At 34.2% G+C, this 119,669-nt stretch overlaps 14 protein-coding genes, 2 long non-coding RNA genes and 2 pseudogenes across 30 annotated transcripts; 11 read left to right on the forward strand and 7 right to left on the reverse strand.

The window, feature by feature from the left end:
• Positions 1 to 4,793: 4,793 nt before the first annotated feature.
• Positions 4,794 to 14,958, forward strand: LOC104747305 (MADS-box transcription factor ANR1). The gene is made up of 8 exons (XM_019236787.2): positions 4,794 to 4,918; positions 5,089 to 5,306; positions 6,507 to 6,585; positions 14,120 to 14,181; positions 14,332 to 14,431; positions 14,505 to 14,546; positions 14,648 to 14,731; positions 14,830 to 14,958. The coding sequence occupies exons 2-8, from the start codon at positions 5,122 to 5,124 to the stop codon at positions 14,956 to 14,958; spliced, it is 681 nt and encodes a 226-aa protein (XP_019092332.1). The 5' UTR covers positions 4,794 to 4,918; positions 5,089 to 5,121.
• On the forward strand, positions 8,715 to 10,142 carry LOC147927069 (uncharacterized). Its single transcript, XM_087488107.1, has 2 exons — positions 8,715 to 8,765; positions 9,520 to 10,142. Exon 2 carries the CDS (start codon positions 9,688 to 9,690, stop codon positions 10,123 to 10,125), a length of 438 nt encoding a protein of 145 aa, XP_087344233.1. The 5' UTR covers positions 8,715 to 8,765; positions 9,520 to 9,687; the 3' UTR covers positions 10,126 to 10,142.
• LOC104747304 (uncharacterized) lies at positions 10,208 to 13,388 on the forward strand. Its single transcript, XM_087488101.1, has 9 exons — positions 10,208 to 10,784; positions 10,873 to 11,076; positions 11,146 to 11,235; positions 11,318 to 11,425; positions 11,506 to 11,757; positions 11,838 to 11,876; positions 11,965 to 12,264; positions 12,361 to 12,879; positions 12,957 to 13,388. Exons 1-9 carry the CDS (start codon positions 10,296 to 10,298, stop codon positions 13,230 to 13,232), a joined length of 2,277 nt encoding a protein of 758 aa, XP_087344227.1. The 5' UTR covers positions 10,208 to 10,295; the 3' UTR covers positions 13,233 to 13,388.
• A 1,197-nt stretch (positions 14,959 to 16,155) lies between the features above and the next one.
• LOC104748667 (peroxisomal acyl-coenzyme A oxidase 1-like) lies at positions 16,156 to 24,839 on the forward strand. Of its 5 annotated transcripts, XM_087488103.1 has the most exons (7): positions 16,156 to 16,286; positions 16,490 to 16,674; positions 16,851 to 17,032; positions 17,144 to 17,982; positions 18,118 to 18,226; positions 18,314 to 18,375; positions 18,465 to 18,810. In XM_087488103.1, the coding sequence occupies exons 4-7, from the start codon at positions 17,845 to 17,847 to the stop codon at positions 18,729 to 18,731; spliced, it is 576 nt and encodes a 191-aa protein (XP_087344229.1). In that variant the 5' UTR covers positions 16,156 to 16,286; positions 16,490 to 16,674; positions 16,851 to 17,032; positions 17,144 to 17,844; the 3' UTR covers positions 18,732 to 18,810. The 5 variants fall into 5 exon arrangements, with proteins under 5 accessions (XP_087344229.1, XP_087344228.1, XP_087344230.1 ...); XM_087488102.1 differs by lacking the exons at positions 16,156 to 16,286; positions 16,490 to 16,674; positions 16,851 to 17,032 and adding an exon at positions 23,103 to 24,839 and having other exon boundaries at positions 17,632 to 17,982; positions 18,465 to 18,674; XM_087488104.1 differs by lacking the exons at positions 16,156 to 16,286; positions 16,490 to 16,674; positions 16,851 to 17,032 and adding an exon at positions 19,345 to 19,782 and having other exon boundaries at positions 17,656 to 17,982; positions 18,465 to 18,674.
• On the forward strand, positions 19,532 to 20,863 carry LOC147927070 (uncharacterized). The gene is made up of 3 exons (XM_087489084.1): positions 19,532 to 19,837; positions 20,306 to 20,509; positions 20,828 to 20,863. Exons 1-3 carry the CDS (start codon positions 19,532 to 19,534, stop codon positions 20,861 to 20,863), a joined length of 546 nt encoding a protein of 181 aa, XP_087345210.1.
• LOC147927071 (uncharacterized) lies at positions 23,239 to 24,687 on the forward strand (annotated as a pseudogene).
• A 3,595-nt stretch (positions 24,840 to 28,434) lies between the features above and the next one.
• LOC109129198 (uncharacterized) lies at positions 28,435 to 28,991 on the forward strand. Its single transcript, XM_019236912.2, has one exon. The coding sequence runs from the start codon at positions 28,625 to 28,627 to the stop codon at positions 28,853 to 28,855; it is 231 nt and encodes a 76-aa protein (XP_019092457.1). The 5' UTR covers positions 28,435 to 28,624; the 3' UTR covers positions 28,856 to 28,991.
• A 6,368-nt stretch (positions 28,992 to 35,359) lies between these two features.
• LOC104747306 (putative protein S-acyltransferase 23) lies at positions 35,360 to 39,918 on the forward strand. 2 transcript variants are annotated; one of them, XM_010468923.2, is made up of 13 exons: positions 35,360 to 35,764; positions 35,880 to 36,020; positions 36,185 to 36,297; positions 36,710 to 36,789; positions 37,093 to 37,256; positions 37,927 to 38,065; positions 38,156 to 38,255; positions 38,434 to 38,491; positions 38,774 to 38,848; positions 38,935 to 39,033; positions 39,174 to 39,252; positions 39,331 to 39,479; positions 39,566 to 39,918. In XM_010468923.2, the coding sequence occupies exons 1-13, from the start codon at positions 35,528 to 35,530 to the stop codon at positions 39,740 to 39,742; spliced, it is 1,611 nt and encodes a 536-aa protein (XP_010467225.1). In that variant the 5' UTR covers positions 35,360 to 35,527; the 3' UTR covers positions 39,743 to 39,918. The 2 variants fall into 2 exon arrangements, with proteins under 2 accessions (XP_010467225.1, XP_087342775.1); XM_087486649.1 differs by having other exon boundaries at positions 35,502 to 35,764; positions 37,093 to 37,230.
• Positions 39,919 to 40,050: 132 nt separating this feature from the next.
• On the reverse strand, positions 40,051 to 43,136 carry LOC104747307 (proline iminopeptidase). The gene is made up of 11 exons (XM_087486650.1): positions 42,840 to 43,136; positions 42,311 to 42,507; positions 42,126 to 42,224; positions 41,942 to 42,052; positions 41,792 to 41,854; positions 41,492 to 41,585; positions 41,207 to 41,304; positions 40,973 to 41,074; positions 40,765 to 40,878; positions 40,421 to 40,495; positions 40,051 to 40,332 (listed from the first exon to the last, which is right to left on the reverse strand). The coding sequence occupies exons 1-11, from the start codon at positions 42,964 to 42,966 to the stop codon at positions 40,240 to 40,242; spliced, it is 1,173 nt and encodes a 390-aa protein (XP_087342776.1). The 5' UTR covers positions 42,967 to 43,136; the 3' UTR covers positions 40,051 to 40,239.
• A 5,791-nt stretch (positions 43,137 to 48,927) lies between these two features.
• On the forward strand, positions 48,928 to 49,463 carry LOC147927072 (uncharacterized). Its single transcript, XR_015582368.1, has 2 exons — positions 48,928 to 49,033; positions 49,177 to 49,463. It is a non-coding gene; the product is annotated as an uncharacterized LOC147927072 (long non-coding RNA).
• A 13,719-nt stretch (positions 49,464 to 63,182) lies between these two features.
• LOC104747309 (LL-diaminopimelate aminotransferase, chloroplastic) lies at positions 63,183 to 65,832 on the reverse strand. Its single transcript, XM_010468929.2, has 9 exons — positions 65,623 to 65,832; positions 65,440 to 65,516; positions 65,276 to 65,343; positions 65,063 to 65,179; positions 64,905 to 64,967; positions 64,464 to 64,568; positions 64,307 to 64,357; positions 63,902 to 64,222; positions 63,183 to 63,820 (listed from the first exon to the last, which is right to left on the reverse strand). The coding sequence occupies exons 1-9, from the start codon at positions 65,712 to 65,714 to the stop codon at positions 63,320 to 63,322; spliced, it is 1,395 nt and encodes a 464-aa protein (XP_010467231.2). The 5' UTR covers positions 65,715 to 65,832; the 3' UTR covers positions 63,183 to 63,319.
• A 1,494-nt stretch (positions 65,833 to 67,326) lies between these two features.
• On the reverse strand, positions 67,327 to 68,710 carry LOC104747310 (F-box protein At2g14290-like). Its single transcript, XM_010468931.2, has one exon. The coding sequence runs from the start codon at positions 68,678 to 68,680 to the stop codon at positions 67,619 to 67,621; it is 1,062 nt and encodes a 353-aa protein (XP_010467233.2). The 5' UTR covers positions 68,681 to 68,710; the 3' UTR covers positions 67,327 to 67,618.
• Positions 68,711 to 76,039: 7,329 nt separating this feature from the next.
• LOC147927073 (uncharacterized) lies at positions 76,040 to 77,460 on the reverse strand (annotated as a pseudogene).
• Positions 77,461 to 77,608: 148 nt separating this feature from the next.
• Positions 77,609 to 79,773, forward strand: LOC104747311 (uncharacterized). 4 transcript variants are annotated; one of them, XM_087489628.1, is made up of 4 exons: positions 77,609 to 78,001; positions 78,282 to 78,483; positions 78,995 to 79,262; positions 79,365 to 79,773. In XM_087489628.1, exons 2-4 carry the CDS (start codon positions 78,315 to 78,317, stop codon positions 79,372 to 79,374), a joined length of 447 nt encoding a protein of 148 aa, XP_087345754.1. In that variant the 5' UTR covers positions 77,609 to 78,001; positions 78,282 to 78,314; the 3' UTR covers positions 79,375 to 79,773. The 4 variants fall into 4 exon arrangements, with proteins under 4 accessions (XP_087345754.1, XP_010467234.1, XP_087345752.1 ...); XM_010468932.3 differs by having other exon boundaries at positions 77,647 to 78,001; positions 79,382 to 79,773; XM_087489626.1 differs by having other exon boundaries at positions 77,865 to 78,001; positions 78,282 to 78,766; positions 79,382 to 79,773.
• A 625-nt stretch (positions 79,774 to 80,398) lies between these two features.
• On the reverse strand, positions 80,399 to 83,535 carry LOC104747312 (DUF21 domain-containing protein At2g14520). 4 transcript variants are annotated; one of them, XM_019236530.2, is made up of 11 exons: positions 83,026 to 83,535; positions 82,629 to 82,705; positions 82,449 to 82,532; positions 82,246 to 82,359; positions 82,005 to 82,091; positions 81,732 to 81,871; positions 81,562 to 81,649; positions 81,359 to 81,432; positions 81,149 to 81,255; positions 80,783 to 81,048; positions 80,399 to 80,698 (listed from the first exon to the last, which is right to left on the reverse strand). In XM_019236530.2, exons 1-11 carry the CDS (start codon positions 83,201 to 83,203, stop codon positions 80,654 to 80,656), a joined length of 1,260 nt encoding a protein of 419 aa, XP_019092075.1. In that variant the 5' UTR covers positions 83,204 to 83,535; the 3' UTR covers positions 80,399 to 80,653. The 4 variants fall into 4 exon arrangements, with proteins under 4 accessions (XP_019092075.1, XP_010467236.1, XP_010467237.1 ...); XM_010468934.3 differs by having other exon boundaries at positions 81,131 to 81,255; XM_010468935.3 differs by having other exon boundaries at positions 81,726 to 81,871.
• Positions 83,536 to 91,292: 7,757 nt separating this feature from the next.
• LOC104747313 (uncharacterized) lies at positions 91,293 to 94,129 on the forward strand. Of its 3 annotated transcripts, none has more exons than XR_761126.3 (5): positions 91,293 to 91,514; positions 91,625 to 91,703; positions 92,259 to 92,363; positions 93,188 to 93,244; positions 93,714 to 94,129. It is a non-coding gene; the product is annotated as an uncharacterized LOC104747313 (long non-coding RNA). The 3 variants fall into 3 exon arrangements; XR_015581256.1 differs by having other exon boundaries at positions 91,318 to 91,514; positions 91,629 to 91,703; XR_015581255.1 differs by having other exon boundaries at positions 91,370 to 91,514; positions 91,604 to 91,703.
• Positions 94,130 to 100,599: 6,470 nt separating this feature from the next.
• Positions 100,600 to 108,352, reverse strand: LOC104748669 (disease resistance protein RPS6; the record flags this gene model as incomplete). The annotated part of the gene is given in 6 exon segments (XM_087487286.1): positions 100,600 to 100,678; positions 100,782 to 102,092; positions 107,016 to 107,414; positions 108,045 to 108,170; positions 108,172 to 108,304; positions 108,306 to 108,352. Coding segments are annotated over 6 exon segments (2,025 nt in total), but the record flags the coding sequence as incomplete, so codon positions are not given.
• Positions 108,054 to 109,697, reverse strand: LOC147927074 (disease resistance protein RPS6-like). Of its 2 annotated transcripts, XM_087486652.1 has the most exons (4): positions 109,045 to 109,697; positions 108,668 to 108,909; positions 108,431 to 108,584; positions 108,054 to 108,346 (listed from the first exon to the last, which is right to left on the reverse strand). In XM_087486652.1, exons 1-3 carry the CDS (start codon positions 109,521 to 109,523, stop codon positions 108,487 to 108,489), a joined length of 819 nt encoding a protein of 272 aa, XP_087342778.1. In that variant the 5' UTR covers positions 109,524 to 109,697; the 3' UTR covers positions 108,054 to 108,346; positions 108,431 to 108,486. The 2 variants fall into 2 exon arrangements, with proteins under 2 accessions (XP_087342778.1, XP_087342777.1); XM_087486651.1 differs by having other exon boundaries at positions 108,273 to 108,909; positions 109,045 to 109,657.
• Positions 109,698 to 119,669: the final 9,972 nt, after the last annotated feature.

Consider the following 119,669-nt stretch of genomic DNA (forward strand, 5'->3'; position numbering starts at 1 on the left):
GGTTCATCCGGAGGATCTGCAGCAGTTGTTGCAGCAATACAGTGTATGATAGTGATATTGGTGGAAGTGTGAGACAACAAGCTTTGTTTTGTGGTGTTGTTGGTCTTAAGCCTACTTATGGACATGTCTCTAGGTTTGGACTTATGGCTTATGCGTCTTCATTGGATGTGATTGGGTGTTTGGGTCGATGGTTGCTGATGTTGGGATGATTCTTCATGCTATTTTTGGGTATGATATAACAACCGAGTTTAGAAAAGATTTAATAATATTCAGGAATGACTTTTTGCGATTTAGGAATGACTCTTTGCGATTCAGGAAGGTCTTCATAAATTCATGATGACCTTCATAAAATATTTGAGTCTTTAAACACCAATTTTGTACCTATAACTAGGACTTGCACCAAAACAATTTTCATTACCCCCACATTGTTGGGAAAATCTGTAATACATTGAGACAACACATAAAAATAAAAAGATTTTAAACACATTTTTTTAGATTCAAGATATCCAAAAAAGATTACATATCATTCAGTATGACATCCATGTTTTGATCACATATGCTTAGGGATTATGTTAAATTATATTGTGTTACATTAATGCAAAACATAAGATAGGTAGTCTAAATATAATTTAGGAAGGACTTCTTGAAATTTAGGAAGTAGTCATTGACGTTTAGGAAGGTCTTCTTAAAACATCATGCTGGATATTCATATTTGCTACCTTTATGATAAACACCAATATGTGGAGTTGTGGATAATATCAAATCATTATACATACTAATGGAGTAATATGTGATACAATAACGCAAAACACATAGTATAGAGATATTTAAAAACACATTTTTCAAAAATTTAGGAATGATTCCATAGCTTTTAGGAAGACATTCTAGAAGTTTAGGAAGGCCTTTTATAATGACATGAACTCAAACTTCATCATCATCTTCATCATCAAGTCTTTGCTCTCTTTTCTTCCCCTCTATCTCAAGACATTAAGCAAATCAAAAATACAACAAAGCTCGAGTACAATCAATCACAAAAATATCAACAATTTTCTAATGTAAAGAAAATTCTCCTCCTAAATGTTCTAATTAAGTAGCATAAACATCACCTTATCGAGATATATCTCAAAGAATCTCTTTGTCTACATCTGTATCAAATCCTTATACTCCGTTGACTGAAGCAACACCTCCTAAAAACATGGTTTCAGCTCTGCATTACCCAACCCAAGAAATCAACAAAATCAATCTAAACACACATTAACATGAAAACAAATTCACAAATTGATTTGCCAAAGCTTTTTTACTTGTTCCCGTAAGAGGAATGAAATTATCCACAATGACTTCAACTACCATCTCAGCAAAAACATCAATGGCAACACGTCTAAAAAGCTTCTCACTGTTACAAAGGACACCATCCATATCAAACAGAATCGTTGATACTTTACCCCAATCATCTGCCGTACGTAATTGTAGCCGGAAGACTCTCCTCCGCCACACTCATTACCGTAAACGACGGAAGCACCGTTTAGCTTAATTAAACTTTGATCTTCGATCAGAATATGGTGAATGAAGATGCTTTGATGTGGATTTTTATTGTATTGGAATCAATCGATCGATCTGGCACTTAGCTGAAAAGATATGAGATCAGAAATTAAGATCTCAGTTTGGAATCTTCACCGCAAGCTTCGTCGTAGCTTTGAGATCTAAACTTTGTTAGTTTTATTTTAGAGAAAACAAATTTTGTTATTTAAATTAAATTATAATCCCAATATACAAATGTTAGTTTTGGAAAATTTGAAAATGTGTGTTAATGTTGGAAGAAAAACTTAAAAGAGTGCTATTATAGGGTATTTCTTTGGGTGATTTTTGTTTTCAATATTAGCCTTGTTTTTTTTTCATAATCGCTAAATACTAAACATCAACAACAGTAAATAAACGGTGGAGAAATAGTAAAGGTGTCGCTGCGACCACTTTATTCTAAAACATCTTATGAAATGGAAAATAGGGAGTTTATTCTAATTTTGTTAATTTTTTCTATTATATTTATGTTTAAACTGCTTCAGAACATTATAAATAATTTTAGCCGCTTTTTATATTTACTTGTATAAGTATAAGCATTATCGGTTCCAAATATGCTATGCTATCATCGGCTCAACTTCATAATCTAGTGTTAAATTATAATAACCATGCACACTTTTTCTAATCTTTGAATGTATATCATTTTTCTTTGGATAGACTCGTTCATAATATTAAGATAATCATCATTCCTAAGTTAATGAATGTTTTTTTCACAAGTGAGTACATTTAAATTATTAATATATAGCCTTAAATAAATTTTGTAGTGTCTAAATTTATTAGCTTATGATCTCCTTATAAATATTATTTGTCGATATCAAATTTGTAATATTGATTAAATGATGAAACATCGCTATTACATGATAGAAATTGTCTATATTTGTATCTTTCTAAAATTATATGTTGAAATCTTTTATAAAACTGGTTTTTAAAATTATCTCTTTCTATATAAATTAATACCTCTATAATTTAATAAGATAATAGAGTTATGAATTTTTAATAACATATAGAGGTTTTACTGTATTTCTATAAACTCTAATGGACACAAACAAAGTTTACGCGCAGAATTGAAAGCTTTAATAGGGTGATAACCTACACAATACTAGCGTAAGAGTTCAGAGCTAGTAAAGTTAGCTAGTGTTAGATTTCATAATATATTGTTTAAAATTAGTAAAGATGGAAAGTATATTTATATATGGGTTTCTCTATTATTTTGTTTTTTTTTTTTCACATTTCACACAATCTTAATGGTACGGCGGATTGTTTGGTACTTTGGTTTGTAGTGCTTCTTTTTGTATTAAACACTGTCATTCTGGTTTAGAAAAAAAAAAAAAAGATGGATCGGAAAAAGCTAATTTTAGAAACGATCGAATATGTGTTTAGAGTGTTGACTCTCAATCTTACATATGAATGATGAGTCTTGATGCAGCACCCATTAATATATACACTATATGAGTTGTTGGAAAACATATAAGGAGATCAAGAGCAAGTGGGTAGTAGAAAATTATTATTATCCATCATTGGTATTATTACTAAGCCATGCTTTTTAAGGTAACCTTAAAGTTGGATCTGGGACATAGAAAACGAGGTCTCTATAACAGCTTCTACATTTTCCTTTATTATCTTATGTTAGATTCTTCATCTATTTAAACTCCCACTTGCGTTGATCGTACCAGCGAACATTGGATCTAGATTCTTAATGTCTGTAATCAGCTTTGGTAAACAAATTTTCTCTTAATTTCATAATATATATATATATATATATATATATATGCTATTCGATTACTTATGCAGCTAGATAAAGTGGGAGTATTTTTAGAATGCTTTAATCGAACTGGAAATAAAATTTTACGATCATTCATGCCAAAAAACTTATATAAATTAAAAACCCTTCTGTTGTGATTAACTATATAACATAAGTTCGAGAGATCTTCTAAGAAGTTCTTGTTTTTATAAATGCATCAATAACCACCCTAATGCATTGAAAACCACTTCAAAAATAACAAACATATAAGCCAATACAGCAATACTTCAAGTTCACGAAGCTCTTGAACCTACTTTTCAATGTTGATGCTCATGTTACTGATATAACATTGAGCTAGTTACATGGTTAATATAAATAATGGACTGAATGCAAAGTATAAAAACATCATAAATGTTATTAAATGGTACGTCATTTTGTCACTACATCCATATATTGCTTCTTGAAGAATGTCATCTTCAAAGAAACACAAAGAAAGGTTAAGTCACGCTAGACTAGTCATGCTTCATCAACAAAGTGTTTAGCATTGCTACTCAAACAAATATCCTCCATCACTAACAACCAATCTCAATACAACAACTTTTGTAAAAATCGAAGAAAATATTAAAAGGTAAAAACAAAGAACAAAGTTAGATTATATTTTCGAATCGGATTAACTCTTGTTTTATATTCATATATACACACTCAAATTTAATGTACATGTTCTAAAATCTACTCAATGTAATATGAACTTTACAAACGGAGGCAATAAGAAACTTTTGATAGCTCAAATTTTGACTCTTCCGTTAGTCAGTCAATATATATATGCCACATTTTTCTATATCGTTTAAACTTAACTCAATGACCGAGGATTAAAGTTGAAGATAATATACATTAGTACATTACTTAATATAATAGTCCAAAACTGTCCTCTATCCGACTTTGTAAACCTCAGAAATATCAAAACCGGAAAAAAGAAGATGATGCCATAAAGTAAAAAAAAAATAATAAAAATAGTGGTGAAAGAGTTCCATCATCGGACGACAGTGCAAGTACAGCACCAGCTCTGCCAAAAGCCAAAAATATAAAAGAGCTTACATATATATTGTCAATTACAGAAAGATACTAGAACTGTTTAAAATAAACCCTCGGAGTATACAAAAGCATCTCATACACGTGTTGGTAATCTATTGATTGCTTCAATACCACCTTGTATTAACGCCCCACGATTCGTGGTTGTGTACACCTGAGAGTCCGAGGATATTTTGAGCTTACGCGCTCGTGTCTACGCTTGACCGATACTCGCTATTCTCGTCGCGATCTTAGCTTACTTACGAGGTCAAAGGTTTGACTAAATCAGACTTGCGCTTAAAACTGCGAGTATAAGGATTTACCATACTCTCGCAAATGTGGATTTATTGAAACTACTCTTTGTAATAAAACCAGCAGTGGTTTTGTCTGAATCCGCTCTCTTGCCATATATACCACAAACAGAAACCACAGAAGACATCTTTTTGAGAAGGGAAAAAAAAAAAAAAAAAAAAAAAAGAAGCTTCGCCTCTTCATCCTCTGCCTTCTTTCCATTTATTGCCAAACCCTGATCAAGTAAGTCAAATCTTCACGAATACATATGTGTACATTCAATCCAAGAAACTAGGAGGAGCCTAAGAAAAAGTAGATAAATCTATAAGTCAAGTTTTGAATCAGGGAGATCATATAGATTAGATCACCTTGACATTTAAGATGTGCATATTGTTTTATAAAATTTGATGCAGTTTGTTTGGAGTAAGTTTTTGAGGGAGGAGATCATGGGGAGAGGGAAGATAGTTATAAGAAGGATCGATAACTCGACAAGTAGACAAGTGACTTTCTCCAAGAGAAGGAGTGGTTTGCTTAAGAAGGCTAAAGAGTTATCGATCCTTTGTGATGCTGAAGTTGGTGTTATCATTTTCTCTAGCACCGGAAAGCTCTATGACTACGCAAGCAATTCAAGGTTAGCTAATAATGAAACCCATATATCTTCTTCTTCTATTCATAGTACAAGTCAATGAAATTATATATTTTGCATTTGCCTTGCTTGTTAGATTCTTCACGTCTCTTGTTCCGAAGACATGTGTGTATATACGATTCTCACTAATGAATTTCTCATCTTTACATATTAATTAGTTTTTGTTGTTGTTGTTGTTGTTGTTGTTGTTGTTGTTGTTGTTTTGGTCTAAATATTATTTTCTCATATAGGATTATATAGCATATGTTTAAACAGGAAGAGCTATTTTGGACGAATATTTGATGTTTGTTTCTTGGTTCTTTGGAATTAAACTTAACTTCTTATATTTCGTTAGGCTTTTATTGTTTGTACACCTTTGTATACTCTATTTTGTTATTTTTTTATTCGAGTACAAACTATAAACCAGTAAAACTTGCTTAGCTAAATCTGATTTAAACACTTTTAACTTAAATTTAGTTTATTTCACTCATAGCTTTCGACAAGTAAGATGCACATGATTCTATATTTGTTGCAACTGCATCAAAATAAATGGCTACCGGCGGTTTATGCCTTGCTATGTTTTCAATTATAGATAGAACATGAACCACTATAAATCTATACAGGTAAAATTAAAAAGAAAAAAAAAGGTTTTTACTTCTTTATTAAGTGGTGTATCTTTATATATCAAGTATTTTTTTAGTACCTAATTGATTTGAATGCAGAATATCACATATATGACCATGTGATGCTATTTGATAAATTTTGAAATGGAAATATTTTTTTTTTGGGTCAAACTTCATTTTTTTTTTTTCCGTATAATGTAGAACGAAAACATTTGATAATTAGTATATAAAATTACTTATCCCAATTTATGGATAGGCTAAGTATGTAAACTAATGTAAGTACATAAAGAAACTACATCATCCTTAACTTTTTTTTTATAGCAATATACTAAAATTACAAACATCTGTATGTACGAACTGTTGTTGTAGCATTTTGAATGCTGAAAACAGTATTGGAATTGTAATACTTATCTCGATTACTGTATCTATTGCATATAATATATGATGTCAAAATTCACAAAATACAGTTAGAATTAATATCGAAAAAAATTTGAGTTAATTATCTTATTGTTGAGTGATTTTTAATATGTTAATGTATTATTAATGACATTGTTTTTCTTTATTTCTTTTCAAACCCGAATAGTATGAAAACTATCATTGAGAGATACAACAAAGTAAAAGAGGAGCAGCATCAACTACTGAATCATGCCTCAGAGATAAAGGTATTTATATTATGATTTTCAACTTTTTTTTCTTTATATTATAATTTCGCATTCCTCTTAGGTTTTTCAAATATAATGATTTATTATTTTTTATAAATAAAAGTATTCTAAATTAGTGATTTTTGAAAAAATTAAATAGCGTTATGAAAAAAGTACTAACCAATTCATTTTTGATGTATTAGTTGATGATTTCAAATGAGTAATTGAAAAAAAAGATACTTTTAAATTCCTTTATTTTGTCTAAAATATTCTTAATATCAGTTTAACTGACAACTACATAACTCTGATATTTTTTTTAACGAAGAAATACAGAATAGTCTCTTCCAAATATAAATTCTAATATTAATAAAACTATTACTTAGTATTTTTAAAAATTACTTAGGGGCTGCTACCGTAATAAATAAATATTAATAGATACATTTATATAATAACATATGTGACACCCAAAAAAGCATACATATATTTATATGTTATTCGAAATTTTGCTTCTCATACAGTTTGCTTCTTGTAGAATTGTTATGCCCAAGATTTCACTTTTACGTGGACATTTCTCTTCTATCTCAGTCTCTTTTCCTTAGAATATATTTTTGTTAGTTCGTTGGCACCATATTTTCTTTTGGTATAATTGCGAGTGTGTGTTTACGTTTACACTCTCACGTACGGCATTCACTTACACGCATCTGTGTAATTTTTTTTTATGAGGATGTGCTTTCATAAAAGTTTCACACGTATTATATAAAATTCCAAAATTTTAAAGCATTACGAAATTACCTCAAATGTAAACAAAAATTTTCGTAAATATAAAATTGAATTAAGAGAATGTTAAATCTCTTACAAATGTTTTATATTTTATTGGATCAATGTTCGTATTCAGTTGCAGTTGCCGTAGAAATTAATGCTTAAAATTCATTTTGTAATAGTATTAGGTTTCATTTGGGCTATATATGGAGAGTTGTGGTCCACAAATTAGTTAGAAGAAACGACACTGAGCGATGAAGTTTGAGTATTTGGTTTGTTTGCCCAACATTGATGACAATAATTAATAGCACTGAGTGATGAACTGATATTTGTTTTTAACACAATTACACCAATGCATAAGAACTTTTTTTACTAAGCTAAAAGGTTTTTGTACGTAAAATTTTACATTTACTTTAGCAATGCAATAATGAAAAGAAACTTTTAAAAATAACAGTAAGGTTATATAAATAAACTTTGAACAATTATATAACCTTTAATTGAACAGTGTGGAATACATGATTTTACCTCACACTAAAACCATGTTTGTTAGTTATCAATGTGGAAATTTAATTTATCCATTAGAATTTTTTTAAAAAAAATCATCTAAGTGTTATCGATCTAATTATCTTGCATATATATTTTGCTTTCACTACAACAAATATGTACATTGATAGCAGACGGATATAGCTCATTTTCCGTCACTGCTATGAAAGATGAGATTTTTTTTCGCTTACTTTTTAATAGCATCTTATTAACGCTATGATAGGAAAATTATGTAGCGGGAAACAAAAGTGACTTTTGTCCGCCAATACTTAGTGAAATTATTCACTTAATCGCCAAATAAAAAAAAAACCCAAAAACTCGACACACTCTCTCTCTCTCTCTCGTTACAACCTAAGCTCAACCTAAGAAGATTTCTTCTTCTAAATTCTCTGTGTGTGCTCAAATTCTTCTAAATTTCTTATCAATTCTTCAGTTTTATCGCCGTTTGTGAAAAGCCCCAATTTCGCCGTTTGTGAAAAGCCCCAATTTCGCCCTAAATCTCCATATCCATCGCAATTGATAGCTCGAATCCATTTTTGAGGCATGTCTTTCTTCTTCCTCCTAATTTCGTTATTTGTTTCGATTATTTGTGATTTCAAACAGCTTTTGATTTCGATAAGGGTCAGATTTAGTTATCTGTTTTGTTAGGGTTCGATTTATCTAGATTTATTTCGTTATCTGTTTTTTAGGGTTCGATTATTTACAGATTTTGAGAATGTGGAGTTTCGAATCCATCTGTTTTGTTAGGGTTCGATTATTTACAGATTTGACTCAAAAATAGCTTTTGGATTTGAGTATTTGCGCCTTCATAAACTGAACGATTTTTTTTTTTTCCCAAGTGTTGGTGATTGAAATGTTGGGGAACTGAAGCTTCTCATTTCTCTGTACTCACACAACAGGTTAGTATCACTCAACCAATAGTTAAACATTATTATTACACACGAATATTGGTGATTGCTATGTTTTGTCCTTTGAGTCTGATTCGTATAAATAGTGATTAGATTAGTGAGATTTTACACAGTTAGATATTGGTTTAAGAGCATCTGTATGTGTCTGAAGTAGTGCAGTATTGTCTGAATTGTTGCTTAATGTGAGCTTTGTATAATATGTATCTCTATTTTATCTATAAAGGTTAAAATTTATATTATAACATATAATGTTGGACAAGGCATGGGTGCATCTATGCAGGTAAGGAATTATATTTCATAATTAGGTTTTATTTTGGGTTTGGATACTTTAAGATGTTCTTTTAGTTATGATTTTTTTCTTTAATTATCCATTGAAGAGCTGATCCTGGTTATAAAAGTGGAGCTTGGAAATTTGTAAGGGATGTGTCTGCGGCTTTAGGTGACATAGAAATGATAATATGTCCTTGTAAAGACTGTCGTAATGTAGTACGACAGTTAAACAGTGTTGTGGTTGAGCATCTTGTAATAAGAGGGATGGATGAGGCATACAAGGTGCATAGTGATTGGTATCATCATGGAGATGTGAAGTCAGTAGATGAATTTCAAAGTAAACCAACTCAGTGGAATGAGGAAGTTTTTGAGTTATATAAAGCTGCTGAATTTTTTGATCAAGAGTATGATGAGTCTGTTTATAAATCTATAGTAGACTCATTCATAATTTTGATTAGTCTGTTTAATTTTGTAGATATCTATTACTTCTGATGGACATGAAGACATAGTTAAATGGCTAGCATATGGTCCACGGTGTACTGCAAGGTCCTATACTGGTTATATAGTTAATGGACAACGTTTTCACACATACTCACTTGAAAGGCAGAGTCAGAACAGTGGTGTTTATTATGAGGCAACGGCTATGTGTAGATCTAGTGCTAAGGATACTTCACAAGTAGTTGATTTGGTGTCATATTATGGGAGAATTACTGACATCATATTGTTGGACTACCATGTGTTCTATGTACCGATATTTAGATGTAACTGGGCAGTAAAAGGTAATGGAGTTAAAGTGGAAGATGGGTTCACACTTGTTAACTTAAATCAGAGCCAAGTAAGCTTTCAGAAGGATCCGTATATTCTAGCATCTCAAGCAAAGCAAGTATTTTATTCAAGTGAAGATGGATCAAGTTGGTCTGTTGTTATGAGAGGTGCTTCAAGAAGATATAGTAAAGAAGATGTTCAGTCTGGAAATGCAGATATAATTGGTCCATTGCCAGTAGATGTTGACATGGATACTGAAATGGATGAAGCTGAATATGCTAGATCTGATTGTGAAGGCATATATGTGCAAGAGTAGATTCTTGATTCATTTATATATATATATATATATATATATATATATGTTTTTGTTTATGGTTGATGTTTGTTGAATGTTGTAGATTTTATGATGTATTCTATTATATAAGTTCTACGTGATTAAGTTTCTGTTCTAAGTGATTAATTTTCTGTTTACGCAGGTGAATTAAAATGGGTGGAACTAAAAAGAAGGTTGGAGGGAAGAAGGGTGGAGGAAAAAGAAAGAGAAAGTCTAAGGATGATGACGAACCTGAGTTTATTTGTACTGTGGAGGCCCAACCTGTAGCAACAGAACAGCATGTGGAGGCCCAACCTGTAGCAACAGAACAGCATGTGGAGGAAGAGGAGCATCATTCCGAAGAACCACAAACTCAACAGCAACCAGAAGAACCAGTAGGAGAGTTTGTGTTGTCTGAAGAACATGAGCAGCCTGCTACGCGTAAAAGAAAACGAGGACCAACAAAGATGAAAAACCTAGCCAAGGATCCATCTGTTAGAGTGAAAGTTGATTACAATGTACTTGGAGTAGCGGTTGGTCCAGGGTCAGTCAAGTTGGCATCATATGTAGGGACATTGATGCGAGAACACATCCCTATCAACATACCTAACTGGAAGAAAGTGAGTCCAGATCTTAAAACACTTCTCTGGAGATCTGTTCAGGTAACAAGAATTTTTTTTTGTTTTTAAAAAGTCTCTCAATTGAACATGTTTACTTTTATAGTTATGGTGTGAGTGTAAGTGAATGCAGGCAAGGTTTGAGCTTGATGAAGATTGGCAAAGGATATCTGTGATTCACCAGATGGGACATTTGTGGCGATCACACAAGTCTGTCACGGTGAAGGCTATAAATTTGGCTGCAAATAACCAAGAGAGGATGAATTTGAGACCACCAAATATTGGTCCTGTTGATTGGCAAAAATTTGTCAAACTCAAAACTAGTGCTGCATTTAAGGTAATTACTTGTGATTATAATTGTTTAGTAGTTGATTGGTGATTAGTAATTAACATGTTTCATTATTAGGCCGTGAGTGAGAAATATAAAGCAAAAAGAAAGAATCAGATACCTCACACCACTAGTCGTAAAGGGATCAGCAGACTAACAGAAGAAATGGCAAGCATATATACTACAACTATGTTGTTTATTATTATACATAGTGCTTGTACTGTTACTGAAATTTTGTTTTCTGGAACAGAAAGCTGAAAGTGAAGATCCTTCCAGCGTGACAAGACTAGATGTTTGGATCAAGTCTCGCACCAAAAAGGATGGTACACCAGTAGATACGAATGCAGCTGATTTGATTGTAAGTCTGAATAGAGTTGTACACCAGTAAATAGTGTGTTATCGACTAGTAAAACCTGAAACTGTCTTTATGTTTTTCAGCAAAAAGCAGCTGAAATTGGTGGAAGTGATGCTCCAGCATTTTTAACAAATCCAGATGAAGATCACCTCGCCAAGCTTTTAGGACCTGACAATTCTGGTAGGCTGAGGGCAATGGGTAGAGGCATGAGTAAGACCAAATTAGCTTGTTTACAAATGCAGAGCAAGTGTATGGCTGAAATGGAAGAGCGGCAAGTAAAATTAGTAAAACAGGTCAATGCCTTGGAAAGTGAACTTGGCAGAATCAAGAATCAGGTTAGATACTTAAGAGTTCTCTACTATTCATCAGCCAGTTAGAGTAATATAAATTGATGTTATTTTTGTTTATGTTACAGAGACCAGAAGCTGAAATGGATGAAAACTCAGCTGCAAGAGTAACATATTCTTACTTCTTTTCATATCAGCTAAGTGATTCTTCTTAGTGTCGTTTATGATTCTTAGTTGCTCATGAAATTGTTGCAGAGTGTAAACAAAAGAGCACATCCTAAGTGTGTGTTTGTTGATTGGTCTGACATTGATGAAAATGTTGGTGAGGGTCGGATTCTTTCTTCTGATCCGGATGACATAGTGAATGACTGTCGTCTTGGCCCTTATGATCTCAAAGTGTTAGTTGAAGCTGCATATAAACCAGATGCATTTCTATGGAGACCTGCACAAAAGATCTTTCATATGAAAGAAGCTGTTGGACATATAATCGCATGGCCAACTGATAAGTGTAGACTGGTAGACAACAACATCCAAATGGAAGACATTGCCCCTATGGTATTTATAATTTCTAGCAATGTGTTAGCAATGTATTACCCCTGTCTATAATGCTAATTAATTATATTGGATTTGTTTACTGATTGTGTTTAACAGGGTATACAAGGAAACAAATGTAAACTATTGGATTTGTCTAAGGGTGACGTCATTGTTGCTGAGGGGCGTTGGGAGACACAAGAACCAAGTGCGTTGGTTAACGGAATTCCTCTTGGACCAAAAGCAGTTAAAGTATTTGTGGATTCAGTAAAGCAGCCTGATACATCACTATGGAGACCTACAGCTGAAATGTCATTTCTTGAGGACTGTTTGATGGCTTACGTATCTTGGCCCCTGAGTAAGGTTGATTTTGAAAATCCCTCAACTCCAACTGGTCAGAATGCTACATCACATGCTTCTTTGTCTGCATCAAAGGCCAAGTCTGCAGCCACAGCTTCTAAGTCTGCTACAGAGTCCAAAACTTCAGCAACAGCTTCAAAGGCTGCATCGCAGGCCAAATCTGCATCTATGTCTTCTAAGTCTGCATCTGGTTCTGAGTCTCCTGTTGATGATGCAACGGGTCCAATATCACCAATAAAGAATACTTTACCATCACAGTCTCCTCTCAGGAAGTCTCCAGTAAGTGTTTTCATATGTTATGAAGTTGTTTTTGTTAATTATATGATGACTGATGGTTTATATTGTAAACATGGCAGCGCATTAATAAAGTTATTTCCAAGGAGAATAAGAAGTGCAAGTTGATGGATTTAACTGAAAAAAATAGGGTTGTGGCTGAAGGACGATGGGGAACAAATGATCCAGAACATAAGGTTCACTTTACTCGCTTGGGTTCTAATGCAGTTAAAGTGTGGATAGATGTTGTGAAGGTGAAAAATGTAAAAGTTTGGAGGCCATCCGATGAAATAGAGATTATTGAAGATGCACTTAGCTCCTGCATTGCTTGGCCAGAGAACAAGGTCATTATGTCTTAAACTGATGGTTTTATTGTGTAATGTTAAGTACTTGAGATTGCTTGTTTATTTTGGATGTTCTTGAGACTTTGATGGTAAACTGATGTTCTTGAGACTTTTGTTATGTATTTTGGATCTGAGACGTTTATTAATCAGATTTTATGAGATTTTATAAAACAGGTTATGTGTGCTATAATCACATATCAGAAAATGCTATAAAAGTACAGGTAAACGTTATGATAAAAGAATATACCATAGCACAGTAAACAAGATAAAACAGCATTTCGCAACAGCTATATTAGATATGTATAACATAGCACGAAAAATTAAATATTGTATAAATTTTTGCAAAATTATAATCTTGATAATACAGCAGTTTATTAGAGCTATGCTATAAAACTATAACATAGCACGAAAAAACAAATGTTGTATAAATTTTTTCAAAATTATGATCTTGATAATATAGCAATTTCTTAAAGCTATGTTATATTTTTATAACATAGCATACGTAATAAGTGCTATTGTATATGGGGTACATATAATAACAGTGCCCTAAAACAGCGCTCATGAAAACGCTATCAAAGACCTATGATAGCGTTTTTCTCTGGTTAACAATGTGCATATTTGTTGTAGTGTTTGCACGCTAAAGTTTTGTTTCAAAGCTTTCAATAAAATAGTGTGAAGCTTTGAAACTTTTTTTTTTGGTCAACCAAACTTTTCTTATATATGTACATTTAACTGTAAATACATTTACTATTTATTTGAATGAATGTTTTTTTTTTTTTTCTTTTGGGGGTTATATATGCACATAGTTGTTTCAGGCAAAATAAAAATAGACATTGTTATATGACCACTTTAACATATTCGTCTATATACACAATTCATTACTTTTCTCTTTGTGTTACTAGTTTTGGCAAAGAGAGGTTGCAAGTTTGCAGCAGCAGCTCCAGTATCTACAAGAATGCCATAGGTAAAGGTTGTCCCATGTCAAAACAAAAAAATTATACCAATCTTAATTTTCAAAAACTATCAATTATTAGAACTTGACAAGAGTCTCTTGTTATAAATAATCATGCGTCACTCTAAATGCATTTTAAGATTAATTTTTGATAATATGAAGGAAACTAGTTGGAGAAGAACTTTCTGGAATGAATGCTAATGATCTACAAAATCTTGAAGACCAGCTAGTAACAAGTCTTAAAGGAGTTCGTCTAAAAAAGGTATGGATTCATTTACTTTTCCAAATTAAGAAACATATTTTGGACGTTGATTTAAGTATTTTTCTTTGTGCAGGATCAACTTATGACAAATGAAATCAGAGAACTCAATCGTAAGGTCTGTAAGCTAAAGTAATCTAGATATGTATATCGATATACATGCTTTTCTTTGATATTTTTTGTTCATGATTAAACTAACGATGTTCGATTATGTTACAGGGACAAATCATTCAAAAAGAGAATCAAGAGCTACAAAATATGGTAGATATAATGCGTAAGGAAAATATTAAATTGCAAAAGAAGGTGATGAATGCTTTTATTTAGATATAGAAAATATAAAACTTATTTACCTAGAAACGTGTATTCATGTTAACCTAAACAAACACTTGTAGTGCCAACAGGTTCATGGAGCAATTGAAGGCAATTCAAGTTTAAATCCTATAACCAATGGAACCGAAACATGTGCACCACCGCAACTTCAACTCATACATATACAACCTCCTAAAGAAAAAACGATAAAACTAGGGTAAGCTTTCTCACGCAACTCACTTCATTTTGAAACTTATTTAAGCTTATATATAGTTCATAATCTTATTGAATATATATGAATATTTGAATCAGTCTACAACTTTCCTAGCAAAAGATGTTGGACAACGAACGATACACAAAAAGAGGTTGTAGGTCATCTTCATTAACATCCAAGCTGGATCATTTTAATCTTGGTTTTGCCATTCTGTTTACTATTTTGGAGTACGTATATGCCATTTCTCTCTTTGTAAAATTACTTGTCTATGTAGATCATAAAACAATGATGTGATGTGTGAGTGCGTAACATACTATATATACATCATTTTACTTTTTCTTTTTTTCTTTTTCAAATTGGATAGATTATAAGAACAAAATCCAGTAAAATCGACATTTTATTGTTTATCTAACGCTAGATTTTAAATCTTATCGAGTTGTATTAGAGTATCACCATTGATAATCCTTTGAAAATCAGTTCTTAAATAATATTTTAATTATAATAATATTATTTAATTTAATTTTTATTTGTTTTTAAAATATCAACAAATCATATTATGACATATAAAAAGAATGAAGTCTTAAAACATCTATAGAAATTTTGGCAAAGACCTTGTGTTTCTCTCTCCTCAACTTTTTATTTTTATTTTTTTTTATTAGTTTGACACTCACTAGTGGAGGACCAATAAAAATGGTTTTATGAGACCATCTTTAGTGGGGAATACTCTTTGGGGTACTCTTACAATTGGGCTCCAAAATTCCAATTAAAAACTCATTTCCGAGAAAAATTTGAGAGTATCGCTGCTTTGGGAAGGAATTGAGCAACCTCCTGAGTAACGCGACGTGGCTTATCCCTATTGGTAGACGCATAAATATAAAATATTTTTTTTTTCTCCATTTTTTCTTTCATTCTTCGCAACTCTCTCTCTCTTCTCTCTCGTTCCAAACAGCGATGGAAGAGGCGATTCGTCGGAAAATCTGGAAATTCAATCGATTCACAGCGATGGAAGAGGACGGCGAGGTCTACCGGCTAGCGTATCGGCGAGATAAAGTTCGTCTTCTCATCTATTTATTTGGTGAAAGAGAGCTTTGCTTTAGGGATCTTCAGATTTGGGATTCAATTATTGTGATGTGTAGTTTGTAATTGTGATTGCTCTGTTTTATAGTTGTAGTTATATATCACAAGGAGAGATTTTTTAATATATTATAGAAGTGATGACCATAGAATTGTGATTGATGAGAGTCAGAAGCAATGATTGGGTTATTCAAGGTAAAGGAAAAACGAAGAGAGCAAGCTCAAAATGCTAACAGCGGTTGTGTTATCTCACTTGAAAAGGTATGGTACTCTAGATTGCAAATGTTGTTGTTAGGTATTGTTTGAGTAGAATGAGTAGGTTTTTTATGTTCTTGAAGTGTTATGTCTGTGTTTGTGTTAATGATTGTGAGCTTATGATATGTAAGGAACCTTCCCACTAAGAAATGAGTTGAAAATATAAAATTTGAGAATCTTAACTTACTTCTTGATTTTCTTGATCTTAGCACCAGGACTAGCAGCGACACACGAAGGTGCTCTCATGATTGTGGGAAACAACGTAGGAGTTACAATAGGACACTCAATTTTTGCTCTGACAATACAATGGGGAGCTTGCGTTGTCTTTGTTTTGACCAGTCCTAATCCAGATCCGTCAATCAGAAGAGAATCATCCATCAAAAGAACAACCTCGGTAAGAAAATATTCATTTGTTCAAATCTGTTTAGTATAAGAGTTTAATAACAAGTTCTCATTTTAATAAATATGATCTTTTAATATATATATATATACAGGACAAAAAGAATCCAATAATATGATCTTTATTATGTGTGAAGTCTGTTTGATTTTCCGGTTTCTTGCTCTCTGCAGAAGCAAGCGTAGAGGCGGATCCTAAGAACAAGAAACCTGCAGGGATTATGCTACTGACTCTAATTCCATTTCTCTTGGTGACATTGCCTGATTTATTTGATGCACAACCTTGGAGTGACATCATTATGTTGATCACACTCATAATCTCATGATCTTCAACCATTATCTACTTTGTTTACTCGGTATGAGCTCTCTGAAACAAAAGTAATGCTATAACGCTTGCAAGTGATTTGCTTTGTTGTCTTACTGGTGGATTTCTTTTGTGGGAAACTTACAATATTTTGATATGGCAGACCAAAAGTAGAGTTTAGATCACGCCAAGTTTGAGCTCATGTTTGAAGTTCATAAGCATTTGCAGAGCTTTTCTCCTCCAACACTTATTAGAGATGGACAACTAAGTAAAGAAAGCTTGAAAAGGTTCAATTCTGTTTTTGTCTTAATCAAGAACTATTTCAGTTTGCTCTGTTTTCTGCTTTCTTACATTAAAGTTTGATAATTACTAAATATAAATTAAAAATTATTATGTAAAAAAGATTGAGCAACCTTATTTGGGTTCTCTAGTAAATGAATGATTTTGCAGAAATACTCTTAGGGTTGCTTTACTTGAATAAATATTAATTATATAATTAATTAATTTGAGAGTAACTTAGGAGAGGTACTCCACTAATGATGCTCTGATCATTTACCACACCTAAGGCCATTATTAATGGGGCAACACTTGATGTGTTCTAAGCTCAATAATATTATTGAAAAACGAAACATTGGGCTTGGATAAAAAAAAATGGTCTTCATCTAGAACTGATCCACAGCCTGTTCTTATTTTTTTCCTGCCTTCTGATTAGTCAAAAAAATTTTGAGAGAACGAAAAATTTTCATTTCTCTCATTCTCTTCGAAATCGAGTCGATTTGGCTACCATTCTTCTTCATCACCATCATCTCTTAATAATCTCTGAGAGAAGTTTTGAGTGTTTTCTTTTGGTGAAATTACGAAATCATGGAAGGAGTTGATCACCTTGCTGATGAGAGGAACAAGGCGGAGTTCGACGTCGACGAAATGAAGATCGTCTGGGCTGGTTCCCGCCACGCTTTTGAGGTTTCCGATCGAATTGCCCGCCTCGTCGCCTCCGATCCGGTTTCTTTTCTTCTTCTTCTTCCTCTCAATTCTCCTTGTTCTTTTTCTTCTCCCGATTAGGATAATAGGATTAGGGATTTTTTCATCATGTTCGATTTGTTGAATTTTCCGTGTTTTATCTTTGTTTATATTTAGGTATTTGAGAAAAGCAATAGAGCTCGATTGAATAGGAAGGAGCTGTTTAAGAGCACTTTGAGGAAATGTGCTCATGCTTTCAAGAGGATTATCGAGCTTCGTCTCACTGGTATGGCTGATTCCTTCTTCTCACGCTCCTAATTGTTTCCGTTTATTTGAGTTTTTGTATTGATCAATCTTTGTTGGTTGGTTAAAGAGGAAGAAGCAGGAAGATTGAGGCACTTTGTTGATCAGCCTGCCTATGTTGATCTGCACTGGGTACTCTTTTCTTTATCAATCAATATATATGACTTCTAATGACACCATTTTGATTATTTGATTCATGTTTTTAATTTTTTGTTCTGTAGGGAATGTTTGTGCCTGCTATTAAAGGGCCGGGCACTGAGGAGCAGCAGCAGAAGTGGTTGTCGCTGGCGAATAAGATGCAGATTATTGGGTGTTATGCACAAACTGAGCTTGGTCATGGCTCTAATGTTCAAGGCCTTGAGACAACTGCTACCTTTGATCCCAAGACGGATGAGTTTGTTATTCACACACCAACTCAGACTGCTTCCAAAGTGAGTTGGTTACTAAGAAGCTTTTTGATTGAGTTGTTATTATGCACAGTGACTTAGTTGTGTAAGAACACCAAAATTAGTTCTTCCATTTTTTTAACATATGATCTTAACAACTGATCTTACATTATTTTCACTATATATTTAGTCTAAGAACACAAAAAAAAGTCACCCCATTAATGATGCCCTAATGATGTGATTTGTTTGATTATTTCTGAAAGTTTGAATTTATTTTGATAAATTGCTCATGAATATAATAGGGAGTGAAACCTACACGAACAATAAACGAAACCAAAATTGGACGTTGTTTGAGGCCAGCTTTTAAGCTTTCTGTAGTTAGAAATTTTGAAAGTAAAAAAATAAGAAAATCCCTATTACAGTATATGCAAAAAGACACATTTTTTATATTGAAACGCTCATGAATCAAGATGGTCTCTTTAAAGATCATAAAAATAACAAGATAAAATTTTGATTTGATGAATATGACAAATTTAAACTAAATTTCATTGTTTCTGAAAGTTTGAATTTTATCTCGATATTGCTCATGAATATAATAGGGAGTGAAACCTACACGAACAATAAAAGAAAAAAAGAATCCCTACTATGTACAAAGAGACATTTTGAATATCTTAGATACTAGAAGTGAGAGAAGGAACTCAAAAGTTCGCCCTAGAGTTTTTCTCTCAGGCACGAAAATAAAGGAGCCGCTACTTCCACAGGATGAGCTTCTTCCACCAGCGACGTTTCTCCGGCAATCTCCTTTCCTGATCTGTTTCGCTTTGCTAAGGTGAGATCTCTCTCGGGTGGTTCTCTTTTCTGGTGACGTAACTGTTTTCCGGCGAGATTCTTCACACGACGAGATGACTTCTTCCTTGATTCCGTCGATTTCGAGCCACTCTCGCTGCTTACCGATGTCTTCGGTCGATTTCCTCCGCTTGAGGCCCCCTCGTGCACCACCGCCGGAGCCTCTTTCTCCGCCGACTCCACCGGAACCACCGGATCCACCGGACCCTCAGATCTGCTTCTCCTTTGGTGAATCTCTTGCCCAGCCGCTGAATCTCTCCTCCTTCAGAGCGTGTGACTTGTTCATCGTCCCTCTCTCCTCCACACCGGGCTTTCCGTCGCCGACTGATGCCCTCACCTTACTTCACCAGATGTTCCCTCAGGTATGCTCTTACTCGCCCTCTAAACCTTCTGATAAGTCGGGAAGGTCATGGATGTTGGTTGAGTTTGCGGCTCTGTTTTTGTGGTATTTGGATGAAGTTATGGACTTAGATACTGTTGTGTCTACTTTAATGCTCTCTTGCAGCAACCTTATTGCTTTGATGCGATCATTTACCGCAGTATGCGGATCCTATCTCGATTTGGCTTTGTTAAAACTTGTCTTGTGGCAGCTTGGACAAAGTTCTTTGAATCTAGACAACCAACCAGTTCACCTGGTTCATCGGGGCTTTTGTAGCTCTCATCTCTCCTTTATGGAGCCTTTATTCCTCCCATATACTTCACTTGTTTTTAGTGGTAGTGTTACAGGGAGCATTGTGTTAACTGTTCTGCTTGAAGTAGAAGTGGGGATTGTTGTTCAAGACTGTTCTCGTTCAGCATTTGTTGACTGTTTAACGTTCGTGTCTTTGAAGTTTCCTTTCCCAAAATTCTCTCTTGTTTGGAGGGGTTTGGATGATCAAGACTTGTCGGTATTGAAAGGTTCTTCCTCCCGACTGATGGTTATTATGGATGCGATCTATCAAGAAACTGTTGAGATTGTACTTGTTTGTTGGTCTCTTATGTTCTCTTCCTATGATTTGTATCTTATCTATCCTTTGCTTAGCCATCTTTTTATGGTTTTCTTTGGCTTTTGTTGCCCAATTTCCTTTGTTTTGGATGTATTTCCTCTTTTGTTAGAGGTTGAAACTTTTTATCTTAATGAAAGTGAAGTGTTTAACCAAAAAAAAAAAAAGATACTAAAACGCTCGTTGTTCAAAAAAAAAAAGATATTGAATCGCTCATGAATCAAAATGGTCTCTTTAAAAATCACAAAAATTACGAGATGAAAATTTGATTTGATGAAAATGACAAATTTAAACTAAATTTCAAATTATAAGCTAATTCATCTGCAAATTTGAAATTTAAGTAATATATTTTATACTAAAACTCTTTAGGGGTGGTATTGGAGTCTAATTTACGAAGATTTTTGAAGAGTTCAACAAAATCTTTATAAGTAAAGTTTTGTTGATTAGTTTTATAAAATCTTGTAGAGACCTCCAAACAATCCCTGTATTTTTGTGATATTTTTCATGACTTTATTTTATAAAGAAAGTGTCTAAAATCATGAACTAATAACATAATAATTAAACTCATTAACAATTCTAGATTCTTTTATTTTAACTGAATAACACAAAACTTTTAATGATTTTATAAAAGTCTGAATCCAATAACCCAAATTTGTTAAGATTTTAAATGACTTTTTACAAATCACAAACTAATAACACTAAACTTTAACAGAGTTTAACAAAATCTTAATCTAATAACAACGGATTCTACGTAATATTTAAAATCTTTAAAATTTGATTCAAATCTCAAACCAATAAGGGACGATTGCAATTTTGGACCCCTGACTTGAGTCAATTGCAAAATTGCACCCCTCTTTTTTCTCTCTCCAACATTTGCCACTTTCTCCCTACTAAATCCTCTGCCATTCCATGTATTCACAGAAATGCCATTATTTCTGATTTATTTAAATTTCTTGCGAAAATGTTTATTACATCCATATCCTCATCTTCTTCTTTTATTTATGGTTGTGCCACCGTCATCAATTTTCCAACCACCATTAACAACCAAATTAGAAGCTCTTAATGCTTCAACAACCCAAATTTGTGAGCTTAAATAATACCCAATGCTATGAGAACTTCATTTTCTTCCATCTCCTCTCCATTTTAATATAAAAAAATTAAAAGTTCGTTAATCTTGTTATATCTCGTGTACAAGGAAAATTGGCGCTGTGTTTCTTCAGTGGTGACTAAATACGACGTCCTTGGTGCTTGACATTGCGAAACAACCACCGATACGTTACTTTCCGGTAGATTTCATGTTTTTCTTTGTTTTTTTTTGTCAAAAATAGACTTCATTTGTTAGTCCAACCGTCATAATATCATGTAAAGTCTACTATGTGGTCAGTTTTGCAATTTAAAATTTATCGACTTTCGAGCGCGTAGACTAAAATTCCAGTCTCCTTAATTTCATTTGACAACAAAAAAATATAGTGTAGACTGTATTACAATACTTCCAACCGATACCTCGTTTGCAGTCTACTAAGGTGTATTTTTGCAATTGACCAAATTATTGATTTTTTAGTGATGACTGCTAGTAGAAGTCTTCTTATGATAATAAACGAGTAGACTTCCATAGTGACTATTTTTGGAATTGACCAAAATATTTAAGCATTGACCGTAATATTAATATATTAAAATAATTAGGTGACTGCAAAAGAAGTCTACTGTTTAAAAAATGCAAATGTTGGTCAATTGCAAAAATGACCACGGCAGACTGCAAACGAAGTCATCATTAATGTATACTTTGTACGAAGTCTACTTGACGAAAGTCAAACTTGGTCAATTGCAAAACTAACCACGATGAAGTTTACTTTTTCTTGTTGACGGATAGTTAAAGTCTACTTAGTAGACAGAAGTCTACTGTAAAGTCAATGGGTTGGTCAATTGCAAAATTAACCAGAGTCGACTATATTTGAAGTTAACCTGTTGAACTTTCCATTGAAGTCTACCTTGTTTTATCTATTTAATTGCAAAACTAACCAAAAAATTAATAAAGGAAGACCACAAAAGAAGTCAACCGGTTATGGTAGACTTCATTCGCAATCTGCTTTGTAAAATTGTAATTGCAAAAATAGACCCTAAGAAATAGACTTCATTTGAAGTTTTCCTAGTGTAGTCTTTTTTATTTCTACTCGTTGATGTGAACATGAAGTCAGCATAAATTGAAAACCAAATTATTGCAAATTGGTGGATAATTTTTAAGATTTTCTTGATGTATTCTTTGATACATGTTATTTACTTGCCTCTGTATGTTTTTGACATGAATCCATATTATAATATGGAGAAATCAAGTTTTTGGTTTTCATAGACAGTTAGGTAACAAAGGTAGACTAATTTGGGAAGTCAACGTATTGGAGTTATCTGTGAAGTCTGTATAAATGAAATAGTGTTTAATTGAAATTTATAAATTTTTCTTATTGAATTTGTACCTCATTTGTTTTGTATCGGTTATGTTATTGCCTCTGTATATGTTTTTCATGATAATATATTATACTTTTGGATGAATCATGTTTTTGGTTTTGTTAGGCATCTAGGTTATTGATTTAAGACTTCTACGGGTAGTCAGCTGTGTAATGAGTATTTGACTTGCTGCTTACTCTTTCAGGTAAATGGCGCAAATACCTGTTGTTTTTGGAGTATGGGTGACGAGAAATGGGTCTTGGCATTTTGATATGGATGGACGCAAAGGTGGGCGAATGTTTTTTTTGCGACACGGTTGTACATACGCTGAGCTTCTTGAAATGGCTGTAGAAGATTATCAGATTGACAAAGAAACAGAGATGGTTCAGTTATCGTATTCCTTAACAGAGATGATGCTTCAGCAATTGCCCCAAGATACCCCTCCTGTCTATGTCACAAATGATAGATCAGTTCAGAACTTGATAGATTTTAGTAGTAGGAATGTTGTTCGCCTTTGCGTCTCTACGCGATGCATGGATGGACAGCCAGTTAAGGAATGTGTTAATGATATAAAAAACTCTCATTCTATAGACGATGGGGAGTCAACGGGTGAAGTAGGTGACGACGTAGATCCAGGTGCGGATGAATGTGTAGAAGAATGTCAAGAAGCTCTCCATGATACTAAAGATGAGAAGCCGAAAGATGTTGACGACATGGATTTCGATTACAGTGAGTACGGGAAATTTGAAGATGAAGATGACGATGACGATGGAGATCACCTGGATGTAGATGCTGAAGAAGGGAAACCGTTTGTTGGTGGTATTCATGGACAGTTAAATAATCCTTAGATAGACCAACTGAAAGTAGGTCAATGCTTTCCATGCAAACATGATGTCATAACAGAGGTGCGTTTGACCGCTATTATGTTAAAATTCTCTTTCAAAATTAAGAAGTCAACAAAGAATCGGTTGGTGGCAATATGCTCTGTGCCAGGATGCATGTGGAGGGTCGTCGCCAGTGTGAAGAATGATCCAACCACTTTTTGGGTCACCAAATATCTGAACGTGCATACATGTTCTATTGTGGACCGCCTAGCTCACCGTAAGCGTTCCACCACCAATATATTGGGCAGCTTTTTGTAGACCGGGTAGGAATAGTAGATGGTGTTGTCCCACAACATATCGAAGATTTAATGAGGACAATGTTCGGCATGACATTGGATTACACAACTTCGTACAGGGCTTTACAACATGCACTGAAATATGTGAGAGGAAACGCCGAATCTGGATACACGAATTTGCCTTATTGTCTTAGGAAAATAGAGCAGTCAAACCCGGGAAGTGTCGTTGACCTTGTTGTTGATGACGAGCATAGGTTTAACTACCTTTTCCTATCTTTCGATGCTTCAATCCGTGGTTTCAATTACGTGAGGCGAGTTATTGTGGTTGATGGGACCCATCTCACTGGAAAGTATGAAGGTGTATTGCTAGTCGCTTGCGCACAAGATGGTAACTTTCAGATATTTCCCTTGGCTTTTGGAATTGTCGACTCGGAGTGTGATGCTTCATGGGATTAGTTTTTCACCAAATTAAGTGAGTGTATCTCGGATGAACATCCACTGGTAGTAGTTTCGGATAGGTGCAGTTCAATAGCTAAAGCATGTCGCAATGTTATTCCATGGGCAACACGAGGGATATGTTACTACCATCTCCAACTAACGTCAAATCAATTTATACCTTGTAATGATTATGTCGACGACTTCTCTCGCAGACTTCGCCACGGGAAACTGAACCGTCTGCAAATCCATCAAATCAAATTAATTTTTGTACTATTATGCTGAAGACATATCAAGTAGACTTCTTTCTGGGGAAACTAAACGTACTTTAAACTGCAAATCCATCAAATCAAATTAATTATTGTACTATTATGCTGAAGACTTATCAAGTAGACTTCTTTCTGGGAAACTAAAACGTACTTTAAACTGCAAAATTATCAAATCTAACTAAATTTTGTACTATTATGCTGAAGACTTATCAAGTAGACTTCTTTCTGGGAAACTAAAACGTACTTTAAGGAGTAAATCCATCAAATCAAATTAATTTTTGTACTAATATGCTGAAGACTTATCAAGTAGACTTCTTTCTGGGGAAACTAAAATGTACTTTAAGGAGTATATCCATCAAATCAAATTAATTTTTGTACTAATATGCTGAAGACTTATCAAGTAGACTTCTTTCTGGGGAAACTAAAACGTACTTTAAACTGCAAAACTATCAAGTATAAAGTGATATGATATAGAATATTTTTAAGAATGAAACAAACGTGAATGATATGATGAATTGTAGTGATATAGAGAAAGTTTCAATTACCCAACCGTGATCAGTCTCCAATTAAGCGTGGATGATTTATATTGACCGATACAAGACTTTCAATCACCAATTCTCCGTCGTCCAAGACTTTCAAGATGAACTACGTACTACTTTTTTTAAAAGAGAGAAGAAATGATTTACTGATAACTTTTTTGGTTGCAGTTTTAAAATAATCAAAAGGCCCCGGGCTGGTTTATATATACGAGACAAAACGGTTACAATGAACAGTTACATAATTAATCACGTAAATGGTTGCGTCGTAAATCATTAACGAGTATCTTTGTCGACTGATTTCTTAATAGAGAAGTCTACTAAATAGGTCAAAAAATGAAGTCAATGATATCGTCCAAATATTAAAGAAACTGAAGCAAGTTTAACAGATTACAGACATAAATACGCCATTCAAACAAACGGCCACGATAAAGAGAGGTTCACAAATTTTACTTGAAAGATCTACAAAGCAAAAGAGATTAATACAACAATTAAGATTATACCGGCGATTAAGACATTCTCGACCACCCCGCGTACACGACGAATTGACAGACGTAATTCCTTCATCTGATCATTCACCTTCTCTAGCTCCTGCTGAACCCATAGCATTTCATCATTTTCCTGGATGGCTGTAATAGAATCCCTTTGGCCAGCAAGTCAACCTCTCATTGCTTGAAGTTCTTGCAAAATAGCCTCATCCCACCATTTCATAATATGGTCCTCTCCATCCTATACCGTATCATAGAAGTAAATATACCATAAGAATATTATATATACTCAAATAATAATTATACCAAACGAATAACCATCATACAATCTAACAACCTCATGGTTATTGCATCCAAAGAAAATCCTTCCAGGATTGTTGGCTGTGGTGGAACATTTCATAACGGTTTCCCTTCCGCGGAAACATCTGTCAGGAATTCCAACTGTCAGGCCAGTAAAGTTTACTTCGGGTGGACCTTCACTCCATACTAGCAAAGAACTAGAAGATGGCTGAGTGTAGCTGTATAGCCCCATATCTGTGTGTAAAATGAACAAAAAACTATGAGAACATATATATTTTCGAACAAAATTAGCTAAAGCGTTACAAAAGCAAATAGCCGACTTCCTATGATGAGAATACTTAATCTGAGATGTCCTTCAGTTTCGAAGACGATAAATGATGAGGATAGAATCTGAATTTTAGAGAGCAACAATATCGGAATTTTATAGAGAGAAATTGTGGAGAGAGAGAAAGCACATACAAACTAGGGTTCACCTACAGAAAGAAGTATTTATATGGTTACCGAATCCGGTTAGGTTAAAATAAGAGAATTGGTACGCAATCGGTTAGGTTCAGCTATCGGTTTGGTTAAATTGTCGGTGAGCTTAAAATAATATAATATTACTAGTTGATGGCATAAGAACGTCAACCACGAATAGTCTACAGAGAAGTCTACTTAAGCAAACCCTAAATCAAATGATTTTAACCTAATTAGGATTACCTCCCTAAATTTGACTAGCTTATATGTAAATTTATTTTATTACAATGCAGGAAGTCTATGTGGTTATTATTTGGTCAAACGGTTAACCAAATTATTTTTTTATAATTTTTAAAATTAAAATTTTACCTATAATTACGGAGTAGACTTACTTTTAAGTCAACCACGAATAGTCTACAGAGAAGTCTACTTAAGCAAACCCTAAATCAAATGATTTTAACCTAATTAGGATTACCTCCCTTAATTTGACTAGTTTATATGTAAATTTATTTTATTACAATGCAGGAAGTCTATGTGGTTATTATTTGGTCAAACGGTTAACCAAATTATTTTTTATAATTTTTAAAATTAAAATTTTACCTATAATTAAGGAGTAGACTTACTTTTAAGTCAACCACGAATAGTCTACAGAGAAGTCTACTTAAGCAAACCCTAAATCAAATGATTTTAACCTAATTAGGATTACCTCCCTTAATTTGACTAGTTTATATGTAAATTTATTTTATTACAATGCAGGAAGTCTATGTGGTTATTATTTGGTCAAACGGTTAACCAAATTATTTTTTTATAATTTTTAAAATTAAAATTTTACCTATAATTAAGGAGTAAACTTACATTTAAGTCAACCACGAATAGTGTACAGAGAAGTCTACTTAAGCAAACCTTAAATCAAATGATTTTAACCTAATTAGGATTACCTCCCTTAATTTGACTAGTTTATCTGTAAATTTATTTTATTACAATGCAGGAAGTCTATGTTGTTATTATTTGGTCAAACGGTTAACCAAATTATTTTTTATAATTTTTAAAATTAATATTTTACCTATAATTACGGAGTAAACTTACTTTTAAGTCAACCACGAATAGTCTACAGAGAAGTCTACTTAAGCAAACCCTAAATCAAATGATTTTAACCTAATTAAGATTACCTCCCTTAATTTGACTAGTTTATATGTAAATTTATTTTATTACAATGCAGGAAGTCTATGTGGTTATTATTTGGTCAAACGGTTAACCAAATTATTTTTTATAATTTTTAAAATTAAAATTTTATCTATAATTAAGGAGTAGACTTACTTTTAAGTATTTCCTTTGATGTCAATTTGAAATTAACTTTAAAGATATCTATTGCAGACTTCATCGGGTTAAATCTGTCATTTTGGCTTCTGTTTTTTGTTTGATCGTAAAGAGGTCAACTGTAATTTTAGCATCCTTAGTGGTTATGTTTCTTGAAAAACGAATATAGGATCTACGAACTCATTTAAATGCAAATAAAAGTACTAAATATGCAATTGTCCCAACCAATAACCCCACTTAATTATTTTCCGCCGACATCACGGTGAAGGAGGCGGCAGATAAAAGAGATGATGGGGGGAAATATTAATGAGAAATGGTAGTTTAGAACTGATTATTTTTTTTCTATTACAAATTATTTGTTTTTCTGGTAAGAACTTTATATTTATTTAAGTTATTGGACAAAACCGAATAAAGTATCAATTTGTGAATGAAATCAGTGAAATGATTGAAAGCATGTCTCATTTTATCCCTCATGGATATAAAAAATATCAGAGACGGTGTCGCCCATAGGTACTGCGTGTGCACCTCTTACCTCACATAGTTTTGACACAAGCCAGACTTGCTAAACCACATGCCCATCAGTTGCAATTCTTTATATTAACTTTTTGATTCTTTCTTCCTAAACAATTCAGCGGCTCCCACAGAAATTACTCTCATCCCTACCAATCTTTGTTAATTTTTTTGCATGTCTATCTGTTCCCACAACAATTATTTATAAATTGACCCATACATCATGCACTCTTGACTCTCCAAACAAGCTTATCCAATTCTCTTGATTGTTTAAAGATATTCTTATCCATCGATCAATGGCACCATCGGCTGCAATGCTCATACTCTCACATCCCCTAATTAGCCACAAAGCAACAAATCAGTATCCGTCGTCTCCCGCCGTTAAGTCGACACGTGTCTCCGGTATTCTTTTGCCTTGGAAGGCGTCGGACGGTGAGGATCGTTCCAAAGTTGGTCTCCGGCTCTTTGGTGATCAAGATACACTAGAGAAGCGTTTTCAAGAGGCTCTTGAACTTAGCTGCTGGTAATTTGTACAAGATCTTGTAATCTTCTTCTTCTTTTTTTTTTTTTTTTTTTTCTTTCTTTCTTGGAAATGGAAGTTATGTAAAAATTTGAAGTGGATTATGTATAATTAAAGGTAATTATGGAAAAATCAAACGACAACAACTATCTCAAACTGCATCTGCATAATCATCACTACGTGTAGCTTAGGAATGGTGAAGACTCCTTAAACTAATTAAGCTCATTGACAAACAAAAACCAAACAAACCCAATCGGGTTGACAAAGAGATTCATTGACAAACAAAAACCACAAAACCGAATTATTAATATTTTGATATTATTTTAGTTACCTAAATAAATTCGAAAACCCGCAAAAAAAAACTTATAAAACCTCTATAAATTTAATATCGGAAGCGAAATATTTTATTAATTTATAAAAGTATTAATTTATCGATAAATTGATAGCTATTAATATATAGAGAGATTTACCAATTTTCTATATTTAAAAAATATCTGTTTTAAAATAAGATTGTTTTTCTATAGTTAATAAATAATAACACAAATATTCTTACAAATATATTATACTAGATATAGACCCGTCCGATGTGCGGGTTTAAAATTTTTGTAAATAAAATTAAATTTAAAAAAATATATTAAAATTTATTGACGTTAATTATAATTTTTTTTTGGCTATAATACACTGATTTATATCCATTTGCAAATTTTTGATGTATGTAACCATTAAAAGTGTATTTTCTAAACCTAAGTATATTGTATGTTACAAATATATTCTTTACCACCATCTAGGAAAAAATCTATATAAACACATTACCCAACTATTTTATGTCTATTTATTTTCATTTTTGCATAGTTTCTTTAATCATTAAAATTGTTGGTTCATAAAACTTCTCGAATAAAATATATATTACAAAGGTGAAGTGACCTTAGTGCAGTGGCAGGAGGTAAGTCCATTTGTAGAAGGCACCATCACACCCGGGATCGAGTCCCGGCTCCTACGAATGTAGGAATTTGGCTAATGGGCCGGCCTATTGTGGTCCAATAGTTGACAAAAAAAAAATATATATATATATATATATATATATATATTACAAAGTATACTACTCAATGATGTATCATCACAATAGTGTATGAAACCATAGAGAGAACATCGGTTCTGCCCTCCTCTCCTCCCTTATGGGAGAACCTTGCGTCCAACCTCCTTCACCATGAAGAGAACTTTGGCTCCAACTTCCTCCCTTGAGGAAATAACCTTGCATGCATCCAACCTCCTCCATGCACCATGTAGAGAACCTTGCTCTGTCTTCCTCATGTGTGAGAGAACATATTCACGTCTTTTAACTATCTCAAAGTGACATCCTCCGATAACCAATGAAACAAAAAGCTCTTTTCCAACGTCACAAAATCTTTGGATAATAACTAATGTTAAATTTCCTATTCGTGGAAGTGTCTTTGACACATTATGATGTAGTCTCTATCTTCGAGCTCCTATGGATCTATCAAAAATGGTTTATGTGTTTCCAATCAATCTATCTATGTTTGTCGTAAGCTTGTGTTTGATTAGCCTAGTTTATCCAACCATTAAGTTGATAAGGTTATACTCTTTATCTCCCTTTGAGATTGAATTAATGGTAACAATTATGTTTGCATAAAAAAAAGATTTATGACCAAACAATCAAGGTTGAGAAATTAGAAAAAAATTAATTTGACATAATTAAAGAAAACAGAAATTATAAGCACAGTAATATATGAATCTCAAATCAAAGATGAAAATATAAATTAAATAAAACAATCTAAAAATACTACAATAAAATTAAAAATATAGTATTAGAAAAAGAAGACGCATGTATTAATCTTACATTTTGTTTAGTCAATATATTAATCTTACTTATTTCAAACTGGGAAAAAAAGGAAAGTGGGAGAAAGTAGGAGGTTTAGAAAATAAGGAAAATTTACATTCCCACTAAAACTTTTTTACCAATAGAACAAAGTTTAAAGCAGTATTTTTGAATAAATTATTTTATTAGATGAAAAATGTGAGATCATCTATATTTATATAGAAGTGAGTATTTACATTTTTTACAATTAATAATTAACTGTACATTTTCCTTAATCCATTTTTCTATTTTATTTTTGTTGAATTAATAACTTAAATTTAAAATAAGTAAATAATGTTATAATTTTGAATTTTATGAATATATATTTTCCTTGTAGTTATTTTAAAAAAAAAACTGTTTAATTTTTATAATTTTTTATAATTATCTTTTTACATTATTAATATTGTATAAACAATTTTTTTGTTTTTTTGTCATTATCTCAAATCCTTCCTATTAAATATTAAATTTTTTACCAATTAGAACAAAGTTTAAAGCAGTATTTTTGAATAAATTATTTTGTTAGATGAAAAATTAAATATTAACTTTTACACATGTAAAAATTAAATATTAACCTATAAAAACAATAATTTTTACTTATCCTGTGTTTATGGTCATCCAAGACAAAGTGAACGTTCTATCCTATGGGACCATCTTGAACATATTTCAAACCATCGATCAGACCCTTGGATCCTCATTGGGGATTTTAATGAAATAACTTCAAACCATGAAAAGATAGGTGGTCCGATAAGAGATGAGTGGACTTTCAGAAATTTTAAGCACATGATATCAACATGTGATTTGGATGACATTAACTCGAGAGGGGATAAGTTTACATGGGTTGGAGAACGTTATAGGCATACTGTTCGTTGTTGTCTGGACCGATGCATGATTAACAGCGATGGAGCAGCTAATTTTCCAAATGCGATACTCGAATTCATGGACTTCTCATGCTCTGACCACAGGCCACTTTTCCTGCAGTTAAAAGTGAAGAAAGAAACTCGAAACAGAGGATTTTTCTTCGATAAGCGCCTCTGTGAACTAGCTACATTTGATGACACTGTACGAGAAGGATGGGAAAAACAGAGTGACTCTGCAAATTTGGTAATTACTGCAAGAATAGCAAACTGTCGCAGAAGTATGTCAGCTCTAAAACATAAATCGCAACTGAATGCAGAAACGCGTATCAAGGCTTTACATTCTCAGTTAAACTCTGCAATGGAGAGTAATATACGAATAGAGAGACAGCGGGTACCACAACTTCAAATGGCTCTCACTAAAGCTTATAATGACGAGGAAAAACACTGGAAACAAAAAAGCAGGAACCTCTTTATACAAGAAGGAGACCAAAACACTAGCTATTTCCATGCGTGTGCAAAAACAAGATCATCAAAGAACAGAATAAATTCCATTTATACAGAACAAGGAAATCTCATATATGGTGATAAGGAAATTGGTGACCATGCTCAAGATTTCTTCACTAAAATGTTTTCTTCTAATGGCCATGCGGTTTCTCCATCAGATTTTGCTGACTTTAAAGCAACACTCACAAACGACACCAATTCTGCTCTCACCAAAGATTTTTCAGACAAAGAGATCTATGATGCTGTTTGCCTAATTGGAGATGATCGTGCTCCAGGACCTGATGGACTAACTGCAAGATTTTACAAACGTTGCTGGTCAATTGTCGGATAGGATGTTATTCAAGCAGTACAAGATTTCTTTAAAACATCTATCATGCCCCCAGGTATCAATCACACAAATATATGCATGATCCCGAAGATAGATAATCCTGAGACACTTTCAGACTATAGACCAATAGCCCTCTGCAATGTCCTATATAAGATCATATCTAAATGCCTTGTCAAACGTCTTAAGTCTCACCTTGATAGCATTGTCTCTGATTCACAAGCTGCCTTTATTCCGGGTAGAATCATCCAAGATAATGTTCTCATAGCTCATGAAGTAATGCATGCTTTGAAGTCTCGTAAGCGAGTCTCACAAACATACATGGCCGTGAAAACTGATGTTAGCAAAGCATACGACAGAGTAGAGTGGAACTTCCTTGAATCAACACTTAAATTATTTGGTTTTTGTGATCGCTGGATTGGATGGATCATGGCTGTTGTACGCTCCACTACATACTCTGTCCTAATCAATGGTTCACCTTGTGGACTTATCAAGCCTGAAAGGGGAATTCGGCAAGGAGATCCTCTCTCCCCATATCTCTTTATTCTCTGCTCTGACATTTTAAGCCACCTTGTCAAATCCTATGCAAAGGATGGAGATATAAAAGGTGTAAAAATTGGTAATGGTGTTCCCCGCATTACACACCTTCAATTTGCTGATGACTCCCTTTTTTCTGTCAAGCGAATAGAAAAAACTGTCAAGCTCTACGTGATGTTTTTGATGTCTATGAACACTACTTGGGTCAAAAAATCAATACATCCAAATCTATGATTACTTTTGGTTCGAATGTGTTTAGCTCTACTCAAGAAAGACTCAAGAGAATCCTAAAGATCCCAAACCATGGAGGAGGTGGCAAATATCTTGGCCTGCCAGAACAATTTGGACGGAAAAAGAATGAAATGTTCGAAAATATTATTGAACGTGTAAAGAAGCGAACATCACATTGGACTACCAGAAAACTATCTCCTGCAGGAAAAGAAGTAATGATGAAATCAGTTGCAGTTTCTATGCCGGTGTATGCTATGTCTTGTTTCAAGTTGCCAAAGGGTGTTACTTCTGATATTGAATCATTGCTAATGGATTTTTGGTGGGAAAGAAGCTCTCAACACCGTAAAATCCCTTGGATAGCTTGGAAGAAGCTACAGATCTCAAAGAAAGAAGGGGGTCTGGGTTTTAGAGATCTTGAAAAATTTAATGATGCTTTGTTAGCAAAACAAGCATGGCGCCTTATTCAATTTCCTGACTCACTGTTTGCTCGTGTTACGAAAGCAAGATACTATCCAGATATGTCCTTAATTGACGCAACACCAAAACGAACCCAATCCTATGGCTGGTCATCTTTACTTACGGGCATAGCTCTCCTTAAAAAAGGCACACGTTTCATTATAGGTGATGGAAGAGCTATCAGGGCTGGCATAGACAATGTTATAAACTCTCATCCTCCGCGTCCAATATCTATTACAGTAACACAAACAGAGCCTGTCCTGGTTCACGATCTAATATCCACTCACGAATCCAACCGAGAATGGAACATAACGAAACTAAACTCATTAGTTGTGCCAGAAGATCATGATCTCGTAAAAAACATTTACTTATCTAAGAAAGAGAGACCTGACCAATTAATTTGGAACTACACTTTTTCTGGTGTCTATACTGTGAGATCAGGCTATTGGCTACTTACACACGATCCTACTGCAAACATTCAGCATACTATTCCACATGGCTCTGTTGAACTAAAGAATAAGATATGGAAACTAAACATAATGCCAAAAATCAAGCATTTCCTCTGGCGGACAATCTCATTAGCCCTCCCTACAACCACAAGACTTTGTTCCCGCAGTGTAAATATTGATCCCATATGTTCGAGATGCAGACTTGGAGAAGAGACAATCAATCATGCGTTATTCACATGCCTCTTTGCTATGTCTACCTGGCAATTTTCAAACACACTTACCCTAAGCCAACTTTCGGACAATGCAGAGGAAAATATCTTGAACTTAATTCTTTTTTCACAACGACAGGATATTCCTCGCCATTCAGCTCTTCTCCCATTATGGTTAATCTGGAGGATTTGGAAAGCCAGGAACAATACGGTCTTTAACAATTACAGAGAGAGTGCATCAAAAACAATTCTGCAAGCCCAGTCTGAAGTAAAAGAATGGATAGATATTAATGTTCTTCCGGAAATCAGTCAAGCTACCCCGGCACAATCACATCATTGGCAAGTACCACAGATACACTTGGTGAAATGTAATTTTGATGCTGCTTTTGATAGTGACACTTCTCAGGCCATAGGAGGCTGGATAATCCGAAATCACTTAGGGGTTCCTCTATCTTGGGGTTCCTCGATCCTTGGATTTGCTGCAACTCCCCTTGAAGCAGAGACGAAAGCTCTACTACTAAGTTTGGAACAGTCTTGGAACAGAGGTTACACAAAAACAGTCTTTGAAGGGGATAGCATAAACCTGATTAATATCTTAAATGGTAAACAGAGGAATGGTTCTTTGACAAGCTTTCTACATGACATACGATATTGGCAAGAAAAATTTGATTCCATTTCCTTTCTTTTTACAAGGAGAGAATGCAACTCTGCTGCTCATAATTTAGCAAAATTTGGTTGTGTAGACAATGTTTCCTATTCTAACTCTGAATTTGTACCGATTTGGTTACTGCAAGCCATTTGTATTGACTCTTCATAAAGGAAATAAAGATTATCTTTGTGGAAAAAAAAAAAAAAAATAACTTTTACACATGTCAAAATGTTAGATTAATAACTTGACACGTGTTAAAATTCTGTTAATAACTAATTTTCAAAACCCAACTTTATATAATAAAATATATTGATATTTTTACAATATATATTATTAATTGTATTTTTTGTAATTAATTAATAGGTGTAGTTTGACTGTGAATGGAGTACTTATTAGTTAGTTTGAGGAATAGAAAAAAAAAAACAAATTTGAGGAATAGTCAAAGTCTATTTGACAATATCCAAGATGCACGACCCAAGATCCGAGATATACCCACTCTGATCCGACGACCCGATTCGTTCATCTCTTTCTTAAGTCGTCACATTTCAATTTCTAAAGTTGAGATCGTTGAGCAATATCAATACTAATGGAGTCGTCGGAGATCGAAGTGGTGCCTCTAGATTCAAACTCTCACCAAAGCCCTACGGAGTCACCAACCATCACCGACGTCTTCTCCGCCTCTGCTTACGGCGATCTCCATCAACTTAAGCGTTTCGTCGAACAAGATGGCTCTTCTGTTTCTCTTCCCGACGCTAATGGCTACTACGCTCTTCAATGGGCTGCGCTCAATAATTCTCTCCACGTTGCTCGATATATCATCGAGGTACCGAGTTTTTAGCTCAACTGTGAACTAGGATTCAACCAATATCTCGATTGAACTAGGTCTGTAGTGTTTCCAGTGTAGTACTAATGGATTTGTGATTTTGATATATTTGCAGCACGGTGGTGATGTAAATTCAGCTGATAATATACAGCAGACGCCATTGCATTGGGCAGCTGTTAAAGGTTGCATTGATGTTACAGACCTTTTACTGCAAAATGGAGCTCGAATTGAAGCTGCTGATGTCAATGGTTTCAGGGTATATCTTCTTTATTTTCATCCTTAAGTTTCTGTTTCCGTGCTTAGTAATGTCATGCCGAATGAGTCACTCTAGTTACTTCCGTTTGCTCATACAGTCATACCAAACACGAATAAAAGTTTATTAGAAGCTATTCACCATCTTACAACATGTTTTCTGTGCAGGCAGTTCATGTTGCTGCACAATATGGACAGACAGCTTTCTTGAATCATATTATTGTGGACTACGCAGCTGACTATAATGCATTAGATAACGAAGGGAGGAGTCCACTTCATTGGTATGAGTACTGAAGAATGCTTATAGTGTCTATATTGCCTTTAGCACTGCTCAGTTTATTTTAAATGCATGGAGTAGTTCTGGACATGATGTTTTTCCCCTTAGCACTGACTTCTCAGTGGTTTTCTAAAGTTATTTCTCACTGCTTGCCCAACACAGATGTTAGGAATTTATTTTTCGGCTGCCTTGAAAACATCTAGTTTGAGTGTTTTGATGTTAGCCTTACAGGAAAATAATAATTTTTGCACATTCTTTCTGTTCATAGAATAGAACATGTCAAAGACTTGATGTATCTTTTTTTATATTGTATTTTGAGTATGTCTGATCATTGTTTACTTGCACTTGCTACGCTGTTACCTGTCATTTGAAAATTTAAGAACTACTTTCATTTTTTCCTTGTTTCTATGACTCAGGGCTGCTTACAATGGATACACTGAAACAGTCCGGTTACTTCTCTTTCGGGATGCATGTCAAAACAGACAAGACAACACAGGCAAATCGTTAACTCTCAATACTTTCTTTTAACAGTATCTACTTGTCCGCTCTAGAATTAGTAAAGAATGGCTTTATAACGGATTTTTTCCTCTACCTTAAGATGCGTAAAGATAAGTGCAAAAATGAATATGACTTTCTGAACTCCATGCTTTGAGTGCGGGTAAATTTCTATATGTAGGGAGTTATAGAATCCCGGACTGTTTTTGACTCGCTAAAAAGTGTAGAATGCTGATGCCCCTATGTATATTTTATCCCATTTTCATAGATACAGAATTCTTACACTAGTCACTTTACTTGTCAGGCTGCACTCCTTTGCACTGGGCTGTAATTAAAGAAAATGTTGAGGCTTGTTCTCTGTTAGTTCATGCTGGAACCAAGGAGGAATTGACATTGAAAGATAACACAGGATCCACGCCACTTAAGCTTGCATCTGATAAAGGTCACAGGCAGCTCGCTCTTTTCCTTGTACGTAATTGTTTAATGTTGCTTGCTACCCTTCTAACATCCGTAAAAGGAAGACATTTTGATTGTTCAGAATAAGGTTTTTGAAATTTGATTAACGAACCTCGCATTTGCTTGCTAATTTGCTCCTTGGTAGAAAAGTCTCCCTCTTATTTCATTTCCATTATCATTAGTTGGACAGATATAGCTTGATAAGGTTATTTACAAAAAATTTCAATCAATATAGCCTTTTCAAATTCTGTAATTTTGTATTTACAACAATATGAAATAACAATAGCATTAAACATATGATGTACCTATGGTATAAGTGCACAGTTACTATATAAGCCTTAAACGAAGAACCGCGTTCTGATATTTGCTTTTTCTTATGCAGCTTTAACTCAGATTGCCATACTATGCTTAACTTAATTGACTGTGATTTTCAGTTATAGTGGAGCATCATTGTGATATAAAACTTGTTCTACTGTCTGTTTTAGATCACAGTTTAGTGCTCTCAATATGATGGCTGTCTGTTTAGGGCCACAGTAGGTTTTAGAATTCACAATAAGAGAGATATCTTGTTAAATGGTGGTACTGTTGTTCAAAGTTGTTTGGAAGGGCAATTTGTTATTTTCTAATTGTTTCCATTTGATAGTTTGTATTTCCTGAGAATTCGATTTTTGATATTTTTCAGTCGAAGGCAATGCGAACTCATAATAATAGCTTTTGGGACAAGATCTTCTGTGGAAAATTGGGAGAGAGTAGCTATGCCCCTATGTTGTTTAGCTTAATAGTCATTCTTATGGTCCTCTTCAGCACATCCATTATTTCAGGTGAGTAATCCATACAACAAAGTAGTGTGTGTTGAGTATCTTACTGATGGATTATATTATTTAGTCCTGACATTTTGCATTTATGTGTAGCTTCTAATCTCCCAAAGATAACTGCTATGGTTGGTTTGTGGGCATGTTTCGGTCTTTCATGTGGCGTTTGCGCACTGATAACTTTCTATCGTGTTAGCAGGTATCCTTATTAGTTATCTTCAATGTTATCTGAAATTTTTGAGCATGTGTATTTCAGTTTGGTGTTGTTATTTAATGGGTCGCGAGATTTAACATAACTTCTTCATTAAGAAATGAGGAGGTAGATATACGATTCTGTAGCTACTTTGTAGTGACTCTGAGAGACGTGTTTTGTACAGCAAAGATCCTGGGTACGTTAAAAGAACCAATGAAGCTGACAGCCAACACAGTGCTAATGTAAGTTGTACTTCCTTCTCGTGTTTCCATGTATAGAGAAATCTGAACATTCTGAGTGAACTGTTGATCTGATCAACTGTTTTAGCAGTTTGGCATGCAGTCTATATTCGGTTTATGCATACACATACCAAACCAGTGTCAGTGTGCAGTTATTTAAGCCTCTCGTCTGAAACATGCTAATTTATGCCTGATTTAAGCACACACCAATTGTAAATCAATCGAACAGTAATAAGGTGTTCTTCTGAAAAGTTTTCTTCACATATTATCTTCTGATGGTTTCAGGACCCTTTGATTGGTATCAATTTCAACAGCCCCTCATGGAAAGGAAACTGGTCCCAGCTCTGCCCTACTTGCAAGGTTCTTCCTCAGAAACCCGTTTTTTAATGTGAAACCCAACATTTTTTCTTTTCTTTTTCTGACCAGAGTTATCAAACTTTCCTCAGATAATTAGACCAGTGCGATCTAAACACTGCCCCACATGTAAGCGCTGCGTTGAGCAGTTTGACCATCACTGCCCCTGGATTTCCAACTGTGTTGGTAAGGTAAGAGTTCTTTGCATGGCGAATCTCTCTCACTTTTTGTTATGGAAATTATTTGGCAATCTTTCACTTGGGACATGAAAACACCCTTTTATGCATATTTTTCGTTTGACGGTGTCTTTATACAATTATTCATCTCGCAGAAGAATAAACGCGACTTCTTAGTCTTTGTGATCATGGGAGCTTTGACATCATTCGTTGGTGGCACAACTGCTGTTCAAAGTATGTGACTGAAACAACTCTCCCTAGCAATCCTACCATTAGATTTTGCTATATATAAAGCATCTGTTTCTGGTACAGGATTATGGAGAGGTATCCCACAGATACACCCCAGAGAATCATGGATTCAACATATAGTCATTGAACATTCCGATGCTGCCGTGTTTCTGTTTTTCGACTTGCTCATTTTCATTGCGACAATGACGTTGACAATCTCACAGGCTTATATGGTCAGGAAATCTCAACTAAAGTAAAGATTAGGTTCTCCCTCCCCCTCTGCAAATGATTATATAACAGTTATTGTTGTCTGCTGCAGATAACTCGCAATATTACAACCAATGAATTATGGAACGCTAAAAGATTCAGTTACTTGCGGGGACCTGACGGAAGATTCTACAACCCTTATAACCACGGTTGGCGAAGAAACTGCACCGATTTTTTGGTTCATGGCTACACCAGGGACGACGAAGTTGCCCCGTCTTCAATTCTCTGAAGTTACATCTATTCATCTCATTGTTGCATGCGCAAACCATCTGATTCAGTGTACTGTGTATATAGATATCTCCTCTTTGATTCATATGTTGCAAAGGGTGTGCAAGTTTATTCTCCTTTTCTTCACATCTTACACTGTAATATTTTCTGCTTTATGACTCGCCAGTTTCACCAAAACGCTACTCAACCCATTTAATCGTGGATCGTCTTTGTTAGGCTTTTAACAACGCAATTTTTAAGTTATAACCAAACCAGATTAGTTTCCAAGTAATCTTCATCATCCCGGTCCGGGGTTTAAAACACTGCAGCTGTGTCAGATCGTTTTTCTTTTGGGTAAAAACATCTGTGAAAATAACATTTGGTTCATGTTCACAACAAACCCTGCGAATGACCATGCTTATGTGAATGTAATGTTAACTTTCAGAAACAAACTTGAAAATATGACCATAGGTCCCAAACGAAATGAACAAAATGAGCAGCTTCATTCCATCATATGCTTCAACCCATAAGTGCTTTCATCTTTTCATTGGCAGCCACGAGTTCCGCTGCTATTCCTGGCTCATTTGCCGAGTGCCCAGCATCAGCAACAATCTGCAGACCATGTGTCGTGTTACACCAACAAGCAAAAACAAACTTGGAAAAGATCTTCAAGAAAACATCGAAAAGACTTAAAGCTTACCTTAAGGTCTGCCTCTGGCCATGCTTTGTGCAGATCCCAAGCAGACATCATAGGACAGCATACGTCATACCTTCCCTGTCCATTGTAATAATCCAAACCCAGTCTCAATCCCACAATATATATAAAGAGTATATATCCAAAATTCAAGTTAAACTGATGCTTCTTAAAACCTACACAAACATATCAGCATTAACAATATGAGACATCTAAGGCCGTGGATCACATAATCTTGTTGCCTGTGTTTTCCCTTTCCATTAAATATAGTTTACACAACTCGGGCCTCACTGGATCAAATCTCCAAACCAGTGGAATCCACAATTCCAGTTCTTTTATGAAGGATGTACCTGAACGATGGTGGTCTTAATATGTCGAATTTTATCAACATTGTCTAGCAGGTATGAGTCCGATGGAAAGAAACCCTTGTTAACAAAGTAGTGATTTTCAATCCTTGCAAACGCCTGCAGAGCAAAGTGTCAACAGTTAAGAAATCGGTTAGAAGATTTTACAAGACCAATGAATCAAGATAAGATTGGAACACTCTTAGAAACTAACCAATGAAAACTTATCATCTTCTGCCTTTTGAATGTTGTCATTATTCGGAAGAAGATAAGCAGTCGCCATTTCCCATTTGGTCCAAGCTCTTGCAGCTGCATACTATAAGACGCATAAATTTGTTAGTCCGCGCACACTGTTTCGGCTAAAAAAATCCAATTTCCTTCAACAGCCAAAAAGAATAATAATGTTCAAAGCATTTTCTCGTGTAACAGTTGTAAGATCTCGACTCACTTGAGTTTCCATATCATCAGAGTTCAGTCTCTTGTGATATGCGTCCACAAGGCTACCTCTCTCATTTTCTGGAATCAGATCTCTGAACTCCTCCCAAGCTTTAAAAACAAAAGAAACAAACACTCATGAAAAAAGAGAAAAAATAGAAGCTCTTGAGCCAAAATCTACTACTACTGTATTTGCACATAAAACTCTAGTCCCAATATCACTAAAGCTTATATAAAAACGTCTATAAAAGCAGACTATAGTAATCAGTAACTGCAGGGATACAAGAAAGAGAATTACCATCAGGGTATATAGCAGCAGCACCACCCTCGTAAAACCAATCAATCTCCTTTTTTCGCAACAGAAAAATACCTCTAAGGACCAAACCAGTAACCTTGCACCAAAGAATAAATATATATCTGTGAAGTTATGGATTAAAATACCAAAAGAAACTACTTACTTCATAATTCCATCTATTCAGATCACAATCCAATCAATCAATAACCTATTGTTCTTGTTCCATCTATTATGCAAACTAGATTCCTACAAAGTAGAAATAATATATCTCAGATGTAAGAATGTAAACATAAGGATTTGCACCTTGTCAGGGTGAGACTGGCTGTATGCAAGTGCTAGAGTGCTTCCCCAAGATCCACCAAAAACCTGCACAAACAGAGAAAATTAAGATACACATTTGTTCCATCCCAACAACAACAACAACAAGTATATATCTGGGAGAAACTTCCTTACCTGCCATTCTGGAATTTTCAAATGTTCTCTCAGTTTTTCAATGTCATTCACAAGGTCCCATGTAGTGTTTTCCTCCAAGCAAGCATGTGGGGTACTCTTTCCTGCACCTCTCTAGAAGAAAACTTAGGGGTGAATATATATACAAGTTAAAAAAAGTGTAGTGTAGTGTCCAAAAGAGACCAACCTGGTCAAACAGAATAATCCGGTAGAACTCAGGATCGAAGAATCTCCTATTATTAGGAGATGTCCCTCCTCCAGGCCCTCCGTGAAGAAAAACAACTGGCTGCAAAAAGATGTAAATTCTCACAATTACAATGCAAAAAAGTTAGAAACCTAAAGGACCAAAGAGAGAGAACATAAATGACGTACGTGTCCATCGGGTTTTCCTGATTGCTCGAAGTAGAGTGTGTGAACATCTGAAACCTCTAAATTTCCAGTGCTGTATGGCTCAATGGGAGAATAAAGGGTTCTCGACTTGTTCACCACCAAAGCCTCTGCTTCAGGTTCCATTAAATCACTCTTCAACACCTCACTCTTACTGCAACAACTAATCTTGCCATTTCTTACTAAATTATCAAAGAGAGAAAGCTCAATTCAGATGATGCTGGATGGCTACCTACTACTACTACTACTACTACTACTACTAATTGACAATTTATTTTAATTTGAGTTGCAAAAAGTTTGAAACTTTTAACATCAAATTGAAACTAGAAAACTCCAAAATTCCCCCTATATATATATATTCCAAGGCATAATAAACCTGTAAAAAATTAAACGAAATCATACAAAATCTATATAGAGATACATACAGAACACTCGATATAATTAAGAGAAACCCTAGGAGCTATGATTAAGGATCATGCGAATGATTAATAAATTGATAGCAGATTAGATAAACCTGGGAATGGGAGATTGAGATTGTTGTTATGGTTTTGTGGAAAAAAATTAACACCCAAGCAAGAGGGCGATAAGGTCGATGGAAGTAAGTAACTGTGCCTGTGAGGGATGATAAGCCCAAATCTCATATTTATCTCAAGTTTTGCATATATTTCGACGATTTTTTTTTTTTTTTTGTAGGGAAAAAATACTGAGTTGACGACGTAAATGAAAGAGTAAACTTTTTTCTATTATTTAAAGTTTTTTTTTTTTAGTCTGATAAAACAAAATGACCATAATTGCACAGTCAAGCTAAAACAAAACAGCAAGATAGAAGCAAAAATCAAAATAAGCACTTGATAATGAAGTCGAGAAGTTCAACACGTGCATCTGGACTGAACCATGGATTCCGGGTACGCCAGCGCGATCGACACAAAGATTAACTAATGAGAGAAATTCTTTGATTTGTGCTAACACCTTAATTGATTTCAACACAAAAAAAATGAAATTGTTTGAAAATATCTCTGAGTCTCCGCAAGATACATTGGAGAAAGCTATCCAAGAAGAAGAAGTTTGGAGAAGAGCAAATAATAGAGATTTAGCACCAACGATAGTAGAAGCAGGTTTACCTTCGACCCCAATTCCACAATAATCTCTTGTATGCTTTATAGACGGATCTTGGGATACAGAGGTGGATAGGAGTGGAATGGTTGGATTACGTCTATCAGTGATAAAATCCTGCACATGAGACTAAGGGCATCTCCAACCCCACTCTATTTTAGAGTAAAAACTCTATTATAGAGCAACATTTGCTCCAATCATACTCTATATTTTCCTCTAAAATAGAGAAAATGATAGGATTGCTCTATATATAGAGTAACTCTATTCTCATCTCTATTTTTTTACACTACCTCTATTTTCAACTCTAAAATAGAGTAATACATTGGAGGAAAACAATGCTCTATTTTAGAGAAAAAAATAGAGATATACATTAGAGATGGTCTAAGAGGATTGCGCAGAAGCTTAAACCCTTTACATGCAGAGTTAGATACCCTTATTTGGGCTATGGAGTGCTTATTATCGCTAGAATTGGATAAAGCTCTTTTTGCTACGGATTGTTCAGATCTCCTAAGGATGACGTCAAATATCGAGGATTGGCCGACCTTTTCATCAGAATTGAAGGACTTTACTCATTTCAGAGATAGATTTGCTAATTTTAGTATTAGGTATATTTCTCGAGAGTATAATATTCGTGCCGATAAACTTGCGAAATGTGCAAGAGCACGAGGTTTATGTTTTTCCCATGTAAGCTCGTCGGTACCTAACTGGCTCTCTCTCGAAGAGAGTCATCTCCGATAACATAATATATGGGGTTTGATTGTCAAAAAAAAAATGAAGTCAAGAAGTTCTCCAAGCACTAGAGGATCAAAGTGATCTTATTCCAACACCAATGCCATTACGCATCTGCAGCGAGAAGATCACAAATCACAAATCACAAATCAACCTGACAACCATAAATCTGACATCGCAAATTCACACTTAGACCTCGTGAAGCCAAACGATCTAAGACTGCCAATGACAATATCCTGATCCTCCACAGAAACGTTTTAATTTTTGGCACCGTTTTTAATCTCCATACCTTAGCTTGTAGCTCATTTGTTTTCTTTAACACCACTGGCGTAGTCACATGTACTGTGGGAAGAGAGCTCACAAGCCAGTAACCACTCTTAATTGAATATGCTCCTGATTGCCAATATGGCCAAATGATCATGTTAAAAAGAAAAAAAAAAGGGGATGAGTTGTTTCAGTATATAGTAGTTCTGTTTAGTTTAATAATATGTTACTAGGTGATACCCCGTGCTACAGCACGGGATGACACATGTTGTAATTGATTTATATATATTTCGAGTGCATAAAATGTTTTGGTTTAGATGTTTTTATGATTTCGAAGTTTTAAATAGTGTTAAGTAATTTAATTGATTTACTTACATGGTAAAAATTAAAACATATTTAGATAAGTATATTGTTTAGACATTGACACATTGTTAATCCTTTGCACGGTAACAAATATACAATGATCGTTTTAACAGTCTTTAAGCGATAGCGGTATACTTAAAGGTGTTAAATCCATATATCAGATTTTAATTTGGTTTTAGTTTGGACTATTGCACGTATATAACCTACACGTAACTATTTTCGAATGACAAATACATCTCGTCCCATCCTATCCCATCCTGTTTCATCTCGTTTCTATCCGTAAAATTTTTATTTCCCATAACTGTTCTCTTTTAAATAATTAACTATTAGAAAATTTTTATCGTCCAAAAATTTTGGGTAAGAACATAACTACTTTTGTGCTTTTCTCACATTTTTGACATATAACATATTTCCTTCTGCAATAGAAGATTTGTTCATAGTAAATAAATTAAAAAGCTACCTATTAATATTCAATTTTGCATAAATATATAGTAATACGATATAGTCAACCAATTGTAAATATTGAATTTTAGAGTTTTAAATACTTATTTTAGAGAAATATAAATTGAAATATTTGTTTCTTTTTTGTTTTTTTAATGAATTTTTATAATTTTTCTTAAATAACAAATGTAATCCATGGAATAGTTTATTTTCATAAATATATTATTTTTATTTATGCTTACAAAATATATTAGTTACATAAGATCTTTTAAAGATATTTCTTGCATATCTTGTGTTTTAGAGAGTATTTACAAATAAGTTGATTTTAGATATATTTTATATATACATCAAAATAAATTTGAATTGATTTTTATTAATTTTACATATCTTATATATTAATTAATGTTATATTATTAAGGCTAGATGTATATTTTACTATTTTAAAATACCTTTTTAATTAATTTAATTTTTACTTAAAATTGTTTTTAATATAAAACTGGATTTATTTATTTGTTCCTAAAACTGTGAGGAAAAATATGCACAACTAGTAACTGTAATTTCCTTTTCTTGCTTTTTCGTTTTTTTAAAAATATTTATAAGGAATCAGAAATTCAGATTTGATTTATTATGTATTTAAACGTTTTCCTTATTTAAATCTGATGTATATGTTTTCCTTAATTAAATAGTCTAACCTATTAAGATTTAGGCAAGGTTATAGTTGATTTAATACATAATAAATATATTTGAAGAGATAATCGGGTTATCTAATCGGGTACTAAATGACCCGTGTAGGATCCGACTTAATTTGAATGGTTAGAGAATTTTAATTCCAAGATATACTAATGTATTAATAATTATTGATTACTAGTCATTTTATTTAAAAACTACCAAAACAAAGTTATGATCCAAAAGTTGGTCCATGAATACTCCTTTAATTGTATAGATTTTTTCCAATCAAACTAGTGTTACCTTTGTGGTTTAATGGCTTAATCATATTTTCATAAAATATTTATCTATATAGAATTATTTTCATCACAATTATATAAGTTAAACATATTTATAAATCAATACATGTATTATATAATATATAAAATTTTAATTCATATATTGATTTATATTTAATTTTATGTGCATTAATAAACTTTGAGGCATTAATATAGACACATTAATATAGACAATATTAATTTTTGTTAAGGGATGTGATGGGTTTTAGTATCAAATCCAATTACAGTAAAATTTCTCTAAATACTTTATAATTAATAAACCTTATAATAAGTTCCCTTATCTCAAGTCAACCAGAGTAAAAATAAACAAAATTCGATATAATTATGATTTCTTTAATCCCTATGTAGATATATATTCCCATTACTAACATACATTATAAACATGTAAATTTATACATATCTATACTATTAAAGCAAGAGTACTCACTAGACTCAAATTAGACCATGACTTTGTTTTGGTACGTTTTTCATTAAAAATGATTAGAGAATCACCTAATTTAATTAACTTACCCTATAGTTTTGATTTATCTAAATGACGATTATACCTTTGGATCGACAACTAAATTACCACCGGGTTGGGACGCAGATCCTGTTTAACCCGAAAATAGAAGATATAAAACTCGCAGATCCGTTTGTTTTCAGGGTTCATACTATTCGGATAGTGTATGTTGTTTGATTCAAGAATAGTTATTCTCGTCACCAAACAGAGGTATAATCCCTATAAATAAGGAAACTGGTTTCTGAGTATTTAATGGCTTCAGTAATATCAAATATTAACTACTACCATACTTAATCCCTATAATTATTATGAACATTAATAATAATGAGAAATCTTTAATACTTATTGATTGTGACTTTTTTTGCTTCCAAAATAATCAATACATTAAATATGAAATTGTATATATATATAAACTTCTTTGATTTGCTTTTATATTGTGAGATATTTACGGAAACAACAAATCAACTTAGTACAATTAAATAAAAACAAATCATCATTTAGTTTAGATTTTTTAATATTTCCTTAACGAAATTATATTAATTAATTATGATTAATATAGATGGAAAGAATAAAAAACGCAGAAATTATATATATGTAAAGTTGTAAACTAATTTACAGAAAAGGTGTAATGTATATCCCACATCGACTAAATATTTTGGAATATGGTTCATAATTACTATAAATATATGACTAATATGTTTTGAGTGCAAATGAGCAGGAAGCTTGATTTATCAGGTACCCAAATTTAACAGTTTAATTTGGTTCTATATTTAAGCATATTTAAACTTTTAAAAAGTAAACATATCCCGGGTGTGATGGTGCCTTGTGCATTAAGGACTTACCTTCTGCCACTGCACCAAGGTCCCGGCTCCTACGAATGTAGGAATTTGGCTAATGGGCCGGCCAGTTGTGGCCCATAATGCAGAAATGTTGAAAAAAAAAAAAAAAAAAAAGTAAACATATTATAATATATTTATGTTTTTTTAAAAAGTTTAAGATATTATAAATATTTAAATTTTTATAGAATGTTTAAACTATTATAAATATTTGAACTCTGTCGAAAGTTTAAAATATTATAATATATTTAAAGTCTATAAAATATTTAAGTAATGTTAATATTTTTACTCTTAAAAATTTTAAAATATAAAAAAAGTTTGAGTTAAACCCGTTAAAACATGTATTTTTATCAAACTATAAATTAAATTAGTTTTTATAATTTTGCTGAGATTTGATATATCAAAGCTATTAACTTCTAAATGATAACCTAAATATACATAATCTCACTATAAATACAATAGTTTCCTAACCATTGAAATATCTCACACTAAAATTTAACAACCAAGTTCTCATCTTTTGACGACAAACCAAAATAAAGAATAACCCATCCTCCTACAAAATTATTATCCGATATTGCGGTGTGTCTATCCTCTTACAAAACTACTACCGATATTGTGGAGTGTCTATTTTCTTACAAAACTACTATCCAATATTGCGGTGTGTCTGTTTCCGTGAAAAGCTACATTCTACAAACTACTTACTCTATTAGAATTTCCAATTTACTGTATAACCCCAAATATACAAATAAACACTATATAAACAAAGAAAATAAGTCAAAATAAAAAAAACTACATTACAAAAAATAAAAATTACAAAAAAGAAGTAAATAACAAAATATATAATCTCGTACTACAGCACGGGGTATCACCTAGTATATATATATAACTGATATATTAATATATGATTAGTGTTTCTCTTAAATGAATTTTTATAGACCTCATCACTAACTTTTCTTATATGAAAATTCTATGTTATCTTTTAAAACTATTTTATCGTAGTATAGTCTATAATGTTTTCCTCAAAATAGCCAATGTTTTGTAAATATGAGAAACAGAGGTTTTAGAGGACAACATCTTGCGGGATAATATCTATTATGAGAAAGAATATAAAAACCAGTGGTGCACAACAGGGTAATACTACTACCTTTACTATTGAAATTCTAGTATTAATTAAAATTTCACTACATTCCCATTTTTGGTAATAGTACCCATATCCAATAAGTCAAATCTAGAAATAATAAAACTTTTAACATTTTGATAAATATACTAACAAAATCTTTAAGAATTTGTGATCAAACCATCACCTAGATTTGACTACAAAAAGATATAAAATGCAACAACCAAATTCACTATTGAAAGCAAAAAAAAAAAAAAAAAACATAACAAAAATTTACTTACATAATGAAAAACATTTCTTTCAAACTTCTGCTATTGGTTTCTCTTCTACTCGCTGTCTTTTGTAAGTATACATACCGTACATATATAATATCATTTTAAAACAAACCAAAAGAATTTTACATATCAAAATTAAGTTAATTTACTTCTATCTTAACTTTATTTTTTTTAAGATCATTTCGTTGTATTTTTTTTGTATGTTTGAAGGGCAAAATATTGCGGTCAAATATCATTGTTTAACGAATGAAGATTGCATGAAGCTTTGTCAATGTTATGAAGCGTATTGTGACATAAGATTCAATACTTGTATTTTTGGAAAAAATGATATGGGTCCGATAGATGTCAGTTCTTCTGAACATCCTTGTATTCAAGGACATAAAAGTTGTAACGGTGGAGAATCTCCACCACGACGATTGAAATTATAATGAAAAAATTGCATGTATACTTCTAATAGACATTATTTGTTAAAGGAAATAAGAACTTTTATGTGGTGATATGTGGAAATACAATATCTCATGATCTTAGAAATTAAGAACACACAAAATAAAACATATAAAAATTGTAATTTGACAAAATCCCTACTATTATTTTGAAACACAGTTTATGGACTAAACCTTCGTTTTGTAAGAAATTACAAGAGTATGCCATTGAAGCTATAACCAAATAATATATCTTCATTAAGGGTAAAAACGAAATTTTGTTCATATCCTAAACGGATAAACACGCGGATCCCGGGTCGGATCTTTTAAAATGGCTTTTTCACGTCTAAATAATAAATAAAACCAATACATTGTGTATTTTGCTGAGAAAATTCTAATAGCATATTGGTCCAATGAAGCTCAAATATTCCGGAAGGTGCCAAGTTCGATGCACCTTAGCTACAATTTTTGTTGTTTCCAATAGTTATCCCACTACAATTTTTTTGAGAATTAGTGAGGAAATCTTATTTCCACAAATAAGCGGATTACACAGATCAAATATAGCACTTGCCATATATGCTTCCAAAACATGAATATTATAGTTTCCATGTATGCTTCCAAATATAATTTAAATTATTTAAATTACCATATTCCCATAATATTACCTTTAAATTTGATCTTGATATCTGAGTTTCTTACAAAAATATAGGAATGTATATAATTTCAAAATCCCGAATATAACTGATTCCGTGATTAGTTGTTTTATCATTCATATTTAGATATCTTCCTGAAATTTCACGCATAACAGATTCAAGCATTTTTTAGTAAGTTGTTACTAATATTTCCATACTATCCCATTTTTCATTTCTATATTTTAACGTTTTAAAGTAAATAAGATTTTTCTTTTATTTGTTATTCAAATTAAATTCGTTTCCTATTTTCATGATTGATTTGTATGAGTGATTTCATTCCATATACGTAAGATATTCTTTAACTAACAATATATATACGTTGACTATTTACTCAAATTATAATGGTATATATATTCGATTTCATATGCCTCTAAAATTTCGAGAAATCTGTTGTAGTATAGCTTTGCATTCAATCAATTCATTAATTACCTATCAAAATATATTTTCATAATCCCGCTTAACTTGGTAGCAGTTCCAAATTTGAAAAACTGGATTAAATGTGTGTGCAAATTATTGAAAAAAATTAGAAAACCTACCCCTTATTTAAAATCTATATATACCCTCCTATTCCTGACTCTTCCATCACCGGCTCACATTCGCAATTTACTTCCTACTCCACTTATATCATATTAGCAATTTACAGATGTTGATCTTATATGCAAATGTGAAAAAATGGTGAGTAAGATCAGTTTTTTTTTATTGTATGTTATGACATTCAACCATTAGCACATAATCATGCTTTTACATTGTCCGGATTATCTTTAATAATATGTTATTGTGTGTGTGCAGGTAACTTGGTAAATGGTAAATAGTTGCTGTCGAGGTCCAACCATATTATAATATCCAACACCATGAGTTAGAAAGGTTCGGTTTCAATTATCGAAACATATATATACAAATGTTTTCATAGTTAGACAGAAACATGTTTTCATAACTCTAATGATATCTTATATGAATGCATGTGGTTTTAGTATTTTATTTAGCAAGTACAAACTAACTAAGCAACCCAACATTTTAAAAAAGATTGCAAACGAGGTGACAACAAAAAGCATAAACGTAGTTAAGTTTCATTTCCTATTTAAAACTATGTTGGTAGTTTTTTTTGTTTAGGTTATATTTTTCTTATTATTTCTTTGTATTTCTCTTGAACATAAGCAGACAAAATTCATGAAAAAGCCTAATATACCGAGAGGTGATAAAGATGAAGACCACAACAACAAAAAACGTCAACAACGTCGACAAGGTTTTTGCTAATTATAATAATATATAAAAAAAATAAATTATTATGGTTTATATGATTTTTAAGGTATGCTGTCACTGTGGAAGCAGGGATGTGTGAGTTGAGGAGCCAAAAATTTAAGGTGAGTCGTGAGCGAAGATAACTATTTCAACCTTTGTCACACCAAATGTTCCCCCGATAGTAATTGCGACGGATGCCTTTGATGTTGCTTCTGCCAAAAATTTGGTCATTCCAATCATATATCAAATTTAGTCAACTATTTATTAAGCAAATTTATCAATAAATTTATCTTCTTCCTGCTTAGTGTGTGTGCATTTGTTCTATAAACACTAATAATATTTGTCCCCTATTATCTCTTGGGTATTAATAATATTTGTCTGTAGTAACAAATTAACTTATTAAATTTTAATTCATGTATCTATCGTAAGCAAATAAATATATATATTCGTATAACAAATTAACAACCAAGTGAGTCAATAAACAAAAGTTTATGTAAAAGTTGGCTTATTTGGCTTTGTTAGATCTTTGCTTATTCAAATTATCTTTGCACATCCTTATTCAAAGGATCAAATCAAGAACATGACATTGTTTCAGTGAGTTGCTTATTCAAAATAATTTAGTTAAAAGGATCTTTTTCAAATTATCTCAAATTATCTTCCAAGTATTAAAATCTAATTGACTCACTTGGTTAATTTGAATAAGCAAAGATCCTTTTTCAAATTATCACATTATTTTGTAGGGTACTTGGAAGTTGGAATCTAATTTCAACTTTTAATTTAATTATTTAATTATGAGTATTCACTTTACAAAACATGACATTGTTTCGTAAATAATTGCATGTTAATGTTGTTGATATCATGACTATTTAATTAATCTACAAAAGGTAAACACATATATTTGCTATTTTTTGAATTCAGATTAACGAGCTGGTCTAACTGACCCATATAATTTTTTTTTTTATCTTTGCATCCAATTCTATCGATGTTTATTTTCGAATGGGTGAATGTCTTTTAACTATTTTAATAATAATTCAACTTTTAAAATTTGAAAATTAATTTAAAAACACATTTGCATTTAATGGGATTTTGTAGATTTTGTAGTTAAGGAAATAAATATTAATTTATATTTAAACACACTGTTTTCGTATATTCTGAAAATCAGGAATCAAAGATCATTCTTTTGACTAGCCTACATTATTTAGACATTTTTCAACCAGCTATTTTGTTATAGATATGGATAGTTTCAACATTTAAATATAAAATATATATATTCCTAAAATAAATCTTATAAGTTTTTCAATTATCAGATTCATATTAAAAAAGAAATATGACAATAACGAATTATTTTGAGACAGGTATATTGAGAATTTTGTATACTTTTGAAAATTTTGAGAATTTCTTAACCAAAATGTTTTAATAAATATTGTTTAAAAGGTAATTATTTCAAAAAGAACGGTTATAGGACACAAAATTTTTGGCAGTATGAAATGGACAAGACGGGATAGGACGAGACTATATGTGAAACAACCCTTCCCGTTTTTTTATTTTTTTAATACCTTAATTTACTAGTGGTCCCATACCCACTAACATCCTAACATCAATCAATAACCGCGGATAATCAAATAAAACAAATTCCATTAAACCAAAAGAATTCCAACATTCAAATCCAATAACCAATAACATCAATCAAATAAAGAGATAACCAACAACTAACATCCTACAATGTTCCTTTGACTTAATCTAGCAACCTAACAACAGCTAGACCACAATCAATCAAGTCTCTAGAACACCCCTTCATCATCGCCTTGATTCCACGATCACACTTTGCCTTTACCTGCACATCACAAACAACAATTGAGATGCGTAAGTATTATCATAAATACTTAGTGAGGCCGTCCTCCCATCTACTGGGTTATACACACAAGCATATGAGACTCCCCAGTCAACAAACAACAATAACACAATCAACATATCAAACCAGGAAAATAAGACTCGGCAGGTACTAGTGTCGACCGATGCTCAATCGGTGTCGACCGATGCTACAGGAACTGGTGTCGACCGATGCCGGAATGGTGCCGATCGATGCTACTCGAGACGGTGCCGATCGATGCTCCACAAAAGTGGTATCGATCGATGCCTCTTCTGCAGTCACGATCTGCGCGAAACTCAGCGACGAACTCCGATTCCAATCAACACAGAATCGACTCCAAACACGTCTAATCATCTCGGAATTCACTAGAAATCACAAATACAATGTACCCAAGCAAGCAAACACCACAAATAACAAGGAATCACACAAAACAAGGGAGATCTCATGCTTAGATCAACCATGGTCAAGCACTCACCTCTTTCCAGGAAGATTCTGAACAGTAGGAACGAAATCCTCACTCCTAGCAAGCTTCTAACTCTTTCCCAGCTCCAAAACTCTCAAGAACAGCAAGTAATCTCCCAAACTTCTCCCAAAAGCTTAAGAACTCTCTCCCTTTCTTTTTCTCTCAACAGCGGCGAGTAAAAACAAATAATACGACCTAGGGTCGTTTTTCCCCTTTTTCACACGATTAGGGTTTTAAATCAAACCAAACCGAACCAATTCGGCAATTAAATCAAACCCGACCAAACCGGAAACATGGTGTCGATCGATGCCACCAAGGGTGTCGATCGACACCCACACCAAAAATACACAAATTGGTTCGCGGGCGTTACAATTCTCCCCCACCAATATGGATTCGTCCCCGAATCCCGCAATACCGTCCATCTGCCAAGGACCTCCGTGCCACCGTCATCACGGCCCGCACGTCCCCAGACCGGACTAAACACCATCAGTCAAGGTTTCTTGTGCCACTGTCGCAACAGCCCGGACACCTCCGACTGACCCTCGAGGTCTCCCTCTAGCCAATATACTCGCATCATAACACTATCTGCTCACAACTCAGTGCTTCCCCCGTCCGTGGTCGCAACCAACGAATCATGCCGGCTCGCTATCAGGCCAACCGCCTTAAGCTACGGCATCCAGGAAGTCACCCACACACACTCCCCCCGCTCTCGGGTCGCAACCCTCGAGACATACCGGCTCACTGCCGAGCCTCGGCTCACAGCTACGGTATCCAGGGAGCCTCACATATCCCGCTCTTGGGTCGTCACCCTCAAGCGCGCTCTCGGATCGTCATCCGAAGCAACATACCACTCCCACTCTCTGGCCACAAAGTCAATCGAGCTATCGGTATCACGTGAGTTGGGCCCACACGGCCTAGAGCAAAACAAATACTGATGCTAACGAGTATCTCCCGGCTAGGTCTACCTCACATTTCCACAAAACATTCCCATTTTAGAAACTTCCTATTTATGGAAACCTTCCTTTTGTGGAAACTTTCTATTTATGGTAACTTTCCAAAAATAGAAACCCGAGCTATTTCTCTTTTTCCCATGACAACAACAGTCAAACATAAAGAAAAATACTCTTCTTATTAATCTCAAAATGTCATAATCGTTACAAACTCAACGAAAATACATCAGGAAACAAAAATACAACAACTGGAGCCATCAACCCGCATCCCGAGCACCACCTCATCTTGATACTTAGTCGCACAACCAACCACCCCTAAGCGACCAAATATCAAGAGAGATGGGCTGGAATACTCCGTACCCGCTCCAGCCACGGACTACAACTCGGTCCCGGCTAGACAAGCTCAAGCGGTCTGCTTCTCAAACCACTTCTTAAACCTTGCCTTCATCCTCGCCTCGGGCTCTCAAGTCTGCTCCTCTACTCCGTCACAGTCCCACAGGACTCTCATCAAAGGAATCTTCTTCTTCCGAAGTTCCTTGACTCTCCTCTCGAGCACCCTCACTGGTCTCGCCTCCAAAGTCATGTTAGGCTGAAGATCCTCAGGAATCTTAGCCAACAACTGATCACCCTCATGAAGACACTTCCTCAGCATCGACACATGAAATACCTTGTGGAACGCACGCATAACCTCAGGCAACTCCAGCCTATATGCCACTGGTCCCACCCGCTCAACCACTCTGAACGGACCCATGTACCTCGGACTCAACTTAGTCTCTGTCAAAGACCTGTTCGGACCCCGCAACATGGCCATCTTGAGGTACACTCTATCACCAACCTGAAACTCAAGATCCTTTCTCCTCTTATCAGCATAGCTCTTCTGCCGATTCTGAGCCTCCTTCATGTTCAGCCTCAAAACCCGAATCTTCTCCGAGGTCTCCTGAACAAAATCTGCACCAAATATGCTCCTCTCCCCCACCTGAGTCCAACATAAAGGTGTACGACACGGCCTCCCATACAGGGCCTCATAAGGAGCCATCCCAATACTAGCCTGGTAGCTGTTGTTATAAGCAAACTCCACCAAACTCAAGTGATCTGCCCAATGACCACCCCAATCCAGCACACACATCCTAAATAAATCCTCCAAAATCTGGATCGTCCTCTCTGACTGACCGTCCGTCTGAGGATGGTAGGCTGTACTCATATGCACTTTCGTGCCCAACTCTGCCTGAAACGCCCTCCAGAACACCGAAGTGAACTTGGAATCTCTATCAGACACAATACTAACAGGCACACCATGCAATCTGACTATCTCCCTCACATACTTCTTGGCCAAAACCGCTGCTCCATCAGTTTTCTTGATGGCCAGAAAATGTGCAGACTTAGTCAAACGGTCCACAATGACCCAAATAGCATCAAACGTCCTCGACACCAGTAAACCTACCACGAAGTCCATCGTGATCAAATCCCACTTCCACTCTGGAATGGGTAAACTCTGTAACAAACCACCAGGAACCTGATGCTCCGCCTTCACCAGCTGGCAAGTATCACACTTCGCCACCCAGTCAGCTACGTCCTTCTTCATCCCGACCCAGTGATAATACCGCTTGAGATCACGGTACATCTTGGTCGCTCCTGGATGAATAGAGAACTTGCTCGAATGAGCCTCTCTCAGTATCTCCTGCCTCAAATCCTCACCCTTGGGCACACAGATCCGACCATGCACAAGGATAGTACCATTAGCAGAAACCTGATACTCTGCACCCGCAGCCTTAGAGGCATTCACCAGCCCCTCATCACTCTCCTGAGCTAACCTCACTCTGCTCAACAAATCTGCTCTATCAACTGCCTCCAAACCCAAAGGTTCTTGTGAGATAGCACACAAACTCAATGCACTAATCTCACCTACCAACACCTCCATATCCTGCTCCTGAGCCGAAGCCACCCGCTTCCGACTCAAGGCATCTGCAACCAGATTAGCTTTACCAGGATGGTAAGCTATGTCCAAATCATAATCCGCTACTAACTCCATCCAACGCCTCTGCCTCAAATTCAGCTCAGGCTGAGTAAAAATATACTTCAGACTCTTGTGATCTGTAAATACCTGTACCTTCCCACCATACAGATAGGATCTCCAAATCTTAAGAGCAAAGATCACTGCTGCCATCTCCAAATCATGAGTAGGGTAATTAGCTTCATGCTTCCGCAACTGCCGCGAAGCATAAGCTATAACCTTCCCCTGCTGCATAAGTACACAACCCAACCCCACTCTAGAAGCATCTGTATACACAACATAAGGCTCGTCCTGCTCAGGCAATGCTAACACCGGCGTGGTAGTCAACATCTGCTTGAGACTTGCAAAACTTGCCTCACACTCTGGTGACCACACAAACGGGACATCCTTCCCTGTAAGCTTAGTCATCGGCTGAGCCATACTCGCAAAACCCCGAACAAACCTCCTGTAGTAACCTGCTAACCCCAGGAAACTCCGAATCTCAGTGGCACTCTGCGGCCTCGGCCACTCCCTGATGGACTGAATCTTCTCTGGATCCACTGAAACTCCCTCAGCTGAAACAATATGACCCAAGAACCCCATCTCACGCTGCCAGAAACTGCACTTACTCAGCTTAGCAAACAACTTCTGCTCCCGCAGCTTCTCCAACACTGCTCTCAGATGTACTGCATGCTCCTCAGGACTCTTAGAATATACCAGGATATCGTCGATGAAAATGATGACTGACACGTCCAGAAACTCCTGGAACACGCTGTTCATCAATCTCATAAACGCAGCTGGCGCGTTTGTCAACCCAAATGGCATCACCACAAACTCATAGTGCCCATATCTCGTCCTGAAGGCTGTCTTCCTCACATCTGTCTCATGAATAGGGATCTGATGATAACCTGAAGCCAAGTCGATCTTGGAGAACCAAGTAGCACCCCTCAACTGATCCAACAACTCATCAATCCTCGGGAGAGGGTACTTGTTCTTCACAGTAACTCGGTTCAAACCCCGGTAGTCAATACACAACCGAAAACTCCCATCCTTCTTCTTAACAAACAACACCGGAGCTCCCCACGGTGAACAACTAGGACGGATAAAACCCTTGCCCAACAAATCCTCCAGCTGCTTCTTCAGCTCTGCCATCTCTGCTGGAGCCATCCTGTAAGGAGCCTTGGATAACGGCATCGTCCCCGGTTCCAGCTCAATGGTAAAAGGATCCGACCGAGATGGTGGTAATCCCTGCAATGACTGGAACACATCCTCAAAGTCCTCCACAACCGGAATACCGCTAACCGTAGACTTCCCCACTGACTCTGGCATAGATATAGTAACCAGATAAGCCTCACGGCCCTTCTCGATCATCTTCCCTGCCTGAACGGCTGAGATCACGAGACTCCCCGAAGTCGGTCTAATACCCTGAAAAACCAACTTCCCTCCTGGACGCTCAAACTCCACTCTACCCCGATAGCAATCCAAATGCACCTTATACCGATGCAACCAATCCATACCAAGAATGACGTCATACAACTCCACTGGACTGATAAGCAAATCCGCTGGCCACGACTCTCCTGCGATCTGAATATCAACTCCTCCAGCTCGTCCAATAACCCTCAGAAACTTGCCTCCAGCAACTCTGACAACTCCTGAACGCTCTCCAGAATCCCCTCTGATCCCCGCACTCACGGCACACTCCGGAGTAATGAAGCTATGAGAAGCTCCAGAATCAAACATAACATGGGACTTAAACCCGCCCACCAACAAGGTCCCTACACAAATCTCATGTGTTGAGAACCTAACACTTGACCACAAGCAAAAACAAATATAATCTGAACTATTGAATTGACTAAGTTCGAATCTCAGAAATTATACCTGTGATCGCTCCTGCACTAGTGCCACCGGGCTCTTGGGTCGAGTACACCTGAGTCGTCGGCTCAATCCAACCCACCGGCTGCACACCGTGCTGCACACCCTGCTGCACCCCTGGCTGAGCTACAGCCTGCAACACTGCTACTGCCCTCTGCTGCAACTTGGGACAACGAGGCTTGATATGCCCCGTCTCTCTGCAGTAGTAACACACTCGAGTATCGGTCCGCGGCTCCGTCACCGCCCGATGCTCTGTCACTGCCCGCTGCTCACCTCTCTGTGGACAGCTAGTCACCTTGTGGTCCCTACTACCACACCCAAAGCATCTCGCACCCCCGTTACTCGACCTCTGCATAGCATCAAACTTCCGCTTCTGCCCTTGCGCAGGCTTGCCGCCCTTGCTAGGAACAGAAGACGGCTGAGACTGCTGAGACTGCTGTGGCTGCACTGAAGAACCGACCACAACCACCTGTGACCTCAAATCATCCTCTATCCCAGCTGCAACCTCAACCAACTCCGCTCTCGTAGCATAACTCCTCACTCTACACCGAGTCCTCAAATCATCCCGCAGAGCCAACAAAAACCTCCGCACCTGAGCCGCCTCTGGCTCCCATGCCCTGCCTGCATACCCTACAAGCCGACTGAACTCTGCATCCAGCTCCCGCACTGTACGGTTCCCCTGAGTCAGACCCAAGAACCGTGCCTCCATACGATCAAGAGCCTCCTGAGGAAAATACTTGGAGTTAAACTCCCCCACAAAATCTCCCGAAGACATACCCCTCTGCACCCTCCGTGCTGTCACCGACCTCCACCACACGCGAGCATCTCCTGACAAGTAAAACACTGCCAGATCCACCCTGTACCGGTCGGGACACCTAAGCGAAAGGAAAATATCCTCCATCCGCTCTCTCCACTCATCCGCTACACTCGGATCGGTACTTCCTGAGAAATACCCTGCTCCCACATGCCGCAGCTGCTCCATCATCCGAACGTACTGAGCATCCACTACCTCGGCCCCCGGCTGCACACCTGCCTGCAAACCCGCTGCAGGCTGCACCACTGGAACCTGTCCACCCCCCACGGGCGGCACTACCGGATCCTGCCCACCAACCACTGGCGGCACAACTGCTGGAAGTCGCTGCAAAGCCTGAGCTACCTGAGCTAGCAAGTCCATCAAGACATCCTCCCTGCCTGGAGCACCTCCCGCTGCAACCCCCACACCCGGGGCAACACCGTGACCGACACCGGGCCCATCCGCCCTGCCGTCACCCAAACCAGCCTGGTCTCCAGACACACTAGGATGAACCTGTGACTCCGCCACCTCCTCACTGGCCATGCTCTGGGTCACACTCACACTGGCCTCAGGAACCTGGCCTCGTCCCCGACCACGACCACGACCACGCCCACGACCACGACCGCGACCAACAGCATCCTCACCCCTAACCATCTGTATCATCCAAGAACAGAAGGCTAAGCAAACAATAATTCTAATACACAAGAAACACAACTCACCGTGGAATCACAATCAGGCTCGAAGAGGATGTTCTAGGACTTCATGCCACACACAATTGCCAATCACACAATCAATTATAGCATGTAATCCTAAACATCAACAGCAAAAGCACAATGAACCCTAGACCTAGAACCGTAAGGGCTCTGATACCAAATTGAAACAACCCTTCCCGTTTTTTTTTTTTTAATACCTTAATTTACTAGTGGTCCCATACCCACTAACATCCTAACATCAATCAATAACCGCGGATAATCAAATAAAACAAATTCCATTAAACCAAAAGAATTCCAACATTCAAATCCAATAACCAATAACATCAATCAAATAAAGAGATAACCAACAACTAACATCCTACAATGTTCCTTTGACTTAATCTAGCAACCTAACAACATCTAGACCACAATCAATCAAGTCTCTAGAACACCCCTTCATCATCGCCTTGATTCCACGATCACACTTTGCCTTTACCTGCACATCACAAACAACAATTGAGATGCGTAAGTATTATCATAAATACTTAGTGAGGCCGTCCTCCCATCTACTGGGTTATACACACAAGCATATGAGACTCCCCAGTCAACAAACAACAATAACACAATCAACATATCAAACCAGGAAAATAAGACTCGGCAGGTACTAGTGTCGACCGATGCTCAATCGGTGTCGACCGATGCTACAGGAACTGGTGTCGACCGATGCCGGAATGGTGCCGATCGATGCTACTCGAGACGGTGCCGATCGATGCTCCACAAAAGTGGTATCGATCGATGCCTCTTCTGCAGTCACGATCTGCGCGAAACTCAGCGACGAACTCCGATTCCAATCAACACAGAATCGACTCCAAACACGTCTAATCATCTCGGAATTCACTAGAAATCACAAATACAATGTACCCAAGCAAGCAAACACCACAAATAACAAAGAATCACACAAAACAAGGGAGATCTCATGCTTAGATCAACCATGGTCAAGCACTCACCTCTTTCCAGGAAGATTCTGAACAGTAGGAACGAAATCCTCACTCCTAGCAAGCTTCTAACTCTTTCCCAGCTCCAAAACTCTCAAGAACAGCAAGTAATCTCCCAAACTTCTCCCAAAAGCTTAAGAACTCTCTCCCTTTCTTTTTCTCTCAACAGCGGCGAGTAAAAACAAATAATACGACCTAGGGTCGTTTTTCCCCTTTTTCACACGATTAGGGTTTTAAATCAAACCAAACCGAACCAATTCGGCAATTAAATCAAACCCGACCAAACCGGAAACATGGTGTCGATCGATGCCACCAAGGGTGTCGATCGACACCCACACCAAAAATACACAAATTGGTTCGCGGGCGTTACAATATGACATGTAAAAAACTACTTTAAAATGGGTATTTTGAGAGTTTGTGTATTTTTAAAAATATTTTGAGAGTTTTTGAGAATTATGATCTACTAACTATATATAAATTAAATATTCAAATAAAGATTTTATGTAATTCTTCTACTTTTTTTAGCCAAACTTTTTTAAAAAATATTGTCTAATCGAAAATTATTTAAAATAGTAAAGTTATGGGCATAAAATATGTTTCCAAACTCAAATATGATATTTGGGTTAACACCCTTAAACAAACTGTGAGAATTATTTTTAATAGTTTAGTATACACGTGAAAAAAACACGGGCTCTGTTTGGTTATTATGGATGAATTGCCAAAAATCATATATTTTCAAATTTAATTATCCTCGACACGGGTTGCGATATTCACATATAAACCAAAATATTGACAAAACACCCAAATAGTGGCCAACTAATTTCAATAGAAAATACTAACAGCATCTAATTAATTTTTTAATTTCTAAACCATTTTTACATGAAAAAATATCACAATGTGTTGTATCCCGAGATAGTACTTAGAAGACATTAAAAGTCTCAGTGGTTGATGAGTTTTTGTATATTGTGTTGCCCATACACAAATATATTATATTTAAAAGTTGACTATGGGACATGTAATCAACTAATTTGGAACGGGTACTTTGAAAATTTTGGGTACTTTTGAAAACAGTAAGATAGTTTTTGAGAATTATAATTTTTTTAGATAGTTAAACCAACTAATTTTTTTAGATAGTCAAAATGAGACGTAGACAATTTCCGATAACCGTTGCTTTTGCAATGACTATCAACAAAAGCCAAGGTCAGTCACTCTCAATTGTTGGGTTATATTTGCCTAGACCGGTTTTCACTCATGGCCAGCTATATGTAGCGATGTCCCGTGTAAGTACTAAATCAGGATTGAAAATTCTCATTATCACCCAAAAGAAAAACCTCAAAAAAAAACAAGGAATGTTGTCTTCAAAGAGATTTTCCAAGACATTTGATTCATCTTTATGGATACTTATGTAAGACTCTATTTTTATTTTGTTCCCACTTTTTAAAAATTTATATATATGTTCTTCGTGTAAATTATTTGACATAATCTTATGTTTTCTTTTGCAGGTTAAATTTCATAATATCACCCATCCAATAAATTTATAAAAAAATCTTATTCATGTACTCCAATAAATAATTTTTATTGCGTACTTCCATATTTGCATTTTCATTCTTTTTATTTATTTCTTATAATTATTATATTTAATATTCTACCATTTTATTATTTCCAATTATTTAACCATGTTTATATATATATATACTATTAGAGAAATTTAAAACTTATTACATTCATTATATTCTTGATACATCTTTTAAAATCTTATTGTACATTATTTTAAAATTTAGTAGTAAAAACATATTTCTTATAAAATATGGTTGAAGAAATTATAGTAAAATACAAAATTATATAAAAGAGATATAACACAGCAGCTAATACAGGAGGATACAGGAGAGAGATTATTACATATGGTGGGAAGTGGAGTATAGAGACCAGAGGTAATTAGATATGAATAGAAGGGTTTCGGGTTCCAAAGTAAATACTCATGTAAATTATACTATCAATATAAAATAACTAAAATAGATGTAACTCATACAGTATTAAGAATTTAAAAATATAATAAACGTTTTTGTCCGTGCTGTAGCACGGGTTATCACCTAGTATGTATAATATTTTAAAAATCTTGGAAACTTGACAACCATATATATATGCAACAACATATACTCCACTCCAGAAGACTCACCTATAGACTACAGTGTGACGATCATTATGTTTGTAACCACAAGAAAACAAACAAGTCTTGTATGATGTTTCAAATACTTGTTTTCGCATATAACTCGAGATGAAATGAACAGTCTCATATCCAACAACTTTATTAAAAATCTACAACTTTAGCTTGATTGATTTTAAATTCTTAATAGATTGGGATGATTAGTGTTTCCTCATTTGTAGAGCTGCCTGAATCTTCTACATGCCTCCAATATGTTGTCTCTGTGTCCAAAGGCACTAACACGAACAAACCCTTCACCTCCTGGTCCGAACCCACTCCCCGGCGTTGTAACCACATGTGTCTTCTCTAGAATCTCTGAGAACACATCCCACGAACTCTGTTTCGGGAACTCTACCCAAACATACGGTGCATTCCTCCCTCCATACACGCTGTAGCCTAGCGAAGTGAATGTGTCGATGATTATGTTGGTGTTTTCCTTATAGAATCCAATCACTTTGCGCATTGCCTCAAGCCCTTCAGGGGAGAGGCAAGCAAGTCCACCAGCTTGGGAGAGGTTAGAGGCACCGTTGAAGCTAGTACAGACTATACGATTGAAGTCTTTAGCAACGGGGAATCCATCAGAATACAGCAGTTGTTTTGGGATCACAGTCCAACCAAGTCTCACTCCAGTAAAACCTGCATATTTGCTGAAAGAAGATGTCTCAATCGCCACCTGCATTCCCAATCAAGAGTCGGTTTAGTGGCATTGCCGTAAATAACATACATCAAAATCACAGCTTAGAGTCAGCTTTACCTCCTCAGCTCCGGGGATTTCATAGATGGAGTGCGGGTTGTCATCCGACATGTACATTGCATATGCAGAATCATACACTATAATTGATCCGTTCTTCTTTGCAAACTGAACCAACTGTGTTAGTTGCTCTCTAGTGGCGGCAGCACCAGTAGGATTGTTTGGGGAACAGAAAAATATTATATCCGTTCGACCAACAGTGGTTAAGTCAGGAAAGAAGCCATTCTCTGGAGTGCATCTCATGTACTCGATGTTCCTATACTTTTGGACTTCGGTGTTAAATTGCCCCGTCTGACCCATAATAACACTAGAGTCGACATAAGCCTGTATATCAAAATTGAAAAGTTTAAAGATGGTAGAAAATTAACAGAATTTAACCAGAGTTAGCTTCATGTTTCGTTAGATTACCGGGTACGAAGGATCCTGGACAGCAATTGTAACATTGGAACCAAACATAACCTGAACAAAGTGGTATCAAGACACAACCGGTCAGTTTCTAAAAGAATTGTTCTTATCTTGAAATTTGATCAGATTATTTTGTCAAAGCAATACACAAAAAACAAACCTGGAGACGTGATATGTCACATTTAGCACCATCAGAAACAAAAATATCATCATCCCCTATGGTTAGGCCACCGTAAAATGTTTTAGCAATAGCAGATCGCAGTGGCTGTTCAAACAAAAGTTTCAGTTAGTTACAAGATTCACCAAATGATGCAACATGATTCAAAAACATGAAACATGATTCTCATCTCCTGTTTCACTACAGAAACAGTTTGCAGAACAGAATCCATTACACAGAAGAAATGCAAAAGCTTAACAATATTCATGGACTTATCAAGACCCAGATCATAGAGTTAACACTGCTTAGGAGCTTCATGGTTCAACTCAACACATTTGACATATCCACTTGAGCTCATATTCCGAGCTAGTACAACTATACATATAATAAATCTTCCACTGACAAATAAGAATGGATTAAAGTAGCAACGAAGACTGCACTGACCTTTGCACCTTGTTCAGCACCATAACCACTGTAACCCTCTATTGTGGATAACTCATGAGCTTTCTACAGAGAACAAAAACAAAATTGACTTATAAACCAAAAAATGCAATGTTTGGGAACTAAAAAGGAAGAGAAAAGAGATTAAAAAAAAATGTTACTTTTGCAATAGCAGAAGTAATGACTTCAGGAATGGGCTCAGTAGTGTCACCTATTCCAAGACTAATAATTTGTGCATCTGGGTATTTCACCAAATGTGCAGATCTTCTTCTGGCAATCTGCTTGCAATTTATACAAAAACTCAGTGAAACACAATGTCACAACAACATTTGTCCTAAGAAAAAACCAAATAAACAGAATCCGATTATACAAACCTCTGGAAAAAGATACCCAGCTTGGAGTTTGGACATGTTTGAATTCCTTGAAACACTTGTTTTGTACTCTGTAGATGATAAAAGCAAAACAGAGATTAGACCCAATTAGCAAAGCTCAAAGCTTTATTTACTAGAAGTTATGATTTTGAAAGAGAGATTCACACCAATCTTTTCTGATTGAGAAGCCTCGCATTTGATCGAACTGGCCCTTTTAGCCATTGGAAGAGATGCATTTCGAGGTCTGCAAGCGGTATAACACAAATCAGATTGCTCTCTAACTCTCTAATCAGGAGATTGAATCCATCATCAAAGTAAAAGAGGAGCAAGAGAGAGTGCGAGAGGAGTACCTGGCATGTAGATATGAAGGTGCTAATAAGAATGTAGAAGAAGAAGATGATGATGAAATCATTGGAGAAGAGAGCTGATTGGTCAACGACATTTTTGTTTTCGCCTCGAACAAAAAAAAAAGATTTCAAAATCTGAAGGGGCAACGCGACACAGTGTCGCAGAGTCAGGCTTTTATGTGATTTGAGTGAAAGACTGATAAATTAGGGTTCGAGCTGGTCCGAGAGTGAAACAAACCAGTTTTTTTTGCCCAACCGGTTTAACCGAATCGACAATTCTCATTGACCCAGCCTATCACAGTAAAGGATTTGTTAGCATCTAAAACCTCTATAAATTAATAATTTTCAAATTAATATTTGATAAAATGACAGAAATAAAATAATAAGATAATAATTTTTTTTGTCAACCATCATACCACAACAGACCGATCTATTAACCAAATCCCGACATTCGTATTAGTAAGAAATGACACTCGATCATTGATGTGATGGTGCTTTGTATATTAAGGACTTACCATTTGCACTCCACTAAGATCACTTCACAATAATATAATAATCTTTTAGAAATCCTATGTAAAAATATGGTCTCATTAATATTATAAATTAATAATGATGTAAACTGAATATATATATATATATATATATCTAAATTTTTTTATTGAAATATGATTCTACTATTGTTTAGCTATTTTTGAATTTGCATTCCTGTTGGAGCTCATATTTAATATTTTTCAATGCATCAAAAACTTTTAGTGTTGTATTCTCAAATCACTAACAAAAATTGTCAAAAATATTAGACGCAATAATTGCTTCCTTACGTGTAATTGGTTCTAAAGATACTGCAATATCTTCTTCCACTTCATCATCACCATGATGGATAGTAGCCGCAATTTCTTCTAAACTCTGAACTTCTGAGCATTTATCATTTTCATCTGGATAATCTAATAAACTATTGGCATCCATTCTATTACGATAGCCAAGATTATAAATTAAAAAATGTCTATAAAAATGTTATTTATAACAAAAGTATCTTATGTTTTAGTAAATTATTTTTTAAAATTATCAAAATAAAATTATTTTTTATAAATTAATATTTCATTAATTTATCGATAAATTAAAACCTCTATAAATTATTAAAATTTCATGGTCCCGACTTTATAAATTTATAGAGATTAACACCTAATAATCCTCTCTATCTTGTGGTTTATTTGGTTAAGTTTACCATTTGCGGCGACCAAACAGAAGTTGATCCCACTTCTAATGTGTGACTATTTTTTTACATTACTATTAGATTTTAAAATGTAGTACACCGTAAAATATTTTTTTCTAATAATTATTAAATATATATATATATTATATTTTTTTGCTTTAATATGTTTCGGTTAATATTTAGTATTTATAATTTTAGTTGAATTATATTTTTTGTGTGTTGGTACCAGTTAACACTTTTCGTTAACTTATTTGATATCAGATTAAAATATTTTATGTATTTTAATAAACCAATCCGTAAAAAACTATATAACTATATTTATGTGTAAACTCTACTCCGGTCCATAGCACGATCCGTAAAAATATTATTGTTTTAATAATTTAAAAGTATCTAAAATATTTAAACTATAACTTCAAATTTGATATTTATTCAAGTGTCAAAGGTTTAATTATGTAAATTTTACAAATAAAATTTAATTTACCAATTGTACTTCGGAATTAACAATATAAGTATCGTTTATTGTCTTTAAATTACTTAAATTATACACATAAATACAAATGGTTAAATATGATACTACATTTATTTTCATACAAATACTTATATATCAATGGATAACTTGATTTGATGACAAAAGTGCCAAAAGTCGATCAAGTGTGTCCTAATTAGGCAATATGTCATAATTTTCAGAACGAGAAAGCACCAAAAGAAAAGAAACAAGAAAAGAAAGAAAAAAACAGGCGACTAGACGGCTAGACCATAGAGGAAATTAAATGAAAAAGTTTGGAAATGTCAAGTGGTCGGAAGAAACCATCGAGCATCCTTGAGGTTCCTGCTGGAGAGACGAGAGAAGCGTTTGAGGGTCTTGGTTTCGAGATTGAACACACAAATGTCCAGGTTTAAATGCTCCTTGCGATAGATACGACCATGACGTGTAAAATAGATGGAGTTTGGTGCGATGCTAGGCACAGGAATACCCAAGTCAAGAAGCAGAGCCTCATCACCTAAAGAATCAACCTCTTCTTGCGGATTGTAGTCTATATCCTTGAAGATGGAGAAGCGTACAATGTTAGTATTGTCGAGGATGCTCTTAACCAGCAAAACCTCTCCTCTTGTTGTAACCGCAATGCTACAGTCTTGAGTGGAAAAAAACAGTTGGAATGGTTCAAACTTGTTAACATCCTCAGAGCCTTGTTGTTTAGACAAATCTAGGATCCGAATGTAGCTAAGCTGCGTGCGGATGTAAAGACGGTAACCCAAGAGTACCGCATCGTTTAAGCCTTCTAACCTCCATGGTACTCCGCAATGCAGCGGGATTTTAGTGTAATGATCATCACCTTTCTTGCAAAAGCCAACATTACCGCTAGGGAAGTTGAAGAACAAGACTACAACGTACTCTGCCGTCTTCTCGTCAACCCACAAAAGACCCCTTAAATCTTCGGATTCCTCTTTATCTAAGAGAGACTCTTCTAGATGGGGAAGATCGATCCTAGTATCGCTAAACACATCGATTATATAGAGATTGAATCGAGAATCTATCACTAGGAACCATTTACCTGAGTTTGCAAGGAATCGAGTCCCTGAAAAGTCTCTCTTTGTTCTGTATGTTCTTTCTTCTTCTTCTGGATTGAACAGCAGCACAGAACCAGAACCATCTTCGTCTTCGTCGTCTTCAGGAAACAGCAACAGCCATGGAGATCTAATTTTCTTGGGAACTGTTAGCTTCGAACTCAAATTCCAGTTCCAACACACGAGCTTGGCGCGGTGGAAATCAGTAAAGCTTAGTCGATTGTAAATAGATTCCAGCAAATCAGGAGGGAGCTCCGACCAGGTACGAGGAGTTTGAGTTCCCATGGTCTTGATTGGTCAACAACAAGTTTGGAGTTTGTTATTTGTACGTTCCTCAGTATCTTTTTGTAGTTGTGCTTTTTTTTGTCGGCTTGCTGTCTCTTTCTCTTTCTTGTTTGCGTGTTGTCCTTCTTTGACTAAGAATTGACCTCGTGTTGAAAAACTGACATTATTTTAAGGAAATTTTACTAAATGTACCACATTAACTAGAGGTGTCAAGCGGGCTCCATGCCCGTGGGCCTAGCTCAAATAATACCTATGCGGGGCGGGTATGGACACTAAATATTAAGTCCATTAAAAAGCGGGCTTTACGGGCTTAGCCCAAGCGGATTGCGGGTTATAGCGGGTTATGTCCGCGGGTTGGCGGGTCGGCCCGCGGTCTTCAATTATTAAATAAAAATGAATATTTAATATAGATATATAACTATTTTTATATTATTTTAAATATATATATTTTAAAATTATGTGACAATACAAATAAATTTAATATAAAAAATTAAAACATCTATAAATAATCAATATAAACATTAATTTTATTTAAAATTATTTTTTAAATTATAATTTATTAATTTTATTTTATTTTGATAATGTATTATTTAGGCCCGCGGGCTGACCCGTTAACCCGCTGGGCTTAGCGGGGCGGGCTTGGACATAACTTTTATGTCCGCGGGCTTAGCGGGCCGGCCCGTCGCGGTCCAAAAAATTGAAACTGCCCGCCGCGGATGGCCCAGATGGACGCGGGCCGGCCCGTTTGACATCTCTAACATTAACTATAGAAGTTTTTGATTATACCACATCTCCAAAACCTTTCCTAATATACCACATTGACAACAAATTTAATGACGCTTATACCCCCATTAGCTGAGGCTGCAAGAAAACGTAGGTGTTGGGCGATGACAGACTACCTAGGACTTGGCATTAATTACATGAGTAACGTGAATTGGCATTAAATGTGGACAAAGGGAAAGATTGTTGGGTAAAAGGAAGCAAGAAATTTTAGCGTTTAAAATAATGAATTTTGGTGTTTGAAAAGGACAAGCTCTTGTCGTTAACGAGTAGAAGACGAACTGGGTGTTTTTTTATGGTGGACGACGACGAAGGTAGGTAAGAATTTATGATGATTTTTTACTTAAATTTGTTGATTTTATGAGAACGAGTTAGTATGTTCATAAAAAGAGGAATTTTCGACATTGGAGAGGAAAGTTGTGAAGTCCAAAGAGTAGACAAAAGCATTTAATAGACAAATGTATTTAAGTAGACAAGAGTGTTTAGACTTGTAATGGAGACATGAGTATAGAACATAAGCATGGATAGACAAGAGTATTTAACCAGACTTGTCATGGAGACAAGAGTATAGAATATTTAAGTAGACAAGAGTATTTAAGTAGACAAATGTGTTTAATATAGGAAATGCCGACTATATAATAGAGAACTCGAAAAGTTAATGGTAATAAGTTCATAATTCAATAGAGAAGGTGTTATGTTTAGCATTGCAACTTGAGTGATATCATTACGCTTGTGGACGAGCCTAATTATGAGTGGACAATAAACGACCTCGTAGACAAGTTATTAGTATCACAATGTGGACACAGTATCAGTAGACATAACGGTCTAGTTTTAAAGCAAATTTAAAATGAAAATGCAATACTTAAAAAAGTTACAGCCTCGAAAGAAAAATTCAAATAAAAGAAAAGAAAGGCCTTGATAGTAGAAAACACCGAAAACATTTATAAAGTAGGACAAATTCATAAATTGACAACAAATTCTTGGTAGATATCTACTGCATAACTCATTCTAATGTCGTCCACCATCTGCTCCGTGAGGTTATCAAAGCCTAACCATTGTGCGTGGAGTTCGATGTATTTCACAGTGAGTGGACCACAATCTCCGATGTTAGTAATGATTGAGAGATCCACCATGGACCACAATCTGCAACGGTGGACCACAATCTGCAACTTCCGAGGAAAAATATGGGAAGAATGGTTGGTAATGATTGAGAGAAAACAAATAACAAATAAGCAATATATATGGAGGACAAAAAAATACCGGAGAATCGACCCAATTGGAGGCTTCGTACAACTCTTCAAAAAAGGAACGCTTAACGCTGGTGCAAGATCTGCGCTCTGCTCACCGGCGGAAATGTTAGTTTTCATTTCCGATGAGGGTCTACCGTTGAAGTTGCAGTTCAATCTGATGTGATGAAAACAAATTTAGAAAAAAAGGTTGGGTAAACTTGCCGGAAACATCGAATAAACTTACAAACTTCGCCGCCAACAACTTTGGTTGAGCATAGGAAACTCCGGCGACCGAGAACAGTAATATTATAGAAAATTCTCGGATTGAGTATGAGAGATGAAAGATGAGAGATATCGATAATAAATGCACCCAATGAAAAAACAGAGAAACAAATAATTTGTTTTCTACAGGAAAATATGAAAAGACAAGACATGCACACTGACAAAACATTCAAATTAATTTTTTGTTATACAAACCTTCGACAACGTCGTCCCGGGTTATAAGTAATTCAACTTTTACAATGTGGTACATTAAAAAAGGCCTAACCAAATGTGGTAGAACCTACAACTTTAATTAACAAATGTGGCAATTTTGTTAAAAAACTCTTATTTTAATTTGTTTTTTCACATGTAATTTCAGAATTTTTATAAGTAATAAATTTATCATTTCCAAGCTAACTTTATACACGTTCAAACTCTTTACTAATTATATAAAATAGAAAAATATACTCTAATATTTTTACTGAGTAATTGAAAATTTATTACACACTTTTTTCAATTTTTTTGTATAAATATACTATAAGTCTATAATGCCATGTAAATACAAATTAAATTAATATAAAATAATTTACATATTTATGTTTTATCTAAACAATTTTTTTACATTTATTGTTGTAAATACAAATTAATCGAAAGCCATCAAAATTTTCTATTTTTAATTATATACATGTATTAAAAAGTATATTCGTGGTAAACAATTTTTTTTAGTTGTATTTTAAATTTTCTTCTTTGTTCAAAAAAAAAAGTGATATTTTAAATGTTCTTTACATATTTTTTTTTTTCGTCTGAATATTTCATTATAAACCAAACCAAAATTATTTTACAAGGCCTTGAAGCCCACAAGTTAAATATACCAAAAAATGATAAGGATCGATAACAATCATCAGCGTGTAGGAGAGTCCAAAAAACCATTACCTAACAGTAACAAAACTCTCTTGAAGGAACAAGTCTTGCAGCAATAAAGGATGCCCAACCGCAACATATGATTGTATTCGATCCTCCCTAGTAACGGTTTGAACGATAAGAAATGCTCCCTTGTTTGCACTTCTATCCTCTTTCTGAAGTTTCCAAAAGGGTATCTGCTTTAAACCTGCTAGCAATATCTCAGATTGAAATTTATAAGATGGCCAAACTTCTGGCCTCAAGATCGCTTGTATCAGATCTTTTTCCTCAGCAGCGAAAATGACTCTTGTAATTTTGAGACTTTTGAGACTCTCTAGCGCCCACATCCAGCATTCCAATTCCATCTGTTTTTTGGAGTCTATAATACTGAATGATCTTCTAGAATGCAGTAAAACTTTACCTTCAAAGTTTCAGAGAACCCAAGCGGCTCCTCCCGAACACTTCACTTTATCCCAAGAGAAGGCAATGTTGTATTTTAACCAAAATATATCTGGGGGTCTCCAGCTTGATCTGGTCGGTCTCTCACATGGAGCCTTTTTTTGTGCTTCTTCTTCTTCCACTAGTTGTGCTAGGAACCACTGAGCCGAATCCTCTTTCATTGTCATTACCATCTAAGGTACCAAAAAGGCCAATCCTTCGAAGACAAGATTGTTGTGGTTTTTCCAAAGATTTCACAGAATCCAAGGGATAGCACGTCTCACATTACCCTCTCCCGGGGCTTTGATTGCTAACCGAAGGATGTAGTAAAAGTTTTGATAGAGGGAGTTTTCACTAAAGCCCGACTCCGGAGATGGAATATCAGAGAGAGCCCAAACCTGTCTAGCGATGGGACAAATAAATAGTAAATGGTTGATTGACTCTCCTTCCCATCCACAAATTTGGCATCTCTGATCTAGAGAGATTCCTCTTGTCAACAGCCTTTCTGCTACAGGAGAGCTCCACTCATTGCTTTCCACATGAAGATCTTTACTTTTGTTGGAGCATGAGAATCCCAGATTAAGTCTTTGATAGCGTTCAGGGAAGGTTGCCAAGTTGCCTCTTGAATGGTTTCTGCGTTATGAGCCTGAGCCTCAAGCCAATAGCCAGAGCTAACTGAATATTCACCACTTTTATTGTGCTGCCAACACATGTAATCCGATGAGGAAACAACAGGTTTTATCTTCCGAATTAGCACTATATCTCTGGGGAAGAAATGTTCCTGTAAAGAATTTGAATCCCAACCTTTGGTTACCGGATCGATGAGATCTTGCACTTTCAGTTCCAAATTAATCAGGGGGTTCTTCATCAGTGGAGCTCTCATTCTTCCATCCTGAAGCCATTGTCCTGTCCAAACACTAGTGGACACACCATCTCCAATACATAGTCTCAGACCTTTGACCAAAAGCTCTCGACCAAATAAGATACTTCTCCAAGCATAAGATGGCCTGGCTCCAAGGGTAGCATCAAGAAATTGATCATTTGGGAAATATCTACTCTTCAAATAAAGAGAGAAGAAGCTGTTTGGATAGTGCAGCAATCTCCAAGCTTGTTTGGCCAACAAAGCTTGATTGAAAACTTCTATATCTTTAAATCCGAGTCCTCCCTGATCTTTAGTTAGGCATAGCTTATTCCAAGAAACCCAATGAATTTTCTTATGATTCTCCATATTACTCCACCAGAATTCAGACATTGCGCTGGAAAGTGTAGAACAAGTAGATTTTGGCAGTTTAAAACAGGACATTGCAAAGATTGGCATTGCCATTGCAACTGTTTTGATGAGGACTTCTTTTCCTCCTTGAGAAAGTGTTCTAGCAAACCATCCCGAAAATCTACTCTTCATCCTTTCGTTAATATATTCTAGCATATCTGATTTGGAGCCACTGAAACACTCTGGAAGGCCTAAATAAGATCCCGCTCCTCCTTCATTGGTGATTTTCATCTTGGTCTTCATGTGTTCTTTCACCCTTTCGTCGACTTTTTCTCCAAAAGTTATGGAAGATTTGTCGAGATTTATTGTTCGTCCTGTTGCTCTTCCATACGCATCCAAGATGTTTTGGAGGGCTTCACATTGACGTTCTTCTGCTTTACAAACAAACAGACTGTCATCAGCGAATAGCAGGTGATGAATGGTAGGACCCTGCTCAGAGTATTGTAGACCAGAAATTCTTCTTTCCAATTCCGTTTTATTCAGAAGATGTGTTAATCCTTCGGTGCGTAGAACGAATAAGAAAGGACTGAGAGGATCCCCTTGTCTTAATCCTCACTATGGAGTCACCATCCCAAAAGATTGACCATTTACTAAAATTGAATAAGAAACCGTAGTTACACACAACATAACCCAACTGATCCAACGAGGGTGGAAACCCAGTGCTACCAACAAGGCTTGAAGATAGCTCCATTCCACTCTATCAAAGGCTTTTGACATGTCTGTCTTGACAGCCATGAAATCTTTCGAAGTAGATCCATGAGTCCTCAAACTATGAACAATCTCATGCGCAATGATGATATTATCATATATCAATCTCTCCGGAACGAAAGCAGATTGATTCGGGGAGACTATATCAGAGAGCAAAGGCTTGAGCCTAGCCACCATGATTTTCGAAATAATCTTGTACATCACTGAGCAGAGGCTGATCGGTCTCATTTCTGACATGAAAGAGGCATTTACCTTCTTAGGGATTAGACACAACTGAGTGTAGTTCCATTCTTTATCAAAAGATCCATCCTTGAAAAAGCTGAGAACCTCCTTTGTGATCTGGTCTCCCACTATATCCCAATACTTTTGAAAGAAAAGTCCTGTCATTCCATCAGCTCTCGGAGCCTTGGAGGGATTGATAGCAAAAACTGCAAGCCTTACTTCCTCCTTAGAAAGCTCAGCAATTAGAGAAGCATTCATTTCATCATTTTCTCGAGGAGTCAAATCTTGGAAAAATTGGTGGTCCTCCTCAGATGGATAAGAAGATGAGAACATAGACTGAAAATAGGAAGCAGCTACATCTCCTTTTGAGGCTTCTGATCTATGAGTCACCCCTTCTCCATCTATAAGTTTCAGCAATGCGTTCTTGTTCCTATCTGCTTTGACCGAGCTGTGGAAATATTTGGTATTCTTATCTCCCGAAAGAAGCCATTTATCCCTTGATTTCTGAGACCAATGACTTTCTTCCTCTCGATGAGCCAATACCATATCTCTCTTCAGAGTCGCCATTCTTGAAAAGGAGGGATGCTGAAGAGCATGTTCCTTTTCAATATCTCTTTGAATACTGTTTATTTTGACCTGAGAGTTTGTAACATTTTCTCGCTTGCAGGTACTGAGAGCCTTCCGGCATCTTCGAAGACTTTCTGTAGCTCTCTGACCATACGATGAAGAAGAAGCAAACCAAGCTTTCCCAATAGATTCTTTGACCATCGGTTTATTCTAAATTCTCTTATCAAACCGAAAGGATCCTCTGTAGGAGTCCTGAGATGAGACCAACAAAACCAAAAATGTTCTATGATCAGATCTCTTTTTTTCTAGGAAAGCTTGGTTGGCTGCCGGGAACGACTTGAACCAATCTTTATTGCCAAAACACCTATCCAGCTTACTTTGGATCCAGAGATCTCCTCTTCTTCCTCCCCAAGTAAACCCATTGCCCACAAGTTCCATCATTCCACAAGACTTTAGCATCTGTGCAAAATCCACAAAAGAAGCTTCATTTCTTCTAGGTCCTCCCAATTTCTCCCCATTATGCAGGATCTCGTTAAAGTCACCTATCATACACTAGATCTCTTGCCTTGGGATACCAATCCTAGTAAGTCTTTCCCATACTTCATTCCTGAGACTACTATTAGGATTCCCGTAGACACAAGAAAGAAAAAACTTTGATCCCCCCATATTTACCCGAAGATCTATGACATTCTTATCTACAAACAGGAAATCAATCTCCACCCCTTTCTTCCAAAATAAAGCTAGTCCTCCACACCTTCCTACTGGATTCACCGTATATACATGATCATAACCCAACCAAGTTTGAATATCTACAAGCGCATCTCTAGAATTCATCGTCTCCAAAAGGAACATGATCTCAGGAAAATATTTTTTACGTATTTCCATGAGATGTTGAACTGTCAAGTCTTGAGGCCGTCCTAATCCTTGGTAGTTCCAGCTCAGGATGCTCATTAGATATTGGACAGTCCCCCAATTGGGACTATCTCATTTTTTGCGCTTAGCGGCTTTTTGACTCTCCTTGTTATTAGTCACACCTTTCCTCTTCTCCATATCTCCCTCTTGTGAACCTGGTTTGAAAGAGACCTCTCTAGGCACATTTTGGAGATCCAAAGCCTTTGGGGTTCTTCTTTTAACATAGGGACGTTTCCTTCCAGTCCCTTTTCTAGACTTTGTCCCGGAAGGGCCAGCTTCATTGAAGCCAACCGCATAAGCTGTTGGACAAGTCTGAAAATCTGAGGAGGACATGGAATACTCAACCAGAGATGCTCTCTCAAACCCTTCTACAATATCCAAGGGCTTCACTCTGTTTCTTTCTGCCTGAATGTCCCCTTCCATTAGTTTCCCACTACCTCCTGAGCTTGAAGATACATGAGAGGATAAGTCTGCAGAGTCATAGTCGAAGACCGGACCTTTCTGTCTATTATAATCCGAAGAGATAATCGGAGCAGGCTCCAGACGAAGGATTGTTTTCTGAGCAATCGAATCCTTTTCTGCTTCAGCAACTGATTTCCTGACTTTCTCAATCTTAAGGGCTTTTTCTTCTTCAGTAGCTAACCTCAGATACTGCCTCATATCTTCAAGAACATCTGGAGCAATTTTTGGTCTTCCTAGGATTGGATGAAGACCCACTTGATCCTCCCACCAAACAGGGGATCATCCTCCTTGATGACCAATTCCGGCTTGACCTTATCAACCTTTCGACCCAACGTTTTGTCAATAAGCTGATCTTGAAGTTTCTTGTGAAGTAGGGGACAATCCTCATCTATATGGGTGAGTCTTTGGCAGTTGTAGCATCTTTTCTGCACCCTCTCATAGAAGAAGAAAATCGTTGTAGATAATCCTTTCGGCAGATTGATGACCTTTGATTTTCGGAGTGGCTTCGAGACATCAAAGCGAACTTTGACACAGACAAAATCTTTGTTCTGAGGTTTGTCTGGATCGAAGAAAACTTCCAGGACTTGACCTACCAACTCACCTAGTAGAGTAATTGCTTCTTTCGTATAATAGTTGATAGGAATATTTCTTATTTGCACCCAGAGAGGAAGAAATTGAAGAGAGTCCGGAGGAGGATATTCCGACCACCTTTCCAAAGCCAGTCCCCATTCATCTTAAGACTGAAAACCTTTCTCCAAGACTTCAATCAAATCGTGTTCCTCCTTAAAGATAAATTGGAAGCGTTCCTTTGACAGAGCTACCCCGCGAACTCTTCCTATTTTCTGCCATTTCCTTGGCATATTGAAAATCAAACTAGACATACTCTGACTCTTGGGATTCAGAAGTCTACCAATTAGGCTCAAAACATTATTCTCCCCAGAGCTGAGCTGTGGAAGATCCGGCATGTCAAACAGGACATCTTCTTCCTCGAGAGACATAGCTGTCATGGCTTTATCCATCGCAGCCGACATACTGATTAAAGTTTCTGAGAACTTAAATGACGAGATCTGAGAATTTTCAACACTAGAGATCTTAAAAAAGACTGTAGATTCCCAATACTAAATCCCCACCCGAACGAAGAAGGATTAATAGAGGAAAGGAGAGGAAAACCGAGAATTCAACACAAGTAGTTCTTGAAGGGAATAAGAACAAACCCTAGACGACAAAGGATTTTACCAAAAATGTCTAAAAACAGATGAAAACGGTGAGTTTCACACGAAGGGAAAGAGTTTTTCCAGACAATACTCTATTTTCTATAGATTGAGTAACTCTATCAGAAAAAAAGGATACTAAGCCCAAAAGAGGGATTTCTTTAGTGCAAGTTATGTATTTTTAAATGTTCTTTACATATATGTAAGAAAACTATCTCTGAACCGACAAATCAAATTGAACGAACACTAATAAGGCCCGGTTTGCTAAAGAAGCTTTCTCGGTGCTCGATTCAAATCGATTCGCCAACCACAATTCTTGCCTTGCAAATCTTCGCGACCCTGTGAAGCTTTGATTCGGCAGGTATTTTGATCCTACTGCAAATTTATTGCCTTTGAGTCCACAATTTCTCAAGCAATTAGGTTACTTGTGAAACCCTAGTTTAGATATCTCTGTTTTTTTTTTTATGATTCTTGCTCTCGAATCGAAATATCAAGTTTTTACACAAGTTTTGTGGTAGAAAGCTTTACAATTCTTGAATTGGACTCTCATTAGCTGTTGAGTCGTTTGTTTTTGTGAGATGCCCATAACGATTTAGGTAGAGAATAAACGTTTGAAACGGTGTGTATTCTTGTGATTACAGAGATTTAGGGAGGGGGTTTGTGTGGAGTTTAGAATGGATCTGGAAACTGAGAATCGAATAGCTTCAATTCTATTAAGGGAAGCAGCAGAATTGAGGAGACAAGCTGAGAAAGATGGTGTTAGAGCATATCTTGAGAAGCCTAATGTAAGGCATCGACCTAACTCAAGGTTTCTCAAAGCCACTGTTCTTAGTGTTCAGCAATGTATGCTTCTTTATTAACCCTTTCTTCATTTTATTTCCGTTGCATATGTTCGGTTCTAGTTTAAAGTTATATTTTTTTCTTCAAATTCTATTTTATGTGAACATACATTGGAAAGTATAGATTGCAACCAAATAACTCAAGTTATTGGAGACTGTTTAATCTATCTTTCCAATCTGCATCACTGTAGCATCACTGTACCCTTTTGGCATTTTTTGTTTCTTTGAAGCAGCAGCAATAGCTGCGGTTTCGGATGGGATTAGGTTCTTTGTTGGTTGATGAGAAGGTTGGTAAGATGTGACATTTTGGTGGTGGTTTATGGTTTAATTATTGATCCTCCGTAATAGTTTCTTGACTTGTTCACTAGTTTTTGGTTTGTCGGAAAAAGAAACATATGTCTGATAGTTTCATTTCTCGTTTACTAGAGTTTGTAAACTTATCTAGTACTTAATGTTGTTTCAAAGCTCGTTGTTTACTTTTTAACTCTTACGTGTTCTGTTCCTTGACCGTACAGCAAACAAAGCGGTAGAAACAAATGAGATGTGGAGGGTTCGGAAGAATGAGATTGAGCTAGAAGATGTAAGGCTCAAGAGGAAAGAAAGAGAGGAAAGCAGTAGTAGCCACATGAAGCAGAATGGTAGTTTCTTGAAAAGGAGTCTGGATAAGAGATGCAGCTCAGGTGATGAGAAAAAGGTTACGTGTACATCATCAAACGAGAGATGGTATTCAGAAGATGATGGAGGCTTACGAGATGATGAAATTGAAACTTTTCTCCACTCACGGTATGTCCTTTCACAGTCAACCTAGCAGCATCTTCTTTCATCTTTGAGTTTGCTAGCCTATCCTCCTCGTTCTCTTTCATGTATCCTAAAACGTCTTCTTAGTCTCCCGTAAATGACAGGAAAAAACGTGGCAGAGGCTCTGTCGGTCCTATGATGGATGAAACAGGCCCTTATCTTCCCGCCGAGAAGGGACAGTTGCAAAGTTCCGATACAGGAGAACGAAAGGTAGTTCTGGGCCCGGTTAGACCACCTTCACTGAGACAAGACTCAGATATTGAGCATGGTCAGAGAACAAGGAAGGAGTATACGAAGAAGCATAGTAAGAAGGACAAGAAAAAGGAAAAGAAGAGAAAACGAGACAGGCACTAGAAAGGTATTTGCATGATGTTCCTTGTGGAAGATATTTGTAGGATGAAATCTTTGTTCCTTTTGGTCCGAAAAATTTATAGATGGTTGTGATCCCCTGTTATATATTTTAACTATACGATGAATTTATTATATTTCATACAAAGTGGAACGCCCCTATGTCATAGAGTGCGAAGTAAGATCATTTGAGAGTCCAGCAAGTGTTTTCAAACAAACATAATAATAGTGAACAAGTAAAGATCATTTGAGAGTCCAGCAAGTGTTTTCAAACAAACATAATAATAGTGAACTAGTATCTCTTTGGTTCGTCGCTCAGAATCATAGAAACAAATGACTAGTGACTAGACGCAGCAAAAGGTTTGTGCAAAATACTTCCCGAAAATAAAATGACTGTAATCATCTATCTATTCAACAATTGCTTCCAGCCCGGTTGAGAGTACAACTACAAATATTTAAAATATTATTTGATAAACTGGAATAGAAGAAGCTCTCACAATGTTCTCATGGTCTTGGATATTTTGATTAGCTTTCTCAAAGAGAAGATGACACAAGAAAAAGTCTCAGTCAAGTCCCAGGGAGAAACCATAGAGCATCCTTGAGCTTCATGTTGGAGAGCCTGGAGAAGCGTTTGAGGGTCTTGGTTTAAACTGTTAATATAGGATGCTCTATGGTTTCTCCCTGGAGTTTGAAAAATTACAAACTTTTCTTTTCTGCAACAGTTGAACACATTTTTCTAGTCGCAGATGCAGGGGATTATCTGCTTGGGGGAGTTTTGTTGTACGATATAAAAACATATATTAACAGTTCATGCTAGGAATATCTTTCTACCTGTTGTGCGAACAATTTGTAGATAAGGAAATAAACTATACCTAAGAAGCAGTGTTATAACATGACATATGATCTGACTTTTATATATATGACTCTTTCCAAGCAAAACTTGTCCCATGGAAACGGGATCTTCTGAGCTATAGCACCGTGTGTATATGGTTCAGACAACTAATATTGAGCACTCGAAGTTGTGGCTGTCACGAGTCTTCAAAATGATGATCCGTCTCATCGAATATCTCTTCCTACAGTCACATTCACAAACAAATGACAACTGAATTGAAATAAAATAATAGGACAACGTGAAGAGGTAATAGTTTGTTACTTACCTGCAAAAGTTCTTCAATGACATCTTCCATGGTAATGATACCAACAGCTTCTTCCTCCTCAGCTAGCTTTGGCAGCGGATGTTCGTCAAATTGCAAAATGTCAGCGTCATTATCTTTGGACCACCTCTTGCTCCTCGACCCTGCTTTAAACGAATTTGCTCGGTTTGGAAAACTTTTCCATTTCTGAAGTGATCTCCTTCTTGTTAACTTTTTTTCCTGTGGGGATCTCTCATTATCCACATCCACTCTGACTTCATTTACAGTCCCTATTCAAAGTAGAGAGGAAGTTATTAATCCATGTAAGAGATTTTCATCCCATTGTAACTCCCACGAAGAAAAACCAGTTACCGTTTGCAGCATCATTACTTGGTAATGGGTGGATTTTGTCACACTGTCTCACAACAACAGCCATGTGGCTATGTCCTTTCTGAAACTCGTTCAATATATCATATAGAGGTAAGGTTTCTGGAACTCTGGAGTGCATTGGAGAAAAACAAGAACGAGCAATCAAAAAGCATATTCAACAAGTCTTCAGTCGTTTACATTTGGTAATCAAATTCTAAATGGTAAAGTTACCTTGGGATTCTTCGTATCGTCACATTTTTTACTTGTATTTCTTCATCAGGGTTGATAGTCAATAAGTTCTTCACCTGATGATAAATTGAAGAGCCGTTAGTGGCAAATACAGGAGGACAATAATGTCAACAAAGGAGCAAATTAGTCTGCTTTGTTACTAAGATTCTTCAACTGCTTGAATGTATCGTGAGATGGAGATTTACCAAAACAAGTCCAATTATGTTGGTACGTTGCTCATAGTATACTGGAACTCTGCTATGACCTTTCTCAAGAATTAGATTCATCAAATCCCTGATGAAGGACAAAAGAAACTAAGTTTAGAATGACTCGGAGAATTAAGGAATCTATGCAGGGGGTTTGAACGAACCAAGACCTGTCTAGTTTTGCATTGATGTCAATCACAAAAGTATCAGAAATTGGCGTCATTGCATCTTTGGCCATTTTCCCAGATAGTTCAAGAGCTCCAGCAATGATAGTTGTCTCATCATGTGTTAAATCTCCACCCTTTCCAGCCTGAAAGAATTGGGATGCTAAGTTATTCAGCTGACAACATAATGCAAAAAGCATAAATAGAAACATGTCATCATGGGGACAGACTGTTGCACACAACTCATAATTCGAGACATAAGAGATACCGAAGACATGCCTCATTTCCATGCAAATCCACAAGTGTTTTCAGTTCAGCTCTGCGGAAAAGGGCTACACGACCATGACCAAGTAGAAAGTCCAACAGCTGAAATATATACAGCAAAAAAACAAAAAAAAAAAGGAGCAACGATTGTATCAGGACAAAGACTCTATGTACAGGGCAATCACTCTTGGGAGTTGGGACCCTGCTGCATAACTAAAAAGCTCAATTTGGGATATTCGGGTGTGTAATCAATCACCTTACTGATCGGCCATGCGACTGGTAAGCATATCCAGACTAGGACACGGACAAACGGAGCCACTGTTGCACCAATTGCCAAACCATGACGAGAACAGACTGACTGAGGTATAATCTGCAGATGGGAGTTAAATCAACCATCAATTGTATTCACCATACACAGTGAAAATATTCAGGTAAATGATAAGTAAAACCAGAGCTCACCTCACCGAAGAGAAGAATCAATGTCACTGAAATCAGAATGGCACCCCAAGCCGTCACAAGAGCATCAAGGAAAATAGGAAGCGTCTGAAAACCAAAAGTTACAATAAGTAAGTACAAGAACATTGAAGAACCCTACAAAGTAAGTACATACCCCCAATTTTAAGTCCTAATACTCTATACCTCCATAGCAGCTGCATTGCAAATCAGTAAAGTGCAAAGCAAAAGATGCTGATTTTTCACAACTGGCAATATCTTTGCTGCATCAAAAGCCAAAACCCACTTGCAAATCATTAAGATAGTGAAACAAGACAACCAACGAAACAAAGTCATTGATGTAATCCAAAACTAAACATGCTAATATTAAACTTCAATACTAAATCCACAAGTTACAATTTAATATTCCTAGAACACAATCTAAACACAAATTAGGAAGTTAATTAAACAACTAAATCAGAGAGACTCGTGTCATTTACCAAACCAACAACACATGCGAGAGATTCTGATTCCCTTTAATAATTCCAAAATTAAAGCAAAACAAAAAAAAACAAAACTTTTTGAAGGTGAGAATCAAAATTACCAGCATGTATACGATCTGTGGGAGTGCCGGATTTAGCAAGAACCTCAAGATCAACGAGACTCATAGACATAAGACCCAAGGTAAGACCAGACATTAGTCCAGCGAACAAGACTAGTAACACTATCACAACTATGTGTATAAAGAAGTTGGTCTCGCAGCATTCATACTCCACCGCCATAGTTTCACCCAAAGAAAGAGAACCCAGAAATTAAAAACCCGAATCTTACGTCAACATCCTTCGAAATCACGTACGGACAAAAATACACCGTTTCGAAAGCTAAGAATGATAGTTAAAATCAGAATGAGATGAGCTCTGATTGTTCAAAAAGATTGTGATTTGTGACACAAGAAACACATAACAGACAAGAAAAAAACAGAGATTACGAAGAGAGAGATCTGAGTAAATTTTCAGTGAGTGGGAGACGAAAAAGGTGATGAAGAAGACACTTAAGAAAAAGAAAAAAAACACATTTTTTCTTGACGAAGCTTGGAGGAGATGGTTTGCGTGGCGAAAGACTAAGGGGGTTATTGGATGTATGATTTTGATGGATTTGGAAATTCGAACAAAAATCATGTGTTATTCAATTATTGATTTTAAAATACTTATCAAAATCATGTGTTATTGCTTCCATGATTTACAAATACTTTTTAAAATCCTCTGTTATTCATTTAATGATTTGTTTTTGGATTTCAAAATCCACGTTATGTTTTATATGGATTTGAATGGATTTGATAGTGTAAAATAGAATGATTGAAATCCAAGGATAAAACATGTTATTTCGAAATCCATCTGTTTTGGTTTCTAAAATTTACAATTCCATATAGATTTAGAAATCATCTCTCCAATGAGTTTTTTTGACATTTTTTTATTACAATGTGAAAAGGTTGTGATTGTGATTTAGTGGAATAACTAGTGATACCTTGTGTTACAGCATGAAATTATATATTTTGTTAGTTACTTTTTTTTTGTAATTTGTATTTTTGTAATGTAATTTTTTATTATTTTAACTTTTTTTTTTGTTTATATAGTGTTTATTTATATATTTGGGGTTATACAGTAAATTGGAAATCCAAGATATTGTACCTACGATAGTTCGCCCTAGCCGCTCGATTTCTCTCTGGCACAATCCCCGAGACATCCTCTTCCGGCGGCGTCGAGTTCGATCGGCGCCGCTAGGAAACTGCTTCTCCGCTCTCGTTTTCTCTGCTGCTATCTAAGCTTGTTCTCGATCTGTTTCTACGACGAATCCACCGGAGGTTCATCGAAGACTTTCTCAGCTACTCCGGCCACGTTTCAACTTCACCCTCCCCTTCCCCCTTTGTCACATCCGGTGGTTTATCCGGTGGGTTTACTCGGTGAGATGTTTCTCTCGAATTCCCAACCATCCATCGCCGGATCTGAGATCCCAAAAATCATCGATAATTTTGCGTCTCGCCTCTCTCAAGGACTCCCCTCGAAGTCAACCCCAACACCTCTCTGCTCCTTGGATTTAGATCCCCTCACCAAGTGTTTTACTTGGCCGAGCTTGGACAAGAGCTCTGTTTTGACGCCGGAGTCTTGCAAGCGATTGACGATGAACCGTGACCCAAATCTTGTACCTCAAAAACCCAGGTCTGTTCCAAATCTCTCTTTGTCTACCCATAGTATACCTTTGTGTCGATTCATGGTCTCAGTTGTCCGAAGACTGCAACTTGAACCTAATCAATCATGGTTGCTCTGTGGATACAAAGTATATTTGCGAACCCTGCCATTAGAACTATCTAGGGTCAGTATCTTTGATTGTGAAAGTTTAAAGAGGAACGACATTATGGCCTCGTCTCTATGGAGCGAAGGTTACCGGAATCCCTTTGATCTTTTCTCTTTGTTTTCCTTGTTTCCTGAACCCTCTCAAGCATTATTAAGCTGTCCTGAAACCGGAAAACCTTGGAAGTTCGGCATTATGACATCTTCTCCAAAGAGAGGAGGTTACCGAAGCCTTCCCAACCCTCTCCCCACATCTTCCCTGTGTCTCGAGCATTGTCAAGCGCAAATCAAAAAAACAAGGAAGTTTGTTCTCCATTGCAAAAATCTGAAGACACTCGGCATTATGACCCCATCTCCATGGAATGGTGGTTACCGGAACCTCTTCACACAAGCTATACCCGACCCTCAACCTCCACTCACCCTCCTCCTTGCTAATGAGCAGACCAACCCATCTCGTCTCTTGGCTTTGGAAATCCTCTCAACGTCCCAATGTCAACTGATAAGGACTATTTCCCATGATCCTGCTTTGTGCTTGAATATGGCATCAACTTCCCTTGAATTTGCTTGTGGTTTGGTGCATTATTGCCCAAGTCTCCAATATTTCTTGGATATGCTGTTGATTTATCTATCTTTTCATTGTGCTTCTTATTGTTGTACCAAGCTTTGCTTTGAAAAACTCTTAACCTATGTAATCTTTTGTCTTGTTGTTTGAATGAAAGCAAGATCTGTTTGTCCAAAAAAAAAAAAAAAACAGTAAATTGGAAATCCTAATAGAGTAAGTAGTTTGTAAAATGTAGCTTTTTACGGAAACATACACACTACAATATTGGATAGTAGTTTTGTAAGTAAATAGATACTCCACAATATCGGATAGTAATTTTGTAAGAGGATAGACATACCGCAATATCGAATAATAGTTTTGTAAGAGGATGAGTTTTTCTTTATTTTGGTTTGTCGTCAAAAGAGTAGAAGTTGCTTGTTAAATTTTAGTGTGAGATATTTCAATGGTTAGGAAACCATTGTATTTATAGTGAGATTAGGTATATTTAGGTTATCATTTAGAAGTTAATATTTGATATATCAAATCTCAGAAAATTGTAAAAAACCAATTTAATTTATAGTTTGATAAAAATACCTGTTTTAACAGGTTTAACTCAAACTTTTTTATATTTAAAAATTTTTAAGAGTAAAAATATTAATATTACTTAAATATTTTATAGACTTAAATATATTATAATTTCGATGGAGTTCAAATATTTATAATAATTTAAACATTCTATAAAAATTTAAACATTTATAATCTCTTAAACTTTTTTTAAAAAACGTAAATATATTATAATATGTTTACTTTTTAAAAGTTTAAATATGCTCAAATATAGAACCAAATTAAACTGTTAAATTTGGATACCTGATAAATCAAGCTTCCTGCTCATTTGTACTCAAAACATATTAGTCATATATTTATAGTGATTATGAACCATATTCCAAAATATTTAGTCAATGTGGGATATACAGTACACATCTATACTATTAAAGCAGAAGTACTCTCTAGAGTAAAAATGGACCATGACTTAGTTTTGGTAGGTTTTTCATTAAAAATGATTAGAGAATCACAAAATTTAATCTAATTAACCTATAGTTTCAATTTCTTTAAATGACGAAAATACCCTCGGTCGATCACTCAAAAAATTGCCGGGTCGGGACGCGGATCCTTACATATCCGACTACAGAAGGAAAAAAACCCGCAAATCTGTTTGTACTCCAGAATAATATTTTTCGGATCCAGTATATTATTTCATTCAAGATTAGTTATTTAAGATCCCAAACAGAGTTATTCGTTATAGGCAAACACTCTGATTTCATTTTCCTTTAAGGTATTTAAATGGAAACCGTAAATTTTAATTACCAAAAATTTGGATATTTCCTTAATTACCGAGATTTATCTTAACAGATAATCTTTTAAAAGGAATATTTAGTGATTCAGTTAAATCTTTAAAAACGAATATTCAAGTTACCAAATCTGACTAAATTGCTTGATTTCGGATATTATAATATTTCCTTAACAAAATTATAGTAATTAATTGTGAGTAGTATAGATAGAAAGAATTAAAAACGTAGAAATTATATATATGTAAAGTTGTAAACTAATTTACAAAAAAGGTGTACTGTATATCCCACATCGACTAAATATTTTGGAATATGGTTCATAATCACTATAAATATGTGACTAAAATGTTTTGATTACAAATGAGCAGGAAACTTGATTTATCAGGTATCCAAATTTAACAGTTTAATTTGGTTCTATATTTGAGAATATTTAAACTTTTAAAAAGTAAACATATTATAATATATATACGTTTTTTAAGAAGTTTAAGATATTATAAATATTTAAATTTTTATAGAATGTTTAAATTATTATAAATATTTGAACTCCGTCGAAAGTTTAAAATATTATAATATATTTAAAGTCTATAAAATATTTAAGTAATATTAATATTTTAATTCTGAAAAATTTAAAATATAAAATTTTTTTGAGTTAAATCCGTTAAAATATGTAATTTTTTCAAGCTATAAATTAAACCATGGAAGCAGAATGAGTCTATCCTCTTACAAAACTACTATCCAATATTGCGGAGTGTCTATTCTCTTACAAAACTACGTACTATCTACTATTGTGCTGTGTTTGTTTCCATGAAAAACTACTTTTTACAAACTACTTACTCTATTAGGATTTCCAATTTACTGTATAACCCCAAATATATAAATAAACACTATATAAACAAAGAAAATAAATCAAAATAAAAAACTATATTACAAAAATACAAATTACAGAAAAAAATAACTAACAAAATATATAATCCCGTGCTGTAGCACGGGTATCACCTAGTTATAATATAGTAGTTATAACTTATAAGTTATATTCTTGTTTTCTGTAAATTAGTTTACAACTTTACATATATATAATTTCTGCATTTTTTATTCTTCCATCTATACTAATCATAATTAATTACTATAATTTTGTTAAGGAAATATTAAAAAATATAAACTAAATGATGATTTGTTTTTATTTAATTGTATTAAGTTGATTTGTTGTTTCTGTAAATATCATCTCACAATATAAAATCAAATCAAATAAGTTTACATATATATACATTTTCATATTTAATTTATTGATTGTTTTGTAAACAACAAAGTCACAATCCATAACTATTAAAGATTTCTCATTATTATTAATATTCGTAATAATTATAGGGATTAAGTATGGTAATAGTTAATATTTGATATTACTGAAGCCATTAAATACTCGGATACCAGTTTCCTTATTTATAGGGATTATACATCTGTTTGGCGACATAAATAATTATTTTTGAACCAAAACAACATACAAGATCCGAATATTATAAACCTGGAGTACAAACAAATCCGCGAGTTTTATTTCTTCTATTTCCGGGTTAAAGAGGATTCACGTCCCGACCCGGTCGTAATTAAGTGGTCGAGCAAGAAGTATAATGGTCATATAGATAAATTGAAACTATAGGTTAATTTTATTAAATTAAGTGATTCTCTAATCATTTTTAATGAAAAACGTACCAAAACAAAGTCATGGTCCAATTTGAGTCTAGTAAGTACTTCTGCTTTAATAGTATAGACTAGATTAAGATCCGTGCTAGAGCACGGGTTGAAATAATTTATGTTATTATTTTTAAAGTTTTTTTTGGATAAAACATTATGCAATAAAATCATATGCTAAATATGAAGACTTGAAAAAAAAACAAATATTTTGTAAGTTTTATATTGTTAATGATTCTAGATAAGTATATGTGCTATAATACTGGTTAAATTTTATTTCGTAATCTATCTTGTAACCCACTATTTAACTTGTAACCAATCAATCTATCAATTTCGTAATCTATCTTTGGTTAACGTTGTGGATTATCGATAAAATCTGTGGAAAATAAATTTGTAATATTGTGTTTAAAGATTTTTGGAAACAACGTGGTAGAGGACTAAAATCTTCCAAAAATACAGTTTGGAATATCCATGATTTAATTTGTTACCATTAATATACCAATTATCAATTTGGAATATCCATAATATTTAGGTGTAACTATTAATATTAATATATGGATTAATCTATAATCTATCTATAACTTATTTGTAACCATTTATTAAAAATATAAAGTCTACAAAACTATTTTGTGTACTTAATAAAAGGGGATTGTTATAACAAAAAGTCATGAGGGCAATAATTATAGTGTAATTACAATCTCTAATGAGACCATGAACCATATAAATACCCAAGAGTTTTTTTTCCCTGTCTGTTGATTAAATGTGAACAGAGAACAAAAAATAACTTACCTTAATTTGAAACTATAACCTTTTACTTGGGGGCAATAACAAGTTTTTTTTCATCGTTAATTAAAAGATTTTCTTCAATTAATTAAAATTTAAATAGTTTACGGAAAATAAGAAATGATGTTTCAAAAAAAAAAGAATGAAACACAACAAGAACTAGGTTCGGACCTGCACATATGTGCGGAGTTATGTTTGCGTAAATAATTTTAAAATTAAATTTTTTTCACTTAAACCTCTACTCAAATCTGCATGTGTGATATTTATAAGAAAAAATTAAGATATAATTTAGTTAAGTGATGTTATGTGTATATTATTGTAAACTAATCCAAATATTTCCATCGATTTGTTTAAGAATGTTAAATCAAATTTGGATTTGATTTCAGTTTCATTTATTTCATGTTTTTAACCTATGTATATATATATATATATAAAAAAACCTATATATAAATATTTTGGAACGGGATCCTCATCTTATCCTTTATTCGTCAAAAAATATTTGTACATATAATTTTTTAGTATAACATTTATAACTTATACTTATATTTGTCTAAATTCATCTTGATAAGCAAGCCAGTAAAATTAACATGAGGTAAGGGTTTTGCTATATTTTTTACCGTTGAGAATCCATCTTGCGAAACCCGCAGGGAAAATCTTGTTTATAGAAAAGACAATTTCGTCTCTCCTTAAAGTCCACATCACTTATAATATACACGATACACAGTATCTATACTATTAAAGCAGAAGTACTCTCTAGAGTAAAAATGGACCATGACTTGGTTTTGGTAGGTTTTTCATTAAAAATGATTAGAGAATCACAAAATTTAATCTAATTAACATATAGTTTTGATTTCATTAAATGATGAAAATACCCTCGGTCGATTACTTAAAAAATTGCCGGGTCGGGACGCGGATCTTTACATATCCGACTACAGAAAGAAAAAAATCCGCGGATCTGTTTGTACTCCAGAATAATATTTTTCGGATCCAGTATATTATTTCATTCAAGATTAGTTATTTAAGATCCCAAACAGAGTTATTCGTTATAGGCAAACACTCTGATTTCATTTTCCTTTAAGTTATTTAAATGAAAACCATAAATTTTAATTACCAAAAATTCGGATATTTCCTTAATTACCGAGATTGATCTTAACAGATAATCTTTTAAAATGAATATTTAGTGATTCAGTTAAAATCTTTAAAAACGAATATTCAAGTTACCAAATCTGACTAAATTGCTTGATTTCCGATATTATAATATTTCCTTAACAAAATTTTAGTAATTAATTGTGAGTAGTATAGATAGAAAGAATTAAAAACGCAGAAATTATATATATGTAAAGTTGTAAACTAATTTACAGAAAAGGTGTATATCCCACATCGACTAAATATTATGGAATATGGTTCATAATCACTATAAATATGTGACTAAAATGATTTGAGTACAAATGAGCAGGAAGCTTGATTTATCAGGTATCCAAATTTAACAGTTTAATTTGGTTATATATTTGAAAATATTTAAACTTTTAAAAAGTAAACATATTATAATATATTTACGTTTTTAAAAAAAGTTTAAGATATTAAATATTTAAATTTTTTATACAATGTTTAAATTATTATAAATATTTGAACTCCGTCGAAAGTTTAAAATATTATAATATATTTAAAGTCTATAAAATATTTAAGTAATATTAATATTTTAATTCTTAAAAATTTAAAATATAAATTTTTTTTGAGTTAAATCCGTTAAAACATGTATTTTTATCAAACTATAAATTAAGCCATGGAAGCAGGGTGTGTCTATCCTCTTACAAAACTACTATCCGATATTGCGGAGTGTCTATTCTCTTACAAAACTACGTACTATCTACTATTGTGGTGTGTCTGTTTCTGTGAAAAACTACATTTTACAAACTACTTACTCTATTAGGATTTCCAATTTACTGTATAACCCCAAATATACAAATAAATACTATATAAACAAAGAAAATAAATTAAAATAAAAAACTATATTACAAAAATACAAATTACAAAAAAAATAACTAACAAAATATATAATTCCGTGCTGTAGGACGGGTATCACCTAGTACTATTTAAACCATCTAGGAATTAGTATCAATCCATTACTATTAGTAATTAACTCTACCTTCACACTTACGACATAACATATATGTTTAACCAAGTTAAGCCCAATTACCAAATTCCCTGGCCAAGCCTAACAAATTTAACTCACCGAAACAAAACTTCACCTTTGTCCGACCAAAACAGTAACAAAAAAAAAGGATTAATATTTGTCGGGAATTTCTTTAACCTTCCTCGACCACATCATCATCATCAAATCCAATAGAACCATCAAACAACATTCAATTTCATCAAGAACTTACCGAATCTAGTGAGTACAACACTTTATGTGTTATTCAATTCCAGGATAAGCTATTGACCTTTTTTTTTTATTTGATCAAGTTTTGGGATTCTTATCAGGTGTATATTCTTCTTCTATAGATAGATTTTCAGGTTCTTGCAAAGTCGGATCGATTGCTCACGATCCACGTCCAAAGCCAAGCTCACCATCGTTGATCAGGTTCCTACAGTTTTCATATTCTCTGATTTTTCTGTAAGATGTAAATTAGATTACGGAAATAGGTTTGTAAAATTTTTTGGATCCAAGTGGGTTCTTAAATATTTAATAATCTGTAAAGAATTCTCAAAATTGTAACTATGATCACCTGATAGAAATCTAATTCGTGACTTCGTCATCTTAATTCTATTTCGCATACACAACATCATATGCTTTACTTGAATGAATCTAATTCGTGACTTCGTCATTATCACCAACTTCTTTTCTACGATTATTGAATGAATACACAACATCATATGCTTTTACTTCATACTTAATATATAGATTTCGATTCCCATGTTCTAGGTCTTAAATAAGTCATTTAGATTTCAACTTTTGTAGCTATAAAGACTGAAAAGTTTGCATTAGTCAATTGAGATAATGTTTCTTGCATTTTCGATCCTAGGTTCTGAACATAATATAAATGCGAGGCAACCAAAGGATAAACAATTTCTTTCTGTTTTTAAAACGATGAAAAGAACAACCTGTATTACAACATGTTTATTATCTTTTTGACAGATTAACAATGAAGTCAACAGTGACAAAAATTTATTGGTGTAAATCACAATATGAAGCAAAGAAAGAGAAGGATGTGCAAGCTCATGCCATTATGTTCAAATAGAGGTTAGTATTATTAATACTCTTTAACTTCTCATTTGCTTTATAACTGGTATTGATTTGACATATCAGTGTCTCAATACTCAAAATAGCAGACACTATTTAATCTAAAAACATAGTCAGAATAATCTACAAAATGAGGTTCTGGAACACTTTCAGAATTCATAGTCTAATTCTTCAGATTTTCCTTCTTAAAATATCTGGTCAACCTGTTTTAGAAAAACTCAGAAATTTATTTAACATGATTAGTGTACCTGCAATTATACAGAACATATTATAAAGCAAATGGTATACAATGACTACTGATGAAACAATGCAAGAATTTTGCTTAACCAAACCTGCAACCTTATAGTTATCATGTCCACTGTAGATGTTATATGTCTTGCTATGCTATACTTAAGAGAGTTGAGACCATCATTAGATATATATACTCTCTAAATATAAAAGTTTAAACTTCTGACCTTAAATTAGCTCAGAAGACAACTCTACAGGCTTCTCCTGCTATGACATTGTAGTTCTTAGCTTATTTAAATAGAATTAAGCAAAACAAAACAAATAATCAAAAATAAAAATATTCACCTTTAAACAGAACATCTAAACAGATAAAAAATCTGGAAAAGAAAAAGATTTAACATCTAAACAGAACATCGTGTTTTCTAGGATTGAACTGAAACTTGTTCAATTGTTGCTTCTTGATAGTTGTATGAATGAGAGTGCCCTTACAGAAATATAGTATATTGTTAGTAGCTGTTTAAATAAGAAAAGTTCAATTGATAATAGAGAAAGATATTAAAAACTTATTGACCCTGATCTTCCATGTTGTTTTGAAGGGCTTAATATCAGAGACATGAGTGATACCATCATTGGCGGCCATCTCTACTATTAAGGTGATTTTATGAAATATATTCAAGGTTTGATGTGTTTGGTTGTGTATGACGTTTAGTTTGGTATTTATAGAAGAAATGGAGGTGATTTGGTGCAATAGTAGAAATCACACAATCTTCTTGTGTATTATCTTCAATTAGTCAAATATTCTACGTAATCAATTTAAGATTTTCAGTTTATGTTTTTCAATGGTAAGATTTTGTTAGTTTTGAAAATGATTTTGACTTGATATGTTATTATAGAGGATGTTTAGTTGTGGAAAGGATTAAGTTTCGGGTTTTTAATATAATTATGATTGTATTTCAATTATGGTTAGTTGCTGTAAACGGAATTTCTCGAATATTTTGCAAACTGTTTGTTTTAATGTCAAAGAGTGTTAATATGTTTGTTTCCTAATTCCCCGTGATATCGTATTTATTATGGTAAATAAACATATTTGTTTCCCTAATTATTTGGTGAATTTTCTCACAGGCATATGTAGAAGAATCTGTTTGGAAACGACTGTTCCTTAAACATGATCCGAATAAGGTTATACCTGACGATTCAGGATCCGTGTCTCTTGGCTTTATACTTTTACCACTTTGTCCTCGTTCAGTTTTTTTTCTTCTTTTTTGGTTTTTCAATCGTAGGGTAGTACATGTCATGTTTAGTTTTTGGTTTTTTTTTTTATCCCTAAGTGTGCTCCCTAATTAATAGTATAGATGTTGTTTTTCTTTTTAGTTTTAAATAGAGGGAAATTTGGGTTTTACTTCATGTTAGTTATTTACTCTTAACAAAACTAATGTGTGCTATAAGCAGAGAGATCATTTAAAGACATACTCAATTTGTTTCACAAAAAATATCATTTTGACACATTTTATGCAAATTAAAAAATATTAAAATATACATATATACTCTTATTTAATAAGTGATTAATAGATGAATTTAGTTATAGATTAAAGCAAAATTAAGAAATATAATGTAAAAATGCATTGGAAATGTAAAATAATACTTTTTGTGAAACAAAAATCTCTACTTATTATTTCGGAAGTACATGATTTTTTTCTAGACTATATAATAAATATATGGGTCATTAGTTGGTTATAAAATTAAAACACAAATAATTTAGACTGGTTTAAGTTATGTATCATTTGTATACTCATCATTTACGGGTCGACTTGATTATCGATTGATATCTAACTAAAATCTTTTGACTTGATTATCAATTGATATCTAACTAAAATCTTTTGACTTGATTATCGATCGATTGAATTAAATTATTCATCAAATAAAATCTTTTGATATCTAACTTACCATATTAATTTGTTACTTATCATTAGAATTCACCTCTCATCTTAATACATATGATTCTATTTTTGTGAAACAAATAAATTACCATATTATATATTACAATTAGAAAATAGCTTTATTTCTGGGTATACCATAAGTTGAGTTTTTAAAAATGAATATAAATTGTTCAATCTATAAATATTCAAGCTTTAGTAATATTATTCTTAAAAAAATATCTATTCAACTAAAATTTTGACTGAGTAACAGATCAAAATTTGAATATTTAAATCCAATTTCATATATTTTGTTTTGTTGAATTGTATGATTTTATATACTATAATAAACTTTTAAATAATTTAATTTAAAATATTTTAAAATAGTTTAAACTGATATTTTTTAAAATATCATAAATATTTAATAGATCAAAAAGTTAAAATTATAAACACTCTAATTTAATTTGTTACAGCATAGGTCAATAATATGTCATTATAATATGAAAGAATTTCAAGAAACCAAGTACAATAAAACAAAAAGTATAACATATATAAAATTACTCATAATATAACATCTCGCTTTTTAAAAACCAAATTTACAAAATATGTCTCATAATGACATTCAAGTCATGTTGTACAACATACATTATTGAAATAATTTGACATATATAAACTAATACAACATATTAAAATTTTATTTTAAAATATAAAATATACAAAATTCTTGTATAAAATGATATGCAATCCATGCTATAGCACATGTACTATTCTAATAAACCTCTAAAATGTCATTCTTTATGAAACAAAGAGTAGCAAAGGGATCCCAGTTTAGTAATGTTCTTCTATTCAACCAAACAAGTGTTTTTATAAGAAATTTAATTATAGGGATGGTTCATTTCATCTTCTAGATGTAATATCTTGATCAGGATGCAATTATCAACTCTTGTTCATTTCTTTCAAATTAAGAAATGCGTCCAGATGTAATAATTGGATGCAAATAAAACTCATCCAAAAAAACAATTGGATATTTTGGTTGAGTTTAAATCAAGAGTTTGGATGCAAAAAGTGCGTTTCAAATTTCAAGAATCTAAAATATCCTCATTTAACTATAACTTTAAATTAATTTTATTTTAGTAAAAGTTCTAAAATAATAGTTTTCAATCAAACTAACAAAAACCGTGAAATCTCGTTTCTCATGTCAAAACCACAAATTTTTTTTTTCCAACCAAACATTAATTAGAATACAACTCCAAAGATTGGTGGTCCAAATGAGCGGAAAAGAAGATAGTGAAAGTAATGATTTGGATGACAGAGTGCGACAATCCGCCTTTAGATTCGACGAGCGTGAAATCTTGAATAGAGAGAAGAGAGGAAAAGAAGCCCAAAGCAAATGGAAATCGTCTAGAAGAATATAAAATGCGAGCGAATCTCCAGAGGCTTGAATCATCGCAACAAGTTCTGCAGAATCCGTCTCAAAGCATTGACAAACAACTCCCGCTGCAAGGATACTCTCCATGGCCCAAAGAAGAGCTTCGAATTCCAAATTAAGCGGGGAAGGAATTTGTCTGAGACATCTAGCTCCCAACAGAAAAGTCTAATCATCACCATTACAACCCCACCATCTCAAACCTGAATTGAGGTCATCTATTGCAGGAGCCATCTATCTGACAATGGAATGCCTGACACTGAATTTCCGAAGGAACCAAAGAATCCAACGGTCCAGAGGTACCCGAGAAATCCACGGGCTGAGAATGTATATTTTTTCACTTATACCCTGATTAATAACTTCATCCGGCCCAAGCTGTGTGTCTTGAAAAACTTTTTTATTTCTATCCTTCCAGATCGACCATAATATCCAAGGTAACTGAAGATGATCATTCTAGGTTTTTGCTTGTGGTAGACCCCTCCAATAGATGAAATTAAAATTCGAATATACAGACACATAAGGATAACCCTCTGGTGAAACCTGAATTAGAGACAACTCCCAAGTTAGATGCGAACTTGGTTAATTGACTCAACCGCATACTCACATCTTTTACACCAAGTGTCACACTAAACACCTCTATGAGCTAAGTGATCCATTATTGGAAGAGTACCAGATGCAATTTGACCAAAAAAAATGTTTCATTTTAGGTGGAACGTGAAGCTTCCATGCATGAGATATTAAAGATGTACATGTTGGGCCATATGTAACCTCTTCCACCATCTCCCTTGCCAACCCATAACCTAATTTCAACGAAAATTTTCCGGATCGTGTATAATGCCATACCAACCGATCTGGCTTAAAAGACTTGTTTATGGCCATACTCTGGATAATCTGAATATCCTTGGCATCCATAAACTCCTGAAGGATACGTAAGTGTCACTCCCTAGTGATCAGATCAATTAAGTGATTAACCATTAAATTTGGATATAATATCCTACCCCTACCATTCGCAAGGCGAGGGTGTTTATCAGGAATTCAAGGATCACGCCTTACCAAATATTATAACCATATCCCACCGTCCACCTTGCACCACACTCTACTAAATGTTTAGTCATGAAAATACAGTTCCAACTAAAAGACGGTCAATGTAGCTTTTTGGCGAACAAAGATTATTTGTTCCTAAAATATATACCTTACAACACCCAACAAATAAGGAACTCGGAAATTGAATTAATCGCTAATATTGTTTTGCAAGCATCACATCATTGAATTATCCAAATCTCTGAACCCCAAACCGCCAATACTTTTTCCTTCACACAACTTCTCAAGCCACCCAATGTAATCCCCAATCCTTATCACTGGAGCTCCACCAGAAGATTGAAATGACGCTAGTTAATTTAGATGCCAGATCTTATGGTAGTTTAAAACAGGACACGACATGGGTTGGAAGAGCCAGAGCAACATACTTAATCTAAACCTCCTTCCCACCTTTTTTTTTAAAATAATTTGCCGTCCAACCATTCACCCGATCATTCACCCTATCATGAATATAACTGAAAACTTTATTTCGTGAACCCACCAGACATTCAAGGATGCCCAGGTAGGAGCCCATACCCCCTTCTATAGAATTACCAATAACGGTTTTAAGCTGCTCTCACTGGTACCTTTTTCCAAACAAAATAGATGATTTCGCAAGATTGACCTCTTGTCCCGAGGTCTTACCATAACTACCAATGATATCCATAATTTTTTTACACTCAGTCTTTTTCTTTACAAAAGAAAAAACTATCATCAACAAATAATATATGAGAAAATAGGGGGACAATTACAAGCTAACTTTATACCCCTGATTTTTTCCTCTCTCTCCGCCTTTTTGATATCAACAATCAAAACCCCCGTACAAAAGATAAACAAATACGGAGAGAGAGAATCCCCTTGCCGGAGACCCCGTTCCGGAATAATCGAACCTTGGGCCGACCATTTAAAAGTAACTGATAAGAAACTGAGCTGACACATCACATAATCCATTTTCCATCAAAGTCTAGCCGAGTCAGAACCTCTTTAAAAAAAGACCACTTAACCTGATTATAAGCTTTGCTCATATCCATTTTCTGCCAGAACGATTAAATCGTAAAATTCTCACCAATTAATTAGTTGAAAATATAATTCATAAAAGGATTTGATTACTTAAAGAAACGTCTTCTTAATTATTTTTAATTATGCAAATTTTTTAGATATTGTTACATACCCATAAACGAATAAAAAATTGCATGCAAATATAATATCTAGATGCAAAATTCAAAGCATCTAGATATTATACCTAACTACACAAACGAACAGCCCCATAGTATGGTGTCGCAAAATAAGCTAATATTTTACATTTTCATCCGTAAAGCAAATTACTAAACTATAATCCAAGCCATCATATCAGGATGCAAATTATTTTCATCCGTGGTGCAAATTATTTTCATTGGTTAATTTTTATTATCGAGATATTTTGTGATTTGTAATCTTTCTCTAGTCGCTTCTATGAGATATTTGCTAGGTTTGTCCCATCTTTAGAGCTAGCATTTGGATTGATTTTGTGTTATACGAACATTAAAATGCATTGATTTATTTGTATTGAATGTTTGGTGATTGAATTTGAATTGGTTCGTTGGTGAATTGTTGAGTTTATTCTACAAGGAATCGTCACTGATCAACCTCCAGGTTTCTTCTATGCCACGAGCAGATAATTTTTTTAGGGATTTGACTTCACTGATAGAATTCTCGACTGTGCAATTCACTTATAGAGTCTTCGACTGACATCTTTAGTGGACCTTAAAATTAATGATAAAAATTCTTACCATTTTATCTTTAGTGGACCTTAAATCATAAATTTGAACTGTATAGTGAACTAGGTGGGGCCGTCTGAAAACATAGACGAAAGTGGTAGATTTTGGCTCGGTTTAAGGTGGAAATTTTGGTATTTCGGTTGAACCAAAATATCGGTCTTTTGTAAGAAAAAAATTCAGTTTTTAAGAATTTCAGGAAATTAAGTAAATTCATTAAATTCGGAATTTTGGTGTTACATTGAAGAAACTAGAGAATAGTTTTTTACATTGAAGAAACTAGAGAATAGTTTTGGGAAAAAGACTTTATTATTGTGTTGTCTTCCTTAATCAATGATAAAAGGTTTATACATGGCCGGTCCTAGGGTTAAAGTGGCCTAAAGCATTGTTTATGTATGGTATTTTATAAATATACATTAACTATATGATACATAATTACATACAATAGAAAAATACAAAAATTGCCTATTTGGGGATTCAAACCTGTGACAAGATACTTATGCTAAGTATTAGATAACCAACTTAGCTAAGAAATATTTTGTTAAGTAATCCAAATAGTTAGTATTTATTTGGTGGCCTAAAGCACATGCTTTAGCTGCTTTAGGGGTGGGCCGGACCTGAATTTATATAACACTAGGTTTTAGGGTTTATAACAATATTAGGGTTTATAATAAACGACATAACAAAGCCCAACATGGACTGTCGGCCCATACACCAATACTCCCCCGCACGACAAACATGGTACGCAACACGCAAACTTTGCAATAGAAAAGCAGAACATGTATGTCGTGGACACTTGTCAAGGACGGAAAAACCATGTCAGCAAATTCCTCCGGGCATAAACTTCAATCTTAAAAATAGGGGTAGAACATCAACTCGTCTTCGGTCTTTGGTAAAAGGGAAACATCTCGTGGGTGCAAATACTGCAATCTCTACAAACAATTGTCCTAATCTCGGACAGTCCACAAATCGGACTAAAAAGAAATTGACCTAAAAATATGAGGGTTACAAACAACTCCCCCGTAGTTATAAAACTATTACCAAATAAAAACTCAGAAAAAAATTCATAACTAAAACCCATGTAAACCATAAACCCTATACCCAATATAATGAATTTTTTTTTAAAAAAAAAAAGAAAAAAAAAAACCCTGATTAATAGAAACCATACGACTCTTGAAGCACAAAGTCACAAACCCAAAATCCCATTAATTAAATTATAAGGAAATAAATAAACTTATGAATACTAACCAAAACTCATGAGTTCGTTTACTAGAAAAAAAACCCAAACGTGGACACAAATCCACAAATCACATCATCTTTATCATCTCCGTCACCATCACCTTTGTCGGCTTCACATCCCATGATCATTGGGATCACAAAAACACTAATGCGGAAGTTTTAATTTAGATCCACAAAGATCTCATGCTCTGCTACCATGAAGAAACTAGAAAATAGTTTTGGAGAAAAGACTTTATTATTGTGTTGTCTTCCTTAATCAATGATACAAAAGTTTATATAACACTAGGTTTTAGGGTTTACAACAATATTATGGTTTATAATAAACGACATAACAAAACCCCAACATGGGCTGTCGGCCCATACACCAATATACCTCATGGGGTGACGTAGTCAAACTCAAATGCACATATGTCATTACACTGTTTAGCAATTTATGATAAGCACAAAAAAAAAAAAAAAAAAAAATAGAAACGGAAAGGTAGTGTTTGAAAATCACCAATTAAATTAACTCTTTGATTGGTGGTAAAATATTTTGAATCGATTCTTAATAATATGCTATGTTTTAAAATGGATGCGGAACTAAAATTGGCAATGAAGAATCCTATAGAACCGGCAAAATTACTCATTTCGTATTCATGAATCAAAGGTTCACAATTTCTTGAGTGTCCTTCACGTAATCTGCGAAAAAAATAGTCTACTAAATAAAATAATTTTCAAATGATCCTAGAAAAAGAACTGTGAGACATAAGAATATTCTTTAAAGTTCAAGCTTGATGCTTACTCGCATTCGTTTACTTCTGCTCTCTGCCTCGACATCGCTGCGTCCACATTCTCTACTGTGTTCTGTTTCATGGAATCCATCATTGACCATATTGTCTTCACAAACATACGGAAGAGTGTTTCGTTTACCATGTCGGTTATTCGGTGATGAAAAATCCTGAGAGAGTCGAATGTCCGCACTATCGTCACTGTCTCCATACACTTCACTCTGATAATCACTGTTATTAATGTTCCCAAACTCTTCACTCTGATCATCACTGTCTCCACACTCTTCACTCTGATTAGTCTCACAGTCCTCAAAAATTCGTATACCCCATCCTTTTAAATTGCAGCCACCAGTGAGACTAAACTTTATATCCACTTGATCGTAGTTTACTTCAGCCATAGGGTCATTGTCTTTGTTTAATGGGAAAAGACAGTCAAATATAAAAAGATGACTAACCTTCTGCTCTGTCCACAAACAATCTTTTTTATATGTGGAATCAACATGGTTCCCAAGTCTTCCTTTGAACCGACAAGATAGCTGAATATGTATACCAGGTGTAATTATGCCATCATAATCAATCACGGCGCAAGTCCTAATCCTTAAGAATGGTTGGTAGGGAGAGGTGTCAGGCATAGAGATATTGCTCAGAGAAGTGGAGTTTCCAGAATTTCGATGAGTGAAATATGAAGGCACTTCTTCACCTGGCAAGACTATTTCCTTGAAAATTGATTGTTGATGAAGCAGAGCTTCTGGATCCAAGTTGAAGCAGTTCGTGAAATTGAGATCGAGTTTGGGGGTGTAATGATCTGAAAGAGAAGAGGAAGACTCATCAGAGACTTGTAACTCAGAGTAACTACTGTCTGTTTCCATTGCCACCTCACTTGGAGTATCATTAATCCGAGCTCCAGCCAATGCCACGCAATGTGCAAAATTAGCAACCTTGAGACTTTTCGGTTTACAAATGTTTACGGATATGCATTGTAAATTGTTGCATCCACTCATGTATAAGAATCGAAGGCAAGAAAAGTCCTGGATCCACCATGGAACCTCCTCAATCCCTGTTTCAACTAGTTTGAGCAATGAGATGTTGGTTGAGATATCAGGAAAACTCCTCAACCGTGAGCATCCACTAAGGTCGAGCCAAGTAAGATATTCGAAGCCGATGTCGGCTGGAAGAGTCTCAACATTTATGCATTCTGTAATAGTCAAATGCTTTAGGTTATAGAGATTCTGAAATTAAGATGGAAGCTCCACCAAACTTGGGATATCCGAGAGCCTCAGACTCGTCAAAGAGGGAGACATTATGGTCATGAGAGGTGTAAGAGGCTGAACCATATAAACAATTTATAGATGTTAAATTTATATCACTTCAAAATGACACTCATTTCCCTAATAAAGTAACTACTTACATTTTCAGGATTGGTTGGTCTCAAATTAGTGAGCTAAAAGGGTTACTACTTAGAAAGTTTTGAACAAAATAATATGATAAATTGCAGATTTTAAGATTTTTTAACAGTAAGAAGTTTAAAAAAAAAAATTCTATGCATTTTTATTAGATAATATGATTAATTGCAGATTTTTTTTAAAAAACAATTAAATATGATTGGTTTAGACTTAGAGTTACTGAAAATTGTTAATCAATCTTTTTTTTTTACTTTATATTCTTTATTTGTGTGAACACCTTAAAATTTGGATTAGTTAGGAACAAAAGGAGTCTTATTTTTGTTTGATTCTTTTCACATAAATTTGCATTTATTCATTATCTAGTATTATATGTATACTAGGTTCGGACCCGTACGTACGTGCGGGATTATGTTTATCAACCAATTTATTTTAATACTTATAATCAAACTCATATTAATTGAGATTCTAGTTTGATTTTTGGTTTAGTTTATTAATGTTTGAAAATTTGAAATAATAATGGTTTCACCAAAACTTTAAAATTTATAACAACATAATGGTTGGACTGATAACAAACGTAATCAATTAGTTAGATTCTATTAAATTTGTGAACTATCAAATCAAATATATAACCGTTAACAACGATAAATACCCGTTTGAGACAAATACGAATATTTAAGGATGGACGTAATTCTCTTTTCGTTTTGTCATGTTCCATGATGTCCTACAGATGTTCTCAATTTTTTGTTGCATAAAAGAATACATTCCCAATATGGGACATTTTGAATATGAGACAAATTTGTATTTTTGATCGAAAACAGGACGGGACCGGAAGAAAGCATACATTCTCAAACTCCCGTATGGAATAAACATAAATATAATTCATAGTATATTTATATATCCTATGTTATAATAAAAATATTACAAAATTAATTGACTGTTTTATTCTATTTTATATACGGTTCACCTATATTAGATTATGTTTTTTTGTTTTAATATTTTTAACTGTTATAAAACATATTTTATGTATTTTTTATTTTTATATTATTTTGAACTTATGCTAGTTCAATTGAAAATAGTAAGATTTATTTGAGAACATTAAATGTATTTTATCACGTTATAGAACATGTCAAGAGTTAGAATTATTTATTTAGTATGTGTAAACATATTTATTTAGTATAACATCCGTAACCCAATTTTTGTCATTTTGGTTTTTGGTTCAGTTTCATTTTGGTTTATGAATATTTGGGTGTTTGAGTGTTAATCAGTACTTTAAGACTTTGATAAAACCAGCGGTTGGCCTGGAAACGATTAAAAATAAGTTGTTATCTAATTTTCTAATCTTATGTGGTATTTTGCAGAGTAATTTATTTTTAAATTTTTATAGACTTTTTAAAGATAATGATGACTTAAAAACAAATTTCAATGTACGCATGTTATAAAGTTTTACTGCCATGTGTGTTGTTTGTTTTCTTTTCCATATATACATCCCCAATTATAGTGTCATTTTAAAAAGATTGTTCACATCATATATTTGAAAAAAATAAGAAAATAATATAACTAAATACATACAACTGATTACAAATTTACAATACAGTCATGGAAGATTAAATTGTACTTTTATGTGTTGGTTTCTAAAGTAAATTGATAATGTTAAATCAAGGCTCAACTATATACCTTAATAAGAATTTTCTATAGAGTTTTCTTAAATAAATCTATATAAAAACTAAAGAAAACAAATACTAATACAGTATTTTGTGACTTACCAGATTCATATAAAAAATGTGGACTTCTTTTAAGCAATTAAATGTAATTTTCTTGTTTTGCAGATGTTATGTCAATTGGATGAACACTCGCTCATATGTTATGTCAATTGGATGAACACTCGCTCATATACCAATCCTTCCTTATATACAATCTCTAGGTAAAAAAATGTATGCTTGCGAAAGAGATCTTGACTTGTATATGTTTATGTACACGACATAAAATTATAAACTTAACAATTCATAAGAATAATAGTGATAAACATGACATAGAACATAGTATTGGTTAACAAAAAAAATAGAATATAGAAGATGTTAGTAATATGCATATGCAAACTTAAATACTAAGACACATACATTTTTTTTTTTTTTTTTGCAGAAACAAAGAGATACAAAAATAGTGTAGAGTGCTATATATGATATGTGAATGTTAAATCGATTACTCTATTTATAGGGTGGAAAGAGTCAGGCTAAACATTTTTTACTTACTTTTATGTTTAAAACAACAAAAAACTATATAAAATCTTATTTATTTTTCTTTTAATGCATATACAATATGTTTGAATTTATATGGATGATTCGATTTGGATAATAAATTAATTGTCTAAATTTTGCAATTCCTATTAAACCGATAAGAGTAAATATATAAGCTTAGTTATAGAAATAATCCCTAAATTTTAGATATTTGGTAAACTAATTATTGATTTATTTCAAGATTTCTTAATATAAATCATCTGTTTAAATTAAAGTTAAGTTATTTTCATATATACTATTCGAATTTAATTAGATCTAGTTGTTATGGAAATCTTAAATGATAAGTTTTATTAATTGCAAAAATCTCTTATTATTTTATAAAATTTTAATTACTATATAAAATTCAAGGAATTGTTAATATAAATAATTTCGTTTTTATTATAATATTTAAAATTATCATTTTGTAATCTTATTGGCTGTATTTTTTTATATAGATGTCAAATATTTGAATTTATTATTTGTAATTAATATAGAAATGTATTATTTATAGTTAATATAGTTTCCTAAAATACAGGAATATCTTGAATTATAAAAAAGTTAATCATTTAGTCTTTAATAATTGTTACCATTGTTTTAGGAAATTTTAGTTTTATTTTTAAAATTCTGTAGGCAAGTATAGTTAATATAGTTTCCTAAAATACTGAAATATCTTGAATTATAAAAAGGGGCATTCTCAAAAATGCCCCTTTTTCTATCCCTTTTTTTGAAAATACTCCTTTATGTTGACCATTTTTATATACAAAATGACCAAATTACCCTTTTTGAGTGACAGCAAGAATGTACAGTCATCAAAATCGAAAATATTTTCCCGCCAAAAAAATTTCCCGCCAAAATTTTTTTTCCCGCCAAAATCGAAAATTTTTCCCGAAAAAATTATTTTTTCCCGCCAAAAAAAATTTTTTTCCCGCCAAAAATATTGAAATTTATACCTTTTAAAAACATTGTAAACGCTTTTAAAAAACTTTTAAAAGTGTTTACAAGGTTTTTAAAAAGGCTTTAAACACATTGTAAACGCTTTTAAAAACCTTGTAAATGCTTTTAAAAAGCTTTTAAATGCTTTTAAAAGGTTTTTAAACACCTTATAAACGCTTTTAAAAGCATTTACAAGGTGTTTAAAAACCTTTTAAAAATCTTATAAAAACTTTTACAAGGTTTTTAAAATTATTGTAAAAGCGTTTACAAGGTGTTTAAAAACCTTTTAAAAATCTTTTTAAAAACTATTTGAAAACCTTTTAAAAACCTTTTAAAAACCTTTTAAAAATCTTGTAAAAGCGTTTACAAGTTGTTTAAAAAACCTTCTAAAACTCTTTAAAAAATCTTGTAAAAGCCTTTACAAGGTGTTTATAAGGTATAAACCTTATAAAACCTTTTAAAAACTTTGTAAATTTTTTTTGGCGGGAAAAATTTTGGCGGAAAACTTTTTTTGTCGAAATATTTTAACAAAATTTTTTTGACAAAAAAATTTTTGGCGGGAAAAATTTTTCGAAAAAATTTTGGCGGGAAATTTTTTTCGAAAAATTTTTGGTGGGAAAATATGTCGGAAATTTTTTGGCGGGAAAATTTTGTTTTTCTTTTTATTGAATAAAATAATTTTCATCTAAGGGTAAAATGGTTATTAAAAATTAAAAGAGGGCAAAAATAAAAATGACCAGAAAAGAGGGTATTTTTGAAAAGGAGTATATCAAAAGGGGCGTTTTTAACAAATTCTCTTATAAAAAAGTTAATCATTTAGTCTTTAATAATTGTTACCATTGTTTTAGGAAATTTTAGTTTTATTTTTAAAATTATGTAGGCAAGTGGGTCTGTTTGGCAACATGGATATATGTTTATTTTTTTTTATCCCTATGTGTACTCCCCAATTAATAGTATAAATATATATATATATATATATATATATATGTACATATATATATATATATTTATCTATATTTATATCTTCATCTAACTACGAAAATAAAAATTTTGGATTTTAATTAAAACAAAATTATGAGAGTGAGTGTATGAACGTAATGACACAAAGTCAGTTGTTTTAAAAATTGAAAGTTGGGTCAATATTTTTTCATAACATATAACTTAATATTTACATTCGTTAGAACTTATTATTTTTTTATTGTCTCAATTTATTATGTCTTCCATTTAATACTTGTTTTTACTTAAGAGTCGCGTTTCTTCGCAGTAATTTGTTTTAGTTGTGTTTACATTTTTTGTCATAACTTTTCCTTTTGATGGTTGTATTTTTTTACTAAAAGTTATGTATCTTATGATTCTATGAATTTTCTTTGTTTTTTATAGTTTTAATTTTCTTGTTATTCTATATTTTTAAACTATATCACAACATGCACCATTTTGAGTTTATTTTCCTTCTCAAATTCTTAATTATCTATTGTTTTTTTTTAGAATATTTTTCTGCAACATTGTGGGAGTCTGTATCCTAATGATTATAATGGTACCATACATAACTTTTTTTTTTCCTTTTGTGGCGTTATAAATTGGACGATAACTTCAAGTTTATTTAAAAAATGAACGGAAAAATGTAAGCTAAAGTACATACCTGCACTGTTTTCCACAATTTCCCACTTTTCATTGTAAACATTTGAAGTGCTTGGAGATTCTCTAGACGTAGATTAGAGGGTAATTCTTCAATCGCTGATTCCCCTAGATCAAGATCTGAAATGTTGTTTGAGATATCTGGAAAACTCTTCAATTGTGAACATCCCCACAAACGGAGGCATTGGAGAGATATGAGGTTCAATCCCGTTGGGAGAAGCTTCAAATTAGAACAATATGACATGTCCAACTCGATTAGTTTATTGAGGTGTCTAATAGAGGACGGAAGTTCCACTAAACTCCCAAGGTTAAGTGTCTCGAGATTAGTGACCATAGAAAGATCTGGAATTTCCTTCAGACTTTTAGATCCCCACAAATCCATATCCTTGAGCCCTGTAAGTGCCTGAAATATAAGTAAGTTACACAACACTTCACAAAGAAGTGGTCATCTAAAATAAAAAAAAAATCAACATTTTAATCTCGATATTGTTATGTTGTATGTCTCGAACTAAAAATCACTCTGCTATCATCAATTAATTAGTTGGTGTTTATTATATATTATTTTATGTTTTCTCTAATCTTTATGTGGGATCCTAAGACATCTAATTGAAATGAAAGACTTTTCTCATGTCATCTTGTAATGAATCTCACTAACATGCATGTCGGAAATACACATATTAGACAACATATCCATAGCCAGTCAACTAGGCAATCACACCATAATCATGAGCTTCTAACTAAAAAAAACTTTTTTTTTTTGAGTTGGTAATCATTAAAATTAAAGTTTTAGTGGTATCAAAATAGAGTAAACTAAAACAAGTATAACTAATCCAAAGAAAGTAAGATTCAGTTTGAGATGAATGAACCAAAAGGCCTATCATTTTGAGAGGATTTGTTATGATCTCACAACAGAACTTTTAAGATCAGAATTAATTATATAAGATATGCAACAATCTACTTATTACCAATTGGTTTTGTGTTGGAAACATATGATTATTCATAGCAATTAATTATAATTTCAATAAAGACTTACATGAACTCCTTCCCATAACTTCTCGAGATTGCTATTCATCATTTGGAGCTTGACAAGGTTTTTAGGTTGAAAGTTAGAAGGCATAAATCTCAACGGGTATTTTTCCCAACTTAGAAATTTGAGCTTAATTAGGGGGCAAATAGTCGAAGCCTTCTTGTAGGTGCCATCTAGTTTCTTTGTTCCCGCCAAATGTATTAGTATAAATGTTCAGAAATTTGAGATTTCTCATTTTTTTGAAGGCTTTCTTATGTATCCGTAACCTCGTCTAGATTTAATGATATACCTTGAACTGTGTTAGAACCCTGAAATATAACAATCGTTATCTTAACAAGTAAAACTTTCAAATCAGAAAAATTTATATGGAAGGGAGAAAAAATCATCTTTACCCGCCAAGGCATCTAAGACCACTTCATCATCCAAGTCATCAATAATGATAAGAACTTTATGGTTTTTTAATTTTCCTCTCAACATACCTAAGTGGTCTACCTTTATGCCCTCTTGGTCTAATATTTGAGAGAGGAATTTCCTTTGCAAGTGCAACTTCATGTTATAGTCAGTCGGGTTACCTTTGCTATAATCTTTGATACTCTTAGATATGAAACGCATGTCTATGAAAACCCTACCTTGGAAGTGATGAGAGAGTCGACTAAATAAAGCTCTTGCAATGGTAGTCTTTCCAATTCCTGAGGGACCCCATATCCCAACCTTTCGCACTTCTTCAGATTTCAAGTCCAACATCAAACTCATCTTTGTGATATGATCTTCGATCCCAACAAAGCCCTCGAAATCGTTTGATGGAGTTATATTTAGGTTCGTCAAAATGTCAGTGACAATAGCTTCAATCAATTTTGCTTCGTCATTTTCCCTACCAATAGCAGAAATATTAATACACAAGCAAGAAAAAAACAAGTATATATATATATATATATATATTACGTCAAATCCCAAGTATAAACAAATATATGCAAAATATACAAATGAAGGTTCCTTGAACTTGTACCAATTTTGAGAATGGAATCCGACGAGATTTCCTACATCCATCAACGCTTGCCGCCATAATTTTACCTCATCCTTTGTTTTGTTGTGGCATGTTCTTTCAAATATCTTTCCAAAGTCTCCGCTCATGTTTCTGACATGAGAAGGATCCAAATCATAGAAAACGGGTATCACACGTTGAGGTTGACCTGACATGTTCTTGCATTTCACTATCTCCAGCAGCTCGTTTAGGCACCATCTAGAAGAAGCATACTCTTTGGAGAAGACAACAATTGCAATCCTCGAATCCTTAATGGCTTGTTTAAGCACGGGATCGAGCGATTGACTTTTTTCGATCTTGTTGTCTTGGAAAAAACTGATCAGTTTACGATCTAGCTCTTTTAGAAAGTGACTAAGGAATGTTTTTCGGACATCTTTCCCTCTGAAGCTCAGGAAGACATCATAACGCCAATTGGTAGAAGAGAAGGAGGAAGAAGAAGACATTCAAAATTAACAAAAAAAAATTCCTGAAAAATCCTAATCACAGATCAGATGACATTTGAAAATGGAAATTTTCACGAGAGTTTTCTAGCAAACAAAAACCAAAAGTTGACTAAGTTTTCTCTTCTTTTGCAAACAGGATGTAGTTTTTAAGATGAATGTAAGAGGTTTGCCGTCTGGTATTTTCTATTTCTTAGTTTTCTAACTAAAATGTAAACCATAGTTAACTACGTTAATCAGAGTTTACTTGCACGATAGTTGACTACATTATTTATTAGGCTAGTTAGTAGACTTTTAGTTTTATAATCAAGCCACTGCCTATGAGTCGCTATATAGTATATACTACTACGTAGGGAATCATATTGAGATAAATGCTGAGGTGTCCTTGTTTAGAGAATTCCATACACCTTTTAGCAATTTACCATAATATATTAAACCAAAATTAATAAAAAAAAAATGTTATTGATTTTTTTTTATGTATACTATATGTTGTTAACGTGTATTTTAAAAATATTTTTAAAAAACTTTTAAAATCTAACGTCTAATTTTATTAGTAAAAAATTGTTATTCATTAAACAATGTACCAAAATTTTTTCACAAACACTAAAAAGAAATGATCGTAACAAAAAGATCAACAAATTAAAATAGAAATTTGAACTTAATAGTACTCATATCTTAATATTTTCTGTAAATGTATATTACACTTATAGAATTTTGATTTAATCATTTGTCATGTTTCAATAAATTAGTTTTTAAACCACACAAAAGACATGTTGCCATAAATAGTAACACTTTATCAATATTTTTTCTACTATGTTAAAACTTTTTCCATATTTAAAAATTTCACGGGTGAAACGTATTCTTACATGAAATAAATAAAAATTTAAATAAAAAATCTCTTCATTACTCCCTTTATTTCACAAAAAAATGTCATTCTAGAGTTTTTTATTTTATTTTACAAAGAATGTCACTTAAATTTCCAATGTGATTTTTTTACATCAAATTTTCTAATTTACCCTTAACACAAAGCTCTTTTAATTAAAATTAAATGATTAAATACTAATTAAATACTGGTATATATGTATAATTCAAGTTTTTCTGAATTTATATGCAAGGTGTCAAAATGACATTCTTTGTAAAACAGTAGGAGCATATATTATGTTTGACACAAATTGATATTGGTTCCATAATTATTTTATTTATATTAATTTATGCAGCATATAGTGTGGGTTGTTACCTAGTTTATTACATTATTAGGCTAGCTAGTAGACTTTTAGTTTCAGAATTTATTACTTTTTTGTTTTTTTAGTTGTTGTTATAGAAATTATCTTAAATTCGTTATTAAAAAAAAAATTTGGAAACTCATAATAAGATATGAGGAATATTTAATTTTTAAATTAATGTAAAAATAATTCTAAAACAAAAAAACGACATCGGTTTTAAATATTCTTTTCTATTTAGAGATATTAAAAATTTGTATTTTGTCAAACTTTTAAGAGATGTTAATTTACATAAAAAATAACTGAGAATAATTTACATAAAAATAATAATTTTATGTAGATTAATTTGATGCTCTATAAATCTTATTCCAAAGTAATAATTAATATTTGCTATATAAAATCACGACAAAAAATAATAACATTATATACAAATTAAAGATTTATATAAAAATATTATGTTGCTCTCAACTTCCACTAATTAATTTTATACACATCATAAATCGAAGATTGAAAATTGAAGTTTCAAAAAATTCACAAAAAAAAACACTCTCTTTCCACTAAATAATTGAAACAACCCGATCCTTTTTTTCTAATAATAAATAAAATATATAATTAAGCATCCCATACTACTTAATTAAATCAACCCAAACCACAACTCAACATTAAACCAATAATAACCAATATACACAGTGGAAACATACCAATAATACAAAACAAATACATCATCAATCCAATAACATTCCTAACCATTCTATCCAACATCCTAGCATAACTCTATCCAAGGTTCCAATATAAATAATATAACAAGTCCAACAACACACAACCGAGACCCTAAATCATCCTCCTCCTCATCGCCATGATTCCACGTCAAATACCTGCACACCACAAACAACAATTGAGATGCGTAAGTATTATCACAAATACTTAGTGAGGCAATCCTCCCATATACTAGGTTATAAACACAAGCAACTGATATTCAAATGTTTAACAAACAACAAAAAAACACAACGCAACATACAAGTTGGTGTCGACCAACACCACAATGGTGTCGATCGACACCGACCCCGCAGACGCGTTCTGCTCGAAGCCGATCATCGAATCTCTGTTTCCAATCATCTCCAATCCGTCCCAAACTCACCCAAAAGCTTTAGGAACCTATTAGAACAATAACACAACCACCACAAGCAACAACAACACCACAAACAACATAGAACAAGCAAAACATAAGAGATCTTAGGCTTAGGCCTTGATTGGTAGTGTGTATAAGTGAGCATATAGATTTTAGAAAACCAATCACGTTTTGTTTAGAAAGCATAAAGGGAGCATAAAAGGCTTTTAAATGCTCCACAGCCCAATGCTCCTAAATGAAGCATTTCCCAAGCATAATGGTTTTAACGTTATTAAAATACAATTTACCTTCATTAATCACCTAGAGTTTACTATATTTGTATATTTAAAATGTCTAATTTTGTAACTTTATGTCTAAATGCTAACAGCTGTACCAATCACATATCATTGTTAATAAATAATAACATACAGCTTATGCAGCATACTGCTCATGCTGCATAATGCTAATGCTTCACTAACAGTTGTTCCAATCATGGCCTTAGATCAGCCATGGTCCTGCATTCACCTCTTTTGCAGAAAGTTCTGACCCAACAACGACGAATCCAACACCTTAAGAAGCTTCTCCTTCTTCTCTAGCACAAGATTTCTCCTCCACAGGAACATATCTCCCAAACAAGCCAAGAATCTCCCCCAAAACTCACCAAACTCTCAAACCCTTCTCTTTTCTCTCTTCTCCTCTCAAAAACGGCGACCAACTCTTTTCTCCACGACCCTAGGTCGACTTTCTCTTAAATATGTCGGTTTAGCACTTCAACTGAACCAAACCAACCCAAAGTCGACAAATTAAAACAATTTGGTCGAATCCAAAAAAACTGGTATCGATCGACACCCATCCCCAAATCTCACTATTTGGTTCACGGATGTTACAGTAATAACTTTTTTTTTATAATAAAAACACTCCATAATATCTTATGCTCCAAAGATTTCTTTCCTTTTTAGACAAAATAGTGGGCAATAGGTAGTCTCTCCTCTTATGTATATGTGATCTAGGTAATATAGATTATTCATTTATAATGTATCTAAAACCCAATTTAACATTGAAGTATACTAAAAAAAGATTTTGTGATGTATCGATCTTTTAATTGATTTGAATGGTCACTTACAATTGAACTGTCAAAAAAATAGCAAGTACAAATATAATAAATAAACACTTCATAACATCAACAACTATTCAATAACAAATTTTGAAATTTAAAAATGTATGAAATAAATAGAAAATACAAATTAAATATAATAAGAAACAATTTAGGTAAAAAATCACTTGGTGCTATTCGATTAATGCTTTCTTTCATCATACACAAATAGCATACATGGTAAGTTAAAAAAAACACATTAAAAAAAAAAAACAAAGATGGACAAAAGTGAGGGATAACCTGGTATGAATGATCTCTTATAATTTAGTTAAAGAGCCAAACAAAAGAATAGCAAATATATTAGTGATGCAGACTAAACAAAACAGAATCATCTCACAATAAGATCAATTATTTAATTAGAAATCTGGAAATTCAAAAGTTTACGAAGTAAATAAAATTTAATAAAATAGAAGAAAAATAGATCAAGATGAAAACTCACTTGGTGCTTTCGGTTCAGTATTCGGTTCATGTTTTATTTCATCCTACACAAATACACCATACATGTTAGTTACAAAAAGCTAAAAGAAAACAAAAAAACAAACGTTTAAAAAAAAATTGGACGAATATGAGAGATGATGACTCGAAAAACGTCGAAAATGGCTTTTATATAGTTGGAGAAGCATAAATTTCGGAGCGAATATTAAGATTTTAAGTTTTTTTTTTTTTTTAAATTGTAATTTATTGTTTGTGTAATTTTGCTTATCAAGTATACAATATCTTCACATCTCTTAAATTTGGAATTGTTAACTTAGAATTTAGAAATAAGCTATAGAATATGATAACTAATATTTGTTTTTCCTTTTTTTTTGCAGAAAAATCGGACGAATACATTTACTGAATTAAATGTTAGTTTGTGATTTGCAGATATCTTTATTGTTAGCAATAAATATTGGTTTTTTCAAAATAGTTTGTTTCTATAAATCGTTTAGTTAAGAAGAAAGATCAACAATTATTAAGTAGATGTCTCTTGGGTAAGTTGTTTCTAAAAATGGTGGAGTTAGAGATTTTAAAGAGAGTATTAATATCTTCAAAATCTCTTAATTTTAGGAAATATTGGTTGTGCAAAATGTTGTTTTTAATTTTTATTTAATATTATAAATTAAAAATATTTAATGCCAATGACATACTTGTAAATAGGTTCCAACTCCATGATTTATTTGCTAAATGTCTCCAAAAATGTATATATAGATGATTGTTATTTGTACATTTTGTTATTTATATATGAATGACATGTGCTGCAGTGCGGGAAAATAACTTTTTTTTGTTTTCTTTTTACAAAATTATTTTAATTATATTATTATGTACTATAATTATTTGGCATATTATATAAAACAGTGTTTGTTGACAAAAAAAAAAAAACAGTGTTTTCTGAGTCAAATTATATAGTACTAAATATTTTTTGTGTATAATATAAAATAAATATATATGATGGACTATACATTTCCATTTACTTGAAAACATTTATATATATGTACGTTTTATAAATACATACGTTTTATCATAATAGGTTATGTTTCATTTGCTATTTTTGTGGGTAACCATTTTCTAGTTACAACAAATTAATAATAAAATTCTGTTAGTATATTTTGTAACTAAATACAGTGGTATTTTGTGTAATATACCACATGGGAGTAGAGTTAATTGTTTAGAACATGAAGATTACAAATATAAAATGAAGTAGGGTAAAACAGAAAATTTCATTGTTTGCTTGTACCAGGATTATCTGCGTGAGTGATGCGATTGATGTAGAAGATGATCTCGAATGCGATGAAGATTACAAAAAAGTTATAAGAAATCTAACATATTAAGGTCTAAGATTTGGTAAGTTGGTGAAGGTTGTGACCCCGCAACCCGATCCAGATCATCCTGGTCGTCTAACACCAAGAGTTGGAAAGGTTTTCCTTGAGTATTAGGATTTGGATGGAGAATCAAGGGCCACATATGCATTTAACCGGATGAAATTTTATGGTATCTAACTGATGGCTGTGTATTATCAAGAAAACAAATTCGCGCAGGGCGACCTTAATGGCTGATAAATCCGAGCCCTCTTCTTTTACCCTTATGGATTTTGCACCATTCTATGTCTACTGTTCATGTTGTATATCGATTTGAGGATTGTCTTAATCTGATTTTACCTTTTATAAAATTGTTACTTGTCTAAATCTTTCTTTAACAACTATCTTCTCTTGATGGAACATGGTTAATGAGAGAGCCTCGATGGTAGCTTGTGGTGTCAGCTTTACTGATATCTAGAACCAATATCTAAGACAGTAGATAGTAAATTAACAGATTCCTTAATTGTGAGATGATTTTCTCCTTGCATGCTTTTGTGATACAGAACTAGTGCTACTCTTTTATATTTTGAGTGTGCTTGATTTTAGGCAGTTTAAAGAGTTAAAAATGATGGCTTGACAAAGCCACCATCAGTGCTCCATTGAGAAATATAGGTCCATTAATTGGTTGTGTTTCCATTGAATTGTATTCATCGTAAAAGTTTTTGGATGTATGGAATTTCTCACTAGGTTTTGCATTAAGAGGAATTCTGTTATGAGCTTGAACCTTTGCTGCAGACCTAGTAACTGAACCCATCGTAAGTTGCTTAAGTTTCTTAGGAAACAAAGAACGTAAAAGCTAAAGCTTCCCTTAACCCTAGTCTATCTTTGAGAATAAGGTTAGTGCTTGGAAGTTGATTCTTATTGATGTTGTAGAGATCCTTTATATAGATCTCTATAAACCGACATAAGCATAGACTAAAGGGAAAACTATCACAACCTTACATATCATAAAAAAGAAACATTAAAACTAAGCCTTCGCTGCAATGGGCTTTCTTCTTTGATATGTGAGTCCATACCTCGTATCATTACTCCCCTCCAATGCAGGATATGCTTCCAGAAGCTTCCCCACATCCTCCCTTGTTGCATCGTCCTCTGCATCAGCCGTCCATTTGACCAAAAGCTGTCTCTGTCTGCCGCTTATACGAGCCTTATGGAGCCCCACTAGTTGAGCTAGCACTGAACCGCCATGTAAAACAGGCGGTAGAACTGGGGCATCGGTTGGCGGTTGTCCTTTGTGACCCTTGAGTAGAAAGACATGGAATACATCGTGAATTTTTGAGCCATCCGGAAGTTTTAATCGATATGACACAGTCCTAATACGAGCCATTATCTGAAATGGACCATAAATCCTTGGAGAGAGCTTTGTGAAGGTCTTCTTAGCCACAGATAGTTGGTGTTACGGTTGTAGCTTGAGCCAAACCCAATCTCCAATACTGAACTCAACAAACCGATGATATAGATCATAAACAAGCTTCATACGATGTTGAGCTTCCATTAAACGTTCCCTAGCGAGTGCCAGAAACTCATCAAGTTGTCCTAAGGCGACGTCCACAGCCTCCACTTGAGTGCTTCCGCCAGTATAATCTAACAACCTTTGAGGTTCTCTCCCATAGACTAGACGAAAATGCGTTGCCTTAAGACCAGTGTGGAAGGACGTATTATAGCAGTACTCGACCCATTGAAGCCACTCAAGCCATTGTCGGGGTGTATCTCCCGTTAAACATTTTAAGTACATTTCCAATGTTCGATTCACCACCTCGGTCTGACCATCGGACTGAGGATGGTAGGCAGTTATAAAACATAAATTTGTGCCCATCAGTTTGAACAATTCTCGCCAAAACAAACTCCGAAATACCAGATCACGGTCAGTAACAATGGTCTCTTGGATACCGTGTAAGCGGACATTATCACGAAAGAAAACATGGGCGACAAATCCTGTTGTATATTAGTGACTCAATGCAATGAAATGAGCATATTTCGAAAAGCGACCTACCACCACCAAAATCACCGTTTTCCCAAAAACCTTAGGAAGAGTCTCAACGAAATCCATTGAGATATCTGACCAAACCTGAATCGGAACTGGAAGCGGTTGTAGCTGCCCACTCAGTTTCAATGTCTCCCATTTATTTTGTTGAAAAACATGACAACCCGAACAAACTCCTGAACTGTCTTCTTCCACCCTTTCCAGTAGAAATCTCGCCGTATTCTATCCATAGTTTTCTGGACTCCTTCATGGCCAAAATTATGAAATCCTGAAACTACCTCACCTACCAACTTTGAGCCAGAAGAGAGAGATACACTCGACCCTTATAGAATATTAACCCATCCTTAACCGCTCAATCCTTTTTCAGTTCTCCACAGATAACCTTATCCCGCGATGTAGTAAGCTCTGCTTCCCTCTCTATTTCACCCTGCAAGCGTCCAAAAATACTTATGTCAGGTGCTTTAAGTGCATACACCTCACATTTACCTGCCTGGTCTTCCTCATCATGTCGAGATAATGCATCGACTGCCTTGTTGTGTTTTCCTGCCCAAAACTCCACACCAAAATTGAATCTAAGTAGCTTACTAATCCAATGAATCTGCGGAGATGTAGAAAAAGGCGTTGTTCCAACAAAAAATTTAAACTATAATGGTTTGTGCGAATCAAAAAACAAAGGACCCATAAGTAAAACCTCCAATGAATCACCGCTTTAGCTAAACCAATGAGTTCTCTTTCGTATACGGCAAGTTTATGGTGACGGCCTGCTAATTGCCGACTAAAAATGCAATAGGGTGTTGATGAAGAACCGCTCCAATGCCACTGCCCAAAGCATCGCACTCCACAATAAACTCTTGTGAAAAATCTGGCAAGGCTAAAACAAGAGCTTCAGACAAGGCTTTCTTTAATTATACAAACGCTACTTCAGCTGCCTCATTCCAAAGAAACCCCGTTTTTTAAGAAGTTGTGTCAAAGGAGTAGCTAATGCACCATAGCCATTAATAAATTTCCGGTAATACTCCGACAAGCCTAGAAACCCACGAATAACTTTTATTGTCAGCGGTCTTGACCATTCTTTCACTGCAATTATCTTAGACTCATCCACACAAACTTTTCCATTGGAAATTACATGTCCAAGGTACCCCACTTCCTCTCTCCCAAACAAACACTTGGAATGTTTGAGGAAAACCTTATGAGCTCGTAAAAGCTCAAAAACCTCTCTTATATGAAGCAGATGCTGGTCCCAAGTGGCACTTTAATTAGAATGTCGTCGAAGAAGACCAGCACCAATTTCCGTAACATACATTGAAAAACCAAATTCATGAGGCTTTGAAACGTAGATGGTGCATTCGAGAGACCGAAGGGCATTACTAGAAATTCATAATGGCCGTGATGCGTTCTAAATGCCGTCTTTTCAATGTTGTCATCACACATTCGCACTTGATGATAACCAGACGTAAGGTCGAGCTTGGTAAAATAACGTGCCCCATGTAACTCGTCAAGGAGTTCTTCAACCACCAGGATTGGAAATTTGTCCTTGACTATGACCTTGTTTAGTTCACGATAATCAATACAGAACCGCCAAGTTTTGTCAACCTTCTTAACTAACAAAACCAAAGAAGAGAAAGGCGACGAACTAGGCCGTATAATGCTATGTCGCAACATATCTGAACATTGCCTTTCAATCTCATCTTTTAAGAAATGAGGGTAGCGATACGGTCTAACCGCTACAGGGTTTGCTCCTTGAATGAGCCGAATACTGTGATCACAAGGTCGTCGAGGTGGCAATTCTGTTAGTTTATCGAATAACTCCTCAAACTCCACTAACAACTTGCCCAGTAATTCAGAAGAAATTGCGTCATCATTGCCTTCATATTTAAGCTGCAAACTGATTTGTGTTGAGTGATAGGAACTACAGTCTTCTCCCCTGTAATAAAAATTTCCTCCTCATTATCGAACTAGTCCTCAAGTGTATCATTCTGGATGGAGTTTAAATTAGGACCGTGTTCGTTCCTTTCCTCAGGCTCTCCATGCCATTTTATCAAAGTATCTTCATGAGTAAACTCAATAGCTCGTCCTGGGAATCGCAAAACAGTCTGCCTTGAACTTGTGTCCTTGTACCATCATTGGAAGAATCTTCCCGGCCCCCGTCGTATTGGTATTCCCAACTTCTCTGCTACACTACTCTTAATAAAATTGTGAGTACTCCCTGTGTCCAACAATGTCCATCCTGTTCCAGTTGCAATGTCTGCTTTCACTTGAAAAGTGCTCTCAGTTTGTTCTCCTTTCATGGCTTTGAGGGAAAGATTGATGTCCTCATCGTCAAAGGGCTTATCATCCATATTCTCACCCTCCAAGAGGGATCTAATATAGAACAAAACTGCCTTACAAGCATGACCAGGGCCATACAAGTCATCACAATTAAAACATAGTCCCTTTGCTCTTCTTTCAGCCATCTCAGGTTTTGTTAATTTTTTCCAAACAGTTCTTTGTGAATTTTGTTTTCGCTCCGCTGGTCCCATGTGAGAAGCCTCTCCGCTTTTTACCGCTTGAGTTCCTTGTTAACCGGTTGAGGTTGGTCGTGAGGTTGGGGTTGAATAGCGTGTGGTTGGGGCTGTGTGTCCTCCAAAGGTACGAACTCTTCTGTCATTCTTGATTTTATACTCATTGTCCCTTGCATACTCCATTGCTTCAAATATTGTCTTGGGTCTCAAATACTCCACTTCTTTTCTCAAAGAATCAGTTAAACCCACACATAACTGCCATAGCACTAGTAAATGTTAATCATATAGTTACATATTTTTGCTACAAAAAAAATAATAACAAATATTAATTACAAATAGTTACAAATT

The sequence above is a fragment of the Camelina sativa genome, chromosome 15 (genome assembly GCF_030686135.1).
Source record: "Camelina sativa cultivar CO46 ecotype springtype chromosome 15, ASM3068613v1".
Taxonomy (NCBI): domain Eukaryota; kingdom Viridiplantae; phylum Streptophyta; class Magnoliopsida; order Brassicales; family Brassicaceae; genus Camelina; species Camelina sativa.

What these genes read in the sequence shown, in the direction of transcription:
- LOC104747305 (XM_019236787.2), top strand. Translation starts at nt 5,122, where the DNA reads ATGGGGAGAGGGAAGATAGTTATAAGAAGGATCGATAACTCGACAAGT. An exon ending in TCAGAGAACTCAATCGTAAG is followed by an intron (nt 14,547 to 14,647) that starts GTCTGTAAGCTA and finishes ATTATGTTACAG; the next exon opens with GGACAAATCATTCAAAAAGA. An exon ending in ATATTAAATTGCAAAAGAAG is followed by an intron (nt 14,732 to 14,829) that starts GTGATGAATGCT and finishes TAGTGCCAACAG; the next exon opens with GTTCATGGAGCAATTGAAGG.
- LOC147927069 (XM_087488107.1), top strand. Translation starts at nt 9,688, where the DNA reads ATGTGTAGATCTAGTGCTAAGGATACTTCACAAGTAGTTGATTTGGTG.
- LOC104747304 (XM_087488101.1), top strand. Translation starts at nt 10,296, where the DNA reads ATGGGTGGAACTAAAAAGAAGGTTGGAGGGAAGAAGGGTGGAGGAAAA. An exon ending in GCAGACTAACAGAAGAAATG is followed by an intron (nt 11,236 to 11,317) that starts GCAAGCATATAT and finishes TTTCTGGAACAG; the next exon opens with AAAGCTGAAAGTGAAGATCC. An exon ending in CGAATGCAGCTGATTTGATT is followed by an intron (nt 11,426 to 11,505) that starts GTAAGTCTGAAT and finishes TATGTTTTTCAG; the next exon opens with CAAAAAGCAGCTGAAATTGG.
- LOC104748667 (XM_087488102.1), top strand. Translation starts at nt 17,845, where the DNA reads ATGGAAGGAGTTGATCACCTTGCTGATGAGAGGAACAAGGCGGAGTTC. An exon ending in GCCTCGTCGCCTCCGATCCG is followed by an intron (nt 17,983 to 18,117) that starts GTTTCTTTTCTT and finishes GTTTATATTTAG; the next exon opens with GTATTTGAGAAAAGCAATAG. An exon ending in TATCGAGCTTCGTCTCACTG is followed by an intron (nt 18,227 to 18,313) that starts GTATGGCTGATT and finishes GGTTGGTTAAAG; the next exon opens with AGGAAGAAGCAGGAAGATTG.
- LOC147927070 (XM_087489084.1), top strand. Translation starts at nt 19,532, where the DNA reads ATGACTTCTTCCTTGATTCCGTCGATTTCGAGCCACTCTCGCTGCTTA. An exon ending in TTCACCAGATGTTCCCTCAG is followed by an intron (nt 19,838 to 20,305) that starts GTATGCTCTTAC and finishes GTGTCTTTGAAG; the next exon opens with TTTCCTTTCCCAAAATTCTC. An exon ending in TGCTTAGCCATCTTTTTATG is followed by an intron (nt 20,510 to 20,827) that starts GTTTTCTTTGGC and finishes AAAACTCTTTAG; the next exon opens with GGGTGGTATTGGAGTCTAAT.
- LOC109129198 (XM_019236912.2), top strand. Translation starts at nt 28,625, where the DNA reads ATGGCACCATCGGCTGCAATGCTCATACTCTCACATCCCCTAATTAGC.
- LOC104747306 (XM_010468923.2), top strand. Translation starts at nt 35,528, where the DNA reads ATGGAGTCGTCGGAGATCGAAGTGGTGCCTCTAGATTCAAACTCTCAC. An exon ending in TTGCTCGATATATCATCGAG is followed by an intron (nt 35,765 to 35,879) that starts GTACCGAGTTTT and finishes ATATATTTGCAG; the next exon opens with CACGGTGGTGATGTAAATTC. An exon ending in ACTTTCTATCGTGTTAGCAG is followed by an intron (nt 38,256 to 38,433) that starts GTATCCTTATTA and finishes TGTTTTGTACAG; the next exon opens with CAAAGATCCTGGGTACGTTA.
- LOC104747307 (XM_087486650.1), bottom strand. Translation starts at nt 42,966, where the DNA reads ATGAGATTTGGGCTTATCATCCCTCACAGGCACAGTTACTTACTTCCA. An exon ending in GCCAGTCTCACCCTGACAAG is followed by an intron (nt 41,586 to 41,791) that starts GTGCAAATCCTT and finishes CTTTGGTGCAAG; the next exon opens with GTTACTGGTTTGGTCCTTAG. An exon ending in CTGATGATATGGAAACTCAA is followed by an intron (nt 41,075 to 41,206) that starts GTGAGTCGAGAT and finishes TGCGTCTTATAG; the next exon opens with TATGCAGCTGCAAGAGCTTG.
- LOC104747309 (XM_010468929.2), bottom strand. Translation starts at nt 65,714, where the DNA reads ATGTCGTTGACCAATCAGCTCTCTTCTCCAATGATTTCATCATCATCT. An exon ending in CCTTCATATCTACATGCCAG is followed by an intron (nt 65,517 to 65,622) that starts GTACTCCTCTCG and finishes TACCGCTTGCAG; the next exon opens with ACCTCGAAATGCATCTCTTC. An exon ending in AAATCCCCGGAGCTGAGGAG is followed by an intron (nt 63,821 to 63,901) that starts GTAAAGCTGACT and finishes TTGGGAATGCAG; the next exon opens with GTGGCGATTGAGACATCTTC.
- LOC104747310 (XM_010468931.2), bottom strand. Translation starts at nt 68,680, where the DNA reads ATGGGAACTCAAACTCCTCGTACCTGGTCGGAGCTCCCTCCTGATTTG.
- LOC104747311 (XM_010468932.3), top strand. Translation starts at nt 78,315, where the DNA reads ATGGATCTGGAAACTGAGAATCGAATAGCTTCAATTCTATTAAGGGAA. An exon ending in TGTTCTTAGTGTTCAGCAAT is followed by an intron (nt 78,484 to 78,994) that starts GTATGCTTCTTT and finishes TTGACCGTACAG; the next exon opens with CAAACAAAGCGGTAGAAACA. An exon ending in GAAACTTTTCTCCACTCACG is followed by an intron (nt 79,263 to 79,381) that starts GTATGTCCTTTC and finishes CGTAAATGACAG; the next exon opens with GAAAAAACGTGGCAGAGGCT.
- LOC104747312 (XM_010468933.3), bottom strand. Translation starts at nt 83,203, where the DNA reads ATGGCGGTGGAGTATGAATGCTGCGAGACCAACTTCTTTATACACATA. An exon ending in CACAGATCGTATACATGCTG is followed by an intron (nt 82,706 to 83,025) that starts GTAATTTTGATT and finishes CTTTTGATGCAG; the next exon opens with CAAAGATATTGCCAGTTGTG. An exon ending in ACATAATTGGACTTGTTTTG is followed by an intron (nt 81,433 to 81,561) that starts GTAAATCTCCAT and finishes ATTTATCATCAG; the next exon opens with GTGAAGAACTTATTGACTAT.
- LOC147927074 (XM_087486651.1), bottom strand. Translation starts at nt 109,523, where the DNA reads ATGTCTTCTTCTTCCTCCTTCTCTTCTACCAATTGGCGTTATGATGTC. An exon ending in GGATTCCATTCTCAAAATTG is followed by an intron (nt 108,910 to 109,044) that starts GTACAAGTTCAA and finishes TGCTATTGGTAG; the next exon opens with GGAAAATGACGAAGCAAAAT.